Source organism: Strix aluco, chromosome 2, assembly GCF_031877795.1.
Source record: "Strix aluco isolate bStrAlu1 chromosome 2, bStrAlu1.hap1, whole genome shotgun sequence".
NCBI lineage: Eukaryota > Metazoa > Chordata > Aves > Strigiformes > Strigidae > Strix > Strix aluco.
Window position 1 is genome coordinate 126,347,714 of NC_133932.1, and position 141,195 is coordinate 126,488,908.

The 141,195-nt window shown below is 42.3% G+C and overlaps 5 protein-coding genes, 1 long non-coding RNA gene and 9 other non-coding genes across 47 annotated transcripts in view; 11 read left to right on the plus strand and 4 right to left on the minus strand.

Annotated features, from left to right (window-relative positions):
* Positions 1–16,373: 16,373 nt before the first annotated feature.
* VSTM5 (V-set and transmembrane domain containing 5) lies at positions 16,374–25,094 on the plus strand. 8 transcript variants are annotated; one of them, XR_012622134.1, is made up of 6 exons: positions 16,374–16,680; positions 19,680–20,009; positions 20,105–20,245; positions 21,795–21,919; positions 23,384–23,437; positions 24,602–25,094. XR_012622134.1 is itself a non-coding variant. In XM_074816279.1 (4 exons), exons 1-4 carry the CDS (start codon positions 16,602–16,604, stop codon positions 21,836–21,838), a joined length of 594 nt encoding a protein of 197 aa, XP_074672380.1. In that variant the 5' UTR covers positions 16,374–16,601; the 3' UTR covers positions 21,839–23,210. The 8 variants fall into 8 exon arrangements, 1 of the variants encoding a protein (XP_074672380.1); XR_012622128.1 differs by lacking the exon at positions 23,384–23,437 and having other exon boundaries at positions 21,795–23,077; XR_012622129.1 differs by lacking the exon at positions 23,384–23,437 and having other exon boundaries at positions 21,795–23,069.
* Positions 25,095–25,227: 133 nt separating this feature from the next.
* Positions 25,228–38,316, minus strand: MED17 (mediator complex subunit 17). The gene is made up of 12 exons (XM_074816254.1): positions 38,020–38,316; positions 37,498–37,664; positions 36,924–37,143; positions 35,423–35,559; positions 35,238–35,322; positions 33,982–34,134; positions 33,009–33,139; positions 31,777–31,961; positions 31,073–31,210; positions 29,986–30,103; positions 28,534–28,693; positions 25,228–26,734 (listed from the first exon to the last, which is right to left on the minus strand). Exons 1-12 carry the CDS (start codon positions 38,249–38,251, stop codon positions 26,529–26,531), a joined length of 1,932 nt encoding a protein of 643 aa, XP_074672355.1. The 5' UTR covers positions 38,252–38,316; the 3' UTR covers positions 25,228–26,528.
* Positions 38,317–38,795: 479 nt separating this feature from the next.
* On the minus strand, positions 38,796–50,820 carry C2H11orf54 (chromosome 2 C11orf54 homolog). 6 transcript variants are annotated; one of them, XM_074816275.1, is made up of 12 exons: positions 50,712–50,820; positions 49,633–49,724; positions 49,105–49,171; positions 48,379–48,542; positions 47,885–48,008; positions 45,732–45,830; positions 44,705–44,778; positions 43,824–43,925; positions 42,676–42,852; positions 41,790–41,939; positions 41,117–41,233; positions 38,796–39,092 (listed from the first exon to the last, which is right to left on the minus strand). In XM_074816275.1, the coding sequence occupies exons 5-12, from the start codon at positions 47,940–47,942 to the stop codon at positions 38,919–38,921; spliced, it is 951 nt and encodes a 316-aa protein (XP_074672376.1). In that variant the 5' UTR covers positions 47,943–48,008; positions 48,379–48,542; positions 49,105–49,171; positions 49,633–49,724; positions 50,712–50,820; the 3' UTR covers positions 38,796–38,918. The 6 variants fall into 6 exon arrangements, with proteins under 6 accessions (XP_074672376.1, XP_074672377.1, XP_074672373.1 ...); XM_074816276.1 differs by lacking the exon at positions 48,379–48,542; XM_074816272.1 differs by lacking the exons at positions 48,379–48,542; positions 49,105–49,171.
* Positions 50,821–51,057: 237 nt separating this feature from the next.
* Positions 51,058–67,638, plus strand: TAF1D (TATA-box binding protein associated factor, RNA polymerase I subunit D). 16 transcript variants are annotated; one of them, XM_074816269.1, is made up of 19 exons: positions 51,487–51,593; positions 51,692–51,740; positions 52,833–52,993; positions 53,830–53,967; positions 54,064–54,523; positions 54,798–54,973; positions 56,530–56,584; positions 56,885–57,344; positions 58,682–58,750; positions 59,007–59,058; positions 59,372–59,532; positions 60,288–60,430; positions 60,782–60,829; positions 61,703–61,740; positions 62,257–62,330; positions 63,673–63,728; positions 65,073–65,152; positions 66,052–66,111; positions 67,266–67,638. In XM_074816269.1, the coding sequence occupies exons 4-8, from the start codon at positions 53,843–53,845 to the stop codon at positions 57,179–57,181; spliced, it is 1,113 nt and encodes a 370-aa protein (XP_074672370.1). In that variant the 5' UTR covers positions 51,487–51,593; positions 51,692–51,740; positions 52,833–52,993; positions 53,830–53,842; the 3' UTR covers positions 57,182–57,344; positions 58,682–58,750; positions 59,007–59,058; positions 59,372–59,532; positions 60,288–60,430; positions 60,782–60,829; positions 61,703–61,740; positions 62,257–62,330; positions 63,673–63,728; positions 65,073–65,152; positions 66,052–66,111; positions 67,266–67,638. The 16 variants fall into 16 exon arrangements, with proteins under 16 accessions (XP_074672362.1, XP_074672357.1, XP_074672361.1 ...); XM_074816268.1 differs by lacking the exon at positions 59,372–59,532; XM_074816266.1 differs by lacking the exons at positions 58,682–58,750; positions 59,372–59,532 and adding an exon at positions 63,058–63,165 and having other exon boundaries at positions 63,251–63,728.
* LOC141920373 (small nucleolar RNA SNORD5) lies at positions 58,795–58,866 on the plus strand. Its single transcript, XR_012622316.1, has one exon. It is a non-coding gene; the product is annotated as a small nucleolar RNA SNORD5 (small nucleolar RNA).
* On the plus strand, positions 60,051–60,177 carry LOC141920369 (small nucleolar RNA SNORA40). Its single transcript, XR_012622312.1, has one exon. It is a non-coding gene; the product is annotated as a small nucleolar RNA SNORA40 (small nucleolar RNA).
* On the plus strand, positions 60,523–60,661 carry LOC141920361 (small nucleolar RNA SNORA8). Its single transcript, XR_012622305.1, has one exon. It is a non-coding gene; the product is annotated as a small nucleolar RNA SNORA8 (small nucleolar RNA).
* On the plus strand, positions 61,061–61,192 carry LOC141920363 (small nucleolar RNA SNORA1). Its single transcript, XR_012622307.1, has one exon. It is a non-coding gene; the product is annotated as a small nucleolar RNA SNORA1 (small nucleolar RNA).
* On the plus strand, positions 61,905–61,977 carry LOC141920358 (small nucleolar RNA Z40). The gene has a single exon (XR_012622302.1). It is a non-coding gene; the product is annotated as a small nucleolar RNA Z40 (small nucleolar RNA).
* Positions 63,487–63,618, plus strand: LOC141920366 (small nucleolar RNA SNORA18). Its single transcript, XR_012622309.1, has one exon. It is a non-coding gene; the product is annotated as a small nucleolar RNA SNORA18 (small nucleolar RNA).
* Positions 64,400–64,538, plus strand: LOC141920360 (small nucleolar RNA SNORA8). Its single transcript, XR_012622304.1, has one exon. It is a non-coding gene; the product is annotated as a small nucleolar RNA SNORA8 (small nucleolar RNA).
* LOC141920362 (small nucleolar RNA SNORA25) lies at positions 66,155–66,284 on the plus strand. Its single transcript, XR_012622306.1, has one exon. It is a non-coding gene; the product is annotated as a small nucleolar RNA SNORA25 (small nucleolar RNA).
* A 706-nt stretch (positions 67,639–68,344) lies between the features above and the next one.
* CEP295 (centrosomal protein 295) lies at positions 68,345–112,053 on the minus strand. Of its 6 annotated transcripts, none has more exons than XM_074816283.1 (29): positions 111,863–112,053; positions 110,057–110,190; positions 108,707–108,907; positions 107,363–107,487; positions 106,388–106,481; positions 101,756–101,869; positions 99,704–99,844; positions 98,431–98,614; positions 95,678–95,869; positions 94,450–94,674; positions 93,123–93,229; positions 91,410–91,622; positions 90,497–90,594; positions 89,289–90,372; positions 88,164–88,335; positions 87,878–88,030; positions 86,034–86,258; positions 82,897–83,003; positions 80,604–80,742; positions 78,824–79,057; positions 77,344–77,495; positions 76,936–77,095; positions 73,938–74,578; positions 73,027–73,200; positions 71,794–71,911; positions 70,813–71,004; positions 70,154–70,262; positions 69,534–69,633; positions 68,345–68,705 (listed from the first exon to the last, which is right to left on the minus strand). In XM_074816283.1, the coding sequence occupies exons 2-29, from the start codon at positions 110,162–110,164 to the stop codon at positions 68,670–68,672; spliced, it is 5,598 nt and encodes a 1,865-aa protein (XP_074672384.1). In that variant the 5' UTR covers positions 110,165–110,190; positions 111,863–112,053; the 3' UTR covers positions 68,345–68,669. The 6 variants fall into 6 exon arrangements, with proteins under 6 accessions (XP_074672384.1, XP_074672387.1, XP_074672386.1 ...); XM_074816286.1 differs by having other exon boundaries at positions 111,849–111,868; XM_074816285.1 differs by lacking the exon at positions 111,863–112,053 and adding an exon at positions 111,528–111,830.
* LOC141920368 (small nucleolar RNA U2-19) lies at positions 80,988–81,071 on the minus strand. The gene has a single exon (XR_012622311.1). It is a non-coding gene; the product is annotated as a small nucleolar RNA U2-19 (small nucleolar RNA).
* Positions 112,054–140,523: 28,470 nt separating the features above from the next.
* Positions 140,524–141,195, plus strand: part of LOC141920307 (uncharacterized) — a 7,146-nt gene continuing 6,474 nt past the window's right edge. Inside the window, exon 1 of the long non-coding RNA XR_012622288.1 lies at positions 140,524–140,628. This is a non-coding gene — a long non-coding RNA (uncharacterized LOC141920307). The remainder of the gene's footprint in view (positions 140,629–141,195) is intronic.

Below are 141,195 nucleotides of genomic sequence, written 5' to 3' on the forward strand. Positions count from 1 at the left end.
GTCACCACAGAAAACTCCCAGCGACTTCAAATAGGAAAGTCTTAGCGCTGTAAGGGGTATCTGGCATACTCAGCAGAGACACTTTACCCTTACAAAGCTTCTCTGAATTTCATACCACTAAAACACGCTCTGCTTCACTTAGAGAGACGAAAATGGCAAAGACACAATTACTGTAACTCTTCTGAATGTTTGCCATTTTCCATCCTTAGATGACTCTCTCCTCAGAACATCCCCCAGAAGCTTAAAAAGAAAACAATCATCAAGGTCAGACAAAGTTTTGAAAGCAATTAGCTGCAAGTAAAATAAATATAAAAGCAATTCTAGCCTATACTTAATGACAAAATGCCTAGTTGTTCCAGTTCAGCACACCCAAAGTCCTTGAGGTGTTGCCAGCACGGGGGATAATGACCCAGCTCCTATGAAATCATTCCTCTCACAGCTTACTGCCTCCAGTTCAGTATTCCTTTCTTTTTCTTGCCCCCTCTTTATAAAAAAATTGCTCAGGCACTGGAAGGCTTCAGTTCACCTCTCCATTTGTGGATTTACCTCCTTTGCCACTTAGATGTGTCCATGCCAATGAGTCTGTACAGCTCCAGTTTTCATTAACTTTTCTCAGCCTAGATAGCTGCTACCCCTTTCTGGCATTTTTGAGGTTAATAATACCCTATCTGTCATGTCTAATTAAAAAAAAAAAAAAAAAGAAAGACCTGCAATTTGGGAAGTATTTGGTTTGCCATGAGTTCTCAGCATCTCATGAGATCCTCACCAGGCATCTTTGGATGTCTGTTTTATGTAGATGAGAAAAATAGGAACATAACACTTCTGAAGGGAAATCTGCATCTGTTCCCCTTTTCACTTATGCTCATTTTTAGGATTTCCTAAATATGACCTCACTGGAATAACAGCTGGCATCCAGCAAGAAAGCAAAGAAACACTTGCAAGTTTGCCAGACATTTCTAGCACTGCCAGGGAGATATTTCCACATGAGCTATGAGCTGCGTGGGGCCAGGATGATGCTCTCATTGTTTCCACTCAAATGCCGTGCTTCCTGGCTTTACCCCACATGCCATACACCAATCTTCCCTTGCAGTTCTCAGACTTTACTACAACCTCTGCTGGAGAATACATCAGCTCAGCTAGCAGAGCTTTTGGTCTTCTCATAACTTTTCCTGCTCTAGACCACCATTGACTTCTGTGCTCCTACAACAAGGGGAGAATTGAAAGGCATTAATCCCCCACAGCAGGACATTTGTAAATCCAGAAAAACAACCAGCTTGCTTTGCTGATCCCTAAAAATGCAAGGCAATCCATCATCCCCAGGGATGGGAATGCTGCTGCCCCCCAGGTAGGGGCCAGGACCATCTTTGTGACTGGAATTTGTTCTGTCTGGAATAATCAAAAGAAGGCAAATAATGTGAACTGGAGTAAGGTTTCCATTATCATACACAGAAGCATGAACATCCCAAATGATGTATAGCTAAAGTTTTCCTTAAGTCTGCTGGGAAATGTCTTTCTTCAACATTAAACAACCTTAAGAACAGACAGTATTTTGTTTCAGTTCTTTGGCCAAATGGGCAAATGGTTGTTTTGTGGGGATTTTTTTTAATCTTTTGGCAGGTCACTTGAAATAATATAGGATCTGCCTTAGAAGAGGTGTCCATTTTCCTCCTCCCCTCCTCAGTTTCCCTCCCTGACCCTGGAGATATTGCTGCACAAGTTAGACTTTGCAAATCTACCTTAGGCAACTCACTTTATTCACTCATGCTTTATTTTCCCAGTCCCTTGAAGAGGGACAGTATTTTAATTGACTTCAAGAAGGAGTTTGAGATCTTTGGAAGAATCCTCCGTTATATATCACGAACACTTATTTTTCATGAGTTGAGAACTTCTGTTCATAGCTGGAGGGCAGTTTTCCTGGTCAGTTTATTTCACAAGACTGGAGCAGTGGAGGTTATTTACCTTTACTTTAGCAAGGCTTTTGACACTGCCTCTAACAAAATCATCATGGGCAAACTGATGAAGTACAGATTAGATAAATGGACAGTGACGTGGACTGAAAAGTGGCTGAACTGCCAGGCTCAGAGGGCCATGATCCACAGCACAAGGTCCAGCTGGATACCAATCATTAGTGGTGTACCCCAGGGTTTCATACGGGGGCCACTACTGTTTAGCATCTTCATTAATGGCCTCAGTGTTGGGGCACAGTACACACTCAGTGAGTTTGCAGGTAATACAAAACCAGGAGGAGAGGCTGATACAGTAGATGGGTGTGCTATCATCCACAGGAACCTGGACAGTCTGGAGAAATGGGCTGACAGGAGCCTCACGAAGTTCAGCAAAGTGAAGTGCAAAGTCCCGCACTTGGGGAGGAACAACCCCAGGCACCAGGACAGGCTGGGGCCCGAGCCAGCAATGTGTCCTTGTGAGAAAAAACACCAACAGCCTCCTGGACTGCATCAGGCAGAGCACTGCCAGCAGGGCAAGGGAGGTGACCCTTCCCCTCTGCTTAGCCCTGGTGAGATAGAGTCCAGTAAAGGGCTACGACAACAATTAAGGGTTTGGAGCATCAGTTATACAGTGAGAGGATGAGAGAACTGGGACTGTTCAGCCTGGAAAAGAGAAGACTCAGGTGGATCTTATCAATGCATATAAATACTGGGGGTGGGGGGAAGACAGAGCCAGACTTTTCTCAGTGGTGCCCAGTGAAAGGAAAAGAAGCAGTGGGCACAAACCAAAACACAGGATAATCCATAAGAAAAGTTTTTTTCACTGTAAGTGTGGTCATGCAGGTTCATGCACTGAACCCAGAGAGGTTGTGCAGTCTCCATCCTTGGAGATATTCAAAGCCAACTGGACACAGGTCTGAGCAATCTACTTTCACTGACCCTGCTCGGAGCAGGAGGTGGGACTAAACAATTTCCAGAGGTGCCTTCCCACCTCAGCCATTGTGTGATCTTGTGACCCCTGAAGAATGCAATGACAGCCTCGTGGCACGATCTAGAGGCTAAATGCCTTCAGCAACACTGCGCTGGACTGGGGATCCTTTCAAATATGTTCTCGCCTTAGTCATTGGTAATAATAAGCTGTTGAATCCTAGAAAATTTTCATTTTAAAGTTATCATAAAACTATGCCTTTTTTGTTGCCGTACAGTGGTCTGGACCCAAAATTCTCCACAATAATGGAAGACCAGCTTAGTTGGCTGCATGCAATTGTTTAGAAAAACTAACAAAAGCTGGGACAAAAAGGCCAGAAAGCTCTGGATCATTTAGGTGAATATGGGTGTGATAAGAACTCTTCAAGGCTCCTGGTGCCATTATGGTTTATGTATGACAGTGAGCAGAAAGATTCTAAAAATGGGGAAAAGTGCTTCCAGATTAAAAGAGTGGCTGGACTGGATTTTGATCAGCTACCTCAAAGGAGATAAAGAGCCTCTTGGACACTGCTTGTGCTGGGTCACTCCATAGAGCAAGGAGAGGACCCGGTGGACTCAAAGGTTATGTCTACATGACTAAATGCTTCTGCATGATGGAGCAGTCCTGGGCCCCTAGGCCAAGTTGTACAGTGAATACAACCAGACTAGGGGTGCAAAGCCTGCTGGAATAGAAGTGGAAGACTGCAGAAGTTGGAGGAGTCAAATCTAGTCCAATCTCAGTCCTCTGTAGTGAATGGTCTCCTGAATAGCACCTGAGTTTTGGTTTTGAAGAAACCAGTTGTTTCACGTCAAAAAAGATCCAGGGAATGCACTAACATTCATGCAAAGTGGACAGTTAGTGGCCTGGGACCTGGACCTGAACTGAGAGGACAAAATATTTGCAGTAGACAGACTTAAAGAAGCAAACATCAGCATCTGGGCAACACTCTACTGTCATCTGAGCTGGCAGGATGCCCTGAGATACCCTTGTCTTGATTTTCCTTGACATTTTTAGACTTCATCTCCTGTGGAGCGTCTGAGATGGTATCAGACAGAAATCTGATTAAGAAACAAGAACAATACAAAATCAATGCCATGTACATTAGGTGGATTAACAACTGGCTAACTAACAAGTCTTGAAATGTAATTACAAGTAGGAAATTATCATCCAGTATCTGAATCTCTGGTGAGGTTGATTGTTGGCATCATGCTATTGAATTGCACTTATCAGTCACTGGGTAGGCAATAAGGACCAGTCCACATCAGCTCAGCTGGTCAAATGAGATGCACTTCAGTATGGGCTAACGGCCAATCTAACACACATGTCTATAGACAGATCAGGTGAATCACAGTCTAAAACCAACAGTGTTGTCCTGAAAGGAAGCCCCAAGTGATGCTATGCACTGTAATGTTGAAATTTAGATGAGATGAATCATACACAGAGCATGTTCCTGTTACTTTTTATAATGTCTCTTTTCTCTCACAGGCAGGGCTTATGACAATATCCAGTGTCTGAAAGTTAAAACTAGACAAATTCAGACTACAAACAAGGCTCAGCTTTTTAAATGTAAGGTCCATTAAATGTTAGAACAATTTGCCAAGGATTGAGGTGGATCCTTCATCACTGAAAAATGCTACAGTGAAACTGGAAGCTTTTCTGAAAGTTATCCTCAGTTTTCAGGAGGAATTAATTCAGTGGAGCCCTAGGGTATGTGATGTCCAGCACAGAGTTCAGACTGGAAAACCCCAGTGATGTGTTCTGTTCCTTACTTCTCCCAACCCTGTCAGAGGTGGGTAATCAGGTACTGTTGAGGCAACAGCTACCACTTTAACTTAATACTGACAAATGCTCAGAGCCCTGCTTGTTACCCTTGAGCTCCAACAATGGAGAAGTCAAAACCATAGTGTGACTTGGCTTTTGAAATCTAAACTGGGTCCTACATCAGCAGACTCTGTAAACTAGACCCCAGGTTGTCTGTGCAAAGATAAAGGAAGAAAATGTGATTATTAAAGAAGAAGAAAGCAGAATTTAAAAAATGAAGTAAATTTACAACTCTGGAGTTCTTGCTATGCAACTGCAAGCTGTGATACTCACACTGTACCGCAAAAAGGCCCTGACAGGGTTTTCTTTAATACAAACGTGGGATTTATTTTCTCCCAGAGTTCAGCTATGCTTTTAATACAGGAATAACAGATCTTGACATAATTACAGAATCGGAGATAAATTTTACACCATAGGACTAAAGAAAATTGAAAATCTTCCAATTTTTCTACAATTTTTACAATTTTGGTGAACTGTGCAATGTTGTGTTGGACATCACATAACACACCTCTAGCCAGGGCTCCGACCACAGCGTGATGAGCACAGTCCAAGGATTGATATGCAACAGAACTGAACAGGACAGCCTGAAACAACACCTGGCAGAGATTAATTTCCCTGCATATTCCTTAATCATACTAAGTTTTCAAATCTAACCAGGACAATTAATTCCAAAGATTAACTATCTAATTGGTGATTAGGAAGGAACAGGTAGGGAGCCCTGACAGCCTGAAAGTGTTTGTTGATATGGGCAAGGAAGCAAGAAGGAAGAGCAGAAGAGCCACAGAAAAGAAGAGAAACACACAGGAAATGGGATTGAGGAGCACAGCACAGGAGAGCCGTATGGTGCTTGAAGTGAGAATATTCTCTCCTATGGGGAAATATCCCCTGCTGGAAGATGCTTAAAGTGACAATAAGATACTGAAAAATGGCCAGAAGCTCAGCAACCAGTAACATCCACGTTCACCCAAATCTGCCTTTGAGATCAGAAAAAGGACTGCTTTGCATAAATTTACCCCATTGTACCATATCGTCATTAATTAAAGGAGATCTGTGATGTAGGAGCAGAAAGTTTATGGTGAAGGGGAACTTTCAGGATATGCTTTCCCAAGTAGTATTCTTCTCAGCTAGATATCACACACACTGGACACTGAATATTAGGAACTATGCAGTTGTCATCATTTCACTCGGTAGTGAAACACAGATAAAGACAAAGGAGCCCATTTACGTACTGAAAGGGCTTTTTTTATTTTTTTATTTCTTGGCCTCACTACTTGGTTACTAGTTGTAAGTGTAAGAAGCACTTTATGGAGGGGGAGTTATACACTGGACATAAAAAAGAGACATTCGGTTTCCAGAAATGAGTTATTTTATGCACCACTGATGTATAGCTTCTCATTGCATGGATGTGGCAGGTTAGAGACAGGATTTCACACCACTGCTCTGGACTTGAGGAGAAGGGATATGGAAAGTAATTGGGTCTGTAGCAAGAATGTAGCCAAGTTGTATTAACTGTGCCCTCTCTGAGGTGCTTAGGCAACTGAGAATAACACACTACTCTGAAAATGAAGTCTTTAATGTTTATAAGTACTGGTGGCCTGCTGAACAGTAAAGCATAAATTAAAAGATGGCCTTTAACTGTACTGCAGTCACCAAAGGCCATGCCATGAATTCATGCTAACTTGCACGTAGTCTGTGAAAGATTACTGCTTAGTTTCATCAAGGTAGATCTAAGACCAGCCTCCCTGAAGCTATACAACCCCCTCATCAGGAGGAAAGTCACCTTTGCACACATCAGTCTGGGAATAAGACTGTGAAAAAAGTGGAAATGAGGCTGAAATCAAACCTGGAATCTCTGTCCAGAGGCTCCATCCAATTAAAACACAGGTCCTCCACAGGCTTATGAGAGGTTTCCCCAAATGCAGGAATCAGACAACAAACGTTTAATGAGGATCAGAGATTAATACAGATTGAATATCAGACTTTTTTCCCCAGTTGCTGTATTGATGTTTCTACATCAGTTCATTAAAAAACCACCTTTCCAAAGTACTTTCAGGTTCAGAGAATTGTTTAGGCATTTGAAATAGAAATCTGGGATCAGAAATTTACAGTTAAATTTGCAGAACACAATAAATTCACAGAACTAAAAGGCTTCTTAGAAAAGTAAAACCAACAGAAAAAATTAAATGCTGTTTGAAGTAGACAAAGGCTGCGAAAACCTTTCAAGAGCACTAGATGAATGGGCCCTGCTTGCTGTCCTTAGGACCAAGCACTTCTTTTAATTCCATGTGCAACTTGATTTATGGGAGTACTCCCATTCATTTCATGATGACAATTCAGATTTAGGAAACACTACACAAACTGAGGTCATGGTCGTGCAGTGGTCTCTCTGCATGTGAGGGTCAGTACACACATATGAGGCTCCAGGAAATCTTGGGGCTTTGGACAAGGCTCTGTGCTGATCAGCTGCACATGCTGTTGTGTAGCCCCTTCTTAGAAACTCAAAATGAACCCCACAGGGTGGCAAGACCACAGCTGAGGAAGGGTGTAGAAAAGGCAAGGGGCTACTTGCAATACGGATCATAAGTTTGGCCATGTTAGACCCTGCATTTAACTGGAGTGAATGGAGATAATGTCTGTCAGATTGGCACACTACTGTTAAAACCAACAGCAAAACTTAAAACTGGCTAGTTGGATATAAAACCTGGAATTTCCAGCTGTATTTCCACTGTGGAGTCTAACATAGTCATAGACTGGCCCTGTTATTATGAAGAACCAGTTTCTAGGTCCTACACATTTTTTGTAAAGCAAGCACCATGTCCGAGAGCCCTTATGGAAATGCTATGTGCACCAGGGCTATAAGACACCCAAGGTGGAAAGGATGCTTACCTTCAACAAGTGAATGAGACACTAAAACTCACTCAGGCTCTAAACTCCTGCAGGCAGATTCAACACAGGAGAAGCCCTGCCCTGCTCTGCCAAAGATGAACACCACCCTACCCAGTTCTCCTCTCCCCCACACAACTTGCAGGGCAATGCAAACCCCTGGTTCCAATCCTTATTTGCACAGCAAGAAAGGAGAAAGAGGTTTCTTGGGAAGCTGGAAGAAACAGGACCAGAAGGAGAGGTAGGATAGAGGCTGCACTCGCTGCTCCCCCAGCTGTGCTCTTGTAGGCTAGAGAATGCATAAGCCACTGTTTGGTCTAATTTTTATTTGGACTGTATCACTCTAAATATTCCTCTGGTGGGAATGTCAGGCAAGGATTTTGTCGCTGGATAAAACTGGAGGGTCGTCTTTTCTTCAAATCAAGTTTTGAGAAAGTACTAAAATGTTAAGACAATTTAAGATTCCTTTTCCTTAAACATTGCAGCCCTGGCATGTCCCGTGAGATTGTGTCTTATTGGGCAGTGTTGAGTCTACCCGATCACCAATCTTCACAAGATGTTTTAGGGACAAATGTCGCCGAACTCCCCATCCAGACACCCAAACTGCAAGGAGGTTTTAAATATTTACTCTCTAGCACCACCTAAGCGCAGCCCCAGGTAACACAAACGAGCGCTTCGCTTTCAGAGCACACCTTTCCCCGAATGTGGCTCTCCCAGTATCACCAGAAGTGTCCTCACCAGGAGATGCAGACTGCCACCAAGCACCATCGCCTGCCACTTGCCACCTCCCCAAGTGGCCGGTGGCCTTTGGGCCCTGGCAAGGCACCCACAGCCCATCCCAGGTCACCACGCACCAGGTACCTCTGTTAAGGTTGTTGGGAGGTCTTCTGCTGTCAGTGATGGTGCTGCATGAACTCCTCCACCAGCCACCTACCTACACTGCACTCCCCCAAGTTAGAGGTGAAAAATAAATGACGTTTCCAACTCTGATATGTTTGGAGCAGTTCCTAAATCCTCCCCACACACAGGCTGGAGTGGAGAGCGGGGCCAAGGCTATAACTGACGTTGTGATGTCTGTGGTGCTTGAGCAGAAAACCCCCCATGATGTAAGTGCAAGGGTCTGAGCTGTGACTGCCCTGAATTATCCATACTTACTTCTGCGGGACACACCATAATTACACCACTGTTGCTCAATCACGGTCATTATTTGAAAGGCAACATGCCTAACACACTTCAACAGTCATTTTGCAGGGCCAGATGGGCTTGACTCAGTTTGCTTTGGTGTTCTGTATTCCCATATGCCCCTCAGGCACCATGTCGAGTGGGAGTCAAGATGGGCAGCAAGGCTGACCACAGCAAGGAGCATCAAGCCTGGCTCTCTGGAGAGACCCTGTGGGCAGCCCCTGATCAGCCCTTCTGCAAACCCAGAGTGAGCCTAAATCAGTGGTAGAAAAAGAGGGTTCTGGTTTCAGCAGCTCAGTTAGACCACATGAGGACACAGCTGTGCTGACAGGGCAGGTCAAAGTAAATTCTTTGCGCCAAATTTACACCAAATGAAATGGAGAGGTGCTCAGGTGATCCACATAAAAAGAGCTGTTGAGACTAAAGTGTAGATATTTAAATGGTCCATTTCAACTAGACCAGCTTAATCATGCTTAATTGTTTCTTTGCTTAGTTATTACTCATGCTTAATTCTATTTAAGTTCTCACCCAATCTGTACATATCACTACTCCTGCATCTTAGGACAGTGACTGAATTGGAGATGGGAGACAGGCTTGAGCACCTGGGACATCCCGAGATTTGAGATGTCAAAAGCTTGTGCTACTCTGGTAATGGAGAGGATAGAATTGAAACTCACAAGGAAAAAAGGGAAGACACAAGAGTCACTTTTGCATTTGCTCCTTTTTGAGATTGTTTTCATTCTGCACACAGTGGATATATGTGCCATTTACTTTGCTGAATTCTGCAATTTAAAATACTCACACTGCTAATGATCAACAGTGAAAGGTACCATGGGTCACCAAAGTAGAACTAGAGTACCTTCAAAAATGGGCAGATGATTTTTACATGTGATAAAAGCTCCTTTTATACTTTTTTTTGTATGGTGTAACACTAACCAAGCCCTTTTCTAGACAATCGACAATAACTTCAGACATTGATGTGAGCTGAAGGGTTATATGAATAACCGACCTTCTGGTGTCCTGGCCAGACTGGAACATAAATATTTTTATTTAATCAGAAGCACATTATTATTATTTTGCTATTATTTTTGCCACAACACATAGTCCAAGGGCACTCAAAAGACTTCAGGGCCTTGGGATGGTTGGTAAAGGAATCTGGAGCACAAGCTTTTTTTCCCTCTCTCCGTCCAGTTGCAGGCAGCAACTTTGGAAGAAACAGATGGACCCAGTCTATTAATACATGGCTTCATGGCTGGTGTCACTGACACAGTTTTGGGATTTTTCAGTAATGGGATGGTCTACACAGCACCAGGCCTGCTGGCATCAGATGGGATTCACGTTTCTCAAATGAGGAAAAGGGTCTTTGCTCACAGGCTAGCGGGGCTCATTGACAGAGCTTTAAACTAGACTTGACGGGGGAGAGGGATAATATCAGTCTTGCCTGTGAAAAGCTGTGGGACAACATGCCAAGGTTAGAGGGTTGGGGTGCTAGTGAGGGCCCTCAACCTGTTGCTCTGAGATGTGCTGGGTACACAGCAGCACACCTGAAGTCTTAAGGAGATAAGCCAGGGGCTCCTGAGGTAATAGGAGACAACAGGGAAACATCAATTAAATACCCCAAAGGAATTAAGGGTTGTTCCTCTAAGAAGGTGACATGGCCAACAGCCCGGCTGAAGTGCCTCTACAGCAATGCATACAGCATGGGCAACAAACAGGAGGAGTTGGAAGCCACCATGCTGCTAGAAAGCTATGACCTAGTTGCCATTATTTAAACTTGGTGGGACAAATCCCATGACTGGAGTGCAGCTATCGATGGCTACAGCCTGTTCGGAAGGGACAGGCAAGGAAGGAGGGGTGGAGGTGTTGGCCTCTACATCAAGAAATAGATAGATCGTGAAGAGCTGTCTCTGAAGAATAGCCACGAGCAGGTTGAAAGCTTATGGGTAAGAATTAGAGACTGAGGCAACAAAGGGAACCTTGCGGTTGGTGTCCCAAATCAAGGGGAGCCTATTGACGGCACCTTCTTACTCCAGCTGCAGGAGGCATCGCGCTCACAGGCTCTCGTCCTGCTGGGGGACTTCAACCACCCCAACATCTACTGGAAAAGGAGCATGGTGAGCTGTAGGCAATCCAGGAGACTCCTGGAGTGCATTGTGGATAACTTCTTAAGCCAGGTAATAGCCCTACCAGAGGGGATGCAATACTGGACCTGTTGGTCACCAGCACAAGTGAGCTAAGCAGTGATGTCAAGACTGGAAGCAGCCTGGGCTGCAGCGATCATGCACTGGTGGAGTTCACGGTCCTGAGGGATATGAGTCAGGCAAAGAGTAAAGTCAAGACCCTGCATTTTAGGAAAGCAAACTTCCAGCTGTACAAGGAGTTAGTCAATACGTCCCCCAAGGACAAGGGAGCAGAACAGAGCTGGTAGATCTTTAGGGATGCTTTCCATAGAGCGCCATAGTTCTTGATTGCCAAGTGTAAGAAATCAGGAAAGGAAGGCATGGCTGAGCTGAGACCTACTGGTCAAACTAAAGGGCAAGCAGGAAAGGCAGAGGCAGTGGAAGTAGGAACAGATATCCTGAGAAAAGTATAGGGACGCTGCCCAGTTGTGTAGAGATACGGTCAGGAAGGCCAAGACACGGCTGGAGCTGAACTTGGCAAGTTACACAAAGAATATAAGGGCGGCTTCTACTGGCATGTCATCCAGAAAAGGAAGGTCAAAGAAAGCGTACCCCCCATGATAAGCAAGACTGGAAAACTGGTAACAACAGACAAGGAGAAGGCTGAGGTACTCAACAACATTTTTGCCTCAGTCTTCACTGTCAGTCTCTCTTCCCACACCTCTCAAGTGGATGAACCACAAGACAGGGACTGGGGAAGCAAAGTTCCTCCGACTGTAAGAGATCAGGTTTGTGACCACATGAGGAAACTGAACATACATAAGTCTATGGGACCTGATGAGATGCATCCCAGGGTCCTGAGGGAATTGTCTGATGTAGTTGCAAAGTCACCCTCCATGATATTTACTTCCACGAGATTTACTTGTGGCGCAAGAATTGCAACTAGTGCTGATGACCAATGCCCCAATGTCCTAGGCATCATCTGCAGGCAGGTGCATTGAGCATGATGAACGGGACAAAGAAGGAGGAAGGAAGACAGAGAAAAACACTAATAAAGAGCTCAGTGAAATGCATTGGTCATATAATGTCTCCTGCTACCGTAGTGCAAGCCTGCAGCCACTGTCCCTGTGCTGGCTCTGCCCTGTGCTCATGTCACACCATCTGGAAGGGATAAAGGCCACCTGAGCAACTCAAGAAAGTGAAGACTTTTTTTCACTTTTTGCCATAAACTTCCTAGAAAAAAGCAACTTCGTACTTTGGTTTCCCGTTGAAAGAAAATGGGTGTATTGCACTCTCTGTAAATACAGAAGGAAGATGTAACATCTTGGAAGACTTTTAATGCCACATAGTAAAAGCCTGTTTCATTTCTGACACTGAACAGTGCCTCGTGGGGTGAATGCAATCACCCAGCTGTCCCCACTCAAAGGTGTACTTTGAGTACTTCCCATTTGATAAAGCTGTTTCCAAATGTCTCCCTTCTGCTAAGCATCTGTGCATCCTCAAACACACATTTCTGCATCTTTGAAGGTTGAGTTTCAGTTCATTTCATTTTTTCCTCTATTTTCCTAACCCCCAAAACCACAGACCAAAACCACAAGGAGCCTCAGGCTGTCTAGATAGCTTAAAAAGTGGAGGGATGCTGACAGACCAGGACTGCCCATGGTCTCTCCTCTTACAGCTATTGATTGATCTGGGGTAAGAGAAGGGATTTTTGTACTGGTCCTCTGCCAAAAAAATAAAAGGCAAAAAGAAACCACTGACAAAGTGAAGATTTGGCCAGGTTCTACTTCAGATGCTGAAAAATACTTTTTTTCATCTTATACAGATGGAAGAAATGTTTTTACACACTGAGACCTTCCAGCAAACGTTCTTTTCACTTCCCAAACACCAGAATAAGATAAGCCTGGACCACCGACTTCATGTGAAAGAGAAGGGTCCAGCAGAATGTTACCTATTTGTCTTCTATACGTCTGCCTGGTCTACATTTCTGTTGCCAGTTCAGAAGCCTGCAGCGCTTTTCTGTTCTCTGCCAGATGTTTGCCGCTCACTGCATTGACCAAAAGCATCTCAAGGCAGTGGTAAGCAGCCTCTGTGGCCCTCCGACCCTGCACATGCAATGCCCTGCAGTCCCTGTTAACATTTCTTTGCTGAATTTTCCTCCATGGTTTCTCACAGGATGAAATTACCTCTAAAGTGCTATTGCAGGTCTGGAATACCTGAGAATTTTTAACTCTGGTGTTTTTTTACCTTTTCTTCAGCAAAAGACAAGGTCAAGCACTTTCTGGAGTCCAAAAAGACATCAAAGGTAAAGGGCGAGGGAAAAAAAAGCAAACCCTTCATATAAAGCATTTCAGAGTACTCATGCAGCATATTAGAGAGCAAAAGGAGCTTTCTGGCTCCTATCTGGCTGTTGTTGCAATTGTTAATGTGGTTTTTGTTCCATTATTAATGACACCAGAAAGAGAAATCAGGCCTCCCAGACAAACTTGAGAGACTCTCAGATGGCAAAGAGAAGGAAGGAAAAAAACCCTTTAAAATAATGGAAATAAACAAAAGGAAGGGGAAGGGAAACTTAAAATACCGAGCATGTACCAATAAAAATCTGCAGATGTCTATAGCAGTGTAGGGATGGTGAACCAAATCTTTTACAGAGCTTGTAAATCATTCCCAGAGCCTGCGAGTTTACAAGCACTTTGTAATTAGACAAGGAAAAACTAATTTCTTACAACCTGTACTGTATTTTTTGATACATTTGTGTTTCTTAGAACTGCTGTTTGACAAGCATAGAAAAATAAAATCAGAACAGAAGCATTAATGGATGAAACTATAACCTGGAATGGCGTATCATTAGCCTCATCTGAATGTGGTTGGACAGGATTTCAGTAAAAAGCTTTGTTAGGAAAATACATCATGACTATGCCAAGGTAAGTAATCTCAGGATTAACACTCCAATCTGTTTTTCCTGTAAAGTTACCCTGAGTTAACTGCCAAAGCAGTATCCCTGCAGAAGAGCCGGCCAGGGCGCACCCCTTTGCTCCCACCCAGCAGAAACAGCTCCACTGCTGAAGCCTTGCACTGATGCCCAAGCGCTGAAGCTCAGGACCAAGCACCAGCTCATTCCCAGCATCCTCTTCAAACCCCATCCCAACAGCAGAAGAGATCTGCTGAAGCTCATCCTCCATTGCATTTGGGGTACTGGGAGGCAGGCAGGTGCTGGGAGGACTCAGAGGGGCCAAGCATCAAAGTTAAATTTGGTTAGACTGGCTGCTAATCAATAATACAGCTGTCATCGGTACTCCTTGAAGTCAAGCGATTTGCCCTGCAGTCATCTGTTGATGGGGCTGCACCCCGTGGTCCCCAACACCAGCCTCTATCGTGCAGCTCACCACAGCCATGGTGTGCGGGCTGCTAGCAGGGAGCCTGTCTCGAAAATCTCCCCTGCCCTCCGTGGCTCCGTTGCTCTGCCAGCTGGTTCCCACCCTGACCAAAGTGCTCCCCCATTGCTGCCATCTCACACCCAGCCACATTACTGCTTAAAAGAAACCTCCTCCCTTGCAGAGGGGATGTTTGCAGCACAGCAGGAGAAAGCGTTGCTTGCAGTGGGGTCTCAGGGAGAGAGAAACCAGCCATCTTTCAGATAAATAAAGTTTATAAATAAGTTTATAAAAATCTGATTAAATGCTTTCTTAATACTGGGCATTTTGTCATATGTGCCACTGTTTTTCTTGAGGTGCAGTTTATATTAAAAAAAACTCAAGCTCTAGACAATTTATAATTTTCCCTTTAAAAAGAAGGAATCTGAAAATTCTTTGCTGTTAATTATTGATGCTGAAAACAAACACTCATTTCTTATCCCAGGACTGAACAATTGACCTATACTGTAAGCCAAAACTGCCAATATTTGGGAAGAACTCCAGACCTGGATTTCAATTTCATGATTAACATCTGTCTTTCCAACACAGTGGACTAAATCAATGCAACCAGTGTGATACATTTTAAATTACTGAATGTTCAATTTAGTTTATATGAGTGTATGCCTCATATGTTGTGCTGCCAAAATAGGTCACTGGGCCAAGAGCTCAAAAATAGTTTAAATAAACGTTTAAAGAAATTTTTAAAGAAAATTACGTAAATTTACATTACCATGAGACCTTCTTTAATGCTTTGAGGAATAAAACCACCATGAAACAATGGGGTCAAGGAAGAAATTTTGCTACAGGGGGTCTCACTTTCAGCAGGGACACCCAGACACGATGTTGGCCTGGCGCAGCAGAGGAGATCTGGCAAAGCACAGGAGCAGCTCAGACAGATGGGGTGGAGGGGAAGCACTTTGTACGCTGCTTTTGCAGATGAAGTGCAACCATGTTTTCAGGCACCTCCAGCACCACGGCAGGCTGCAAGATCAAATATTTGGGCAGTGTGTCTTCACTGATGTCTCCTCCTGCTGTCCCTCCACCTGACTCCCATTGCTGAAGCTTCAAGAGATGCACCAGGAGTCAGGGAAGCTGGAGATGTTATTGCAGCCTGAATAAAAGGTGGACCCTGGTAGTCCATGCAGATTGCACCCTCTCTTGCCAAGGCCTGACCTAAATCCTATGAAGTCCTCCCTGAGGTGTGCAAGTAGAAAACCCTAATGCCACATGAAAGTCAGCTTTCACCTGGCTGCACATGACAGCATCACCTGTGTTGGAAAGCCCCAGTGAGAGCAGGTCCCCTGCAGCCTGCCCAGGGCTGTGCTTCAGGCACCCAGACCCTCGCAGGGCTCACTTGTCATCCTTGCAGACAAGCAGCATGTAGGGAAACCTGCAGGGCGTTGCTCTTTCCTCCCCCCCACCCCAAGAAGCTTGTGCTGACCAGCAGCCTGAGGTGCCTCTCTTTTATCCACTCCCTACTAAAGAGAACTTAAGGACAGGGAAACACGAGGAAGAGAGGGATGGAAGATCTGCGAAGGGGCCACCCAGGCAGGTAATTCTTCTGCCGGTCAGAGGGGCAGCTCTCCTGGGGGTGCCTATGGCCTCTGGCAGCATTTGCCCCTGAGTGAGGGTGAATTTTCAGGATTGGGGCACTCACAGCTTTTCCCTGACACGCTGTCCCATGTTTCTGAAAGAAGGACACGCATTTCTGGGGATCTCCTCTGGATGACAGTGGAATGGAGAGAGGAGTTCCCAGTGCTTGTGCTGGGTATGCTGGGATGGGAACCGGACTCATTTTCCAGCGTGATCATCTGAGGTGACCCCTGGGACCCCCACCCAGCCCCACCATCTCACCCGCAGCATCACCAGACTCCTCGGGGCAGTAAAGTTCTTTTGAACACCCCGAAGAGAAATTTCCCTTAGGGGTGCGTGTTTCCTTAACAATCACACACACACACAAGCGCGTGTGTAACGCTCATTTCCTGGCTGGGGCGATGGCAGGCGGCCGGGCAGCACTTTCCCTTCCTCAGCCAATTGCATCTTCAACCCGTATCGGAGGATCGCGGGGTGTGAGGCGTGGGAGAGCCCGGGGACCGGTGCGCCGGGCGCCGCGGGGGGGCTGCGACCAGCCCCGGCGCCGCGGCAGGAGCGGGAGGAAGAGGAGGGAGAGGAGGGAGGAAGAGGCCTGGGGCGGGCAGCCCCCGAGGTCGGGCCGCGCTGGCCGGCCCAGCCGCTTCAATGCAACCCCTGGGGCATCGGCTTCTCTCTGATGAGACCGCTGCGGGGCTGCCGGGGCGTCGTCGTGGGGACCGTCACCCTCTGCCTGGCCGCCGGGTGGGCTCTGCAGAGTAAGTGTCCGACTCCGTCCCTGTCTCCCCTGCGCTTCCTCCCCCGGCCCTTTCCTCCCCCTCCTCCTCTTCCTCGCCGCGCAGCCCCCGCGCTGCCGAGCGGTGCCGAGCGGTGCGGAGCGGTGCGGAGCGCCCGGCCGCTGCAACCCGCGCTGGGCTGGCGGCAAACGGCGAGAGCCCTCCCCAGCCCGGCCTTAACCGGAGTGCCCGGAGGGCTGCTGGGGAGAGGATGGGGACAGGGGGCTCCGGCTGGCATCGCGCTCTCTGCAGGCTGGGAACGGGCTGGGAAGCCTCGTCCCCGCTCCCGCTGCTCGGAGCCGACGACAGAGGGGACGCAAATCCCGGGTAACCAGCCCGAAAGGGCTCGGGTCACGCTGGGAAGGGCGGCGGTGAGGAGGGAAGGTGGATTTCAGCCCAGCGCCCCACGGGGGGTGAGCGGGGAGGGGGCAGCACCTAGAGAGCCGGCCGGTCCCCTCCAAGCGAGGCCAGAGGAGGCTGCGGCCAGCCCCCGCGCCTGGGAACTGGGGTGGGCAGTGCCACCAGCGGGTTTGGTGTGGACGCCTCACGCCATCTCCTTCATCATCAAGGTGATGCACAAGCAGGACACTGAAAGGCTGAGGAACTGTCCCCCAGAGTTTTAGAGATCCATTTTAGAGCTGTCCCCCCTATTTTTGAGCTCCTGCGTGGAGGCCTCCCGCTGCCAGTCCTTGTCTACCCGCTCCCCAGCACGCTGCAGGCCCAGCTGCGCTGCTCCAGCCAGCTCTGGCACACAAAGCCGCGCTTCCAGCTTTGACTCTCGGCCAGGCAAATACTTTGGAGTGCAGCAGCATGCCAGGGTCAGCAAACTCACCGCACTTTGAGTGGCACTGGTGCTTTCTTCTCGGTGCACGTTTTACTGGGCGTGAAGGGTCTGGTTTTGCAACCAGCAGAGTACAGTGGCCTTGCGCGGGGTGCTGCAAGTGGGTGTGATGTTTGCTCCCAAGTCTGTTGCAGCTCTGTTTGGATTAGACCAGTTCAGGTGACCTAGGCGGACTGCGTTTTAAAAATATTTTTGAATGGTTAGATGTTGCATAGCCTTTTTCAGCTTTGTGTGTGCTCGACAGGGACAGAACACGTTTGCAAATAATTTAATTGAAGGATTTTTTGTTTTTCCATGTTTACCTTGCAATCACATATTCAGAACAAAGCCATGCCTTTATCAAAACATAAAAGGGTGAAACACTCAGTTCCTGTCTGGTCAGAAACAGTGCGAAAGGCCTTTAAATAAACACATAGAGCAGAAAACAATTAGAACTATTTGCAGCGATTACCAGAGGTTCCTGTCTGTTCTGTTTCTTTAGCTGGCACAAACCCCTTTTTCACAGCTCTGGTTAGTCTCTCCTGCACACAGGCTGAACTGCAGACCACAGCTTAGCCGAGGATGCGCTGGGCTACCTGGAAAGCATGGTGTGCCTGCAGGGCGACTGGGCAGCACGCACGTGACAAGACGTCCACAAAGGGGGAATCCCAGGAGTATTATCTTGGAAAAAGCCTAGATCCTATCTAGTTAAAAAAATACAGAGTGGCTGAGGCTTTCTCCTGTGCTGGTCCCATAGGTGAGGACCTGGGAATCAAACTGACTTCTCAAACATCCCTGCCTTACCTTGATCAGCAGAGTTTCTGAATTCTGCTAAAGAACCCAAATAGAGAAAAGTCAGCTTGTAATTCATTTACCCATCTCTCCGCAGTTGTGGTTGCTCTGGGGTTTTGGCCATGGACAGTTCTTTTTTGATAAATTTTTAAAAAATAATTTCTATCCCTCAGAGATATTTTTTTCATTGCCTTTTTAAACCATTCTTTTCCTTGGAGACTTTGCAGAACCTCCAGGATCATCCCCAGGGGTCCTGCTTTGTGGTCCTTCAGCATAGCTGAGACTCTTGTCCTGCCTCCCCACTAGGTCACAGACATTTGCAGCTCAGCATTATTTTTTCAGTTCTGTTCTTGCAGTCAGGCTGTTCCCACAGCATGAGAGGAGAGTGGGTGAGCTGCTCCAAGCCAAACCAGGAAAAGGCATTCATTCAGTGGTGAGGCTTACTCTGTGCTTTATCTGCCTTTTGCTTGGTTTGATTTTTGTGGGTAGATAACAGGATTTCAATCTCTATCCACGTGTCTCAAACATGCAACCAATTATTTAAAAAAAAAAAAAGTATGCCATTTGAAACTCAGATGTTTGGTGTTCATCCAAATCTTTGTGCAGAAATACCCACACGCAAGTAGAAATTATTGCAGTTACACATTAAACTAAATGGTCAGTTCAGTTTCACGGCGTTATGAACAGCTCTGCAATCACAGCAGTAGGAACTAAGTGAGAATTAAATATTCTTTCATGTGCATTTTTGCCTGGAAATCATCAGGAACATGAAGTCCCTGACTTCACATGAAACTGTGTAGCTTTGATTACATACCGTTTATCTGCACTGGCATGTAACTGTCTGTCTTCACAAAACTGTTGTCTCAAACGTTGATTATGCATCCTGAAAATATGATGAAGTCCTTGTCTGCTAGAGTTCTTGCTTTTGAGGGATGGCAATTAATATCATAGGTTACCTTGGCCATGGTGATTAAACTTTCCATTTAAATGCAGGATTTTAAAGGAAAGCCAGTTACTGATGAATACAAAAGCATTGCTTAGTTTTCATAAAATGTTATTCTCCCTTACCCAAAAAGACTCTTTCAAACTGTCCTCTTGGGTATTGAAACACTGAAACACATGCAATTGTCCTGTGTGGTGGAAATGTTTCTCCTGACTATCACCGATTAAAAATGTAGATTTAGTCTTTAAGTATGTGTGTTCCTTTTATGGTCAGCAGAAAGAAAGAGAAACTGCAAAGCATAATCCATCCTCTCTTAAAACAGACCACTGAGATAGGTAGGATGAATCATGCCCCAGAGGTCCCATCCTGGGCTGGACAGTTGGTGCAGCATCACTCCCACACTCATCACCCTCCTTTGTCTTTCAGCTCCCGGAGGAGTATCGTTAGTTGTCCCACAACCCAACATCAACGCAACAGTGGCACAAAACATCCTCCTCTCAGTTGAATACTCTTGCAGAGGTGTCGCCACCATTGAGTGGAAGCACGTGTCAAGCTGGGGCACCACCAAAATTGTTGAGTGGAAAAGTGGGAATTATGTCAACATATCCACTGTCTACAAGGACAGAGTGAATACTTTTGAAAATGGTTCTATACAGCTTCTGAATGTGGGCATGGGAGATGCCGGCTACTATTTTATCACTGTAACAGAGGAGTATGGAACCAGCACCTACGGCACCATCATAGTCAACGTTTACGGTACAAACTAGATGGGAGTTCTTGGCTTTACTCTGTGTTTAAACATTAATCTGCTCATAATCAATTTTATATTTTTTTTTCTGTCCTCCCTGCAGAGATTATCTATGAAGATTTACATTTTGTAGCAGTTCTCTTTGCATTTCTTGCTGCAGTATCTGCCATTTTGATCTGCTTCATGTGGCTGTGTAATAAATCTCTGCATCTATTTCAGAAGACGACGACACACAAACTAACAGGTATCTCCCTAAGAATGCAGTCAAGATATAGGGTTTTCAAGTCTGAATTTTGAGCCTAAAATTCACTTGTGATTTGATCCATAAAGGTGCTAAGCAGGGACACTGAGAAACAAGACTAGAAGGGCTAAGTTCAGTTATCCCATTCAAGTCTTTACGAGATAAGGCAACTGAATAAGAGGTATTTAGTTGCAGAACAATCCACAGGACATCTACCTTATACATTTCACATCAGAAACCACAAAACACTTCCCAACACTGCTAACTGCAAAACTTAGGGAGAAAAGTCCAGAGCTGCAAAAACCTCCCATCAGAGGGCAGGAGACAAAGTCAAGAGCATCAGCAACGCTCTCAGGGTCTGTACCAGAAGAGTATCTCCCAAGGGAAAATACTCGAACGGCCCTTGGGAGTGGCCCCCACCTCACTTCATGGAGGACTGCACCCCTCCCTCTCCTATCAAACCCCCCCTTTCATCTGTCCTCACATTTGATCCAGTTGTAGACTCCAATGAACACTAATACCAAAGCCAGACTCCTGACATGTGCCAAAGACACCTGCTGTGAAAAGCAGATCTAGGGAACACAAGGGATGCACTGAAGGGAACATTCACATATTAGAGAAGAAATTGCCAAGCCACAGCCAAGGATATTCAGCCTAGGGAGCAAGACAATGTGCCACGCTATGGGCCTGGGCTCAAGTTCTGAGCACATCCTTGGAACAGGAGGTTTCTTTTACCACTTCAAGACATTTTGGGTGTTTACCTCCCTTCTTTTTAAGTGCAGATCCACTAGTGGTTTCTTACCCTATAGGCCTGTATTCTCTAATAAACGCTGTTTAAGCTGTTACAACAAGCAGCCTAACTATTTTACTAGACCAACACATACCCTCAAGAATCCTAAGCCTCATGGCCCAGACTTTGTATCAACTCTGCAAAAACCTGATACAAAAAGAGATGAATTTGGCTTGAGCTGTCTCTTCTGCCACTCACCTACAGCTCTAAGGGCTGCTGCTGTTTTCATGGTGCACACACTGCTCACAAGCTTCTGTAGCTACTGAAAACTGTCCTATCATGCCAGAATATACAGGCTTTTGTTTGGATAAAGCCTGTTCTTCCTCCAGTTAAAGCCAATCTTCCTACAGAGCTGCATCAAATACAGTTTTTTGGCAGAGTTCAGGAAAATCACAGTTCTGGAGACTTGCTCTGTCATCTCCCAGCACATGATCCAAAGTAGGAACCTAACTTCTGCCCCAATTCCACCTTAGAAGAGCCCTCCTTTCAGAAGTCTTGAAGAGAGGCCCTATGGACTTTAGTTTTCATAGCACCTTTAGTCTTGTATTGGAAGAAACTAGTGTCACTTTAAAGACTGTGAGGGACTCTTTATGCAGTTAAATATTTTGAAAATAAGTATCTAAAACCTAATTGTAGATGAGTAAGCTTGAGCTAATATTAAAAAGTTCAAAATGTCTCAGCTATTAACACAGCGTTGTTAATTTTGGAATGCTGGCCTTCCAATCCATTTGCCAATCAATAATAATATCCTTTTATTTGCAGCAAGTACGACTGAAGAGATTGAATTGGAAACTATTGAGTGTTAGTGAAGGACTGTCTCGTAACAAAAATAACAGTTCTACCTCAGGAGAAAGTATTGGCAAAGAAAGCTAGAAGAAACCTAAAAGGTAAAATGTTTGTGACTACTGTAGAAACATCCTGACTTGCAAACTAATTGGACATTAAATCAGCAGTGTCTGATGGAGCTGTTTTGACCTGTTAAGTTTTCGGCTCTGTTAGCCAAGGTCAAAGTAAAAATGCTTTCATGCTGAGCACGAATATATTTTTGTGGCTAATTAATAAAACCTACAGCCTCTACCACTCTTGAAACCAACCAACCAAGCCCCTAAGATCAACCCATAAGGGAAATGATCATGGTCTTGAAGGGCACCTGTATTTTGGCTACAGCAAGTCTCCTATTACAGAGAGAGCAGCCATTAGCATCCTTCAACATAATAAATTTAATGTCTAATTACAGTATTACATTAAAAAAATTAATTGCAAGGATTGAATCCTGTTTATTGCACCTATACTGCTACTTTTGGGCATAAGGAATTTCCTGAAGCTCTGAAGACAAACTGTAATTTATGAGACAAAACTGACTTTGAAACAATGCCGAGCTGGTCAAAGTTCCCCCACTTACATTTCCAATTGTTTACACTGCCCCGGGATATTAACACACATTTTATGACATTGCCAGATAAGGTTGTTAAACAAGGAACCATGCACAGGCACTGAAGAGGATGCTGTCTATAATGATTAGAGGGATCAGATAAAATACTGACACATCACACCAGTGGGGTGGCAAAATACTAAACAGTTCATTGTGAAAGATGTCGAGTCCTTTGCAAATTTAGCCCACCCACGAATAGCCTATCCGGTAAGAAAGAGCATTACTTTGAAATTTAGTATTTATAAATAGTTCTGAAATTGCTCTTATTGAGAAGCCACCTTTGCTTTCCTATGTTGTAAGAAGACATGAAGTGATCTAATGTTTTCTTGAATATGCATATTGCACTTATATTTTCCACCTGCAGATCTGCTGGGTGGAATAACATTTGCTTTTGAGAGTGAGAAAGCACTAACTGACTGAGCTTCAAATTATTCTGTTTTGCGTTTGTAATGAGAAGAATTTTGCAATGTGAAATAAACTTTGAAAATCTAAGAGACCATGGACTAGTCTGTGTCTGCAGATCGCCACGTGGCTTTTGGAGCCGAACTGTTGCTGCTGCCTCTCTCAGACTTCAGCTCGCTTGCAAAAACCTCTACGATGCTCAGGTGAAGAGGTACTATGGGTTAGATTTGGAAAAACAGAGAATTTCTCACAAAGTGATGCAAATAGGTGCCAAACAGGCTTTTTTTCAAAGCACCCTGTACACAATACCTTTAAAAAGTCATCTCCAGATTGAACTGGCCATTTGTAGTACAAAGGGCCTCTTATCCACTCATAAATTCAGGTACCAGATTCAGCTGGTTCTTCCTTCCTGCATATAGAAGAACAGGTCAAAAAAAGGTGAGAAATTAAAAAAAAATAAAAATCCCAGCTACAGCAGTTTGGCACAGTAATAGTTTGTTCTAATTCTTCACTTTAGGTATATATTACCCATCTGTTGTATCTTTGAGTGAACTAAGCCTACACAGAAGTTGTAAGTGCGTCTGTTTCAATTACCAAGCTTGAAGTACTTTGTAAAGTATACATACAGCCTACGAAAAACATTTTTTTTCTGTTTGTCCCTGATTTTTTTTTTAATCCCTAAATCTTAGAACTTGAATGTGAAGTTATTCATTAGGCTGACCATATAGCAGATGCTCTGCCAGACTTACTTAAAAAGTACAAAAAATGCAGCTTACACGTAGCACCATTACTGTCTGCTAACATTGACCTAAATACTGTAATTGCCAAAGAAGTTAGAGATCACTTACACTTTTAAAGTACAATATTTGAAAGCTGGGATAAAATTAGGAAATGACCACTTAAAATTCTTCAGTTTAAGATGCGCTATAACAGCAGTAAGAAGTTTCCAACTAGTACAGGTAGTTGTTCTACCTCTCTCAGCCTGGCTAAAGATACAGCAACTTCAGGCACCCAACCTTGGCTATTGATGCTGGTGCTAACCTGGCTTTTAGGTAGTAATACCTTAGATGAACAATGGGGATTCAGTAATATTGAGTGAAGACATACACTACAGTTAGCCTGTATACTGCTTTCCTTATAGATGATTCCTCACCCACAAATTTTACACAGAATTTAACATGCTTACTCTACGCAGGTAGGGTCACTTATAAAATATTCACATTTTCTGAAACTGATGTTTGTCAATATGTGTTACTAATGTCAATAATATTTGATATTCAGAACATGAGGCTAAGCTGTCTGTAGTAGCCATTTCTTGCTACACTGGAGGTGCCTGAAGTATCTAAAGTCTTATGGCAAGCTCTTAAAGTAGAAGTTCAGAAACTAATAGCTATTCTTACTCCACTTGTAAACTCCATGCAGAACAGCAGCAAATTTAATATTTAGAGCATTCCAAGTGATCAAAAGGATTAAGCCATTTTGCTTTTAGACTTTAATTAAAGAGATGACCAAGTTCACAAGACTGCTTTGGCAATCAATTGTAAAGGTCTTAATCATCCACTAATGTCTTCATTTCACGTTCAAAGATGCATTACCAAGAATTTCAAGACTATCCCTCTGTTGGAAGCCTATCAGTCTGTTTCCATTAAAATTAGGAATCCTTGTGTATTCAACACTAAAGACAGTCTCCAGGTCCCTAATCATTCATTCTTTTTTTTTTCTTTTTTTCATATAGGCCTAGAAGTCTTCACTGCTAATGTGCAGTGCTTGCACTTCTGCAACACAAGAGGAGTCCTCTTGCATCCACTGTTTCTTTTCAGAAGGGGAGAAATCCTGCAACCATGAGATCCTAATAGCTCCACCGTGATCCTATTACTTTGTAATGAAAAGCTTATTTGACAAAAAGGCTATCACCACACACAGACCTATCAATTTAGGTTAAGAACAGTGAAGCGTAAAGACACGGTTAAGTTTCATGTGCTCATCTAGCTTCTAATTATTAGTAAGAGAAGATTTGTTGTCAAAAGCGTTCACCAAGGAGCAAAAGCCCTCTCTGCCTGTAATCATACAGTCTCTGCTAGCCAAGCAATATGGGACCTGGCATCACAGGGTTGCATAAGGTTCACCCATCTTTCAAGAAGATTAAGAGACTATTTTCAACTAGTATTTTTTCATTTTTGTAACTTGTCTTGGGTAACTCATCAGAACCTGAAAGGAAAACCCTTTCTCTCTCATAGTTCAGTTGCACAGAAGCAAGTACTTCAAGGAACCGAAATAACAAGATGTTCTACACTGGCAAACACCAATGTAAGTGCAATAGCTGCTTTAGAAACACACTGAGCAGCACCTTCCCACAAGCAGTTGCTTAATATGTATTTCCTATAACTACTCTTTATTGCTCAAGAATACAGCAAAATAACAACTGTTGCCATACAAGTATGATGTTCAATTCAAACATGTTCTATATGCAAGAAGTTCTCATGTATATACACATATATATACACACACACCCCTCATAACACACAATATGGACATAAGCCTGAACCAGTTCATACAGACAGGTTTCAAAAAGACCTTTAGCAATTAATCATCAAACAAAAGAAAAGCTTTGTGCAACACCTTACTAGAAGCTTCAAAAAGGCTACAATTACAGCCAAAAAACCCCAAACCATTACTTTTTTATTTTAAAAGAACTCAAAATAGCTGATCTTCAGGAGGATATTATTGTTTCTCTGGATGATAATTAGTGACAGTGCAGAAAAAAAAAAAAAACCACAATAAAACAACAGCACAAGCATGGAGATCCAAGGTCTACTGCATGAGTTACTTGCTTCTATCTGGACACGAATTTACACAAGCCACCCATGAACTCAAATTGCCAGAATTTTGCAAGCAGAGTAAGACCCTTTCCTCTATGTGCTTGCAAAAAACAAGAACAGAAAACACAAGCAAAGTAACCGACACCACATAGGCTCATCTATGGCCATCGGAAAGACATGTGCCACGAGCTGTGACTTTATAACACTCAAATCACTAAGTAAATATATCTCTTAAGAAGAAATGTCGCCCAGGAGCCACATCAGTGTATGAATAAACTTCAACTCAAGAATGTCACGCAGTGAAGACTGTTCCTTGATTCTTAAGTTTTGTTTAGCCTTAATTCTTGACAATGGTGTTCTGCTTCTCCTCTGGTATCCCACTGCTCAAATGAGTCCATTAGCTTCCTCAAAGATAGCCGTTCCCTGTGTACAAGCCACTAAGAGGCGTATCAATAGCACAATTCAATTCTAGTAACGTTCATCTTTCAGAAATACCTGCAAAGATCTATTGAGAAAAAGTAGGGGCAGGAGCGGAAAGGGAATGACTCTGAGAAGACACCTTTCATGTAGCAAAGGACTACTGAATTTAATTTTATAAAAGAAAAATACATTAATTAGCTATGTTACTCTAGATAGCGCAATCTGCAAAGATACAGCTGAAAGCTGTATTTTATATGTCACTGAAAAAAGTTTTATTACAAACACTACAGTGGACATATCTGTACAGGAAATAAATTTGGTTTTCTTGTATTGCCCCATAAGTTCCACTTCCCTTTGCTGCACGGGCAGTGCTTGTTCGCAGCACAGCGATGATTCAAAGCCCCCATGGAGGCTGACGGACCGTTAGCATGGAGTTAGGGCGGCCATGAGGAGTTCCATTTTATACACAAAGTTACGCCCTTCCATTTTATTCCACTGCACTTCCTTGAACGGCCCTCGAAGATGGTTCCACTTGTTGTCCTGCAGTACATCACCTTTGGGGAGATCCTTGCACTGACTCCGTGGAAACTGAACCATAACTTTGCTGCCACTTTCCGGACCATTACGTACTGTGATGAACAGAGATTTTTATGAGCATTTTTACACTGTAGGAATTCCTCATATTAAATATCCTTCCTCATATATGTTATACATTACTCCCACTCAATTCCAAACATGCTGAAAGCAAACAAGGGAAATTACCTTACTTTTATTTTCTCTTTCTCATCTCCCGCTTCTCTATAGTTTTGTTGCTTTAGCATTGCATGCTCTTCGTTAGAGCAAACCAGAGAAACACTTTTAACAAAAAACACCACACATACACCTTACAGATACATTTATTTTCCCCTAATGATGCCAGGAAGGACAAAGGGTTTTTTGCCAATTCTTACCTTAGATGTATTCCCCACAATTTTTTTGAAAAACACAATCAAAAAGATATTGTTTTTAGTGGATTTGATGTAGGGATGGTGGTGTTCTATTGGCTTGGATAGGTTTTTTGTGTTTTAATGTTGGAGGGTGGTGGTGATTGTTTGCTTGTTTTTTAAATAAGCAGTTAGGGAGATAACACTTAGCTTTCCCCTCACCTACCAAGCTAGACTTTTACAAAGACATGACTATCAGGCTGATTGAACATAATTTCTCCCTCATCAATCGATGCTGACTATTCCCACCATCACCTTCTTAGTATGTTTGGAAACTGCTTCTGGAACTGCTTTTTTGCCCCATCTTTCCAGCAATTGCAATGAGGCTGTCTGGACTGTAGTTCCCCAGATTGTCCTTGAATATAGGATGTGACATCTGCCTTCTTCCAGTCCTCAGGAACCCTTCCTGATCACCACAGCCTTTCAAATACAACCAAGAGTGGCCTTACAATGATATCAATTAGCTCCCTCAGCATTCATGGATACAGCCCACCTGGTCCTGTGAACTTGTGTACGTCTAGTTTATTCAAAGGTTCTCTAACTTGATCCTCCTCTACTGAGGGTAAGTCTTTTTTGCTCCAAAATTTCCATGGGTCTCAGGGACCTGGGATTCCTGAAGGCCAGTCTTAAGACCAAAGCAAATAAGGCATCAAGTACCTTGGCCTTCTCCATGTACTCTGCCGCCAGGTCCTCTCCCCATTTAACAGTAGGCCCACATATTCCCTGTTCTTCCTTTTGCTGCTAACAAAGCTTTCGAAGCTCTTCTTGTTGCCCTGTACATCCCTCACCAGATTCAACTTCAGGTGGGCTTTACCTTTCCTATCCCCATTAATACATGCTTGGACAGTCTATCTTCCTCCCAGGTCAACTGATCCTGCTTATAATCTCTTGCAGCTTCTTTTTTGTCATGAGTTTAGTCATGAGCTCCCTATTCATCCACACAGATTTGTCACCTTTGCACAAATTCCTGCACACAGGAATGACCATTCTTGAGCTTGAAAGAGGTGATTCTTGGAAAAAAAAAATAAATAAAAAATCTACCAGCTCTCTTGGACCTCTCTTCTCTCCATCCCATAGGATTCTTCCAAGAAGATCCCTGAAGAGACCAAACTCTGATCTCGTTCAGTCCAGAGCTGTGATCCTGTTTGCTTTGTTCCCTTCTCTCAGAATTTTGATAGTTTCTGTAATCTATTTTATTCTATGCTAATTCTAAGAAATATTTTCAAGCCTGTGTAAATTAAATCAGGTTAATATTAAGTTGCTTACTGGGCAAAGTATTACTTCAATTTCATGCACAAAAGCAGTAAGTCTCTAGGTTTTCATAGAATAATGTCAATTTATAGCAAAATACTCTAGAAACAAATCTCAGAAAGACACTTAAAAAGTCTGCAGAATTCACCTAAGAATTTTAAGATTTTTCATTCATTTGCAATAGAAAACACTACCTGAAATGGCATAGTCTCCATTTGGTGATGCTACAGTTATTGCTGATGCATTGCCAATACTCTCCACCGGCCCCAGACCAACGTGATTACTGAAACTCAGCACGTGCCATCCCATAACTTTCGCAAGCTGCTGAACTGCATGTACTTGGTGCTGTGACATCTGAAAGATAACAAAAGGTTCATCTTCTGTTCAGTATTTGCACACCACAGAAAGAATTGCTTACTGGTTTTACCAAGCATTTTTTCTTCCGCTGTACAGTAGTTTTTTATAAAAGTGACTTTGTCTTATAAGTTCTCTAGTTTCAGAGAAACTTTTTTTTCTTAACATATATGCTATGTAAGTGCTAGTAGAGCTTCGTGTTATTTGAATTTAGACTAGTTCCTTTGCAGACAGAGAAGACCACTGTATTAAGCACCTATGCAGTTAATTTTTCATAGGTATATGAGCTTATGCATTTTATTTAAGTATTGCTTTCAATTTACAAAAACCTTTATTTAGGTCTCAAGAACTAACTCAAGTGATACAAACAGGATTTTGAAATAAACCTTTCTTTGAACCTGAGACCTCTGCTGTAAGATATATAAAATCTGTGACAGTGTATCATAGCAAATTCAGGGAAAAAAAATGTTGAGGTTCTCAGATGCATGATTATCTCCATTAATGCTCAAGTGTAAGCACTGAGCTTTAAAAGCTTGTAAGTTTAAATGCTAATGTTTTTCTGTGTTAAGACTTGAACACTTGTAACAAGGAAGTATCTAGCACTGCTTAGCAGTTTTCTGTGAACCAACAAGTCTGAAAACAAAAAGAGATACCCTCAGCAGAATCTGTTTCAACTTGTTTTGTGTTGTGGAGTCTTGTATAACTGCAACAGGCCAACCACTGTTATTAAAGACCTGTATTTTGACTATTTATAATGCATAGCAGGTAGTCTGTCACTTCTGAATAAAACCAGCAGCTTGCTCTAAGCAATTAAGAAAACATAGTTCATTCAAATATCAGCTGATTTAGTAATGGCAGATGCAAAGTGAACATTAACAAGACAATACTGAAATGACAGTAATTGTGGGTTCATTAAGATCTTTACTGTAGATAGGACTTGGTTACACTAAGTTTCATATATTGAATACCTTATTGTCTGCTATGACTCTCACTGACTTGTTCTGAAGTAAGCAAAAACCTTAGTGTTCCCATAATGAGTAGCATAAAGAAATGTATTTTAAGTGGGAGAGAAAAAATATTATTATTACTGACCTTAGTAAAAACTGGCGTTTTAGTAACAGTTCCTAAAGTCACTATACAAACATACTGAAAAATTCAGTCATCCACCTTTCTATGTTCACTATCTTTATTTGAAGTTTTCTAACATTTTCTACATAGATAAAGGTGAGATTCTAACCTCCTCTGTTTCCCAAACACTACAAGAAAGGTAACAATAATATATATGAGTCTACCTGAGATAAAAGGAAATCCTGTAGCTCTTGCTCTTGATGGGATAATGTAATAACTCTTCCATCTCTATGTACAACTCTGATCTGTTCAATTCCAATGTTCAGCTGTAGTTGAATGGATCTTTGAAAAGATGCATATTTATTCAAAATGCATTACAACACTTCAGAAAACAGGAAGCTAAGAACACAGAATCCCTCCCATTCACTAACAAGAACTCTTAAGATGAGGATGGTGCAAAGTCTATAGAATACACAGCAATTCCAAACATTTCAGTTTCATCACTCACCACAACAGCTCCCTCTCTACTGCAGGGAACATATTCTGTGCCATGTTCCCAGACCTGGACCACTGCTTGTTCAGGTCAAGGAACCTCCTGAGGTGCCTCACAGCTCCCTGCCTGCCACTGCACCCAGGTTTCCTTCCAGAGGTGCAGAGGAAAATGGTGTGTACTCATGGCCTGTTCTATCCTACAGCCAGTACCTGGGCAACATATGTACTCTGGAACGGAGACTGCAAATTGAACCAATGACCGCAGTCTGCTCCACACTGTGGACACGGCCAGGGAGGACAGCTCAAAATGGAAGAAACAACCTCATCATCCACTGTCAATGCATTAGTTAATTCACTGCTGGTCAGCATACAGACATTTTTTTCTGGAACATGAAATCTCTTTATTGTGATGACAATGTCCATAGCATGAACTACATGAGTTCCATATTTCAGTACCTATGCAACCAAGCTAGGGCTGAGCACCCACTAGCTCTCTATGACCAGACTGGAAGTTTAGAGTCCAGCACATATAAAGATACTTTGGTTAGAGATAACTGAATATAAAGTAAATCCCCCCTTAAATGGCCACTTTCAATTCCTTCTTTGAAAGTAAACTGTGCTAGTTAATGAGTTTCTTCATTAAAGGGTAAAGTGGGTGAAGAGTTTTCTTAGGGCGGCTGTTCCCCCAACTCAAACACTCACACACAAATAACACAAAGATTTGTCTGAAGAGAATCTAAACCTGTAAAACACAACTTGAAAACACTCTGCCATTGCTGCATACTTCTATGAGAAAGATACATCCATTTTCAGACTTACTTGCATATCTGTTCGTACCCTTGAGAAGTTATTAGAACTTTAACACTAGATTCATAAACATCATTTATATTGGACCAGTGGGCCTGAATCTGAGGATCCTCAATACGACTAGCCAGACTGTCAATGGTTCGAGCAGTTCTAGAAGATAAAGACATATTCCATGAAAAATAATCTAGACAGTTTGTGCTGTTATCTTGTTAAAATGAAATGAATAGGCTTATTAGTTTGGGTGGGGTTTTTTTTGTGGCACACCAAAAAAAATAAAAGGCAAATTTAACAGAACTTTGGTCCACATGGTTCTATTTCAGCAACATTCTGGCGCTAATGAAGCACTCTTGTTTACTCTGAATATTTCACATACATTCTGCAGCAGTATTAAAGTGCTATTACTCAGTATTGGCTACTGTACAGCAAAGAATACTAAAAAAGATTTATGCAGTTTAAGAAAAATAGGGACAATTAGCAGAAGCCTACGTCATAACTGTTACAGTTCTCCAAGAAATCTTGATTTTTTATTTTTTTTTTTACTAGCTGAGTGTTGTTCACTCATGTTTCATTATATGCTACTGGTTCTTAGTACTTAAAGACTATTTTAACAGTGAAGGAAAAAGTAGCTAGTTTTAAGAACACCGAAAAAAGATCAACTGTGTTCTACATAATGGTACATTTTATTGTAATTTTAACAAGAATAGCTTGTGACCTACCTGCGCCTCAAAAAGATATGTTTTGCCTGCTTTATTATCTTTTCCAGAAGTCCTTCGTTCGACTGTAAAGAACTGATATCATTTTTATCAAAAGCCTGGGGTCCTGCAAGTCTCATTCTCTTATGGCCAAAAGGCGCACTAGCTGGATGTGGCATCACTGTTGAGCTCAGGGTTTGCTTGTGACACTGCAACAAAAAACAGATGTTATAAACAGAAGTGACTAAATAACGCATCTGCAAGAAATAGTACGTATACTACAATATGCTGCGTCATATCAGGTTTAAATGTACGTATTTTCAAAAGGTGCAACTTCTTTTACTTTATAAACTTGACAGCACTTTAAAGCCAGCTTTACACTCATCTGTCCCCCATGTTCATGCAGGTCTTGCAAACCTTATTGAAAATGATTTTTAAAAAAAGATGCTAGCTAACAAAAATTTGGTAGGATGGCAGTAGCTCCTAACAAGTCTGCCCTGTATATCTCTGGAAACAGACAGCATGGTCAAATAAAGGAAGCATTTTAGAGATAAAAAATGGAGGTACAAAAAGATTTAGTAACCTGTTCAAAGTCAAGAAAGGAAATTTGCATCAGAGCTGGGCACTGAGACAAAGCTTCATGAAACCTAGTTCAGTATTTTCAACACTGGACTATCCCACACAACTGCATGACTTGCAGAGCCATGCTCCAAGGAGATGAACACTCTGGAATATGGTTTTACAACTACTTAGACATCTAAAATTGTGCTCCCTTCCTGAACAGACGCAACCTCAACCTTTTACCCCAGGTCCTTCTGCTAGATTATATGAGAATCTAAAACACTGAAGCAGAGAAGCGGACCTCAAAAGAAGCGAAGTTATTATGGTAATTGATTGGTCTTTCTTCATAGGAGGATGGTCTGAACAGATGCTCACTTCAAGTACTTGACAAGCACTAATTATACACCAAGACAAAAGGGAGACTGATGAGTTGTACTGCAAAAACCTTGCACAGCTTTTCTGAAGTGAGCAGCCGGGCCTGAGGTTAAGAAAAGAACTAGCGTTCCATGAAAGCATTAACTGGAACTCCCTAACCACTTATACACACTAAAACTGAACAGTAGGTTGCCTTACACAAATGGATGGAAAGTGACTGGCCTCTAGTGGTACTCTGTTGTTACAACAGTGCCACACACTATGCAGAAGACGGAACAGAAACCCAAAATCTCTTCAGTACTTGATCATAAATGCATTACCTCTCTGATAAGTTGATGCAAATTATGTTCCAGAACATAGAGATGATCCTCTGGATTCTGTTTTTCAGAAGCAGACTTTTGTGATTTTTTGTCATTGGAAGAGTGACACAAAGAAATAGACAACTGCAAACCTGTACGAAGCAGATTAAAAAATAAAAATGAGGACACCGACAATTTTCAAGGACACCAAGAATTGCTTTTCTTCACCTTTTATAGTCAGTAGTTTTACAACCAGTATTCGCCGTATCAGAGAAAAATCAAAGAGTGATGTTGCAGAGCACAGCACCAAAGGCAAGTAAGACCTGCTACTCACTGAAGCATTGACAGGCCAACTATTAACTCACTAGGTCCATTTCACACCAATTTCTATGACTCAATTCCACACATAAAAAAAAAGGCCCCAGGACCCCATTCCTTCCCCAAAGAAGGAATGATTTACCATCATAAGGAATCCAGAAACATAATCTTCCCATGATATAATCAGTTGTGTACCCCTTGTAAGAACAGAGGATTCACCAACCAACTCTGAGCCATCTTCATGCTGTTTAATTATCCTCACTGAAGAATATGAGCCTCTGTTCTTCTGAAGACCCATTAACTGAAGTCCTAAATTTCACCTGCATGCAATTCAGGAGCAATGACTTATGCACAGCTCCAAACTGCAATGTGCACATACCATTACAGTTAACAGCTTTAAGTGCTGCTGACAAAAACCACAGTAACAGAAAACCAATCCAAAATCCACACAATAAGATACAAGTAAATCAGACACTAAAGTGCATTAGTTGAATTCTTCTATAATTAGCAAGCAAAATTCAAATTCTGGGAAATTCTGTTTTTCAAAACCTCTGAAAAACAAAGAGACTACTTTTTTCTAAAAAAACCTGAACACTAACGGAATCACATCAATCAGAATTTCAGTTCACGTTTAAGCAAATAATTGTAGATGAAAAAGTCTTAAAAAGTTTCCTACCCGGGAAAGGCTGAGAGATTATCTGATTTTTCACAACAATGTGAGGAATTTGTGATTTAATTTGAACAGCTTCTCGTGACAGTTGGGCAAAAATTTCTTTACATAAAAGAACATTCTGTGCAGTCTCCAACTTTGTCTGCCAGTGTGGAGAACCTGAAAAATACAAATCAATGTTTGCAGAAGGAAAGAGTAAAGAGAAGCTACCTTTTTGTTCAGACAGAAAGTACTGTGCAGTAGCTCTGAGTAAGCACTAAGGTAGTCAGTATCTTCTATACAAATTAAATATTTTCTGAATTTTATCTCAAGATTAAACAAGCACTTTAGGATAACACTAATGCATTTTACTTTGATTTTACATATATGTATATTATGAACTGCAACTCCCTTCTGGAACTGCCTGTTACATTCACAGGCCTTTTGTGAACTCTGCTTATGAACCTCTGCTTCATAAGTTGCAATTTAGTTTTCAATTATACTTCTAGCTTTATCGAATTCGCTCCACAATGAACCACCAAATAATGTTAAATTTATGTATGTGTTTTCACAGGATTTATAGGCCCAAAATTCTTGGAAGATTCTGGTCTGAGAAAGCCCACAAGCTCTACAGTGTACCCTGCGTACGACATGAAACATCTATGTAGTACAGCATACTGTATATGTTCAAGACAACACAAGCATCTGTGTCAGAGACCACTGTGAAATGAAATTCTGCCAGTTCTTTTTAATCCAAAAGGATGAGTTTTTCACATATTGACACTTATCAAATAAATCAATCTACTATCTGCCAGGCAAGCTGTTGGTAATTAAGGTGCATACTGCCAGCACAGTCTCAGATCCAGAGGAAACATACCAGCTACAGAAACAAATGATGCATTTTGGGCACAGTTAAGAGTGAACAGACAGTCATTCTGTTCAGTTGAACTAACGAGATGTAATTGGCTGAAACACAATACCTTGGTTTGCTTTTGGTTATGTGCTCAAACTTTTAATGACTAACAAAAGGTGTTCCAGAATACTTAAAATACAAATGTAGTAATTTTGTTTCAGAAACTGAGTAAACGCATATGAAAAACTGAAGAATTATGCTTTGAAAGCATCATATTTCCAAAGCCGAAGCAGCACCTAAACAGAAAATTTCAGTTTAAATGTTCTTGTTCACTCTTCTTTCAAGCTATATGCTAAAATTTTCAAATAAACATCATATGAAAACCCATTTCTTGAGACCATGCTTAAAACCAATATATAGCTAACTATACCTGGTTTTGATTTCGGCATGGGTCTTTTAAAGAGATTGACTGTCCCAAGGTCACCAATGTCTGGAGCTTGTTTCTGAATAGAAACCTAGGCAAAAGAGAACATTACTTGATGTTTGTTCTTTGTCGCAAGCATACAAATACCAAAACAAAACCCACATTACATTATTAAAGTTTCTCTGACAAACCTTGATATAGGCTGATCCCTCTAAATCACTTGGAATTTGAACATCTAAAGGACAGTAATCCTCAGGTATCTTTTTATCCAGGTCAATGTCAGTGTTCTTTATCACCTCAAATGTGCCATGATGAAGAAAAAGGGAGCCTAAGAAAGGAAGGACAGAGACATACATACTATATATAAAGCATCTTCTGCAAATAATGAAGCTCTTACCTCTGTTTTGGACAAACAGGTATTTCTAAGTCTCCAAACCTCCACAGTTGTGCTTGATTCAAATTTCTTAATGATTTATTAAAAAAAACAAGTGAATTAGAATGCTCATTTCAGCACAACAGCATCTCAGTCCTCTAGTGTGTGATGTGTAATGTTTTACAGTAATTTAGCAAGTAGTATTTAATGATAATGGGAGAAAACCAAGTGTTTCAACATGGTGTCAGTAGATGCAGGGATGGAGAGAAAAAAAAAAAAAGGTATCTGGTTAAAACAAGACAAAAAGTTAACTGTCCAAAGTTTTGCAAGCAAGTAGCTTAAGATGCAGCACCCTTACTGACTTAAAGGAATGCTGCTGCTGTTTGGCTTGAAGTCTTAAAACTATGACAATGTTCTGTCTGTAAAAGGCAACTGTACAGTCAGTCATTCAGGTGGGACTGATAAAAGCAGATGCTCACATCTGTCCTAGCTGCATCCTTTTTACATCCAGGGCACGGTTCATCTAGTTCAGGTTAGATCATCTAAAAAGAGACATATCCTGGGTTACATCTACAGCTTCTTCATGCACACAAGATAAATAACCCTAAATTTGTCCTTCCCCTCCTTCACCAACAACAACAGGAGCCCAACACAACCAGTTCCAGCCTGCTTTGTCATCTACATCTGAAGTTTTGTGAGATTCTGTATTCACTCTTTCACTCCATAATTTGCTCTAGAACTCTGGGCTGGTTACTCTCTCTGTGAAAGAATGCATATTCTCAGTACCATTTCTCACAAGGAATAATAGATATAATAAAACTAAACTATCTCCGATGACACTCTTTTAGTCTTTTTTTTTTTTTTTTTTTAGGTAGTCCTCCAAGGAGCAGGGAGTTAGACACGATGCTTATGAGTTCCTTCCAACTTGAGATATGCTTCTCGTATGCTTCTTGCTCAGAGGAAAATGCAGCATACTCAATTTTTTTTTAATGCTTTACAGACCAAATGTAGATAAAAGCCAAAGACTTACAAGGTCTACCTGTCAACTGATCAGCTACACTGTAATGCAGAACTGTTTCTGTAAAGTCATCTTCACTAGAATCCTACGCAGTTAGCCTTTAAAATCACTTTCTAGGACAAGGACAGCACAATATTTTTCCTGATAATGAAACAAGTCTCCTCCTTTTATAATCCTGTCTCATAATTACAATAAACTTTTATTAAATTATATTATTTATTATTATATTCCACCAGTTTTTAGTTACAAAAAAAGTCATAAATGTCCACTCTTAAGAAAAACAAAAGACCCTACTGTTTACCTGCACTTCTGTAGCTCAGATCACCAAGAATTTTGTCTCCCACTTTTCTTAGCTTCCAGTGTTGTCTCAGTCTTAGCAGCTCAGAATTGAAGTCTCTTTGTCGCTTATTTTCCTGGTTTTCTGCAACCGATTTGGATAATCTTTCTGCACCTTTCAGCAGGATTTGAGCTGCTCCAGCTAATGACTTCTTTTTTGAAATCAACTGTAAAAACTGAGGATTCTAGTAACAAAAAAAAAGAAAAAGCTATTTACACATTCTAAAAAAAATTATTAGTGGAAATGAACCAACAGTGACTGATAATTTGTTTTTGCTGGATATTCAATAACTTATTTAGAATAACTTTCACAACAGCATTATACAGCCAAAAACAGTATTTTAGCTTACAGCTTCAGCAGAGGCCTTTGAAATCAACATCACCTGCCATTCTCAGCCTTACCCTGACCCATAAAGTACTGTACCAGCACATCACAAGGAACATTTTACTAAATCTTTATGTATCATATATGAAAAAATCCAGTGAAATAAAATCTTTAGTATCAAGCCATACAAATGACACAACTAGGTACAATATACCTGTTTTGGAGGAAGGGGATCCTGCACAACTGGATCTAGAGTCATGAACTTTTTATCCTTGACAATGCTAAGAACATCATACAACACACACATCTCAGTCAAGGCACTTCTTAGGTTGTTCCTCACTGAATCCCAAGGCCAGAGGGATGGCTGAAATTTTACCAACCCTAGAAATAAAACAAAAGAAGGGAAAACAAAGGTACAGTGTAAGGCTCATTCTAAAACCACCGAGAGAACGTAACAGCATGAAATACAACACAACAGCATGATATCCGGAGCTATCCTTTTCCACTCTACCACTGTAATTGCTAGGACACGGTCACGAATATCCTGACCTGATCCACAGCCAACGGCGGGAATCCACGGGGGAAGGCAAACCACACCCAAGCGCCTGTGGGGCCACAGGCCGGGCACCGCCACAGCTCGGCGGGCCTCCGTCAGCCGCAGCCCGGCGGGAGAGCTCAGGCTGCGGGCCCAGCCGCGGGCCGACTGACAGGGAGCCGCGGGCCCGCCGCCCCTCACCTTCCTCATCCTCCGCCTCGCCCGGCTCAGCCCAGGCGCGGCCCGCTGAACCCGGCTCGTCCTCCTCCGAGCCGGAGCCCTGGCTGAAGTCGATGCGCTGCGCCAGGCGCGCCAGGTTCTGGGACATGGAGAGCGGCTGCAGGTAGGTCTCGCTGCCATCCAGCCCCACCTCCTGCACCTGCTTCTCGCACGCCGACTCGATGCTGATGCGCACGGCCGGCACGCCCGCCATCTTGGTGCGACCTCCGACCGCGGCCGCCGGGCGTGCGCGCGCCCCCCGCGCCGACTACGGGTGCCGGGCGGGCTCGGCGAGGGGGCGGGGCCAGCGCCGGGCGGGCTCGGCTGCCTCCGGAGGGCGCTCGGGAGGGGGCGGGGCCGGCCCGGCCTGAGGGGACGGTTGGGAGCGGCGCTGGGCGGCTGCGAATTATTTCCGCGGCCGGTCACAAGACGCCGCCGGTTTCCTTCTCCGTCTGCCGTCGCAGGCAAGCCCCGCCCGCGGTTACTTTTCAGAGGCGGTCACGCAGTTCTGCGCTGCTGCAGTTTTCTTTTACAGCGTTATTTTTGACCAGAAGCTGCTTTAACTCCTCATTCTAAACATAAATTCACTTCTGGTTCCCCGTCATCAGCTACGACCACGTAGGAAGCTCAACCAAATAGCAAGAAAAACACACCATTAATAATATTGCAATGAAATTAGTGATTCAATTCGGTCATAACAATTTCAATTACATGTTCGCCTGGAATTTCTCCCTTCGACAAAATTAAGAAGTCGGCACTTTACTGCTCTCATATTTATTCTTCTCTCTGATAAATGTGCATAATTAAAAGCGTTATAAAAAAATCAGTATTTGCATTTTAGAAAGATTAAATTGCTACGCCTTCCCCAGAGCCCGCCTCTTTCAGTCTCTCCCGACCAGGTGCGTCTCCTGGGGCCTGTCGATGCGGAAGAGCAGCTCGGCGGGCAGCAGGTACCCCCGGTACTGCACGCTGTCGGGGCTGGTGTCCTGGTGGTAGTGCCCTCCTTCCCCGTGGTGGCTGAAACAGTGGGTGTGCTCCACGCGCAGGTCAAAGCCCTGTCACCAGAGAAAGGCCCGTGAACACACACGTTCATGTGAACTGCGGTTAAAAGTCCGAGGATAGTCTGTCCTTTATACTGTGTATTTCCACGCGTCTCAGAGCCTGCTCCAACCATTAAGCAGTGAAAACTTGCAAGATGCTTGTGAAACTAGTAAGACAGAAGAAGGGGAGCTGTACAAGGCTTTACCAAAGGACATCAAAGAGAATTTTGAAACCCTGACAGCCCACGACTTTCAGAAGATCTCCCAGAGATTTTTTTTTTCCCCTTTCTTTCTATTGGGATTAAATAAAGCAGGTACACCAAGGAACCCCTACTGGAAATCAGAACCCCTTTGCTCTGAATGCCACAGACCCATGCGATAAAGGGACAATCTCTACTCCAATTCTGAGAGCCATCTTAGATTAAAATAGTAAGAACAGCAAATAAAATAACAACCAGTTTTATAAATCATAGACTCACAGAATGGTTTGGGTTGGAAGGGACCTTAAAGATCATCCAGTTCCAACCCCCCTGCCATGGGCAGGGACACCTTCCACTAGACCAGGTTGCTCAAAGCCCCGTCCAGCCTGGCCTTGAACACTGCCAGGGAGGGGGCAGCCACAACTTCTCTGTCTCACCACCCTCACAGTAAAGAATTTCTTCTTTATGTCCAATCTAAACCTGCTCTCTTTCAGTTTTAAACCCTTGCCCCTTCTTCTTTCACTACCAGCCCTGGTAGAAAGTCTCTCTCCATCTTTCTTATAAGTCCCCTTTAAGTAGTGAAAGGCCACAGTAAGGTCTCCCTGGAGCCTTCTCTTCTCCAGGCTGAACAACCCCAGACTCTCTCAGCCTCTCTTCGTAGGAGAGGTGTTCCAGCCCTCCGACTATTTTCATGGGCTCCTCTGGACCCACTCTAACAAGTCCATGCAGCTTTGGGTCCCCAAGAAAGACAAGCAGCACTCTAGGTGGGGTCTCTGGAGGCGAAGAACCACCTCCCTTGACCTGATGGCCATGCATCTTTTGATGCAGCTCAGGATATGATTGGTTTTCTGGGCATTGAGAGGATACTGATGAGTAATGCTATGGCATTTGAATGCCATCTTCTACTGCTGTCTCTGCAGTGACACTCAAACATTTCCAAAACCACAGGCTTTGCCCAGTGCTGTTGAGCTTGCAGTGGATACAGATGGGAGCAACCCAGCTACATCATGTCGCTGGTTGGTTCTGAATGGAGCAGCTGTTGATGGCTGTTTTCAAAGTACTGGTCAGTTGATTCTGGGAAGATGCCCACAGTTTAGTCTTAGGCCAAAGGCTACCACATAATGACACAAAGTCACATCCTTGAACACTTCCAAGCCTACAGCGTGTCTCATTTAACTTCGGAAAAATGTATTTTATATTACTTATGACTACATTGTTATTTATAAAATAGTCATTTTCATCTATGACTTCCTGGTTACTTTTAAATAAATAGTCTTCCTAATGATGAATATCTTAATGGCTTTTGAAACAAGACTGGTTTTTATCCTGAATTATTTGCTGTTGAATTTATTGCTGTGAAAGACGCTAGATAATTTTCTAGCATGAGGCTTTGCAGACTTCAATTTTCATTGGCAATTATGAGATACATGCTTCATATATTTCAACACAGCATCAGCAGAGCCAGTTGTTATGAAAGTGAACTATATGAACACACAGCTGAACAAGCTTCCATGCTCTTGACTTTTTTCCTGGCATGGCCAGCAGTGAATGCTGTGGGGTTTGTGATGCACACACTTGCACACTTGCAATTGGACTGGAACCATTAAATTCAATCCACTATGAACAGCCACTAGGTTTCAGAACAGATTGACCTAACCTCAATTCAAACCAGTGACAGAAATGAGAAGCTTCTATTTCATGACCCCACCTCTGGAAGAGTTTAACACAATATATACACACTCCTGTTCTTAAAAAAAAAAAAAAAGAAAAAAAAATCATATCCAGGACAAAATTCATTACAAGTCTCAGTTTACACTTAGAAATGAGGAAGAGACTCACTGGATCTCTGGAAACTATTACTGGCTGACAAATCAGTGGAGCCTTCATTTCAAAGAATTTGAGCCAGTTATTCACATCCTCATCGGTATTCAGAGGGCAGGCAGAAAACTCTGGAGGCTACAGCAAAAGTAAAAGCTTTATAAGCAAAAGGAAGACACTTCTATCGACATACTTTTTCTCTAGCAACTTTCCTTCACTTTTCCCCTCCCCACTAATCTGTTTACACTCCTCCTTGCCTAAAAGAAACTCACCAGTGCCCATTACTGGGTTTCTGCTAGAAATGGAAATGACCAGGATATTGTTTCTCTCATTGCACAGTGAGGATTCTCCTCCTGGTACATTTTAGAAACTCAGTTATTTTAAAAAAGTCTATTGCTTCTTTCCAAGTATCATGTCAGTTCATGTATTTAACTTTAATCCATTTTACAATAGTTCTACACTCCTTTAGCTGCCCATAGATTTCAAAAGAAAAGATGACAGTATTAAGGCTGAGTAATACAATGTAACTAGTTTTGTAATGTCAGCAACTTACTTCAATACACTGCTTATCCTAACAGTTTATGCATACATTTAAAAATACAAAACAAAGTGAAGGCACTAAGATGTTACACCCTGATTTATATTTCTGTTTTCAGAAAGATAAAGAAAGTTACATGAATTGAGAACAACTTACCATAACGTGAATCTTTGCTTTCCCCTTCTGAATGATAAATGTACCACCCATCCCAACTGGCTTTTCTCCATAGTGTTTCTCTAAAGTTTGTCTCAGACAAGACACAAAGTTAAGTTCCCCAGTTCTTCCATTGGCTTTCACTTCAATGACCTGGAGAATAAAGTTAATTTGTCACTGCAGTCTCCCACTGCAACAATCTGCAAAGGTCCACGAAAGTTGCTCTGAAAATCTCACAAGTTTACTTTTTGAAAATGTGAGTTTCCCTACAAGTGCTGCTCCACTTGCATTCTTCCAGTACCTGACCAACAATCTTTCCTGACTTTCTGTGTCAGGAAAAAGCCCAGCTTTGCCTGTGAAGGATGCTGGGCAGCAAGTGATACATAGCAACTCATACATGAGACAATGATATAAGCAACTCCTTTCTGTCCACCAGCTGGCTTCCACTCTGTTATAAAGAAACTCTTGAAAACAGAGAAGACTGCTCAGTTTCCATGCACTAGTCAGGTTGACGATTGCTTCACCAACACCTCTTTGTGCTAGATGTGTTGGGAAGAAGCATTTCTACAAAAAACTAGACAAGTGCCCAACCTGATTTACACGGGTCCATTGTACAACCATTACTTTAAATCACTGTTAGTTTGGACTGGATTTGGATAGATGATTTATGATGGAAAAGTTCTAGTAAACTAATAACTATCCGTCAAACCTATTTCTGTCTCCACCAATTCTTCCCCTTGTTCACCGGCATCAGTTCCTTATATTCGGATATTTCTTTCATGGAATTACTACTATTATCATAGAAAACTCATAGGGGAATGCTGAAACATGAGTTTCTGTACAGCCACAAAGCTCTACAAGCAAAGTCACCTTTGATCCAAGTACGTACCTTACCAGGTTGGCCCTCACTGGCATAAAGGTTGGCCAACAGCCCAAACTCACAGTCAGTATATTTACTGCTATACTTCTCAAGCAGGCACCCTTTATCTGCAGGATTTATCTGAGCAATGTAGCTCCCATTTACAGCAGGCTTTTTTTCACTCTTAGTTTGAACAATAGGGATAAGCTGAGAAAAATAACATGTAAGAATAAGTCAAGCAAGTCAGTAAGAATATGTAAGAGTCAGTCAAGTGAATAGAGCTCACATAAATGCAATATAAGCTTTGGACCATGACCCTAAGAAATAATCTCCTTCGTCACACAGCTCTGCCTCTCAGGATGAGGTCTGTACTGCTAAGAAAAACGCACTAATACTGTAATGTAATTGAAAACTCCAGAGACAGCTTTACTTTTTCTGGACAGTTAAATTTCATGTTATGTGAAGATGAATGCTAGTGTTAAAAAAAAAAAAAGTAAAAAAAGAAGAAAAAAAATCTAACCATTGAGATCTGAGGCCTGCATGCAAGTACTGGAATTCTCTGGAATACTTTCTCAGTGTACAGTAACAACTACTATTATAGTGGCACAAATTTAATGCTGAGATGGACTATCTCATCTGCCAATAAATGCATCAAAAAGAGATTGCAAGACCAGAGGTTTACAATTGAAAAGGCTCTTGACTAACCAAAGCTTGCACAAGCAGTAGTTTTCATCTCCCGCCTCTCCTGCAGGTGGTTTGTATGTGTATCTTTAAAATTTACAAAGGTAAAACAAAGCCGTCCAAGAGGGCAAAAGACAGGGAGTATTTCAAAGGCATTTACCAGTAACTTTGTCAAGCATTTCTAAATCTTGTCATTAAAACCTCTAGTCAGGTCTTTGTCAATCAGTTCCAAAAAAAATCATGTTTCTTCCACGCTTCAAAGCAATCACATGCTTCCTGGAGAATTACAAGTTAAAAATTAATCTTCGGTATCTCCAGTGTATGCACCTCACTGGCTGGCCCTCATCTGAATTCCTTCTAATACGTTTTTTGTGCTTTTGGCACAAATGGTGTTTATTAAATGTTTTGTTGGAAAATGGAGATACCCAGCATGATACTGCTCTACTATTATAATACTTCCATGAATTAATTGAGAACCATCACACTTATTTACTGACCTCAGCATTTACTCCAAGAATCTTAGATGAAGCAGCTCCAGCTCCAAGAATGAAAGCTCCAGGCAGCTCTATGTCTTTTGCAACTGTATTTAGATCATAAACCTGCAAAAGAGAAACAATCCTTTGATTTTGGTGTGGTGCTCTAATTCGGAATTGTCATTCCGTTCACTGTAACCTCTGGATGCATTTAATTCACAACGCCTTCATTAGTATTTTGGATAATTAGGTTGAACACAGTTTCTAAACAACACAACATTTGTTACTAACAAATCTGGTACATGTCCATTTGTTTTCTGAAAGATAGAGTCTGCCTGTATGTTCCCCTGGCATTTTACCCAAAACCAGAATTATTTTTCTTATTGAAATTTATATTTGTGTAAAATAAAAAATGGAAGGGAATATCATATAGAAACAGATGGGGTGAGGTGTCAGAAAGGAGACATAATATTCTTGGAAAAGGACAGTAATGTGAACCCAGTGTTGGCCTGAAAATGCAAATATGGACAGTTTTTACACAGAGACGTGGCTGTGACTTGAAATCACAGGCATGCAGCAAGCCATATATAAACATGCAGACAAACCCCTTGTCTAGTAGTTCCTTCCATGGCTCCTGTCACAGATGGTATGTATCCAAAACTATCTTGTATTTGAAGGCAGGAGAAGATGAACCATCAACCACGATATTGCTACGCTGTGTTAAGATTTCCTGACATAGTCTATGTTTAACACAGAATCCATCTCATGAAACGCTGAAAAGTAAGTCTCTTTCACAAGTGGAATCTTACAGTATCCATTAGTCCTTAGTTTTGTTTATATTTCAACAAGATATTGCTTTTCTTTTGACAAATGTATTAAACCCCACAGCTGCAGGAAAAACTCACTTTTTCTTTTTGTACAACAGGTATGAGGTAAGGAACACCTCCCACATCTGCTATTCTAGGCTTTCCGCAGATTCCTGGAAGAATACAGCCAGTCAGTTTAGTAATCTAATAATCTTGGTAATCTAACCTAATAATCTTAAATGGGCATGCACTCTAACCCACCAAAGAACTGGTTCCTCAAACTTCTAAAACCCTTTGAGAACACTATTTCCCAAGCATGCTTAGATAAAGTGTTGCACTATTAAGAAGTCCAAGGACAGTAAGCTCTAAAATGATTCACAGTAGGATTTAATGCTAGGCAACCTGTTGTAAAATTAACATTCTCTAAGCACAAAAAAATATTACAATGAGCAACAACTGCCATTTGCCAGTTCTCCAGTAAGATGCTCTCACCACAGAGTGGATACCCCCATTGGGACTCCAGTTGCAAAATTTCAGCAAAGCTGGATGCCCAAGTCTCAGGACAATTCATCCCACTTGTTTGGACAGGTATTTTAAGAAGGGATGAATCACCTTCTGGAGGTGTTTCTTTCACTACGTTGATGACAGAGGGAATCAGATAAGTAGCACAGATGACACGTCTGTCTTCCAAACAGCTAATGTCAAAGAAGATCAGTCCCACTTAGAATCAAACACTTTCACTTCACCAATGTACATGAGCGGCAGAAATTTAAAAATGAATGGAAGGTTCAGACAGTGATTGGCATGGATCTGAAACATTTCTCTATCTGCAAGATAACTTAATTTCAAAACCTCTTCAGTGCACTAAATAAAGCTTATTTCATAAGTCAGTATTGCAATAATAGGTTAAGAAAAAAAATTATGACAAGTACTTGGTAATGACTTGTCCTTGTTCATACATCAACTAGGAAGCAAATCCAGAAATAAAATGTAGCTTTCCTCTCATGCATATTCTTTACCTGAAAAACAATTTAAGCTCTCCCAACTCTTTAGAAGATCAACACCAAGTAGTATCAGGTAGAAAGAACTGGAGAAGTCTTAGTGGAAGACAGGAATGAGAGGTTACCTTTAGCAGGAAAGTTGAAGGGTTCCTGAGTCAGATCAGGACAGTCTACAACAGAGACTTGAGCATCAGCAAAGTTTTCTTTAAGCCCTTTCTGCAAAACTATAATAAAGAATAATGGCAAAGTTATCAACAATGAAAGGAATGAAAAATTATCAAGAGTTTGACAAGTTACTAACAACAATAAATATATCTGTTTAGGCTTTTTTCGGCAAGATCCATTAAAGGACTTATGCCTACCCTAAGTAACTCCATTGCTTTAAATGTTATTGTTTCTAAGTACTTGTTTACTGATAATTGTTAGCTACCACATTAATTCATTTTAAGAATTTTAAAAACCTTTAAATTGAAATACAGTAACTGACTGCTCCTAGTAGCACTAGGAACAGCACGATGTGAAGTAACACGGATAAACTTAAACCACATTCATCAGTGGTTTTGCTTCACAAGAGCAGACAATTATGATCACAGTCAAATATCATGTAAGAGCAAAGGAGGAATTAAGTTTTAGCTGAAGTGACAATCAGTTCTTTAAATATATTAACTAGACTGTTTGCAATAGCTTGATTATATTCTCAAACTGTCTCTGCTGTCTGGAAACTTCTGCTGTCACAGGATACTGCCTGTCATGTTTATGTTCATATGGAGATTTTCTGGCAAGTGACACTATCAGTACAAGACTGATAATGAATGGTTTAGGTGATAATGAACAGACCCAAATCTACTTTTGGTTTTGCTCCATATCAATGTTTTTGGGCTCAGAACCTACAAAGTCACTCAAACAACAGGGAGGATTCTGACTTAGACAAGTGCACTGTTTGGAAACAACTTCCAAACCTTAATTGAGTGTGGGATTGCCTTCACATACACTGCTCCAAATACCATGTTAAAAGGTCCAAGTTCTTTCATGCCTGGGGGTCGGCTTTAGCAGATGTCTCAAACTAAGGAACAGAAAATTCAGTCTGTGATCTCAAATCAGGCAGTTCCTTATTTACTTAGAAGACTTTCCTGTGCCTTTGTTTCCTCCAGTCAGAATTTCAGCTGTACCTTACTTTTTCGGAGCAGATTTACCAAGCTGTTGACCACAGGGCCAGTAGAAGGTATCTGGCAGGTTTCTAAATACATCTCAGTACCTTCTGATAAGTGAAACAGGACAATAAAAGGGCATTCCTCAAATTATACTCAAGAGCTGAACAGCAACAAAATTCACAGCTTACAGGAGGTCCTCAGGACAGACGGGGAAAAAAAAGGAAAATTCTGCTTCATGACCCGTCTTTTCTGCTACTGTTTTAGGCTGTTCTACTTCAAGTACACGCTGATCTCTGCTGAGCCCACTATAGCAGCCCTGGCCTACTGCCCCAGCCTGACAGCTACTGGGTGAGAAAAGCACTGAGAACCACTGCTGGGACCACACTTCTCAAAGCATGGAAATGTCAGACTGACACAGATTTGGGAGAGTGGCAGACTGAACTTGAGGACCTCTCAAAGAAAAACAACCTTTAGTACATCTGCTGCGGGAGACAGACTGCCAGAAGGAATAATGCCTTCCTACTAGGGCAAGGAAAGAAGCTCATAAGCAGGTGGGTTGGACCAAATCACCTCCAGAGGTCCCTTCCAACCTCAACCATTCTGTTAGTATGAGCACATTTTGTGAAGGCTTTGGAAAGAAACAAACTAAATAAAATGTTTCCTGTGACCTAGTTCTAAAGCAATCACCAAAAGAGGAGCCAACTAGGTTCAAGCAAGAGGACCTGCCATGCTATATACTGCATCTTCTCAGCTGTGTTTTGAGTAGTCTTGAAAGAGAAAGAGTAGAGGAAGACAGATGATCCAATATGTGTAATAAGTTTGGTCTGTAATTCTTGAACATTCACAACCCATGCACAAATCTGCAAATGCAGCCAACAGTTTTAAAGGGTTTGAGAGCCTGTGTGTGTGCTTAAATATCATTGGGGTTTGGGAGAGGAGTCACTGTTTGCTTTAAGGAAATAACAGCATATAGAAAAATACAGCATATAGAAAAATACAGCTTTTCTTTACACCTCAGTGTGCTAAAAGCAGGAACATTCTGCATGTACTAGCTGTAGAAAGGTTTTGATAAGAGCCTTTAAGTTTGAAGAGTACATTATAAGTTTGTAACACGCTGCATGACTTACCCCCAGCAAGCTCCTCCAGACTTGGAACGTGAAAAGCAAACCTTTCGACTTTGGCCATTTCCTAATTGGTGCCAATTTCTTCAGGTAAGAAATTACAAAATATCACGCAGTAGCAGTGACTGATCTGTCAACAAGGATAATAGTTTAACAATTAAAACAGGCCGTTTTCAGTATGTTACTTATTGTTTAATTTCACTCAAGAATACATAGACAACAGTAGAATTGTAGTTCTGCCATAAAGGAAAGACTAGCAGCTTCAGTATTAGTTTTCTTCAGCGCTTTGGAAGAAGATGTGTCTGTCAGCTCTAGAGCTAGCTCAGAGCATTGCATATGCTAGTCCTCAAGCTTACAACTGGGTGTAGGCAAAACACATCCAGTTCAAGGGACAGGTCAGGAGATTTATCTGTTCTCTGTAAGCCTGGAGTCATAATTTGGGTTTGAAAGAAAACTGGGCTTTTCTGAGCACATTAGCCACCTCCTCAGGTTCTCCCTACCTTAATGTTTACTTTTCCAGCATTGGCTATGGTGGACTTTCAACTTCAGCTGTGACATGGTCTCCAATTGATTCTGGGCATGTGTTTCCCCTTCCAGAGGGGAACAGGCTAGCAGCAAAATAAGAAACAAACAGCAGCAAGTTCTGCAGTATCAGGCTCTGTAACTGTACAGAAAGTTTTGTTTGAACATAAGTTTAAGAATCCCTTTACAAATGAACTATATTTCAGTCAGCCTTGCAACAGCAAAGTCAGCTACTAGGGCAAACCACTAGCTCAGGGCAGAAACAGCTGATTATACACTACCTACATATCAGCCACAGCAATCATTAACTCCTTAGGCACATGTTTGCTGCACACAGCAGCAGAAGAAAATGGGTCCCCACTCATCCAGACTTCAAGCCTTGGAGGAAAAAGCCAAAAACCTAACTACAATCCCAGACCTGACAGAGCTTTTGTTAGAAAGGACTATGACGTGAGCTAGCCATTTATGTATACTTTTAGCTTCTATTTTTAAAAAATCCTAGCTTTTATGATTTTTGACAATCATAACTGTCCTTATACCATCAGCCTCTTGAGTCTGCATAAAGGAAAAAACCCAGCAGAAAAAAGAAATAAAAAGAGTTGGGAGATCATATCAGTCACCTAACTGAAGTCTTTGAGCTAAAAGTTCAGCCACCCCAAATTACTGCTGCAGCAAGCAGTAGAGAAAGGGAGAAAGACAGCTACCTGTGTATAGTAATTCTCTATTAGTTGGTCTTATCCATCTCCACAGGTGATTCCCTCCCTCCTCTGGCTGTGGAAGAGAAAGTAACAGGCTGGATTTGGTGCCTCTGGGAGAAGTCTACTGTCAGATGGAGCAATTCATACCCTGAGACTTTAAGTGTGCACTGAACACAAAAAAAGGAGCAATTAGAGAAAGAAAGTGAGAAGATGGCTTTGGCAGCATTGTTTTAGATGACCCTCATCCCCTCAAGTAGCTTTTGCCACTTCGTGAAGGAGGCTGTGCCAGCACTCAAGACACCAGCTGAAAAAGTCCTGAAACATACTGAGAAGACAGGCTAAAACTACTGTTGTGCAAAAGGCGGAGGCAAGACTTGGACACAGTTCAGATAAGCAGGCTCAGCTAGAACACCTAGACCATCACCTGCTGTTTAAAGGACAGGAGTCAGTTCCCCACAGTCAAGAAAGGAGAGAAATACTGTGGGAAAAGCTTGACGTACCATAATAATCCAATTGTCAGACAGTAGTCCTTACCTGGAAGGACACAAAATAGAAGTAGATCTATGAGTCACCACCTCAAGGACAGCATTCACAGAGGAGTTTGTGTGGTGTGGGAGAGGGAGAACCTGGAAGGAGACAATAGACAACTAAGATCCATCATGAAGGGGTGGAGTGACATTGAATTACTACAGAACACTTCCAAAGAAAGAACACAAATGCTAAAGGGATGATAAGATTATTAGATCTGTGATGGTGCAACAAGAATGGAGAGAACAAGCATCTAAAAAGACTTTAAAAGTCTATCTTTTTGAAGCAGAAAGGAAACATTAGAGGGAGTAATCAAGGGCCAGGAGAATGTAGATGAAATGGGAACAACTATATTAATGGGGTGTGGGAGGGGGTTCTCTAGTATCAAAACCTGAATTAAAACTAGCTTGGAGGGTAGAAGCCAGAAAGGAGCAGTTATACGCAGGGTAGAGATGAGTCAAGGCGAGGGAAGAAGAAATATCAGGGAAAAGTTGAGGGTGGGAATCAGTAAGAAAAGAGAAACGTAGCAATGGCACCAAGAAGAGCAAAATATCTCCAGACGCATCCGCAGAGGTTGTGTTCCTCAGCTGGGGCGATGTAAAGGAGATCCCGTACGTGGCAGAGGAAAGCTGCGGGGCGGCAGAGGCATCTGCCCGAGCGGCTGGGATGTGGGGAAGGGACGGGGAGGAACGGGCGGGCCAAGCGAGACTGGGCTGCTTAGGGAGCATCCAGGCAGTCAAAGGCAGCAAAGAGCGCTGGAGCGAAGAAGCACGAGAGCTGACACTGCACTCGGCGTGGCTGCGGGAGGAACTAAGGAATTACTCAGGCTGGAGCCGCCAGCTCGGGGGAGATTGGGCGGCAGAGAGAAGAAGAGGCAGGAGAGCAGTAACGAGAGGCCGACCGGTGCAACGAGCAGCTCCTCGGAGTCTGACGCCGAGCGGGGAGCCCGGACCCTCCGGGCGGGGTGGGAAGCGGTGGAAGGGGCAGACAGCCGGGAACTGCTCCGCACCACCCGAGCATGCAAAGGCGCTGGGGACGATCCCTGACCCCACACCCAACCGCCGCTCCCGCCTGACCGCACGTACCTGCCCCGCTGTCCGGGCTGCGCGGCTGCACCGCCCGCCCTCCGCCGCGAGCCGGCCCCGGGGCCCGCCCGCCCCGCCACCCCCAGCATGGCGGCCCCGGGGCCCGCCCGCCCCGCCACCCCCAGCATGGCGGCCCCGGGGCCCGCCCGCCCCGCCACCCCCAGCATGGCGGCCCCGGGGCCCGCCCGCCCCGCCACCCCCAGCATGGCGGCCCCGGGGCCCGCCCGCCCCGCCACCCCCAGCATGGCGGCCCCGGGGCCCGCCCGCCCCGCCACCCCCAGCATGGCGGCCCCGGGGCCCGCCCGCCCCGCCACCCCCAGCATGGCGGCCCCGGGGCCCGCCCGCCCCGCCACCCCCAGCATGGCGGCCCCGGGCCGCAGCTTCTTCCTCTCTCCCTCCCTCCCGTCGGCCTGCGCGGCTCTCGCGAGCGCCCGGCGCTATTTAAGCTCCCGGGCGGCCATTTCGCGCCCTCTGAGGCGGTGGCGCGTGAGGCCGGGGTAGGTGGCCGCGGGCACGCTCGTCATCCGCCGGCATCCGCGGTGCTGGGCGGCGGGAGCGGGACACACGGGTGGGGGAAGAGCCGCGGCGGCATCGAGTCGTGCCCGCCCGCCGAGCGCCTCCGCCGCGGAGCCCGGCTGCGGGGAAGGGCGCGGGGTGGGTTGACGGCCCGGCCTGCCCCGCCTCGCCGGGAGTTGTCCTCAGGTGGCGGCCGCTGGTGAGGGCCTGCTCGGGAGCGGTGCCGGTGGGCTGACCCCGATCTCTGGTAATTTGGTAGGTGCCCACGTACAAAATGTCTGCCGTGGCGCCGGCCCCAGCGAGCTGCTGGCAGCTGAGCTCGGCGAGGTGGGGGCGGGCGGTGTGTCCACCGCCTATCAACTTGAGGTAAATGTTGGTGAAGGAATTGATGGCTCTTTTGGGAGGAGAGAAGGTTGTGCGAAATACTTAGCCAGTTACATGTTGGTTCTTTTTTGTTCCCTAAGGGATCTGTGTGAGGTGCCAGCTGTTAAGAATAGAGCTGCTGTAGAGTTGGTGAGTGATGCTTGGCTGCTAAGTACCAGCCACAGCCTGTGCAGTCAGAGTGCTGTCACTGCGTGTGTTCCTGCTTCGAGGTTGGGCTGTTCTCTTTCGGGGCGTTGTGTAAACTGATGGTAGCGGTGTGTCTGCAGCTCATCCAGGGCATGGGTGCAGGTTGCTCTCAAAAAAACACCTCCACAGTGAAGGGCAGGGTGAGCCCCTGTGCTTATATTTTAAGTGTGTTAGGGTGAGTTTAAGGTCTAGTCTACTTCTAAGCCTGTATTTAATGCCGTTTTGGAATGAAGTATTTTCATTTTGAAAGATGCAGGGGGGTATGAGATAAGGGGCTTAGTGAGCAAGCATATAGTTATGCAATATGCTATAAATATGTCATTATGCTTATCTGTTAGTTGTAAGTAAGAAGTGAGGTACCTCCTAATAAGGGAATAATTCGAAAAGCTGGTTAAAAAGCTGGTTAAAACTAGCTTTGTGGTTTGAGCCACAGCCTGAAACCTACTGAGACTGGGCAGAAGACAAAGGTAAAAAGTTCAGAAGTGAGGAAGAAGAGGCGCTTCATCCCCAAGACCCCATCTATGACCACCAGACAGCACTGTGCAGACTCAAATAGGAAGAGTTAAAGGAGGAGTGAATGGAAATGATTTCTTGGAACTTATTATAATAGAACGTGCCTTTTCTTGGAAAAGTTATGAATATGTAACGCTTTACTGTATAAAGCTTTGGGAAATTCTACCCTGGCGCACATGTTTGGAGGAATGATCCCCCATGTGCCCCAGCGCTGAATAAACATACCTACTCTGAAACCTTTTAGGCTTTGGAGTTTTGATTCCGCGAGTCAGGGTAGGTTGCAAAAAGTTGTCTAAATGCAGACTGCATAAAAATCAATCACTGATGTATGGCTGCAGCAGATTTGTGTTATTTTTATGCTCTTTGAGAATAACTTTGAGGTCACTGTAGCAGTATGGGTTAGAGAAGAAGTGGAACTTAATATTGTGAGCAGTCATGGCTGTTCGTGTTCTATGGCCATTTGTTCTGACATGCTGTTCTTATTCTGTACTACTAGTCTATACACATCTACTGTATTTTCAGACTTCTCAATCTGCTGTTGCACACCTTTGTCTTCCCATGCTTTTGGGAAGCCTTCTTCCTGGATCTGCAGTAATTGGTACGCTGAAATGTGAAACCGTTGTGCAGACAATAGCGGGTTTCCTGAGGACATTAGATGAGTTCTGCTATAGTGTCTTCAGATGGTAAATTTTGTGTAACTACATTTGAAATAATGGGTACGATGATGGGTTTGTGAAACTAGAAAGTATAGTGAAATTGAAAAGATACAGATCTATAAGGCTAGTAAATTACTAACAAGCAGGTAAAATAACTCGAGGCTATTACCTAGGAAGGACTGGTTCCTCTGCTGTGTGTTTAAGTCCCTTTTGTATAGACTAGGGCAGCTGAAGGGGTGGCTTCGGTTGTCTTGCAGATTCAACTGAAAACTAACAGGTATTTTGTGGCGCTAGTCCACGTTTTGATTGATAACCAGAGAACAAAGGGTTGATGGATTGTTAAGAGGAGGAGGCTTTAGGTATCATGTAGCTAGCAAAAGAACAGGGAAGACAGCGTTGCTTCTGATGGGAACAGTGTCTTAGATTGTAAGGTTGTAAACCACGGTGAAGTGAGTATTTGTTTAACTTAAAACTAATATCCTTTTAAGCTGTTGGCGACACATACATGTACTTGCTTAAAGGAAAACTTATATTTCTAGTAGGCAGAGGGTTAAAACGTCCAGAACTCACCTCTACGAGTTTCTGAACAATCTCATGCAGTTCTGAAGTTAGCCTTGCTTTCAGCAGGAATTGGATGAAAAGAGCTGTAAAAATCCCTTCTGACCTAAATTATGCTATTATCTTGAGATAAGTGGCTGCAAAATAACTTACTCTGAAGGTTAATACATTTGTTCATGGTTCATAGGAAAATCTGTGTCGAAGTTCTTATAAGTTGACCCTATTAGATGGGAGTGGTGGAAGGCTTGTTACCTGATTAACATAGAATATTCTTTTATTTTTTGAATTGTCATTGATTTTTTTAGGGCAAACTGAAACATGACTGATGCAGATGAATCCCAGGCTTCTGGCTCTGATTATCTTGATGCAGATGAGCTTAACAGTATACCTAAATCATCAGCTGCTTCAGCTGAGGTTTTACTGGACAGCAGTGATTCAGAAATGTGAGTTTTTATCTCCAGTTCAGAATTTTTCATGTGAAGAACCTGCTATCATAAAAGTACACATTCTTTTGAAACTAAATATTTTTTCTTCTTCAGTGATTTCTCTGCTGCTAGTGGCAGTGAGCACCATCCTAAGTGCTCCAGTGCACCTTCAAAGCAAAAAAGGAGATCTCGATCTTCAAGGCAACAAGCTGAATCTGTTGCAGGAGCGCATGACAATGAAAGCTCTTCAGATTCTTCTCTGACCCCTCAAAGTCCAGTGAAATCATCGGAAACTTCCAAGAAGAAGTCAAAACTCAATTTGAAAGCCATTTTTGCCTATCACTTCAGGGGAAGGAAGTTTAAGGCTGCTGCACACCGAAAATACAAGTGTGGCTCAGGGAAGAAGAAGAAGAAAAAGTATGAGAGCACAGGGATGCCTAAGGGGAGGCCACGACTGACAGCCTCACCTCAAGAGCGAAAGAGAAGGCTTCAAGACAGAGGTTTTCAATTCCCTTTTGTTGAAAAATATTATGGAACAAAACATCTTCCCTTAAAGATGGTTCTTGAATATGAGGTGAGTCTTCTGTTTTGTGGGATAATGTATTATTTTTTTACTTGGTCTAAAAATAGTGAATTTAAATTAGCTATGTTGTGCTTCTGCCTGATGTGCTACAATAAAACAGCTAAACAGTTTTTCTGTTAAACGGGACGCTTCATGTCCTCTGTTTAATATTAAGACAAACACAGCTAAAATAAGGGTGTCAATATAATACTAAAATTCAGTTTGTAATTTAAATGCTTTATAGTGGTATTTTTAAGATCTCACTTCATGTATTTTTTTTCTTTAGCAAGCAGCTATAAAGGGATTTTTAAAGTACATTGAAATGCTCAAATATGAAGACCATCTTAAAAAATCTTTAAAAGCCCTTCAGGCTAGTGAAGACTTAGAAAGAGAAGGTCTGATAGCACGGAAACACAAATATTTAGATGATGAAGGCCCCATTTCCCCTATTGAGGAGACAAAGTAAGTTCGTCTTTTATTTTTTTAGGTGGTATAAAACTTGCTTTTTTGTTCTGAACTAAAATATAAGTTTGTGTGTATACGGGTAGGTGCATCACACCCCCCCCACCCCTCCAAGCTCTTGGTCACCCCCAGCCTGTTTGCTGGCACAGGGAGAGCATCAGTGCTGCTTTAGTTGCAAATCCAAAACAGCACCATGCAGGCTGCTATGGAGAAAGCGAACTCCATACCAGCCAGCTGCTACTCCAGTTGAGGAATTCAGGAATGAGGAATGAGGAATACAGTTGCTTGTAGTAGCACGTGATTTTTTGTTCCTGCCCAGTCCGTTTAACCTGTATCAGCATTGTGTAATCTAAATGTGAATATCTGCTTATGAAAGCATTGTTTAGTTTGGGAACAAAATGCTCAGCCACTTGGGATTCTGTGCTTGTAAATGTGACTTGGAAGTTCTTGTTAGAATGAGATACTTCTAATCTTAAGACTGATCATTGTTTCAAGTGGTGATTTGTACTGTCTCATTAAAGTGACATAGAAATGTTTTTTAAAAAATAAATAAAAGAATTCCTGAAATTAGTACCTGTGATTATCCCACATTAAGAGGGGGAGTGTTTTATGACAAAGACTAAAGGCTATTTTTTTCTTTTCCTTTTTGCTTTATTAAGTATTGAAGTATCATTGGGTCTTTCTTTATGGTCAAACAGTTACATGCAATAAAGGGATCAGTAAATCAGCAAGAATACTTAATGTTGTAAATATACTCAGCACCTTAAAACTAGAAAGCCTAAAGACAGTGTAAAGATACAGAGGTGTCTTTCAGCTACTGTTCACTTCAGTAGTCACTCACACTGCTGATTTATGTGAGTTGAAGTATTGGGGTAAGTCTGTAAAATGAGTAACAATTAATTTGATCTCTGACAAAAGAGCAGAAGAAACAAAGTTCTGTAGAATAAATGCAAGTCAGCTCACCCAGACACTCCATTCTTTATATGAAATGAGTAGTAGATGTTCTAGGTTTTGGAACCAGTCCTCTCTGTGCTGCTTATTGAAACCATAGTACTCGGATGGTTTCATCTCTTTCTAGGGAGTCCTTTCTATCTTGAGAGAAACCTGTGGTCGATAGTGGAATGGAATTTTATACTTGTGTTTCATGGCAGTATGAAGAGAATATTTCTCAGTTATAATATCGGACGAAAGCTGTGTACTCGTGTTAGCTGATGCCTGTCCTCTTAATTTCTTCATTATATTCTGCTTGTTTTCTAACTTGCTTTCTAGCCTGTTTGCTGGTGTAATCCTAAATATCTTGACACTACTATTGATGTCTGCTACTAAATCTTTGTTCTGCTGTGAAGCACTGCTTCTGTCCTGCCAGTGTTGCCAGTTTTGCTGTCGGAAACTATCATTTGGGAACAATCTTATGTAGAAGTAGTAGTATTTTACACCTATAAGCCATAGTACTTGTATATATATTAAGAGAAACCAGGGCTTGTGCTAGGAAAACAGTTTATGCATTTTAGCCTACTATAAAAGTACAGAGCTTGATGTGAATTTTTATATTTCAGTGATGATGACAGCTTGAATTCTGAAAATCAAGGCGACCTTGATGTCAGAGTAGTGGTGAGTAAATATTCCTTAACTTCAGAAACTCTCTAACCTTCTTTCTGTTCTGAGGTTAAAGAATTAGTAGATCATGTTTGGAATACTTAATTCTTGAGCTTAGATCCAGAGTTAACTGTGTGATACCTGTGAATCCTGATCTGTAATGCAGAAGGAAGTTGTTTTGAGAGTCCACGCTCCCCTCTTTGAAATAATGCTGGAATGTATAGGAATTCTGGAGCTCTCTGAAGAGTTCTTAACATTTGCAAAGTTACTACCAAAATCTTAACCTTTGAATATTTCTATCTTCCATTTTCTTAGGAGAACAGCTCTTTCATTATAAGCAGCAAAATTCCCAGGAAGAAAAAATCAAAGCTAGGAACAAAACATGCAAAATCAACTGAAGCAATGGAAACAGAGGACAACAGCTCTTTCATTCCCAGGAAGAAAAAATCAAAGCTAGAAACAAAACGTGCAAAATCAGCTGAAGCGATTGAAACAGAGAACAGCTCTTCCATTATAAGCAGCAAAATTCCCAGGAAGAAGTCAAAGCCAGAAACGAAACATGCAAAATCAACTGAAGTGATTGAAATAGAGGAGGATGAAGACTGCTGCTGAGAACTCTGGGCTTCTGCAAGGTTCACCTTGGTGAACAGAGAACTTAGAAATAAGGTGACCCTGGTCACTCATCAGACACCTTTTCCACCCACTTGGTTTAAACCGTTGGTCTGAAGTCAATGTTGAGCTACCAACCAACCAACCTAGTCAGATTGGGTTTAAGGTGAGCATCTTGGGCTTGTGTCTGAGACCGTTACAGAACAAGTATAATGTGTCTTTTTGCTAAGCTTTTAAGTGTCTTCTGTGCTGTCCTGTATCAAGTGTATAATATCCTTGATTCAGTGGCTGATAATCTTGCTGAAATGCTAGCTTCTGCAGCTTGTCTTCTGTTAACCAATGGATCATAGAATTTATGTAATTAAAACCCGGAAAACAAGTTCCAGGTACTGCAACGTAGCAGCAGCACAGTGAAGTGCATGCATTTGCATACATACATACATATGCAACTTACAAAGGGCAGTTTGGATGCCTGCCTTTCATAGGTGACTTTTTTGTGAGTGGTACTTCAGAGATTATTTTCCTGTGTTTTAAGGAAATGCAGGTTATGCTTTGAAGTATTTTGAGAGCTAAGTAAGGGTTGAAGACAGAATTGAAGCTTTAATGCGCATCAAGTGCCAACAGTAAAAATGCAGAAGTGGTTAGTCAACTTAGACAAAGGTCTGTTGCAAAATATGGTTAATGCATTTGAAAGATGATAAAATCAATTTGTATTGATGTTGTGTATTCCATGCGGAATAACTTTTCAGAAAACTAATTCTCTGCTCCTGAATGTAACGCAATAATCTGAAGTTAAATTGTCTTTAAAATAACTGTAGCAACGTAGTGAATCTTGGATTAAAAGACGCTTTTTCCCCTCTTGCCCTCCTCTGTCCAGAATGGGTTCTGAGGTGAACATGACTAAGCAGATGAAAGCTCTTTATAATGACAGTACTTATCAAGCATTGCCCCAATTGCAAATACCTTTCTCAAAAGGTGTTTTAGACAGTTGGAAACATGACTAGTGAATGGTTAGAAATGGTCTGAAATATGGCTAACTCCTAAATGACAAGGCTGTCTTGGTAGCAGTAGAAATAAAAAATTTTTTAAAAAGTTTACTTGTGACTCCACAAGATTTAGAAACGAGAGGGTGGTCTGCCTCACTCAAATACTCTAATAACCAAATCGCTGTCAGCAACAAACAACTGTTCAGCAGGTAAAAGTAGTCTGTGCCAAATTGGGGATGTTGTCAGAAAAATACTTAATATCTACTGGTTTAATTTTTTTCAAAAAGTAGTTGACAGTATGATGAGATTTATAGTAAGTCCTCAGTATGAGAGCAGGTCAAGTTGCATTCCCTGTATCCTTGAATTAAGGTCCCAAATCTTTGTAAAGGAAGTTTGGGGTTTTCCAGTTGCAACTTGGTAGCTCTGAGGACTAAAACTGCAAAAATTACTCTCTTCAGTAGTTGAAGATTACATTTAATATTGATCCGAAATTAATGGCTAAATGTAACTCTTTCAGGCATCTACCTGAGAAATACTGTATGGCTTGAAAGACTCATCCTGGATCTAGGAGTGGGGTTCTTGCTTGGTAAGGCGTAGCGAGGTGGTATGTGGAGTCCTGCTCATTCTGCAGTTCATGTGATGAATTTTTCTGTTCAACTGCTGAGTGACTCAGAAATGAACTAAATTTCAATTCTGATTAGAACTGGATAAACACACATGAAAATCAAGCTTATTACAATTGCTAAATTGATTGCAGAAGCCTAGCTTTTGGCTTTAGGAATCTTCAGTTATTTGACCATATCTGATAGTTCTTATCACTTTTCTTGCTTTTTTCCTTGTAGTTTATGTTGCTTTTGGAAGATGAAACACCGCTTAGTTTTCTTGATGTGCAAGGTAAGCTGTTACTTAGCTTGCAATTCCTATTTTATTAAGGTAGCTTTTTTTGCTTTGCTTCACATAACATTTTGGAGAAACAGTATTCCATAGTTCACTGTGAATACGTGAGTGTTTCATAGCTGTGCAACTTCTGTGTGAAGCTTCCAAAGTATTGAGTTCACTGCACCATCCCTTATCAGTCTGACCAAACTTAGAGCCTTTAACCTCTGCTTGACTGAAGACTAAAACTTCCAAGTTCTTGAATACTTGTGTATTAAATGCAGGTTTTGTTAGAAGCTACTTTGTTTTTACTTGGTGTTGAATGCTGCAGGGCAGCCTAATCTTACCTGATTGGTTTGGACACTACCTGGGACCTTCTCAGCTGGAGATGCCGGAGAACTGCTGTACACTTAAGTCTCCTGGTGGTGCCCCACCCACACTTTCTGTACCGGGGTGTATTGTACAACTGCAGCTTCTGATCACTTCCCTGTGGTAAAATTTCATCTTAATGCATGTCCCATGCAAGAACAGGGGAGACAGCAGAAAGAAGCTGGTGGTTTTGCACATACCTGTTGCTAAAGCTGGTAACCATACTGCAGTGTGTAACTGTACTGCAGGGTGTGACCTTAAGAGTTCACGTGGCTTCAGGAGAGCCTAGGAAATAGCATGGAAGAAAACGCCGTGTCAGATGGAATAGGAAAACATCTTTAACGTGGGGAGCCCTGAGCTAAAGCTGGGCAAGTAATGAAACTTCACAGGAACGTGCATGATAGGATCAGGGCATCTTCTTTGGCCATTGCTGCAGTAAGGGTGCTGGACTAGAAAACACCAGTTTGACACAGCATAAATTGTTTTTTATGTCAGCATATCTGATACTGAACCTCCTTGCCACAGTTATTAATTCTAAGTTTATAGCAGACTGACAAAATAACTTGATTTTTATGTACTGCTAAATGCTGTTTCAAAAATAGTGAAAAATAAGACAAAAGTTGATGCAGTCAATCTGTTCCAGCACGTGTTCAGTTTTTGTCTGTTGCTGTAGGCAAAAACCTGGAACCTAGTGCTTAGAAAAAACCCTTCTTTTGCAACCCACAGCTGATGAACATATTAGTTGTGTTACTTATATGAAGGGACAATATTTGCATGTATTCAAACAGCAGTTCGTTTGAATGCCGATGAATCTAGGGCATGAGTTTCATGTTTCCAATTTGCAGAAGTGTAGTTCAGTTGTATCGATTTCTTTGCAGACTCTGCAGATGAACACACCAGCTCTGCAGCAGTGAGCAGTTGCAACTTTTTTCGTGTGCTTGAATTCTTGCGGCTGTTTGCCCTTCTGATGTACAAGATCTGGTACTTCGGTGGACTTTTGTGGAATGTGTTAGTGAAAGATGTAAGCTTTGTGTTTCTTCTGAGCTTCAGCATAAGAATAGTAGATTTCTTCAGACAAGTACTGTTTCTACAGCAAGTAATCAGACTAATTAGTGCACTGTATGGTATCTGCACCCAGCAGTGTCTTCCTGATGGGGTGTTCAAAAAGCAGTGCTACAGTATTTCAGCAGCTGGCATTGTTGGTTTTCATGCAGATGTGCTGGTTAAACTTGGTATTTCTGTTGAAACAAGTAGATTGAAAGTTTCTTATTGGGAAGCTTGTCAAATACAACATTAAAGAACTGTTGAACTGTTATCAGATAAAAGTAAGAGTTAAATCAATGACCTTGTCCCAAAATATTTCTTCTTGAAGGGGCATTCCTGTGATGTCTGGAACACACTGGAAAGCCTCTACTTCAGAGTAAGTATTGAGGAAATAGTTGTTTTTTCCCTAGGTAAAGGTAGTTGGGTGAGGATATAAAAGCTCAAGTCTCTAGCTTTTTGACTGCCTTTTTACATGGAAGCAATGTTTTATTTTGAAACACAGATCCAAGTACTGGATGTCAGCTAGTGACATGTTTCTTTTCAAGTTAACTGGCTAGGCTTCAAAATGAGAAACTATTCTGCAGACATGCTGAAGAGTTAATTGCTATGCCTCGTTATTCAGCAAATAGACACAACTCACTGTGTGTCTGAAATGAAAAACGTGGCTAGAAGAGTAACAGGTTATGCTTTCCTCACTGTAAAGTTAATTGCAGTGGTGACAATGAGACCTGTAACAGGTTTACTTAGTGGGACAATTGCACAACCATAGTTCAAAATGCACCTACTGTAAAATCCCAAGGATTAGCTTGTTTTGATGTTTTTGAATTCTGCATCCTGCCTACTAATGGAAGTAGAATTAGCAGGTAGAGGAAGAATACAAGTAGTGCTGCATTCTTGTAGATAGTTTATTAGAGCATATTTGTAAGCTGTCTTAAAATGGTGTCGTGTATGCGTTTTCTTTACATCACACTATCAGCTGACTGTTAGGTAACTCCCTTAGTTGTACCTTCTCTGCCATAGTCCTCTGACTTCTTAAATTGCAGGTAGATGTTCATAGTTGTGTGATAGACTGGGCTATGGCCCTGATTTCAAAAGGAATGCTTTGTTTCTGGCATTAGCATTCAGGCAGTGTAACTGGACTATAGTCTGCCTGCTTCATAGTGAGTATAAAAGTACTGAAATCTTAATAAATTACTGAAATACTGAAGAAATTTGGAACTACTACTCAGATGCAACAATTACTTTTCAGGAAGTCCACATGATGGTCAACTCTGAACTAGTATCTTGGTAAGTTACTGTGATTGTTCTAACCCTTGCCTGTTGTACGTTAGCTGTCTTTCTTTAACTTGGTGAGCTGGCTATATTATTGGTTTTTCTTACTGAGAAGATGCAGCGTTGCTTTAGAAGACTGAAGGGCTTATCTTCCCCAAAACTTGAGAATGGTGTGAGGAACTTGTTGTGATGATTGGCAAAATGTTCAACTGCTCTGAAGAGAGTGAGTGAGACTAGCCTTTCTGAACAAATCTCTTACATGAGTGTCCTTTTCGTGTCACTTCATTCTGGGCATCTGAGTATTTAACACAGTGTTTTGTGTCAGAGAGCAAAGATCATGATTCTGTGACTTTCTCTTCAAATTAAATAGGATACTATTCAGACATTATGGTAGCTTTAAGTGTGATTCCAAATAGATGCTGTCAGGAATACCTTTAGGTGTTAGAACCACTGAAATACCAAGTACTGCTCTAGGTTCTGCTGGTTTGTGTGCACACACATACAGTTTGTAACCTTATCTTGCTTTTTCAGGCGGTATGTAATTAGAGAAAATGAGAGAAGAAATGCAGGATGCCCTTTCACAGAAATCTGAAGCCCCTTCTAGGGTTAGTATGACATCTAAGGTTCCACGTATTCCTTAACGATTGCAGGGCTTGGGTTTTCAGTGGCTGGAAGTCTACATCAAGTCAAACTTACTGACTTGTAGAGGGTTTCAGAGACTTATTTCAACACTATGTTACTGTATTTAATGTAGCATTCACTCTGTTAAGAATTTATTTTAACTTTGATTTGTCCAAAGAACACTCATACAAATTTCTCATCAAACAGGAGGTGATCACTTTAACTGCTTAAACTGATAGTTTTGCTTCTACAAATAAGTTAACACTTAGCAGTAAAGTTAGAGGGAGGATTCTGTTGGAGCACAATTTAGTAGTTCATTTCCTTTGTTGTCTCCCTTTCAGGAGTTACTTCATCTTCCCCAAATGTTAGTGTGTCATTTACCTTCCTTCCCCTAAATGTCTTGAAACAAGTAAAAAGACACTTAGTAGGATCTGTATGAGAGACCTTTCCAGTCTGCTTGATTTTTATCGATTGTGTTAATTTATAGCACCAGAAATCACAGAATCATAGAATCATTCAGGTTGGAAAAGACCCTTGGGATCATCGAGTCCAACCATCATCCCTACTCTACAAAGTTCTCCCCTACACCATATCCCCCAGCATCTCATCCAAACGACCCTTAAACACATCCAGGGATGGTGACTCCATCCCCTCCCTGGGCAGCCTATTCCACTGTCTGACCACTCCTTCTGTGAAAAATTTTTTCCTAAGGTCCAGTCTAAACCTCCCCTGTTGCAGTTTAAAGCCGTTCCCCCTTGTTCTGTCGCTAATCACCTGTGGGAAGACACAAGCACCAACCTCTCTACAATGTCCTTTCAGGTAGGTGTAGAGAGTGATGAGGTCTCCCCTCAGCCTTCTCTTCCTCAAACTAAACAGTCCCAGCTTCTTCAATCTCTCCTCATAGGATTTGTTCTCCAGGCCCTTCACCAGCTTCGTTGCCCTCCTCTGCACTCGCTCCAGCACCTCGATATCCCTCTTGTATTGAGGTGCCCAAAACTGGACACAATACTCCAGGTGTGGCCTCACCAGTGCAGAGTACAGGGGGACAATCACCTCCCTACTTCTGCTGGTCACACTATTTCTAGTACAAGCCAGGATGCCGTTGGCTTTCTTGGCCACCTGGGCACACTGCTGGCTCATGTTGAGGTCTATCCCGATAGGATCTCTTCTGTAGGTTCGTGTCGTTGGAAATGCCTCACAGAATAAACTTGTGGTTTCGCTTTACCCATTGAACTACCTGTTAGCTCTGTGGGATAAAACTGCAAGACAAATCTCTGCAGATGCAGCATCACAGGAACTGTAATAATGCGTTATGTTCTCCTTTAGGTACTGACTTACGCTGTTGATACAAATGAAAAAATTGATTCAAATGGAAAAGCTTGGTAAGAGTCAAAAGATAGTGTGTTCTGGGACTTCAAGTGTAACTAACATGTTGAATTACATGGACTGAACTTACTCTTCAGCCAGGTTTTTGTGTAGGTACCTGATTTCTAACACTTTCTTGTGGTTTGAGTTTCTTAGATGGCTTGAAACAGTTTATTCCCCCTTTGATCACAAAGGAGTGATTCTTTTTTCTTGTTTTGGTGGCTATAGGTAGGAAGAGACAGCACTATGGTCTCTGAACTTGAAGTAACTTAAACATGCATTTCTGTTCTGTGTCAAGAGATACTTGATAGTTTCATACTGAGCAGCAGTATTTGGGTTATCTTTAAGTTTGGGTCTTAGAGTTAATTTCTAAGCAGCTTAGCCAGTTTACTACTATACAGTTAAAATTCCTGGCTTCTGTTCTATTGAACCCAGGGTTTAAACTAAAACAAGCAAAATATTCTGGAAGAAGTATAACTGCTTCACAGTAGGATTATATAAAAACTTAGAATTCTGAAGCTGCTCTTCCTGTTAGGTGAGATTTGTGGAGTCTGTTTTCCCTTTTAGCTGCGTGGCTGCTTTTGGGAAATGAAGAGTACTTCAGTGTAGTTTATCACTAGACACCAACTGTGCATACAAAAAGTTTGAATGTTAAAATGAGCCGTTGCAGATGAACTACTGCAGCTCTTGCACTGTATGGTATCTGCACCCAGCAGCATTCTTCTGATGGGATGTTCAAAAAACAGTGCTACAGGAGTTCAGCATTTGGCATCGTTGGTTTTCATTCTGCTGTGTCTGTTAAACCTGGTATTTTTGCTGATACAGTCTTTGTCCTCTTCAAAGATTTGAGTGTACTTGCTTTCTATTTTCATGTTTCAGTTGAGAACTGAATACTGGCCTCTGGAACTCAGCAAGTCCATTCAGTTTGTTTTCGTTTTTTTTTTTAAACAGCACTTTAGCAAAATCCACATTGTTTTGTTACACTAGGACGAGCGGTGGAACATAAGAGCCTGTTTGACAGGGAAGTGCTGAGTTACTTGTCAGTTCAGAAGGTTTCATGCAACTTTAAAGAAGTTTATGTGTTAATGTGGTGTGGAGGATTGTAAACATGCTCAAGTGACTTACAGCTGGAGTGTTGAAAAACACATCATACTAATTGCTGTTTTGGTTTTGTGTGCTTGACTGGTAGAACATCAGTGTTTAGATAACATAGGCCTGTGATAAGGTCCCTGAGTCTATTGAACATGCTTGGGATACCTGCCCTGCTGTGGGAAAGAGCAGAGTGGAAAACTATGCCTGTGAAAATCTCTGATATACAGATGAAAGCAGCAGGTTCAAGATCTTCTTTTCTTTCTGGCTAGCAAGGACTGAGCTCCGGTGCCTGCATCCCTGCTTGTGTGCCTCTGCCTGGCTGCTGCTGTGGAGATCCCTGGGTTGTGAGGTAACAAGAATAAATTTACTCTTTGCAATTTCATCCATGGTTGTGTGGTTGTTCTTGTGTCCTGCCTGTCAGCTCACACACTTGGTATGACTCTAGAACATTGAAACTTTAGTGAACTGTTCTAGAAAAGTCTAGAAGTTGTCTGGTAGCAGAGACGGTTGGGCAGTGATCACCCCAGATTTTGGCAGTATCTGAGCCAGGGTGCTGATCAGAGTCATTCTAGTGTGTCTATCTACTTCAAGTGGATGTCACAGTTGTGCAGCAAACTGTAGTACCAGTTTCTGCATTGGACTGCTGTTGATTGTGAGGAATTCCTCTGTACTTGGAGCTTTTAACAAATTGTAGGCTTGTTGGTACTCAACTTGGCTTACATATTGACAGGATTCATTGGTCCTTAACAAGAAAGGGTAGGAAACTTGATTTAAGTCCCAGATTTAAGTTGGTGGTAACAGCAGTGAGAGGAGAGTACCTGGTCATTACCAAGGCTGCTAGGATTTTGCTGTTTCTAGCGAGTTGTGGAGATGACCAGAAAGCAAGTCCATCAGACTCTTGAATTGCCACATGATGTGGCACCAAGTCTGCTGGGAATAAAGCTTTAATGTAGGTCAGAGACACAGCACTCCCTTCTGCTGTTAGGGTGAGAGCAAGTTCCTGCAGAGGAGTAGGTATGGGGGTGTATGCTTGGGCAGCTCCAGCACCAGCTGCAGAGGAACAGAAGTTCTGGTTAGAACCTTTGTAACTGGGACTCTGGAAGCTGCTGTGAGGGTGGTGGTTGTGCACACACAAACAAAAAGGGGAGACAAAAGGCTGCTCTATGCAACTTACATCCAACTTCTATGTTGTTAACTCTTCACTTGCACGAACCAAATCTGACTTTAACCCATGGCGTCTGCTACCAGGTCACTGCATGCCAGAGGGCTGAGAAACACCACCTGAGTACCACCAAAGCAAGCCTGAAGGTAAGAGTGCTCAGCAAAATTGCTGGTACTAAAAAGAAATTCAAGGTCACTTCAAAGAGGGTTTGCGTGGCTGAAAAACCAGCAGCTCTTAACGCGGTGACCACATATTGAAATCCTCTGCAGGATGCCGTGGACACTTGGTGTGTGCTATGGTCTATTTATGAGGAGATACACCTTATGGAGTGATGCCTCTTGGAGTGACAAAGGATGTTTATCTGTTGCCTTGGGTTTTTTGAGATGCTGATGTAGGGAAGAGGCTGTTCAGTTTATTCAGAAACGAGCTGACTTCAGCATGTGAAGCTGTGGAACAACAGGTTGATACAGTTGTGGCATGAGCAGTCTTGTAACTTAACTGCTGCTTGTGTGTCCAGAGAAGGACAGCAAAGCTGGTGCAGGGTCTGGAGCACAAGTCTTATGGGGAGTGGCTGAGGGAACTGGGGGTGTTTAGGCTGGAGAAAAGGAGGCTGAGGGGAGACCTCATCGCCCTCTACAACTCCCTGAAAGGAGGTTGCAGCGAGGTGGGTCTCAGTCTTTTCCCAAGTAATAAGTGATGGGACAAGAGGAAATAGCCTCAAGTTGTGTCAGGGGAGGTTTAGATTGGAGACTAGGAAATGTATTTTCACTGAAAGAGTTGTCAAGCATTGGAAGAGGCTGCCTGGGGAAGTGGTTGAGTCACCATCCCTGGAGGTATTTAAGAGATGTAGATGTGGTGTGTGGGGACATGGTTTAGTGGTGGACTTGGCAGTGTTAGGTTAATGGTTGGAATCAATCTTGAAGGTCTTTTCCAACCAAAATGATTCCATGATTCCTTTTCCCTCAGCACTGATACATTCCTAGAGTTGCATGGAAGTCTTAGAATAGATAATCCTGGAACAACTAGGTGAGGGAGAAGTGCAGAGTGGGAATATTATGACACTTGGGGAGCTGGCACTGGAAAATCATGCTTTTGCCCCTCAAACATTTTAGTAAGGGGGGTAAGCATGTGCTCTGTGTATTACTGCATTTATAGCAGCACCATGTCTGCAAATTAAATTGCTTCAGAGGAAGCCATGTTATGCTAAGTATGAGGAAGACAGCACAGTTAAATAGCTTTGCTTTTCTAGAAAAACACTTCTCTGGAGTAAAAGTGCTAATAGATGCTTTTTCTCTTTCAGGTCCTGATGATGTTGCTGCAAGTCTGGTGCAAAGACCAGCGCACAGCTCTTCCAACTAGAGACAGAACCTTCTCCAAAATTAAACATTCAATTTCCCCTTACTGCTTCATAAATTGAAATAGTTAGTGCCTGTTATTTGGAAACCAGTTCAGAAGCACAGGGACCCTTTCAGCTGTGATGTGCCTGTTTTGCCCTCCTGGGAGATGCAGCAAAGCTGCCTGCTTGGTGTTGCAGAAGAGCTAACTATGCTGAGTGGATCAGGTTGTAATTTGACTGGAAAAGGCTTTACCAGCTGTTTTCCCTCACTTCCCTGTTACTCAACTCTACTAAAGTGCCACAGAGGTATTTATTTAAATAAAACCAATGTCTGAAAGCTGCAGCCTGAGATTACTTCCTGTTGCTATACTGTGAGCAAACAAGGAGGGCGAGTAGGTCATGGCTTACTGGTAGCAAAGTGTGGGCTTGGCCTCTTCCCTTCTGACCGTAAGAGTATTCATGAGTCCAAGCCAGAGCAGCCCTTGTGAACCCTGAGGGTGAAGAGGGGAGAACTGCACCTACTGTACACCTTTGATCTTTCACTGCAACAAGCTTCCACCTCACTTAACTCCACAGACCAACAAGCTCATTTTGGCTTTTGCTCTCAACTTGGCAGGGAGGTAACATTGCTTTAGCTACTGCACTATGGACTGAAAAAAAAAAAGTGAAAACAAGCCTAAGTTGTAGTTAACTCTCATCAGAAATAGGCTAAGACTCTTCTCTGCTTCATTTCAAACAGAGCAGGTTTAAGGAAATGGCCCTGCTCTCTTCCGTGTGCTGATAACCAAATGCAACTTTATAGCAAAAGTTGAACTTTGAATTTGTCCTGATGATATAATTACTTAACTCTGAAGTGCAGTTTAGGAAACTTGGATAAAAGAACTACATTTGGAAGTAGTAACCATATGAGGTTTTTATCAGGTGCTTTAAGATGTACATTGTGAGTGCAGGAACCCACACTTCCTGATCTTCAATCACATAGTGCAAACAACAGATAAAAATTTCAACTTTACAGAAGAAAGCAGTGTCTTGCATCCTGAGGATTCAAGCCTTAAAAAAAATTTATTTCAAAGTGTTTTATACATGTATATTACAAAAGTTAGTATCTTCTTTGAACACTGAAAAGTCTACTCAGTCAAACCCTCTTTAAAGCTGCAGTCGATCTGCTGTAGTGATCTCAGATACAACATGAGGGTACTCCAGTACTCCACCAATTTTCCTTACTTACAGTTTTCTGACAGCTTAAAGCTGAGGATTCCTAAAGGCTCCACAACTAACTTAAGTCTGTGGTGTTCAGTGGTCTCTTGGATGGTACCAATACAGTAGTGTTCCTTGCTGCTTAAAGTCTTGTGCTAGTCACTGTGCTTCTCAAGTCTTCTTGGCTCGTAGTTTTTCCAGCATTTTCTGCAAATAAAACAAGCCATGAGACTACAGTAGTGTAGCTTAAGTGACAACTAAAAACGAGCATAGTTAGGTGGGCGTAACTGAGGTACTACTTGTGTATAACCTGAGCATCAGTAACACAGTGCAAGTCTGGATCATGGGGCAGACTTGCTACTGCTCCAAGGTAGCATGCAGATTTCAGGGGAAAGGTGTGCTTATTTATCTTTTAATTATGGAATCTGCACAACAATATAAGAGCAGCAGCAATTTATTCCACCACAAAAAAGTTGAGGTGGTCAGTGCTAGAGGCAGGATTTGGGCCTGCAGCCCCCAGCAGCAGTCCCAGCCTGTCAGGGTTATCAAGCATTTCCTTCCTTCAGTTGTCTGAGGTGCAGGAGGGGAACAGGTCTTATTGTGCGACACTGTTCTAGAGCAACTGCAGGCAAACCCAGGCAGGAGTCTTGCAACCTGAAGTTCAAGTGTGCTCAACCAGGCAGAATCTTAAGCTACCTGGAGTAGCCAACGCAGCCAAAAAAACCCCTTAAAATCTGCCTTATAATGGAGATTTGGTCTAGTTTGGACAAATAAAACCCCTGCCTTTCTTTTGCCAAGTAGATTTTCTAGCAGCTGGGGTCCCTAACAGCCTTTTTGGAGAAAATTGCAGCTCAGTCATACTGTTAACAAGGAAATTTTTAAGTGGGATATACCAATAGCATCACCAAAAATCCAGAGTGGTTTGATGGTCTCAGTTTCAGCTGCACTCACACCACAGAACTATGTCTTAGTCTAATTAAAAGCTCAGTGAAATCAGAACAAACCAGGTAGGACAACATTGTAGCAGACTATTACCTTTTGAAACTCTTTAGCCTTTTCTCTGTTTTTAGCATAAGCTTCTTGCCTTGTTTTTTCTTCCTTTGCAATTTTTACTTCTGCAAGTTGATTATAAAGTCTGTCAAAACAGTAGGAAAAAAAATGTGTCTTGAAGAAGGTGGCCAAGCTGGAATAAGTTAACAAGTTTAAAGGTTTATACTGTCTCAATTGCTAGGAATTAAGAAAGGAAATTTTGACTTGGCTCTCCAGTAATCTAGAATCACTTCAAATTCTTCAGCTGCATGTAACAAACACCCCAGCCAGGAGCTGTACTTGCTGCATGTTACCAAGTGCCCACATGCAACTGTGAATTGCTTCAAATTTATTCCAGCTTCATGCATTAACTGGCACAACTGCCTTAGCGTGAGGAAAGGAGCAGGCTGCCAGTTACATTTCTTACTGCCAGCTGTGTGAGGGAACTTCCCAGCGGACACCCGTATCAAACACACTTGGCTTCCCTCTCCCAGCTGTTCCACGTAGGCAGCATTGGGTCCAACTGGAAGATCACAAACTGCTCTGACCAGCAGCTTTAACAAAACACAGATGAACTACTTATGCTTCTTTAATCCAAACTTCTCCCACTTGTGTTCATACAATACCTTGAAGTACACTGCTGCATTTCAATTTCTCCAGACTTCTTGTCCTCTGGAGAAGACACTTTCACTTCTCCTACTTTCTTCAACTGATTGACAACTGTACCTTTTTCTCCTAAAAAGAAAAAAGCCAAACTTACCTTAAACTTCAATCTCTAGTCCAGCTAACTCAAAAGCATGAGAGGTTTTCAAAGATTTTTAAGTGACATTACAAGAAAGAAATCAGCTAGCCAGAATGGACACAATGGAGATGATGTCTTGTGTTAAAAATAAATCTTCAGTCTCACTCATTAGGCTGCAGCCCATACTTTAAGCCAGCCATGCTACTCAACAGCCAGCTTCCAACTCCCCATTAACAGACATTAAGAGATGCATCAGTTCACTTAATAGGGTTGTTCTTTGATAAACAACTATTATTTGCAAGGACACTTTATGACTACAAAGGTGTGGGCAGATAGTGAAAATATGAAGAGGACCTGTAAGGGCATTTACAACACTGAAGAGGTAGCCAGACAGCAGAAACAAACTCCTCACATCCTTAAGAAAACAAATTAATATCCTAGTCTGCAATAGCAAAGATGCAACAAATGTGAAATCTATTCTTCAATACAAAACAGCAACTGAAAGGATACCCAATACTATGTCTTTCCTCCAGATAAACCTACCAGACTCTTTTTGCCTGCTTAACTTCTCAGACTTTCCTCTTTGAAACTGTCTTGCTTCTGGCTTTTCATTTTCTCTCTCCCTCTTTTTCATTTCTTCTACTCTCTTCAGAGATTTCTGGATGAAGTTGTTCTTTCTTTTTAAAAAAGATTCTTGCAAACTTCCGGGTGCAGCTGCAAACTCCAGCAGCATCACTGTGAAAGAAAATGGTAAGTGTGAACATTTCTCACTTTTAGCAATGAGCAGTATCGCCTCTAGTAAATCATACATTTCAACATATTTCTCCTGAAATGCTGAGCTCAACTACTTCTGTAAATCAGATGACATTGTGAATGATGAGTAATCTTGTAAAGCAAGCAGCAATTCAGACCTATGGAATCTAATAACTAAGCAGGTCTGACAAGACAAATACTGTGATAAATACGGCATCAAAAGCATCTTGATGCCTCAAAACATATCAAAGACCTGAGAAGTCCTTAACACAGTTAAGTTCTGTCAATTCCTGTCTTTCATGTTACTGCTGTTCATCTTGGACAAAAAATATTTCAGTATTTACTTATGTTCCACACTATCATCAGAATAGAAAAAAAAGGACATTTTTTGGCTACAGAACTTGGGGACTAACAGGAAATAAAAAATAAGTGAGGTTGCAAAAATTACATGACAAACCAACCACAGAACACCAGAAATTTTTTCAAAATTAAGTAGTGACAGCACAAAAAATCCAGTGTACTGTAGGTATTATGAACTTTCATGAAAGATAGCCTGGCATAGGAAAAGTCAATACTTCCTTGTCAATAAGGCATGTCTTAAATCTGGGTCAAATGTACTACAAACCAAGCCTGAACAGCAAGACGCATTTGCCCAAGTAAAAGAAGCTGTATGTTTTCCAAAGAAGTGGTGTATTTTATTAATGATTTTAAAATTATAAATAAAGACTTTCTCTATCTCACCTTCACTATATTCAAGTTACACACAATTACCTGCAGTTTGATGTGATGGCAAGTGACTGTCATTGGGACTCTGGGCTGTGGAAGAACTGTCAGGCCTTAGGAACACTGAATAATCTGCATCTGGAGCTAGTGGTAAAAATTCTTTCCCCTGTTTCAAAAGGAATCAGTGATTGGAAATACTTAAAATATACCATAAATTTGAGTGAAATGGTAGTGCTGTACCACTAGCATTAGACCCAATGCAAATAAGATATAGTCTTTATAGCAGATGCAAGAAAAACATCAGAAAAGGATCTCAGTAGTAAGTATTAAAAAGCTACTTTCTAAAAATATTTTTAGATACAGAATTTTAAAACTTTAAAACAATCCATTAAAGACCCCTTGCCCACCAGATTTCAACTGCTGCTGCTTAATACAGGGCTGCATAATTTCAACAGAGGTGTTTTTCTTTCCTCCTGTTTGCTTTTAGTTCCCCCCCATCATTCTCTTACTGCTGCGTCTCCTTCCCCCAGCAGGAAGGTAACACTCCCTGCAGCAGTACAGCTTCCAGCTGCCAACCTCCACCTTACCCACATTTCAATTACTTTATAAAAACCCATTCTTAGGCACTTCTAGAATCTTCTCTAGATGCCTTCTGCAATCGAAACATGGTTTCATCTAATCTATTCATCTAACAGACACACACTACTTGGTTCTATGTTGATTCAGCACCCAAACTATTCTCTCATTACAAACCAGTCCCTCTACAATTTACAGCCTTTGCTTTATATAAGCAAACAGCAAAAAGCATCCCACAGGCAAATTAAGCATCACAGTATGATGAGCTGATCATATTTTCCTCATAAACCTCAAACTGCTGTGTGGTCCTGGTGTAGCTCCATCCACTAGGTAGGAATTTTTCCTCTTTTACCTGTTTAGTTTGTAGCTTTTGTTTTGTCCCACCCTCTCCTCTCCTTCAAGTCTTCTACTAATGGGATACAATTTAGTCTTGCAAACACTAGTAAGATGGTTCTGTTTCTCAGCAAAAGTCTTCCCAAACTCTATCTACACTGACATAAGGTAGTGATTTTAAGGAACAGCCCAAATTTAAGATATATTAGATCTGTTTGGAAAACATAACATCAAACCAGTATGATCTAAGCAATTACTAAGCTTGGATAACCCTAACATTCTCTCGTTTTGCAACAGTGGATTAAGGATGCTACAGTGGGAACTCTCCGTAAGACTAAGTTAAAATCAGAATTACATTAGATAAAGACTCACCTCAGTAAAAACATTAAATTCAGACTGATCCACACATGCTGGGTGATTGATTTTATCCTCCTTAATTTTCTCTTGGTTAGTATGTTCAATGTCTGATTCTGCAATGCTGATGTCATTTGAGCTTATCAGAGTGAGTTCAGGTTCTTCCATAATACCACACCCTGACTCAGTCTCCTAGAAAATACATTATACAAGACATCAGTATAAAAAACAAATCACTATTTCCAGCAATAGCAACAGCTGTTATCTTGTCAGAAAGAGGAGGCTCGTTCAACATGTAGAAGAAAGAAAATCTGCTCCCAAGCAATAACTGAAATACAGAAAGAGCACTTTGTCTGAGGTTTTGATGTATGTGAACCCTGGAACTTAAGTCCAATGCAAAGTATTTTATATACAAGGTGTAAAAAACCAAATAACCCAAAGCAACCAAACCATAACAAAAACTCCCTCTCCTCCACTCACCTCAAGTTTAAATTACTTAGTTCTAGGGCTTTTTTTAAGCTACATCAAAACTATTTCCTTAAGTTCGCTTATGCTTTGGTTAAATTATTTACTTCCTTCAGACTTCTACATGGGGTTACTTTTAAGTAACTGTGCCATGTAGTACAGATGCATATGCTGTACCAACTGATGCTAGGAGATGGAGATGCAACAGAGACACTCTATAGCTCCTCCAACAATCATGGGAACTCCAGCTCATTTTAGCTACTGCTAATTATTTCAGTGCTATGATCTGAAAAAAGTAGTAAGGCAGAAGTCCAGGAAACATGCAAGTCTTAAACTAGAATTGTAAAATCGACATTTGCCAAGCTTTCAGATATTAAAGGTCTAAAATAACTTGGTGCCACAACAAAAAAACCCAGCAAAAAAGCCTGCAGAAATTACTGCTTTTGGAAATCTGCTTTACTCACCCAGACTGGAATACAACAGGAGCTTCTGGGCACAGAACTAGAATGTTTTTCATGTCTTCCCAGGAAAGACACAGTCTGTTGTACAACAGCCTGTAAATGGATGTCTGAGTCTTCCAAGTTGGTTTCTCTCGGAATCCCTGAAGATTTCTGTACTTCTGGAAAGCTTTGATCTAGCTCCTTTACATTTGTATTGCACTGAGAATCCAGCTCCACTGCTTTATTTGCTTCATGTACATGAACTAATTTTTCAGGAAGCTTCACATACTTCTTATCAAATGCCTCCACAGGTAGTTTTTCAGAAGACACAGTCTCTTCTAATAAGTGTTGAGGGAAAGTTTCATCCACTGTAACTGGTGTGGTATTTAGCTGATAAAATGATTTTTGCTCTTCCATTGGATTCAGACTTTCATTTCGCAGCTCTTCCATTGAACACTGGAGATTAATACATTCCATATTTCTTGCCAGTTCTTCATACTCTCTGGCAGATGAAATACAATTCTCATGGCCCCATTTTTTAATTCCAGGGGTTTGTTCAAAAGACCTCTGTAACGTAGTATTAAGGTCCACCGGCTGATCTGCATTCTGACAGTGATCGCTCAGAGTAGATTCTAATTGCAGTGGGTGAAAAGACTGTTCAGATCCTGTTTCAAAAATTATCAAGAGTCAAAATTCTAGCAAACACAACAGAATTTCAACTTTAAAAAGTCCCTCCATAATAAGACTCCTCAGTAATGTATAATAAGAAGCCTCATAAATAGGAAGAAATATTTTGCTTAAAATCTGCTTAAGTTTCTTCAAACATAATACCATTAACATTACATAAAACGCTTTCTTCACTGTGCACAAAACAGCTTCAAGAAACAGCACTTTTTGCTGCTGCTTAGAATGTTTAGGGACAGACTTTGTGATGGTGCTGACATAACTACTTCGAAAGTCAATGGATTTTACAATTTATACTCTGTAAATGGAAGTCCTTTGAATCCCTTTTGGGCCTCCAACAAAGTCTCTAAAACAGGAAGAAAACAATCCAAAACACCATCACTTGGGCAAGAACTCTTTTGAAGTAGAAGAAAACATCCAAATTGGAAAAATGATTGCTGTTCCTACAAGTTACAATATTGCACCCTAAATTATCTTTCCCTTAGGATCTACACACACATATCAAGAATTATTTTTTTTCCCCAGAAGAGGCTGAGAAAAGAGAAAGATCAGGTATCAACATTTTAATTACTGGGGAGGCATTTCAGTCGTACAGCATATGCCAAACAGACAATAGGGTTGTTTTTTTTCTTTTGGTTTTGAGTTTTTCTGTGTATTTTTTTAAAATATGCCTCTGACCCAAGTCTTATAAAATTGGTTACACACACTCCAGCACCATGCTACCAATAGGCTTTTTATACACATAGGAATATACCACATAAACCTTTAATGGTTTCTTTTAAACTTTTTTTTTTTTTTTTGCATTCTTTGACACCTACAAAATACTTAGTTCTACATGTACAAAGAATACTGTCTCCTGTTAATGGGGAAGGAGGAATTACACTGCAACACCAGCCATAAATAGGAAGTTTTCCATGATGGACTTATACATCAATCTAACCTTGAACTGACAACCCAAAATAATTTTTACTTGCTTAGCCTGTTGCTTGTATTATTTTTCCCCCCTTTTAAAGCACAACAGTAATTGGTTTGGGATTATAAAAACACTTAAAGAGATAGGGAGATATTGTAGTTATATTTAAAGCACACATTGTTTCCATAAGCAATTTAGAAATAGAATTTTTTGAAGTTAGAAGGGAACTTTCTAAATCCTATTTGCTGTGACCACAGGTAGTCTCAAAATCTAAGCCTCATCTGGCATTTTTTATTACTTTTTTTTTTGGTACCAGCATCTACCAGCTAAAGAGAAAGAGAAGTATAATAGAAACAGAGCAGTTGTTTGCAGCTTTAAACATGAATAGTGTGTGTTTGCATATATATACTTGTTTGGAAAAAACAAAGATAACTGACTAGGAACATTTACATTATAAATACATCTATTACTTAAAATATTGTGCTGTGTTTCCTGTTACTGTTCAGCTTTCTGTTGGAGTGCCTTAAAACATTGAAACACCTGATTCTTGGTAAATAATAGCTTCAGAAATATTTAGATTACTACTAGCTGCATTTGGAATTTCAGATTGGTCCTGTTCTTCAGAATACATGAAATAATAAGTTAATTTGAATTAAACTGCAAAACATTAAAAAAAAACCCTTTTCCTGCTATGAGCTGCAGTTAACTTAATGCTCCTGTAGAATCATAAAACTTTTAATCTATTAAATTAATTACTACATTGAAATCTTAAAAAGTTTCTTCCTCTTTCTTTCCCCCCTTTATTTTGCAGATAGATAAAGCAATTCTGTAATCAGACCAAATATTGGACCGTGCAGTATATAATGACTACTGGTGTGACTTAACAGTGGAAAAGGAAAATTCAGTGGTTTCTTGAAGGACACAATGTATAAAAAAACAAATCAGTTAAGACCAAAGAGATTCTAACACTTATACCTCAAAATTTTAATCAGTTTTTCAAACTTTCTTAATTTCCTCGAACTTACAAAATTATGGATATGCACAAATATTTGGAAAAGTACTTAAACTGACAGTTTCAGCCAAAGTTGATATCTATTCACTAAAATCATAATTACTGCCCAAGTAATAAGTAACATAATATCCATTACAGTCACTTGACTATGCAGGTCTGCTTTTGTATTAAAATCATAACTGCCGAGGAAATGAAGAACTTCACAAAACTTAGGAGTTCTAGCCATTTAAAGGTGGTGGAGAAGACAGTGTGTGAGAGAGCAGCAGCAGAGTTAAGACATTTCAGAGTAGGACTGATAGAGAAGTGAAGAGTTCCTTCCCAGTTTCAACACAGCAAACCCACCTTAAGGGTTGGTATTACATATTGGCAGTAAGTTGATTTTTAAAGCATTGATCTAACTATACTGTACATACCTAGAGTAACATTTTCTTTAACATACTCTTCTGATATAATGTTGTTTGGCCCATTTGTTTCAAGACTAGAAGGCGAGCTGCTTCTTTGTATATTTAAACTGGAGTTTCCCACTTCTAGAAACATAGGTGTGTCTTGACTTTTTGTTGAAAGTTTTGAAGTCTTGTGTCAGAAAAAAAAAAGAATCTTGATTAAAATTAATTTTTCCAGAAATATGAAGGATAAAAAAATTAAAGGTATTATTTGATTTTTGGATCACATTTCTACTACAACCAGCAAAAAAGCTTCCAGTTCTAACTATATCAAAACTGTGTTTCTTCTAAAGAGAAGACAGTATAGGGATTATACATTAAAATCTTACAGAAATCTTAAGCCAAAATATTTCCTCCATCAGAGTTTTTCTGTAGTACCTTGCTAAATTCTCTGTCTTGTGAAATTCTGTATTGAGAACAGGATGATGAAGTATCAGAGTCAAGTCTTGGTTCCAAAGGCTGAAAGAGCTGGTGATGGAAGTTTGGAAAATGTCTCTCCATCTCAGGGAAATCAAGTTCAGCTGCTAGAGCTATAAGACAAGAGGTTATTTTAAAACAAAAAAAACCTCAAATCAACCCCTCTCAAAAAAACAACAGACATATCACACCTTGCTTCTATATGCAGTAAATAAAGCATATAGAACTCTGCAGGTATACAAACACAAGCTTGTTAAAAAAAATAGTCTTTACAACATCCAACTCTCACTCTGATTCAATGCAGGTACAAAAAGTAGCAAGGAAGAGCTATACTGATGCTTTTTTTTTTTTTTAAATTAAAATCTTAAGTCCATAAGCTCTCTGTTCAGCACTTGTGAGACTGTACCAGTACTAGTGTGGGCTTCCCGGTACAAAACACACAGTGACACAGTGAAGCAAGTCCAACGAAGAGCCATAAGGATAATTAAAAGAAGGATGAAGCACATTATGTTCAAAGAGAAGCTAAAAACCTGAGTTTGTTCAATCCTAAGAAAAGGCTTGAAGGTGCAGGGGAAGGGGCATGCAAACCTCTGCTGTCTACTGCATCCTAAGGTACAGCACAGAGAAGATACAGTCAGTCTTGAACATGTTCAGTGAAAGAAAAAGAGATAATGGACACAAGATGAAACACAGGCAATTCTGGGTGGATACAATTTAAAAAAAAAAAAAAAAGGAAGGAAGTTGTTAAAAGGTTGCCCAGCAGCGTACAGAATCTCTGTCCTTGGGAGATATTCAGAACTTGCCTGGACAAGGCCTTAAGCAATCTGTCTAAATTGGCTCTGCTGTGAGCAGGAAGGAGAACTCAGATTACATAATTAGAAGCCCTTCCTGGTCTAGATTAATCTATAATTCTATGATTCTATGTTTTCAAATATTCCAGGTGGAAGCGGTTCAAATTAAAATACTAGCGTTACCCCCTTGCTAGGTCATACAGATGTTATTTTCACTAACAGTTATATTTTTCTCGAGAGCACAGAACTCCAACCAGTCTGTTAATCAGAGTTTCATCAGCTATGTCACCCTATGTGAATAATAAAGTATTATTGTCTCTACCTTCCTGAAGAGAAAGTTGCGCATAAACAAGTGATAAAATTGACACAGGTAACAGTCTAGCCACGGTAGGAGGAAGCTGCACAAAACTAGACTATGATCAGAGATACCTGATCAGACTCTCTCTTATTTTTTGCACTACACTATGCTATGTGGACATGTACATAAAGCAAAGCATGAAGAACATCAAAGCAAAAGTTCTCGCATGTAGAAACCTTATTGACTTTAAAATGTAAGCTAAATATTAATACAGATCAACACAGAACACTGAGTAAACTCCTCCTCATTCTGTATGACAGCACAGCACAAAATGCTTTAAAATGGGAAATACCTCGGAAAGATGTATTGTCCTCGGAGTAAGAGTTCAAGTGTTCAGTACATTTCCCCAAGATCTGCTGTATCTGACTTCCTTTATAAAGGTACATCTCTCCTTCAGGCAACTGAGTTTCAGAGGCTCCAGACAAATTCGCTTGCCTCTGCTGCAAGGTAAAAGGCAGCGAGGAGTTCCAAGGGCAGCTTGCTGTTTCTCTCAAAATTCTATCTTCTGTACTATCAGAAGACAATCCTGAAATAGTAAGCTAGATGTTCACAGTTTTGCATATAAACCCCTTACGAAGTCATCTAAAAGACACTGTTTAATATCCTGAAATATTCATACAGAGCTCTGCACTTGTTTCTTTAATTGTCTCCTATCAATGCTCCCACAAACCTTACCACAGATTTCCACAAATTCAAGTTGGCAATATCTAATTAGGTAGTAGTCAGTCTAGTTTAGCACTTTTAGAGTATGTAGACCTAGGAAATACTGAAACAATAAAATAAAAAAATGAATACTGTTATTTTATGCTAGCTAGCATATTTTTACCTCCTATCACATATAAATGTGTCAATCCTTTAATGGGATCTTGAGTATCTTTATGGCATCGAGCAGTAGTTTTACTCATGCTTAAATAGAAATTGCCTGATACCAACACAAGAAATCTGAGAAAAATCAAGGAAACCAGAATCGTGTTCCTAGTTAGACCACCGACCCCTCTTTGTCTATATGCTTACAGAAGAATTGCACAAAGCTAGCAGAAAAGGTCGTTATTAACCATTGAGTGTATAGCGAAGACACAGCCAGACTTGAAAAATTTATTCATGTAGCTAAGTAACCAAAACCTTCAGTATTTTTCTTCCACAACTGAAAAAAAAACAATAGAAAAGCTACAAACAAATGATCTTCGAATTTGCTTTAGCTTTCTTACATCAATAAAACACAGCTTTGTCACATAAGTTATAAAGTTTATTACTCAAAATGACACTTATCAGTTTAGAACATTAGGGTTAAAATGAACCCCTGAAATCTCAGGCTGTAAAAACAGTAGCCTTCAAAAATTGGTTTATAAATGTGGAATAACTTATATACACATGTGGTTGTTTATGAGATCAGATGTGTGTCAGATTAACACAATATTACGCCTTAAAGTAAATAAATCCACAGATCACTATCTAATCGCTTTCAAACTCACTTCCCATGTTCACGAGTGATAATGTCAGTATATAGAGGAGCAACTATATATTTATTAAAAAGGAATTATTTTTAATTTTATGAAAAGCTAACTTAAAATCAAGAGGCAGACTACAAGCAAAAAAAGGATATGAACACATATTTCTCAGAAAACTATTAAAAGTCAGTATGGCATTCAAATGGCATTTTCACAAATAAGTTAAGAATTACTATGGTGACAAGTAGACATTGGAACAATTCTCTTAACAGCAAGACAACGATCATAGCTCTGTAACAAACTATGATATATATTGACTAGAGGACTTTTATCACTGTATCATTTGGGGATCAATTTTTTTTTTAAGTTTTGCCACTTGAAAACTGCTAGTGTTACAGTTGCTTAATAAAACTGAAAATATCCTTTGCCAAAGCTGACATGTTATAAGGCTGAGTTATTATAAAAGTAAAAAAACCAGGAGCACGTAACAAAACATTCTAGTTACACTCGACTCTAAGATGTATCAGTAATTCTTAAGTGAAGTTCCACATTGACCTATTCTGCTATAAAATAAAGAGAATACACAATTTTCCTTTTACAAGAACAACAAAACTGAACACTTACCAGTGTCAACGGGGCTTACATCCAACATTTCACTAGTCAAAAAGCTTCCAGTGGAAATTGTTGAAGATAAGTCACAGGGTATTCCTTGCATGAAAGCCTTTGAACCTAAGTTCATGGATACCTCTTTAGAAAGTACTTCCTAGGATGAAATAACACACCTATTACCATGTATTCAGATATCTATAATGAAAGCTTTAAAACCACACATTTTATTCTGAGCTCAGTTCAAGTGTAGAAGCCTTCATGTTTTGCACAGTCAGGCAAATGCAGATTCATCACTGCTCAGTACAAAACGTTCACACCCAGACACATCACTCCCCAACAGCCCCTTCCCCTCAACACACACACACACACACACACACGCACACACAGAGTTAAAAAGCCTCTCAGAACTGCATACAAATCACGACACCTGGAAGATTATGATATCTTCTGGTGGTCAGATTTGGCTATTTCTCATCACAGACCCACTTCAGTAGAATTGTAGATCTCAGAGGAACATACAGACAATGAAAAACTCAGGAATTTTACAAGTATTTGCAATACTGAGCCTTTTGCATACAGGAGACTGACTTAAAATTTTAATTCTACAAAGTTAAACTAAAAATATACAAACTATCCTAAAATATTATCTTCCTTAATTTTGAGGTAAGCTCTATGAAGTCACAAAACACAGAATGAGGGTTCTTGTACTTCCAAATTTTGAAGAATTAGATGTGAACATTTCTTCCCAAACTCTGAAATAAAACGTGCACTAAGAAAACAAAAGACAAAACTTTAAGAAACCCTTCCCCTACATTTCTCATCATATACTACTTTATATATTTAACATAAACATGTAAAACATGTACATTTAAAAGTAATTTTATATACACACAATATACATAGCATTTTTTAAACACTGTTTTTATCTCCTGACAAAATGATGGGATCTTTGGGTAAGGGAAAAGCAGGGGATATCACTGGTGTTGATCTTGGCAAGGCTTTTGACAGTGTCTCTCACAACATTCTCTTATCCCAGTTTGGATGTCACAACCTGGATGGATGGACACATGGGTAAAGAACAGGCTGGATAATCAGTCTCAAGAGGACAGCGATTAAAGGGCTATACTCTACCTCGAGGTGGGAAACAAGTGGAGTACAACAGTGGAGCTGGGCAGTGTGCCCAGATGGCAAATAGCATCCTGGCTTGTATCAGAAATAGTGTGGCCAGCAGGACCAGGGCAGTGATCATCCACCTGTACTTGGCACTGGTGAGGCCACACCTCAAATACTGTGTTCAGTTTTGGAGACACTGAGGTACTGGGGCATGTCCACAGAAAAGAAACAAAGCAGGTGAAGGGTCTGCAGCACAAGTCTTACAAAGAGTGGCTGAGGGAACTGGGCTTGTTTAGTCTGGAGAAAAGGAGGCTGAGGGGAGACCTTATCACTCTCTACAAGTACCTGAAAGGAGGTTGTAGCGAGGTGGGTGTCAGTCTCTTCTCCCAAGTAAGAAGTGATAGGATGAGAGGAAGTGGCCTCAGTTTGCACCAAGGGAGGTTAGATTGGATATTAGGAAACATTTCTTCACCAAAAGGGTTGTCAAGCATTGGAACAGGCTGCCCAGGGAAGTGGTTGAGTCACCATCCCTGGAGGTATTTAAAGGATGTGTAGATGTGGCGCTTGGGGACATAGTTTAGTGGTGGACTCTGCAGTGTTAGGTTAATGGTTGGACTTGATGATCTTAAAGAGTCTTTTCCAACCTAAATGATTCTATGTCAGGGCTCTGTCCTAGGACCTGTCCTCTTTAATACCTTTGGCAATGACCCAGGAGGCGACACCATACTTTTATAGTTTGCAGATAACACTAAGTTGGGAGGACCACCCAATACATGAAACAGCAGGGCTGACATCCAGAAGGACTTTGTGAGGCTGGCCCTACAGGAATGTTATGAAACTCAGCAAGAAAAAAAAACGCTAAATGCAGCACCTGGGAAGGAAGAACCCCGTGCACCAGTCCAAGCTGTGGCCTGGCTGTGGAGCAGCCCTGTGAAAAAAGGACTGAGGAGGCTTGGCAGACAGCAAGCTGAGTGTAAGCCCACGGTGTCCCCTGGCATCAGAGGGGCAACAACATTCTGTGCAATATGAACAGGAATAGAGCCAGTAGATCCACTGCAGTGATTACGTCTCTTTACTTGGTGCTTGTTATATGCTGCATCTAGAATACTGCACCCAGTCTTAGTTTTCTATGAGATGGAAAGATTTCATCACAAAATAAAAAGTTATCTTATATGGTTATTTTGATATGACTAACCATATTATCAAGTCTGAATGATGGTCCAGAACATGTTGCAACTCCCTCTCCAACTTCAGCAGCAAGAACTGGTGAATCTTGAGCCACTTGAGAATCCTGGGACTGGGCTGAACACAAATGTAAAATAAGTAATAAAGAATAGGCAACTTTCAAGTTCATAGTTAGCAACTATGACTTCCTAAGGCTGACTTCCTAAGGAAATGAGGTTTATGCCATCAGACTGTTTCATCTATAGCGTTACTCTGCAATTCCATATTAACCATTTGCATTCTACTAGCTCATTTTAACCAAATTGGATTAGGAAGAATTATTGAGTGTCCAAAGCTCCTAACTCATCTTGTCATACATCAGTGGCATGGTAAGAGAGACCAATCCAAATCTCAGCCTCACTGTCAGCACTTACTGCAACACCACTTTACTGTCATCTCTGGCTGACAACCAGCTGAGCAGTTTGTGTAGCACCTGTAACTGTTCCAACACTGAACACAGGGATTAATTCTCTCCTAACTAGAAGCAGTCCTTAAGACCTGTTTTATGTTCAGACGTGTCTGCCTCTAAATTTGAGAGTTCAAGTTATTTTTCTTCTTGTAGTACTTAGAAGAAAGAAATACAGCTAATTATTGAAATTTTTAAAAAATTGTTTGTTACCCAAGGACAAGTCTCACATCAAAGGAAACTCACCTTTGCTGATAAAGTATCCAAGCAGATTTACCAAGTTTATCTTTTTAAGAACCTGTAAAACTATTACCTTTTATCTTTAATGCTTTATTTTTAAAAAGCATGTGAGCACTGATTAATAGGGTTTGTGCACATCTAGTGGTTCTGTAATCACGAAATCAGTACAACTCATAAATTGTAAAGCTTTACATTATTTGATCAAACAAAAACTACCAATAACATCACTTCAAAGCATAAGGTCAAAGATCACACGTAGAACCACTTATTTGCTCTCACATTTAGAGATACAATTACGTCTTGAAAACATGGGAAAACTGCAAACATGTTCTGGTTAGAATCAAGTAGCAAAAAAAAAAAATTAAAAAGCAATTAAATAAAAAATAATCAAAGCTACTATTGTAAGTAACAACTTAAAATGCACCTTAAATTTCCCCTTCAGAAATTTTATATTTAACACGGACTGTAGATTTTCTTGCTGAAGATACTGCACTAGTTACCAAAAGTACCACAGTTTTGGTAGTTGAACTGCTCAAGAGGACAATCCTCTTAAATACATAATCACAGAAAGCTTTGCTTTTTTTTTAATAAATATAGATGTTCACATGTTTTCTCATCCTCTCACATAAGCCACTGCACTGTTCATATATAATATCGACTAGTGTAAAAGGACACTACACTAAGATATTTCATATTAATTTGGTAATGGCTGATCTAGCAATGCCTCTACAACTTACTCAGAAAAATACAAGCCTTTTCTTCAAATATGGTTTAAAAAGACAAAATTCTTTATTAATAATTTAAGGTTAAATATAGGTATACTTCAAGAACAGTATTCTGAGAATTAAAGAAAGCAGTTGAAACAAAACGAGCTTATATGTACTTAAACAACTTCAATTCCTAATAAAACCTCATTGAATTCAAAAGGGGGTCTAAACACAAACTAAATGAAAAGTTATCTTAAGATTTGGGGCAGAAATTTCTAGCAAAACCAGGAGGTACATACTACGTAGCTGTATTACTCATCAAGATGTACAGATAAGGTAGCAAAGTTGCTGAAAACTCCTTTGCAGCTCTAGTAATAAAACTTTAGATGGATACTGAAAACTGTACCGGACCATGAGATGCTGTCATCTTGTAATAAGCTTCAAAGCTGCTTTGGTCAATGTTTCACAAAGTTTGTGTTAACAGCTCCCAGCAAGTCAGACATAGCATTTCTCAGTTATAGCAACAATAAACTGCATTTCCATCTGCAGGAAATTTTGAAGAGAAGCAAGTGCATTGTAACAAACTACTGGAGCCTTTGAGTTAACATTATCCCAAGACTGGAGAGACAAGCTAAATTTGTACAGGCAGGAAGAAAAATTAGAAATTGAAAACCTTGACATCCACTTGTTACTCCAATCTCTTGAAAAACTTCTTAGTAGCCCACTTTCTTTGTTTACCTAAGACTAGTCACCTTTGTCCTTTTATAAGCCAGTCAGCCTACCCATAACATGCTTCCTAGGTTTCAACAACCTTGTAAAAAAATTATTTTGAACATTCAGAAACCACTTTATAACAAAAAACTTTTTTTTTTTTAGTAACTAAACCAAGTTGGTTTAATTTATGGAAGCAGACTAACTTTGTCACATATGGACACAGTCTATCCTCAAAGATGTGATCTCTAATAAAAGCTCTTCACAGATGAACAGAAGAGATCAGAATTTAAGTAATCCTTACATTATTGCACTATTTTTATTTTTGTCATAACTAACAGCTGATTCTTTCAAAGTTGTTTTGAGCTAAGGATAACACTCAGCCTTCTATTTTTTTTGTCTCAACTGTATTTTTAGACAATTTCTTATATAAACTGATCTTTCAGTGTACATCTACATTAGCATGTTAACACTGCAGAGTTCTATTTGAGCATTAGCTTCCTTTGTGTCAATACAAGGAATCACTGGGTACTGAACCAGGAACACCACTGGGCTGCTCAAAACAGGTTCCCACCTGGTGGAGCTGCAAACCTGAACACCCACAGTCTGGGCAGAAGGTACCTCCCTCAGGAGGAAGACACACCTGTGGCTTCTACAGCAGTTTGCTCCCTATGCATGCAAGGGACTGTGCTGGTAAGGGCAGGGCAATCAGGTACTAGAAAAGAAGTTTCTTTACAGACAATTCTACGAGGTACAGAGGTACAGATACAAAGCACATGACTTGGATGAGAAACTGTTTACTAGCAATGAAGTTTACTGCAGAGTGCACTTTTGTTAGTAGAATGGTAATAGATCACCAAAAAACAGTCACTCTGAGACACATGCTTACTGAAACACCCCTTTTTACACTTGATGTTAAAAGTATTTAACTAGCACTGCATGCTCTTTAACAAGTCAGGTCATATGCTACAAAGTAAATAGCAGTAAAATTAGCAGTGCTGAATGGTAGTCACATAATTCCTTGAAGGAAGAGGTTTTCCTCACCTGAATCATATGAATTTTCAGCAGTCATCAGCAGCACCTGCTGCAATAATCTACTCGACTGCTTACTTTGCCTTGGACTTCCATTAGAGATTTGTTCTTCATAGTTTGTTATGCTCAAAGGTAACCTGCCCTCTTCATGAAGAGCATGACTGTAATGTTTTACATATGCAAACTCCCCAATGGTCGAAATGGAAGAAGATTCTCCATCAACAGAATCTGGTTGATCTGAATTTAAAATATCTGTAATCAGTTTAGGTATAGAAATGCAGTGTTTTGCACTTAATGAAAAACATTAAGATGCGCGTTCCATTCTACAGAAATAACCTGCTGAATTTGTACAGTGCTCCATTTTAATAAAGTTAACCATATCAGGTCCGTAAAAGCCTTTGCATTACACAGTCTATGGATTATACAAGTTGAAAGATTGTACAGGTCACAGACTTCTCAAAAACTAATTTTTAACTAAAATATTTCTTTCAAAAAATTTTGAACTAATTTTTCCACATAGCAAATCCACCAAAATTTTCAGTAAGTTTTCCAGATCCAGAGGCAATATAAACTTCTCTGCTCTGGCTTAAATACTTCTCCCCAACCCACCCCACACAACAGCCCTTTTTGGCCAAACAATCCAATTAAAAAAAAAAAAAAAAAAAAATTAAGTTCAACTTTTTACTACCTGCCATGACCAACAGCTAGATAATATAGGACTACATCACCTGTGGATCATAATGGGATTACACAGCAAATGAATATTCCCTACTCTAGAACTCCACTGGATAATCTTTCAGAAAACTTTTTTGGTATGTATTTTGATTTTTAATCTTTTTTTAAATTAAGTTGTGTGTATTCTCAAAAATAATATTCTCAAAGCCAAGTGCTTTTGAGAATACAAATATATTCAAAACCTTCACCAACAAAACTTGTTGTCTAATCAAGATACCAAATTGGTCCAACAAGAATTATTCTGCATAAACTGACACTGACTAGCATTAATTACTTTCCTTTAATTAAAGTATGTCCCATATCAGCTGTTTCATTATTTTGCTCAAGATGAATGCCAGCCTGACAGGCCTTTAATTACTCAGATTGTTCCGCTTAGCACTTTTAAAAACACTGCAACAATATTAAAATTTTTGTAAAATACGCATTAAATTTTAGCTATGAAGAGACTTTACAAAATAAAAATAAAAATTAAATGTTTACATTTAGAAAACATTCATTTCTTGTATCTGTTAATTAACATTCCTTACAGAGAATTACAAAGCATTACATGCAGATTGTAACAAGCATACTTAAAAAAATGATAATTGCTTTGTGTAGTTGCTCTCTGAAGTTTTTTTACAAAGAATGTTTTGTAATTGAAAAAAGCAACTAAAAAGATGGTCCAAAAATTTCTTTAGAAACTTGATACTAACTCCTTATTTAAAAGATTTCACACTCACTTTCTTGGTACGCTCAAAAGCTAAACCTTTAAACACCGTCCATCAATTCTGATGGTTCTCTTTACAATTTTTGTACAATTGCCTATAAACACTGACCCTGCCCAACGGAAAAATCACAAGGAACTTAAGTCATGGAATTACAGTGAATTTTCTTTCCTTGGTGAAATTTTGTTTCGATTATGTTTTTCTAGACAGACACTGACAGGATAAGCTTTCTCAATTATAACTCACTTTGCTAGTATATAAATTATAACTTTGAAAAAGGCAACAGTATCAGCTATTATTTCATAATCAATCATCTCAAAGACTCTTCAGAAAAGATTCATTTTCTCCAACCTCTATTTGTCAGGAACAGCAGCATTTATTATATATTTTATATCCATATATATATATATTTTTTACCTGAAAAAGAAATGTTGCAACTCTTTGGTGTGTCTACCTCTGGTATAACACTAAGTTCATGTTGTTCCAAATCAAGCCCTAACTTGACTTTTGCCACAGGTGGTTTGGAAGATCTCCATTTCTGTTCTCTACATAGAGCTTTCTCAGACTGTTCTGTAAAACAAAGTTTTGAACATTGCAATAATATATATACACATACATCAAATTAACTTGGGGAGATGGTAGAGAACTCCATCTCAGCTGCAAAATGAGAAAAATTATAATGAAAAATACTATGCAGCCTTACCGGTTTGCTCAGCTGAACCAATGCACTGTGAAATCATTTCACTTCCATGAAATTTACTCCTGCCACAATTCTCTTGCTGGTAGTTTTCTGAGACTTGGAAAAAGTCGGTCTTATGAATCCAGTCAGGCTTTTGTGCTTCTATGATGTCTTCATTTGTGCACATATGTCTCACCTTAGAAGGGGGAGGGAGGAACCAACTGTATGTGAGATTTATACATATTTATCAAACCAGCATTTTCTTGATTGTGTAATTCCATGCAGGACAACATTGAGCACTCTGGGAAAGTAGTTCAAGTATGCAAGATACTGGACAGACTTACTTAGCTTACAAAAACATTTGGACATAAAGGTATTTTATTTAGCTCTACAAATCTAACGTGCTAAAACATAATTATTTACATTTTCAAGGCCTTTGTTATATTAGAGCAGAATACTCAGTATTTTTAACAGGAACGATTCCTGAAGAGTCTGCTCTTAGTTTTTCAGCTCCTGAACTCAGGGATTTTAGCTGCTTTGAGACTGCAAGAGCAAGAGACAGGGACTCTAGGCAACAGTCACTTTTCTAAGATAGCTTCTATTTAAAAAGAAAAAAAGGAGCAAAGGAGCTTCTTTAGAAACGCAAAAATAAACCTGGATTTTTCTTCTATACCCAGAAACAAGCAAAATTACAAGTCAAGAGTGCAGCTGCCAAACCAATTTCCTAATGGATACAAATAAAAAGACAAACTTTAAAAAATAATCTATTCAAAATGCTTATGATATCCATCGAGGTACCGTTAAGTATTTTTACTACAAGAGCTGTTTTACACATACAGCTGCATTTCTAGAGCTGAAGAAAACTGTACCTGCAGATATTTTGGACAACATAACTACTTCAATAGGCACTACATTCTGAGACCAAGCACAGAAGTTCATACTATTTCTGTTAGACTGAACAAAACAGCACTCTCGGGGCTTACAGAAAACTACTGATTACAAATAACAAGTCCTAATTAAAACTTTCATTATGGTAAATCACCTAAAACTATCAACACTCCATGGGATACTTTGCCAATTGGCAGTATTCACTCCTAAGTCTGATCACCTACTAGATGACTCACCATACAAAGCATTCATAAAGCTTACCTTCTTGTTCAGAAATTCTTTCAAAGCCTCTTGCTGTCTTTGCATCCGTTCCTTCAATTTATCTTGCTTCTGTAAAAGTAGTTGCTCTTGTACTTTCTGTCTAGAAAGAAGAGCTTCTCTTCGTGCATCTAACTGCTCTTGCAATTCTTTCAAATACTTTTGCTGAGCTTGGATGCTTTCTGATGAGGCCAACACTCTGTCCCTTAAATTCAGTATACCAGAATAATTTAACAAAGATGCATCTCCCGTTTTTGGTATCAAGAATTCCTCCACACCCTGGGTTTTAGATTCTTCATGAGAGAAAGTCATGGGTTCAGAAAAATTGAGGGGTTGTTCAAGGCTTGTTTTGATGGTGCTCTCTGCAGATCCCTGCCGATACGCCACAGAATCAACTGAGGCTGCCTGAACTATACAAGATTCCTTTGTTGCTGGTATGAGGACTGTCTTAAATGGAAGCTCTTCTCCAGCTTCTCTCTCTATTTGATGGTTAGACATCTTCTGAGATGACTCTTTAAAGTGCACTGTTTCTGAAGGCTCAGAGGAATCTTCTGCAGGCAAAACAAATCTAACGTGTTGTACATGTGCTTCCGGTTGCTTTCCTACTGCAGTGACATCTTCCATGGCTAACCCTGATGGTAACTGGAATTGAGATGGTTCTCTGACGTGATGATTGGAGGCTTCCAACATTCCCACTTGTTCCTGTGAAGGACAGCCACACAGCAAACAAAACTCTCCATGCTTCCATTTCGACACTTCTAAAAGCTGTGCATGTCTGCCAGGACAAGTGTTATGCATTTGTTGTTCATGTTTCTGTGAAGATGGTTTCTCCAACAAATGCAGTGTTCCTGAAAACACAGGTAGCAACTGTGCATGCTCTTGTGCATGAACTTGTTCAGATGACTGGTATTGTGTTGGTTGCACTCCTTGCCTCTGTAGAAGTGGTTCTGAGACAGGCTTTAAATTAAATGATTTTGTTTCCACAGAGCTCAAAGGTGTTACAGAAGTAGACAAGTATCTTAGCTTCAGTTTATTCTGATACTCCTGTAGACGTTTTCTAGCTTCTTCAATGCTCTGTTTGTGCACCCTGAACAGAATGAAAACATCAATCTTTTCAGAGTGGTGCAAAGATAAACATGGATTTCAATAATCAAACCAATTCAAATTATTTTGAAACAAGCAACTGAGTTCCATTTCACAAAGGAATTTACCTGTTTTGCTGCAGAAGGCGTTGTTGATAATTACGAATCACATGTAAATGGCTGTCTTCTCTAGGAGTTCTGGTTTGTGATACGGTAGTATTTCCAGTCTAATCAAAATAAAATAATTCAAGTGCACATATACAAATAACTCACAGAAAATTATTAAAGCAACAACTTCAAGCTGTATGTTGTTTCTCCTAAATCTACAGAAGCCACTCTGTACCACCGTTTGAAGACTGTGAGATTTCAGCCTGAGGCAATGAAGCTAAAGCAGTTTCTGGAACAGATGGCCTACAGCTACAGTCTCTCTTGGCAAGCCAAGCATACACCATCAAAGTTAATGGTGCTTACAGCAGCTTAGCTCAAAGAGGTAAATGCACCCAGTAGCAAACTCAGGGAACAATGATCCAACAGACTGCATTTTCAAGGCAATCAGATTCTCAGAAGACTACAGATTGTGCAAATGATCAAAGATTTTTAAAAAAGATTACTTTCCTTCAACATCCTCAATAAATTCCTCTCCTTTAAGTAGCTGTTTGAGATTTAGACGGACAAAAACATAGAGGTGGGGGCTTTTGTCTTTTTTCTTTCTAAGATTTTTTTTACTGCTTGCAAAAGGATATGTGTACATGCATAAGTATTATATGACTAATCAGATTTTCCTAATAGGTAACAGATATGCTGTCCCTGGGACTACACAAAGACAATACAATATTCAAAGTCCAGTGATATCATGTGAAATATGAGCTTCTACATTAGACAAAAGGAAGCTTTTACATGTACAAACTTCTGATTCATAACCTAAGAAATAAAAATTGAAAGATTGCCTTGATTGATATAGGTTAAAATTGGCAAATGGTACTCTTGATTTTTATAATAAGCAAAATTGAAAAGCTACACACAATTTTCTACAATTCTTCACCTCATGTTCCACTTTGTTCTGCTGATCTGTAGAGGGAACACTGCAGCTTTGTACCAGCTGACCTTGCTCTTCCTCCTCTTTTTTCTTCTTAGCCTCCTCCCAACAAGTTTGCATTTGGATCTTCAGAAAATCAGCCTCCAAACGTGCTCTTTCTTCTTCAATTTGTTTAAGCAAGGCCAGCTGTTCCTGTTTCTGTTGCTCTATTTGCTCCTTCTATTGAGAAGAAAAATGAGGGTGAATCTCCAGATCTGAATAACAAAGAAATCAAACACCCTTCACACACACACACAAAACTTTGTTCCAACTTACAGCAGAAATTTTATTGCTTGTGACAGGCATTTCCAAACTGTAAGAGGCCTTTAAAAATAGTTCCAAAGTTAACAAGAATAATTTTGTTTTACTGGCTAGATATTTCTAATAGTCTCTGAATCCCTTTAATATTGCACTATTATCTGTTCTCAAATTAATAGAACGGATAAAATCAGAATCTAACCACTCAAGACACATTATCATTTTCCAGAGACTGCAAAATAAGTCATTTTCTTAAACTGAATTCAGAAATCTACTTTGCATTTTACAGAGCTTTTCATCAAGAGTTCAACACATTTAAATGTTAATTCAAGCCTTATAAAACTTCTGAAATAGCTAATGTATAACCACTTTAAGAGCACTCTATAAATCTCTGAAGTGGTTTGTTTATTTTTATTCTCTTTCCATGTACCTATCAGCTACAAATCACTTGGATCCGTGCATAGCAACAGCATATATACTTTTAGAATGGAAGCAAAGAAAAAAAAAAAATCAAAGTACTAGCAAAGATGAAGTGGACAACAGCTTTTAATGAGACAGTCTGAATGGGGCTGTCAGGAAGAGCAGCCCGAGGAAAAGCTAGACCCAAGAACAGTTAATGTGGACATAGCAATATATACACCTGGGCAGGTTCAAAGCACTTTCACAGAGGATCGGCTGACTTTTTTTTTTTTTCCTAAAACAATATAATTTTGTCAAATTTTTGTTTCCTGAATTTCTGAACTTTACCATTTAAGGCTGCACTAAGACCTGAATTTCAACTTTCTTTTTTTTAAAAAAAAGATAAACTACCACATAATAGCTGGTAGGTCTCTAAGGATACAATAAAAATGAAAATACAATGAAACATATACACAATACTTTTAATTAAATAATACACAAATTTATTATTTTCTAAATATATTAAGTGTAGCATTCCTGTTGACACAAAAGACTTCCTGCATTTGTTTCCTAGTTAATTACAAAAAAATCCAAAATACTCAAAGCTTTTCCTGTTAGTCTAAACACAATCCCACAGACCTTCCTACATTATTACACAGGGTTAGTAAAGTTTTCACAGAGTTGTGTACTGTTGACTACATCCTTCCTAAAGCAAGGGTATTAATCTACAATTCGGATTCTCATTTAATCATAGGCTGGAATCCCTTGCCTGTAGCACTTGTTGGATTTTAAGAAACTGGGTTTTTCCACTCTATTCTAGATTCCAGCTAGGGCTTAGTCATTTTTACAAAGTTAACATGCACAGGCTAAGGAAATAAACTTCTATTGTAACATTTTCTATAAGTGTTACAAGCACATTAAAAGTCTATAGCTGCTGTATAACCTGAAGCATTTTAAAGTCTTCTGTAAATCACTTTTTTTACACTATTACTGAGATAGGAATAAGTACACACACACACTTACCCACTTCTGTCTCTCCTCTTCCATTCTAATTTTAGCTGCTTGTTCTTGAGGATGGATTAGAACTGGATTTTCAGCTGCAACTGTATTTTCCAACATTTTCACAGAGTCTAAAATATACATGTTATCTAACTGTAATTGCAGTCAGAAAGAGCCTTGGATCTTCTTTACATCTTGTTTTACAGTTTCCCAACCTGTCTAAACAAAATGTATAAACTGCTCTTGAAAAGATTACCATCTCTATCCCACTACTCTGCCTGTCTCCATAATCTGGAAAATTAATGGCCTTTTATCATGTGTCTTTCTTGAATATACAGGAATGGCCCAGCTCCAACAGGACTAAAGATTGCTTCTACCCAGATTACTTTGTAGCCTAATAGCAAAATCATCAGAGGAATAAAAAGCCACACATTGACCTCTTGGAACAAAGAGGGTGTAAAACTGACACTCTCTGGGCAAATGATCTAATATTTGGTTATTGTACAAAAAACAAGTCTTCATCCTGTACTATCAGCTTCAAATAGCAGCACATTCTCCCCAGAAGCATGTTTTCACTCATGCTGCACTCTCCAATGCCCAGGCATTATGCTGGTGTATCCATGTACACAACTGAACTAAATCACTTAATCTCGTTAAAAAAAACAAGCACCCTATGAAAGTTAAAAAAAAAAAAAATTCCCACAACTTCATCATTTTAATACTTCAGAAATCCCACTTGGCATACAAGTTCACCAACTTCAGCACTAGCGTAACCAAAAGAGCATAAAGGATAGAAATGGGAAGTAACCACAAAATTATCTGGTTACCAAACAAAATGAAATGTCTAATTGGTGTAAATTCCAGTTTTAGAAAGAGGCTTTTCAGAATGGTGCCTAGAAGCAGAAAAACACCACCATGATTTCAAATACATCAGCTCATGCTTGTTTTGTGCATTTCTAGCTGTGAATCCCTGAAGCATCTGACTTTTCCAGTTCAACAGGTACAGAACTTCAATGCCCAATTTTGCACTGAGAATTCTACTCCTGGAGGCAAACACCTATTAAAGCATGGCAACACCAAGTGTGACAACAATTTAGGCAAGACTTAAAAGATACAAAAGTATTTTGGACATCTTTACTCCACAAGTTGGGAGTTGGGCAAGTTGGACATAAGAGCAAAAACCTCTCTCATTTGTGGTTTCAACAAATCCACAATGCACTGTGGGCAAGAATAGGAGAACTGTACTTTCTGGCAACATGACAAAACACCACCACTGAAAATTCATTAAACAGTCTACCCTTACAAGTCTTTTTACTCCAGCACAATAAATTTTGATGCATGTATTACGTACCTTTGGCTTCACATACTGTATTTCTCTGTTGCTCAGAGTTAAGTTCTAAATCACATAATGGTCTCTCTTCACTAGCAATTGTGCCTGATTCAATAGTCTCAATTTCACTTTGAATCTCTTTCTCACTTTTTGATGTCCACTCCTCTTTTTGACTTCTAATCTTGTTTAGCAATTTCTTTAAGGCAAGTTTTGACTGAGGTTGGTGAGTTTTCGCTTCTTTATGATCTATAAAGAATATATGCTGTTAAGAGTTTTGGGTAATGAATATCTTTACATCATAAAAACAAAAAACTCTTTTTTGCAGGGTTTTTTGGGGTTTTTTAACTGCTTACACAGTTGGACAAATTGCTCAGTTATATAATCAAGTTTTAAAAGCTTAACAATATTTTCTCCTACCTGCAAGAGAGAAGCAGTAATTTGTCTCTGCATGCTATAAAAGGAGGGCTAAGCTAGTTGTAGTGTTTCAGTCAGACTACTCCTAGACTGTACTGTTGCAAAAATAAGCAGTACTATTTGCCCTGTCTGCCTGTACGTTCCTGCCCTCTCTTTTGTATTAGCACTGGCAACACAATGCATCACAGACCAAAAAACAGATTGTGCCAGCAAAGGGATGCAGCAGAAATGCTTGGCCAAGCAGCAAAGTTCACTAACACACATCTTGTTGACATCACATTATCCTGTACATGCCACAAGTGAAGAGTACACACACACGCGCAACTTACACAACTTGTTGCAGCCTACTCACAATACGGAGCAACTCAATCACAAACCTGAACATAAAGCGCATACAATAAGTAGACCTTGTATTAAAGTTAAAGCTTCACTTTGAAATATTTCAAAACACAAAACAAAAAATATTTAAGTTCACATACCAGCATCATCCCATAATTTACACTAATTATATAGGAATAATTATGGCTATCAACAGTAGTTCTTACAACAATTAAAAACTATTCTCAGTATGCTAATGAAGTATATTAGAAAAAGAAGTCACATTTTCATTCTTAAATTCATAATCATTAGTGTGTTATCATCCATGAAAAACATCATAAACCATGTGACACCAAAGTACTTCACAGGCATTAAGGAATTTTAGTACTTAAAGATATTTTTAGTACTTAAAGATATTTTAGTTAAATCTAAAGTTAATTTATTTCCTATGTTAAACTAAAACTCTTATCTTCTACCATAAAACCAAAAAGTTAAATGTAAAGTTTAAAAGCTTTACTTTCTGATTCTTTAGGGACCTCCTCTTCTATTATCTGTCCCGATTCTTGTCGAGTATCACTAGCAGATTCTGGTTGAGTGTCACAAGCAGATTCTTGCTCCAAAGAGATATCAAGCTCATTATCTTGAGATCTATCAGAAGGGGCTGGCAAAGGCTGTGGCTCAAACTGTAAAATCAGGTCTCCTTTCATTTCTAATTAAATAAAATAACCAATTGAAATAAAAAGCAAACAACATTGCAAGACTATACCCATCATACAAATCCATAGGAAGTTCAGATATCAACAGCTTGTTTCACAACAGATTTAATTCAACTTTTCCCTTTTCCAAAACAGAAGATTCAGAATTACCTTGATCAATAGCCATCTATTAACTCAGAAATTCTACAGGCTTTTCCACTAGAATATGCTATATCTTTCAAAATAAAAGTTTATGTGATAAAAGGCTCATCTTTACACAAAAAGCAGCATACCAGAACAATTCCACACAGGAGGATCCCAGTAACTTCATCAGGGTAAAGACACACCCTGACCTGGCTGCTCACAGGGCTGTCACAGGAGACTGACTGATCACAAGGTCCAGGTGTGAAATCCTGGAAGACCAGTCAACAGGAGTTCTCCCATGATCACCTTACCAACTGAGGGGGCTACTGCCTCCAAGGGGTGTGGGACACATGGGAAGATCATGTTGGGATTGTACACCTATAAATATTTAGGGGAGGAACCGAGGCAGGGAAAGGAAAGGATCAAGTTAATCTGGGGAGGAACAAGTGTGAGGAAAAATATAATAAGGGGATAAAAGGGACCAGTCAATACACTTGTCTGGCTATGCACTTTGCCTGACAGTCTGTCCTGTCATCTCACTAAATTCCATTTCTAGCTGTTTTCCTAGATGAAGAACCCTCTATTTTGTTTGCATGTGTGTGTAAGGATATATAGGGGCCAGCAACTGGAGTGGGGACCAAAAGTCACAGGGGCATCTGTGTCCAGATCACTGCCAACTGCAGATACCAGAATGAGTACATATTATGTGGTTATGAGTACCAGCATGCAGTGGCTAGCAAATTGCAAGCCACGCTAGACAGCAAGAATGGTAAGAGGCTTAGGAGCTACATATCAAGCAGCCATAAGACTGGGCTGGATAGTGGAGAGGCCAGGGGATCTGTGAGTTGGCTAGTGGAGAGATCAGGAGATCCAAGCTACAGGGGAGACCATGGGATCTCAGAGTCAACTAAGAAACCTTCCAGCACAGGTGTGTACATCTCAGACAACCAGAGACAAGAAGATCCAGGGTTCAGCTACTGGGTAGACTGAGTATAAAAGGTCAGGAATCCATATCATGTGCACGTCTGAGCATATGTTCACACACCCAGCTGGGTCTCTGCAGCAACAACTGGAGTGGAGCAGCAGGTCTTGGGGCTACATGCCCAGGAGCCAGCAACTCAGAAGACTAGGGATCAAGAGCCAGCTGCTAGGTACAGTGAGTGTCTAAAGCCACTTACTGAGTGACCCGTAGCACATATTTGAGCATAGCAGTGTATATGTGGACATGTGAGGTAACTGGAAGGCTACAGCGTCCAGGATGAATTACTGGGTAGACAGGGTGTCTAAGACCTGTTCCTGGGGGATCCACAGTGTGACAGGTGGAGGAGACCTCAGGTACAGAGGACAACTGAGTAGACTAAGACCAACTGTTGGAGGGATCCATACTGTTATGCAGACACATATCCCACTAACAGGCCTTCATGGTGAACAGGATGAGGCCATTTGTGTTGTTTGTGTTTAATGTGAGTGCTGTGTTTTCAGTGTTGGCCTGTGTGGCCAGCTGTGTGTACACGTACCAAAAGCCTGTTCATGTGTGTGCCTACTGTGATTACGCACACAGCCTTTCTACCAGCTTGTAAGGAACTGAAGGAAGAAATGCCTCAAACATTCATGACACAGAAAACCTCAAGGAGAAGCTGTGGCCTTTGTGATTAGTCTAAGGAGTGTCACCCAAGGAAGCGTGGAGTGTATCGAAGGATGCACTACTCCCTAGCAGCTGCATTGACAAACTCCTTAGATAAGTCTCAAAGGGGGAGACATGGACTGAGTGAAACCAAATGCTTCCCCGTCAAGCACATGTACCACTAATCACTGCCTCCACTGTGTAAGCCCGATACTATGTGGCTCTACTGTGCAAGCCAGACACCATGCATGCCTTGCTAATGACTTTGTGCCTTCACCACTTAAGAGGTGACAAGAACTTATAAAGAGGTGATCACTTCTGCCCCAGGAGCTGGATGATGCTCAAGAAGCATGAAGTCAGCAAAATTCAGGGAACTGAGAAAAAAAAAGTATGCTAATCAGGTGATAAAATGAACTTAAGAGGCAACAAACTTTGCTGTGTGTGCACCCTCCACCCAAGATTACTGGACCTGAGACAAAGCTGGATCCGGGGGTGGTGATCCACATTTCTTTGACTCTTTCTCTCCTTTTTCTTTCCTTTCCTTTCTTTTCTTTCGTATAGATTTAAGAGACCACATTGCCTATTATCCTCTTCCAAGTTTAAATTGTTTTCTACTGCAAGTAAAACATTTTAACCAGTCGTTTGGTGTCATTTCACCTTAATTTAACCTGAGGGGATCACAGAACCGTTGTGACTCTGTGGGCTTCCAATCCAGGTCATGACACAGCTCGACCTGGGAATGGACAGCTGCAGCAACCTCTCCTCTACTGGGCTACCAGATGCAGCAACCTTCAACAAATTACTTACTCCTGTCTTCACTGTACATATCTTCAAATGCAAACTCCAATTCTCTCTGCCATTCTTCTTTTACTTCCATGCGTTTGTATGAAGGCACAAAATGTTGAGGTGGCATCTGCGCTACAATCTGTCTTCTGCGCATCCGATCCATATTCTGCATTTGCTCAAGTTCTTTCAGTAGCCTTTCCCTGTCCTTCAAGTATAGAGAGGGATAACAAACATTCAGAGTTCACATTCAGACAGCCATATGTCAGGACTGATAAAACACTTCCATTTGGTTACCATGAAGTTTGTTTAATCCTTAATGTTTAAAGTTAAATCTATTCTAGAGAGAAGGTGCTCCTTTGGGAGAAGGCTGTATCTGACCTTTAAACACAGGAGTCATCAATACTACCTAGAAGATCTAATGTTAAATAAAGTATCAGACTGTACACCTGTAGGCCAACTTTCCTCAACAGAATTAAATCTTCTGTTTTATAAGGTAAACGAGTACTTCCTTTGACAAGTTACTTTTTTTAGTATATACTTCAGCAATCGCTACTTTTTCAGATGTGAAATACATACTCTTGGCACACTGCAATTATATATGAAAGCTGTTTAAAAAAAGCTTTACTTGAAGTTTGGTTGTGGTTTTTTTTTTCCTGTTAACTTAATGAGCATTGTTAATATTTCCACAGTTCCCCATTTTAGTTTGGTTACTCATTCAGGGCCAGTTGTATCTCAACTAAAATAAACAAGGAAGCTTTTGCTATTTCTAGCTTCCAAAAGTACTTGTGAAGGTAACAGACAATAAAATGAATTTCAGAGCATACCTCTAGGTACAAAGACTTTTCTCAATAGTTCAGTTATTTCTTAAATGAAACAATTTCAGTATTTCCAGACTTATACACCAACAGAACCTCGGTCTCTAAGTAAGAACTTTGAAAAATTTTCCAAAAATAAAAAAAATAAACTGTTGCCTTCTAATAATAAACTATTTTTTTTCCCCTGAAGCACAGAATAATCAACTGCAGATAAAGCTGATGAGGAAAAGTAGACCTCATCACCCATTTAAAAAGTTTAGCTTGATTATTACTGATTGGTCAAACACTATGAAGGGGATACTTTCATTCTACTTCCTTCCAGATAGCCAAAATAAGCAAACAGAGTTTGATGGTTTTTAGACACGTTCTGAAAACTCCATTTAGTCCATCAATTTTAAATTCCTATAATTCTTTACTAATCACCTACCTACAACTCAACACTGGTCATTTTGACATTAAAAACAGGCACAACTGCCTACCTGAGCCAAATGGACCTTCTTCAAGGCATGACTTCCTCTGAGATGTGCCTTTTCAAGCTGCTCTCTTCTCTCCCTCTCTGCCTCTCTGTGTAGTTCCTCCAAACGTTTCCTTTCTTCTTCAGCAGCTAACCGAGCATCTGGCTGGCAGTCAATCAATAGTTAAATCCATGAAGTTCTTTGTGGTAGTTTAAAGCATACGTAACAATAAATGAACAATTCTGCAGCAAAAGCACTTTATTATTTTACCTTTTAAAAAAAGAAATATGCATATTTACATATTCCATAAGCATGTCAAAGCATTCTAGTTTCAAACTGTACTAGGGACAACCATTGGTATTTGTGTCCTGATTTTGGCTAGGATAGAGGTGATTTTCTTCCTAGTAGCTGCTATAGTATTGTGTTTTGGATTAAGTATGAGAATAATGTTGATAACACACTGACATTTTTAGTATAAACACTACTTAGCAACAACTAAGTCAAGGATTTTTCAGCTTCTCATGCTCCACCAGCAAGAAGGTTGGAAGGATACAATAAGCTGGGAAGGGACACAGCCAGGACAGCTGACCCCAACTGACCAAAGGGATATTCCATACTGTATGACATCTTGCTCAGTACATAAACTGGGGGGAGTTGGTCGTGAGGGGCAGATTGTTGCTCAGGGACTTGCTGAGCATAAGACAGCAGGTGGTGAGCAATTGCATTGTGCATCACTTGTCTGTCTTGAGTTTTAATTTCACTCTTTTTGTTATTTTCCTTTTCATTAAAAAAATAAATTGTAATTTCAATTATTAAACTGCTCTTATCTCAACCCCCAAGTTTTATTTGTTCTTGGTTCTCCCCATCCCCAGCAGTGGGGACAAGTGAGCAAGCGGCTGCATGGTGATTAGTTGTTGGCTGGGGTTAAACCATGACAATTTGTTACAGTAGAATGGCTATTTTTCCCACAATACAAGGTAAAATGAATAATACAGTTGATATTACGGATTGACTACTTCTGTCCTCATTGTTTTGTTTTAAACAAGGGCTGCGGGAATAAATCCAGAAGCTTTTTCACTCTCATATGGGAAATGAAAAACAATCTGCAATTTTTAAATATGAAAAAATCTTACTAACACATGAAAATTAAAAAATACTTAAGAAAAAAAAACCTAAATCATTGCACATAAGCAAGTCTACAAAGATTAACATTTTGGAATTTTCCATGACAAAGCTGAATAAAGTATCTCTTCTTGTTGAGGCCTAGTCCTTCAAATGTTAAGAAAACCTAAACTTCATGAACAAAAACTTCATGAATGCACTAAAGAAAATATTGACAAAACCAAATTTATTGAGAGCTCTTTTCTAGTCTAAAAGGGGCTGATCCAGAACAGGAACTTAGAATGTGGTATCACGTCACCACTAAAACAAACTGTTGTTTGGTTCACTTTTCAACTGCATTACCCTAATTCAAAAATCACCTCTAAAAGCTAAGCTTTTGCTCCATCTCTCACTTTTCCAGGTCCTCCCCTTCTTCCAATCTGACTTTAGTCCTTGTTTGAGTGTACTGTGAACTTGAGTAAACTTTCCCATTTGGCAAAAATCTATTCATTGTTCTTTTTCCCAAATTAAACTTCTGCCATTTTGGTAAGCTGAAACTGCTGACTGCATGAACAGATGAACACAAATACGAGGTAAAGACTGGTAGTCTTTACACAGCTAAAAGGAGGGGAAGAGAAAAAAGCAGGGCAACTGCAATTATTAATTTAGCATAAACCACGAAGCAGAAGATTTAGGTGTCCTAACAGTACATCAGTCTTGTGAACTCACCTCTTTACAGAGGTCTGTTCACGTGGGACTGTCAGGTGTGATCCCACAAGTGACTGAGCACATAACAGGTATTACAAGTCTCCCCATCTAAGATTCTGATTAGTAAGTTGTGCAATGGCTGCTTTATGTAAGTTCATATTTTTTAGACAAGTTCTAGAACACTGAATTGCTGATATCCAGACACTGTACACAATATAAAGAAAGATATATGGAAGCACATATCACAAACACTTGGGAGTTAATCACCTGCTCTCCATCCACTTCTCTGTCCACGTAGGGTTCGGAAATATGGTAATGTGTAACAGAGAAGTTGTCGGCACTATACAGCTTTACTGCAGGGGTCTTTTTCACTTCAAAATTCTAGGAAGAAAAGCACAAGTACAGTTGTATCAGAGAACAGTATCTCTAGAAAAGCAACTGAACAGAACACTTAAAATTAGTATTAGAAGAAAGCCACACCCTCAAATTCTCTCCTGAAAATATTGTTGTTTAAACCTTTATATACATTTAATATTTAATAAATCACATCAGCACAAGGCAGATCTAGAAGGCTTAACAACTGAGAGCATGTAACAGCCTAAGGCAAACTCCTCCACACAAATTGACATCATCAAAAGGTGCTCTACCTTTGTGTTTCTAAAGCATTACCTTAAATTAAAAGCAATTGAGTTTAATGTACTAATACAAATCCCACTTACAAGAGCTGTCACACTCACCTCAAAGCAGGGCAACCACAGATCTACTATATAATTATATCTCACAGCAAGATAACACTTCTCAAGTACAGGCTTTCTTTATGAAAATCAGAACCATTATGTCCAATTTCTTAGCTGACCAGAGAAAGAAGCATTTTCCATAACTTTACTGAGAAGTGTCTATTCGTTTAATATTCGTATTTACTTTTTTGGAAAGTTTTGGGTACACTACCACATTTCAACTCTTGTCCAAAAGAGTTTGAACACTGAGCAACCAGGCCCTCCCCCTTCTTTAGCTCAGCCTGATGTTCTCAGTAGTGAGGTAGCCAGGTTAAGTAACTCGGTATTCTGTAGGACCTGCCTTTGTACTTTCAACATCTCCTTCGTTAATTTTCTCTCAGCTTCCTCCTCCCTAGACTTTCTCCTAAAAAAGGATTCTTAGCCACATTAACTACAACAGCAAGTTTCATAGCCTGAGCAGTTTAAAACTGACATGACCATAAACCAATGAACATACACAACGAGCCACATTAAGTCTCAGTAGTATCTTAAACTTATCTCTATGTAAGATGAGGCATACAAAATTTCAGTATTGATTATGTCTTGCTGTTTTATAAAGACTGTAGAAAGTGAAGTTTTTAAATTAAAATCCCAAGATATGCAATTAGTTTTAGCCTTACCAACAGAACTTCAGTAACTTATTTTATGGTTCTAAGAACCATAAAATGCATGTTATTCCAGTGGGAAGGAAAAAAAAAAAGATGTGTACAAATAAAAGCACACCATCAAGAGCTTCACTTTTATTTGTACATAACACTGTTTAAAACCTGCTAATTTTCTTAATCATTATATCATAGTAATTGTAATGTCAATATTAACCAAAACGCTTGTAAATACTGACTGTAGCTCTGAAAACAGACAAGTCCCATACCTAACCCTCATTAGCCAGATCACCAACTGCTTGACCTGTGTTATTTCCAGAATGTATAATTAAACCTGTCCACTGAATTATTTAAAAAGATGTAAAATAAATCAGTAGTTAAAAATCACATTTAATCAATCAAATCTCCAGAATTTTATTCAAAAGTTGTGAAGATGCAAGAATTATGTGGGAGGCTGCAATTTTCCAATTAATGTCAAAAGCAATTTAGGTTGAAAAAAATAGTACTTTTAACATTATTATACCTCATGATGGACCCACTGCAGTTAAGAATCCATCCATACTTCCATCAAGAGGTTTGCAACTCCTCCCTTATTTTTTTTTCCCCTAAAAAAACAAATAATTCTACAGTAAAATCTGACAAAACTACAAGTGTTATGAATACTCAGAGTATAACATTTTTTGGTTGCATTTCTATCACATAAAAATCTTAGAGATCATATAAAAAAATTAAGTTCACAAGAACTCTGTGACACTTATGAACAAAATGGTGTTTACAGTTTAACTTCAATAAAATCACTTAACAGTTGGTCTAATTAAATAAGGCCTCAATTCCTAAAAGCCATCCTTCTGAGAATTGAATTTAATTATGACAATATATCTAGAGTAAAACCACTTCTTTTGTAACTGGGTAAAGTAACCAGCTAGAGTAACAATAATAGGACTATCATCAGAAAAATGTTTCTTGTATCCTAAGTAATCCTGCAATGAACAACACTGCCCTGGCTCCATTTTATGAAATTTTATTCAACTGTTGCTGCAACAGAGCATCAGATTATGATTACAGTTGTGTTTAATAAGCTCTTTATGTAAATAGATTCAAGAAAATAAGCACACTTACGCAGATGACCTTGTAATTTGCTGTAATTCACAGGATTTAAAGTTAAGCAATTCAAATTCAGTGTCTTGAATAATGAATTTAGCAAGACAAAGCCCAAGAGTTTTCCCCCCTGAAACCGACAATTAACATCTTTTGTTTTCTCCTATATAGAACTAGGAATAAGCCACAGCTCTAATCATCTCTGATCTTTCATTTACTTAGCATTTACCCCATGCAGTACACAGCAAACAGTTACTCTTCCAATAAAATAACTATATTCTTCACCCTGGGCCCTCCCAGCACATAGGCCTATGTCAAAAGGATTAAAATTCATACAGATATGAAAACTAGGAAAAAGGCTCAAAGTCAACTAGTCTTTACATGGATTAAATTGACATGCTGTGCTACACTGAAACAATGCAATGCAATCTTTCCTCAACAAAAATCCAGCATGTCTGCAGAATTGTTGATTCAATCTGCCATTATCAGAGCATGAACTTCTTAAATGCAACAAATCCCACGTATTGTAGAAAGTCCAGGTGTTTGCAAACTCTGCTAAAAACAGCTAAAATCACATTTGTTGAAAAAGTGAATAAAGGACATTTGTTCATGAGTGGAAATGCACTAAACTGTAGAATTTTAGGAAAGGAATTTATGATTCTGCAATACTTAAACAGGGTACTGACCCACGCCTGTCATCCAATACAATCACAGATGCAATTGTACCAGAACCTGGGGAACCTGGACAAAGTCTTCTTGCTTGCCCTGGTGAAAAAAGACTAGAGTATAAGAAAGAAATTCTGCATTTGTAAAATGGAAAGAGAGAAGCATTACTGAGGTTGTTAGATGAAAAGTATTATATAGTACTGTGTCTTTTTAGCTGTTATAGCATCTACAGATACCCATATTAACTGCCGCTGACTTTCAGTCACCAATTAGAAACTTGTTTTGTTTTTTAATAGAAAGCAACATAATACACATCCTTGCAAACGTCACCAGAAAGCAATGCTGCAGCATCTCATGCTTTTCCAACAATGCCAAACCGAGCAACACAAGCATGGAAATGGAGATGAAGAGGAAATGAAGAGTCAAAGTTTTAACTGATATAGCCTTCATCTGCTCTACAGCAGATACACCAGGAACACACAGAACAACACAGAGGAAAACAGCACCATGACAGAGAGTCTGAATTTACCTGAACGGTACCATACAGGACCTTATTGCATCTAAATTCCAATTTTGCATACACTTCACCAAAAATAACCCCAAACTTTACCACTTCCTTACAACACTTGCTTTAATCCTCACTCATATCCAACTTCCACATTAAGAAAACACAATAAGAAAACTTCCACAATAAGAAAACTACAAAGAAGCATTGTACTAAAGGACACAAATGGAAAGCATATAGGCACTCCTTCTAATCATTCCAAAAACTGTGAGGGTCAAACCTTACTCAGTTTTTCCAGATACATCAGTACCAAACCCCTATCATCCAACACACTAACGTACACATAATGTACCTGGGAAAAGCTCTCATAACTTCACAGGGACTAGTAAACCTTAATACCTTCTTTTCTTGGCAGTGGCCTGAACATCCCTGAACCTGATGGTCTGAAAGGGCACAACAACACATAAGGCAACTTAAACTCCGCATTAAAGAAGTTCCATTAAATTAAATTTAGTAAAGGTTAATTCCAAAGTAAAAATGTACACCATGTTCTTCCTGCAGTTCAGATCTGCAATCCTACAGTAACCTCTATAGCTATGCAGAATCTCTCTGAAATCAAAGCAGTACAAAGAAGGCACAAAGTCTCCCCCTAAAAACGGTAGAGAATAGAATTAGAAATATGGTTTTTAATCTACTTTCCTCCCCAGTAGCTTTAGGTACTGGTTTTCTATCAAAATTAAACAGCTTACCCTACATTTGGTAGTCTCTACAACAAACAAAGAAATTGGAGAAAAAAAAAATCCCACCAAAAAACCCCACAGCTAAACAGGTAGAACTATCTTTACTACAGAACTAAACAAAATGCTACTACTGTAACATTATGACAGAAGTCTGATGTGTGCATGCTGAGAAAGATCATCATAGAGTTTAATACCACTGTGGCTAGTAAATGAAAATGAGATAATGATAAAAGTTTGAAAGACACATTAACCACAAAAATAAGATCTCAGATGACAAGAAATAAAATCCACACATAACAAGAGATCAGAAACAAACAAATAATAAAGCTCAGTAGTAAGAAGTCTGCTAATACATAATTCATTAATTTTCTTCATTTTTGCTGAACCACTCTCCTCGTAGTATGCAAACAGCAGTTTTGGATATCCTGTTGTGTGGAGTCACACCAATAAAAAAATCATTACATTATATGGTACCCTGAAACTGTGATCACTATCGCATCATGGGTACATACCTCAAGGGGATGTGGTGGTGGAGGTGGCAGGCTTGCAACTCTGGCTGCTCTTTGTCTTTCCACTTCCAGAGCATGTTTACGTGCATTTATTCGTCTTGGGGGGAAAAACAAACAAAAAACCACACACACACAAAGAACCCAAACACAGGTGTGAGAAGGAAAATTATTCAAGCAACAATGACAGCGCTGTGCAAGATAAAAGGCAAACCTAAAATTAAACAAATTCAGATGTATCTGAATTGAATGCTTGGGGGATAGGGATGGGCAAGCAAACTGAAAAGTCAACAGAACTTATGCTGGAAGGCAGCACTGGAAAATTAATTTCTTGAAGTAATGCAAAAGTGTTAATATACACAAGCTTCTAAAGAAGAAATCAAAATCCCTATTTTTCACTTAAGTTTTCAGAAAGCACTGCATCATTTCAACATGTTTTAATTGCTCAGCTGTGGACCAAACTAAGTATTTAATCAGTAGGTCTCAGCTCTACTCAAGCACAACTATCCCCAAGAGTACATAGTTCATTTTTCATGCCAGCTCAAGTTTTGTCCAATCTGCTTAAAAAAAAAAACAAAACAAAAAACATGCTAAGAAGGAAGACCATAACAAATGCAGTAGGTCTTTTTTTCAAGCGGGTAACTCTCCATCAGGAACTGGACTGAGAACATTTCATTTCATATGTCACTGAATAGCTGTCAGCCAACAATCTAGACTGAGAATAGTGATATAGAGGTGAAAGGCCTCAAACTCCTTGAGAGTCTGTAAGGCCAGCTCATTCACTTGACATTTTTGTCTTGGTTTTAGAACTACAGTTCTTATCTAAATCCACAAGCTTTGTCTGCAAGCATTAATTCCCTAATGCACAAAATTTCAACATAAAAAAAGCTCCAAGCAAGAAGCATCAAGATTTTTGCCTTTCACCTTGTGATACTGTAAAATGCATTCTATGCTTAATAAAACTAGATAACTACTGCATACCGGGCGTGCTCACAAAGTAATTTTTCTTTTTGGTACTTCTGCTCTTTCAGGGCTTTCTTATGTCTCTTCTCTGCTCTTTGCTTCCTTTCTTCTGCTTGCTTTGCCAGAGCTTCTAAGTCAGGTTCCTTAACAATAAAATATTGGAAGCAATTAATACAAGATTTTACTCATACTATCAGTGTGATAATTCAAATTAAGTACTGCTGGTAAGACTCACAAGCTCAAGATTACTTTCTACTGTATTAGAGTAAAATTACTCTAAATAATAACCTCTCCTTCTCTGCCATCTTCTTTATTCTCCTCTTCTTACCACATTCCTCAGCCAATGTAACCAAATATTGATGTGGAAACCTTACCTTCTCTCTACATCTCTTTGATAAAGGGGGTAATATAAATACATTTTTGCAAATGCTGACTAAACTGTACAGAGAAAGCATGTTACTACCTTTCTGTCATTAATTACAACAAGCATGTATCAATTCTTTGTAACAAGCATGTATCCAATTCTTTAGGATTAGTTCTCTGTTCCTATGGCATTGGTATCACAATTTTCCTCAAACTCACCCATCCTAGCATTGAAAAGGACTTTACAAAGAAGTTGATTTAGAGACAGAGACATGAAAAAGTACAACGTTATTTTACATGACCAAAAAACCTGACTAATTCAGGAAGCAAACCAGTCCGCAAAACTCATGCAAGAAATCTATGGCACCATTGACTTCTATAAACCTGGTTCAGAGTCAAATCTATGGAAAATTTCTACCCAACAACCTCAGTGATCTCTCAAAGAGAGCCTACACAAGTTGCAGGATTTTAAAGAAAGCAAAAATAGTTTATAGGCACAGAATTAAGAAGTGACACCAGTTTGCAGTCTAGGCAAAGGCCTCTGAAGCCCTTAGCAAGACTTTCCATGTCACTTAAGTACTGAAGAAAAAAAAAGTTGTGTATGTTCTTAACTGTAGAAAAGCTATTGTTATATGGTAGAGAGAAAAACTTGCGATATTACTGGCATACTTGAAACAATGATCATTCACCAGGTGCAATTTAGTCAAGTACCAGCAAACACGATTATATATGTGTACAATCTAACATAAACAAAGTAACTTCAAGAGCTTGCACAGCAAAAGCCTTGGCAGACAGGCCTACTAGACCATTTCATCCCCGTCTTGTGGAAAGATATCTGCCAAAAAAATACATAAACATTTCTAAGTTTCCACTCTGAAAAAACTGTTCCTTTAGGTATTAGGACTGCAAGATCAAGAATATAAAAAACTAAACTGCAACCTTGGTATTTCTAGAACGTTAAGAGTTTCTCTGACAATAATATTAAGCTGTTTCACTTACGTTCTCCTTGGCTTGTCGGTGACCCTCACCAATCGCTCTTAAGCTTGATAAATACAGTTTTTCTAAGGCTTTCATCTTTTGATCCTGTGCTTTCTGCCATTCGGCTCTCAGTGCCTCCTCTAACCGATGTAGTTGTTCTTCTCTCCTCTGCTTTACTTTCTGTCTTATCTGCAAGGCGATATACTTCTGTTGCTCTCTAACCTGTAGAAATAACATTTATGTTTTGTCAGCAACTTAAAAAAGCACGGTATTTTTTGCAGCAAGTCTTTCTACAACATACTCTACCCTTCTTTCGGCTTTCCATCTCATCTGCTATTTATTCCATTAATCTGTCCAGAAAATACTTTAAAGTTGCCGTTACCTTTTTCCAAAAGTAATATATTAAATAATAAATTTTATCTTAGTTAAATGTTTCAGTTCAAGTCCAAACAACTGATAAACAAAATGTAAAAACTGCTTGGAATATCCTTCCCTCCAAAATGCAACACAGTAACTTATTAAAGACTCCTATCACAATGCAAAATGGTTTAAAGAAAATCAGCAACTATACTGATAAATTAAAGTCTGTTTACTAAGTTTTTGTCTTCTACTTTGTCAGCAAAATTCTCTTTGCTAAAGAGAAAAACATAGCAAGAAAAAAGCCCGAGGGATGAAAGACAGTACATAGTAAATGTCTTTAAGATACATATTTTTTGAAGATGTGAAAGACCTGAACAGCTCGTGTAGGATAAAGCAGAGGAAGGCTAAGAAACAAGTAAGAAGAGAAATGGAGAAGTAGCTCTGTGGTCTAACAGCAGAACAGAAATGGAAGAAAGAGATGCTCAACAGACATGTTCTGAAGAACATTAAGTAACTCTGCTCAGACATTCTAAAAGGAGCAGTACTTAAAGCATTTAGAGCTATGACACATTGCAGCAATCCAGTTTATCTAGTGGAAAGCTCTGAAGTTCTGTATTAGCAGTAGTTGTCTTATTTCTTCTGCATGATCACTGTGAAAACAGCTGAAACACTCTTAAGAGGTATACATCCTTACACAAGTGACACATCAGCAGAAGAGACACAGCTGCATGTTCACAGCCAAATAAAAATGGTAGTTACCAGGAAGCTGGTGGGAAAGAATAGATTCTGGAACAGATGCCAAAGTGAATATAACAAACAGAGATGGTATCACAAGCAAAATATGCACGTAGTAGTAAATAAACATGAGAAAAGGAAAATAATTCGCAAACTAAATAGAAACCCAATATACATTATGACCCTGAAATTTAGTTTACATTAAATATTTTTGTTAATTTCCCTAAATTATTTGTTACATCATTAAACGCACAACGTGCAAAAATACATGCATACTTGCTGTAGCCTCAGTTTTCTTCTTCTTTCATATTCTTCTTTCAGAAGCATGGTTTCTTCATTAGGACTAAGCCTCAATTTCCCAACTTTTGCAACCTTCCTCTTCATCTTTGGAAACGCTGAATAATCAGCTTCTATGAGAACAACATGAAAACCAGAAAATGAGCATAAATTATATAGGTAAAACCAGGTATTGACATAATCATACAAATCTATCATGGTATCCAGGAGTGTCAGCTACAACTGTTCACGTCTGTTCCAACTGTACTCAACAACATTGGCACTGTCTTTGTCACAGTCACAAAATGTACTGCTTTTGAACTACTACGCTATGTAAGAAACTCTGCAAGGGTACTGCATTCACATTCTACACTGTAGAGCAGACAGGCACATCTGCAAAGTGAACAGCAAACACTATTCCACTCCTGAGAAGATAAAAAACCACCCCTACTGATAACCACACCACACAGTAAAGCAGGCTGGTCATTTAGGTGATTTGTACTGAAATATTCTCATAAGTTATAAGATATTGTGTTTGTTAACATTTTTGATTGCTGTCCAAGTTCTTCTGCCTTGAAGACTGTGAAACTCCGACAACAGTCTGCATGCCAAGCATTTCTCTAGAATGCTAAAATTGCTCACTGACAATTTTTTATTCAAGTTTTCTTAAGCAGCCATTTCAAATGATGTTTCCCCTGTAGATTTTACTGTAGAATCAGGATCTGCTGGTTCTACAGACTGCTTCCCATTTCCCTTGCAATTATAATTTTCATCTGCACAGCAAAAAAAATACTTTTCCAGCCTGATATGCAGCCTACTCCAAAACTGCCCCCTCCATCGTTATTTGATCTTTAAATTATTACATTCCTGAAAATACTCTCCCAAAACAAACCAACAAAGACTTTCAAAAGCCACTGCTTAGTTTTAAAAATCAAAAGCTTATTGCTAGTGAACAACCCACATAGCACTAACAATTTAACTGGAAAGATTTCTTTTCAGCATCATAAAAAAAAATAACAAAACTCTAAAGAAATCAGGTGAGGTGTAAAAACAAAATAATTATCCATAAGATACTTCTGGTACAGGGTTATTAAGCCAATGCATCCTAAGTTCATTAGAGAATACAAAGGGACAGAATATCATGGTTCCTGCTAGCCCTCCCTTATTCAGCTGATTAGGTACAAAACATAAGTTGATCAATAAATATAGTTAAAGAGCAAATGACTACATTTCCTCCTGCCCCCAAAAAAAAGGAAAAAATTAGAGATCGAACAATACGAAATCCAGATCTAATAATTTTAAGGATAAGACCAAAAGCAGAGAACGCAACCGCCACGGTAAAGCTGTCAACATCTGCAGAGGTTCAGCTGCGGTACAAAGCGATCAGTAAATGCATGACAGTTAAAGCTGAGCCACCCTTCCCCGGGAACACTGCACCAGAGCCCCCGTAAGCCACGTTCACAGCTCTTACCGCGCTGCCCAGAGAAGCGACCAAACTGCAGCTCCCCGGAGCCGGAGGGAGAAGCAGCACAGTTAAAAGGCAGCGACGAGCGCAACGCGCCGGCCGCGGGCTGAAACCTGAGGCGGCCGCCTCGGGAGCGGAGCACGCAGGAGCACACGCAGGCCCCCCAGGGAGAGCCCCGCCGCCAGCGGGCTCTGCCCAGGAGGCCCCGGGCCCGCTCGGGCCGCTCGCGACCAGTCACCGGGAGCCGCTATCGGGACAGTGCGGAGAGAAGAGAAAGGAAAGCCCGCTCCCGGCCAGCCCCCGGACGGCGGGAAGGGAACGGCGGACCTGCCCACACCTACCCGCCGCTTCTCCCGCCGCCGGCTGGGCGCTCCCAGACACCGTCACCGCCCACGGCTGTCGCCTTCCGCCGCGTCAGCGCCAACGCTCCCCCCGAGCGGCCAATCACTGCGGGAGCGGCGGGAAACCAAGAGCCGCGGCGGGACTCGCCCTCTGCCCATGCGGAGCGCTGCCCTTGCCGCCACACCGCCCACAGCCCCGGCCTCACCGCAGTGCGCATGCGCCACCGGGCCGCCCGGCCCCGCCTCCCGGAGCGGTGGGGCCTCACCTCCGCCTCCTCGCGACCAATAGGGACTGAGGAAAGCCGAGACTGGCCGAACGCGGCGCTTATAAAAGGGGCGCGGGGGTGCAGGGAGGGCTTAGGTGCTGTTCCCTTTCTTGCGGGTGTGCTGCTCTCGGTCTCTGCCTAAGAACTGGTTTATATGGGGTTAACGTTTTGCTTGTTTAACCAGGCAACCTCAGCATGGAGGAGTTCATAGTTCTGATTTTCTCACAGCAGTACAATGGCAGGCCTCGGGGTTTCCCAGTGCTGAGGCTCCTGTGGGAGGGGTATTAGCTAAACTAGAAATGGCGGGGGAGCAGAAGAAAACTCAGCACTACTAGTTTTACCTCTATGTAACTTTCCGGTTCAGCACTCTTTTTGGATGCGCTGTATGAGTAGAAGGAGTAAATTTAGGCTATGTCAGTACCCCTGGACTTGTAGTGCTGCTCTGCCTTCTAGGCTTGCATAGGGCTGGTTGAGCTGAACAATGAGCAATGCTGCTCCCTCAGCCTCGTAACTAGTGCTGATCCTCCTTTCATAAGCCTCTTTTCTAACTAATATCTGTTCCTTATAAGTCTAATGCAATACTTGGTTGCTTCTTTGTTTCATCCTCATGTTTAGTTTTCTTTTTAAAAGGGACTATTTATCATACGTGTGAGACTTGCAGCAGTTGGGATTTGAAAGTGGAGTCATCTGATATCCTTGATTTATGAGGAACATAGCACTGAGCAAAAACTTGTTATTCATGTTGAGAGAAACAATTCTGCTGCACATATGGATGAAGCAAGAGAGGCTGTGCTAGACTTTCTTTGCATTGAGTATGTTCCCAGGGTCTGAGCTGCTGCTGCAAAAATGGCAGAAATGCCAGTGACTTAAAACCGATCATGCACAAAGGAGATAATCGGTTGTCTTGTGCTGAAATGGGAGTGCAAAATATAGCTACTTTCTATGGAGTTTCTTCTAAAAAGAGGAAAAAAAAAATTTGTACTAGGAGCTGTCATAGTAGCCCATCATACTGTGCCTTACAGGACTGAAACCAGGAAGGCTGAGATTACTTGGTAAAACTTTGTGGTTTGGTGCATGTGGATGCATGGCCACACAGGAAACACTGGAAAAATACAGGATTGCAAAACAAGAGATGTGAGCACAGGAAGAAGAGTTAACATAGCATTTGAATGTGCTTTCTTCTCTGCCTACTGCATTTTACTGCTAAACTGCCTTCTTATTCACAGACTTCTGTGCTATGGGATCAGTTAGAGAGATAATTTGCTTTCTGTCAAGTGCTTGCAACTCCTGCAAACTGCTGACTGTAATAGCTGGTACCAAGTTAATACCTGATTGTACATTAAAGACACCCAGATGTTTCACAGTATGCATCCTCAATAAATTAAACGTGAGCAGTGTGCTTCCAAACGCGTTTTCCAGTCTCCTTATTGGATTTTTTTGTCCTTCAGCATTTTCATTATGGCAGTGCTCTCCACAATAACATGTTTTCTAAATAGCTTTATCCTTCAGGTCAACAGGTAAAAAAAAAAAAATGAAGACAGTCTATTAAGAGAGTAATTGAGATTATAGATTTTTAGAATTCTCTACTTATAAAATGTGGAAGAGGTTAAATATATGCTCCTCAATTATGCTGTTGGAAAAAAGGGATATTATGAAACCTATACATGCTGGGTAAGAACTTTGTTTCAAGGGTGTTTTCTAGTCAAGGTATTGCAGAACTATTTCTGATACCACTTAATTTACATACATACACTGAAAAACAGGGATTTAGGAAACACTCATTTTAATACGGTAATGTTTTCTACTTTTTACTACACCTGTTTGAATTACAATACTACAGGCCTGCATTAATTCTTTCCCCTTGTGAAAAAGATGGTGTTCCTTTTATAAAAGGTGAATAGTGATGCAGCAGCATCAGTGCATCTAGCCAGGCATATATAAAACTGGAGATAATGACTCCCCTGTGCATCAATTACTGGTCACATTTCTCCTGGGGAGAAAGAATGATACTTGGAGGAGTTATCTACAAATTCCCAAGATAGTTGGGAGAAAATCTGAATTTCTTTTTCGGAACAGAATCCTTTCCATACACAGAAAATATCTTGCAGTGTAAATCTATGTGAAAATGTAGATTCGAAAGAAATAATTTTCATTTCATATGTTTGAAGTTGAAGAGGGGTTGTATAACTGTGAAATCCACTGCTGAGGTGGCCTGCAGCATGCAGTCAGAAGCTCAAATCACAGTATGGGCCTTCTGCTGTCCCAGAAAATGGCTTTTGAGAGTGGGACTGTCCATACTTCCCTATCACCAAGGATGTTTATTCCATCAGCAGATGAACCACTGCAAGAGATATTGGCACAGGCACATTGCCTTGGTGTGCTCTGCGGGACTATTTAGACTGGATATAAGATTAGTGAGACTGGAGTTGCTTTCGTGTGCCCTGAGAGAACAGGTGCCCTGTCTCATAAGCAGGTGGAGTAGCCCAGCATATGCAACCTATACCTCTTACTGCCACACAGGAGCACTTGCTCCTTTCTTCATTAGAAATTCTTAACTGGCCACTCATGTCTCTCACTCTCACAAGGGAAGGATGACCTTGCAGGCTTTTCTGCATCTTCAGCAGAGAAGCGCTGGTTTTATAGGTTTTCTGAGATCCAGTAATGGAACAGTACAACCACCTGACAGCTCACCCTTGTGCAGGACTTGGCAACCTGCAAGAATTAAGTATTCTCCTTGAAAACGTCTGAAGGAAGAGCTTTAAAGAAAGTGTCATATTCAGACACTAAAAGCCCCGCCCTGAGACCTCTAACACCTCATTAGACAGTAATGCAGTTTTCTGTTTCCTGTCTTCTTCTTGCTGCTTACTGAAGTATTGGAATGAAATGAGAACTTGTGTTTGAATTGGCCTTTCTCTGCAGTCAGTATTCCTCAATGTCACATACCACGTTATCATATGGTCTTAAATGTTTCCCTATGGTTCATTTTGTTTTGATCTGTGATTACTTCTCCCATGCCGTTTTATCTCTTTTAGCACCTGACACCAGACATCTAATTATCATGACCACCAGGAACTAACAGGATATGGTTTTACAAAGGTTTGTAATCTTTCAGTTCGTACAGTCTCAAAACTGCAAAGTGCTTTTGTTAAATAGTTTGCCTTAAGTGTGTTTTCTACACGTAAGCTTTGCATAGATGGAGTTTCCTAACAAGGAAAAGGGGCTAATTTTTATTTTTGAGACTGACTGATCTACTATGGTCAGCCCATGCAAGCACAGCCTATGATAGTCTCTGCCTGAGACTGATTGGAAGATAAATTTTCTTGACAGATGTGGAAGGGTAGCTTTCGTTATTATACTCCATGTCATGTAATAGAAGGCTGCAAAGCTACACTTTCCAGTACCAAGCAACTGTATCCAGAGCTGTGCCTGTATAAATTCTCAATGTGCAGATTCTATTCACAAAAAAGATGCTACAGTTAAAAAAAAAAAAAAAGCAGCAAAATGGGGCATAAAAAGCTAAGTAGCTGGTAAAAGGATAATTACATGTAATTAAATTAAATATAATGTACATCCTAAAATTATTGTCATGGTAAGACAGAGAAATGGCTGTAAATTCAGATCTGGTTTTAGATATAAATGGTGTTGTCTTACAGAAAAAAAGATGCATGCTTTCTTATGACATTGGTCCAGAAGCTCTTATTAGGGAACAAACAACAACCTTAAGCAATGCCCGTTCTCTGTCACGAATGCTCCTGGGACTTCACCCAGAGTCCTTAGCCCAGCTTAATGGTTTGTGTCTCTGGAAAACAACCAGCCTTGGGATGGTAAGAGCAGCACCAAGTGCTTAAGAACTTATTATTTATGCATGAACCACAGTGCTGCGTAAGGTCATTTTAAAATGGGCTCTCAAACAAACTAACTCTCCCAAAGCTTGAAGCCAACAGAACTGAGCTGGCTTCAGGTTTATACAGACAAAAAGAAGCCCTGTGTAGCTACACTGCTGCATGTCCTCAGAACTGGTCTGCCTAACTAGTCAGTGATGTCAGTGTATGCAGAATTCTACAACACAAACTTGGTGTGTGCGCATTAATTTACTAAAATTCTTGTAATCTGTGTTCAACCTTCTAAAATATTTTGGAACCATACATAGAATTTTCTCCAATTGTTATACAATGCGCATAGTAAATGTGTGCACAAATAGGCCAATTATGCTCAGTCCAGTGAGTTTACAGCCGGTCTTTGCCAGCTTTTCGGTCTTTGCCAGCTTTTCTCAGCTACTGTGCCATATCTCGTTTGGCTCACCTTCCTTTGTTTCTTCTTGTAATGTCTACTTTTGTTCAATTTCAGAAACTATACTGAACATTACTTGCTTTATTGCAGGTAGTTTTAAGCAGAAAATAGAATGGTGCTGGGTTTTCTGGTATTTCCTTTAAATAATAGATTCTACTCCAGCAAGATCTCTTAAAGGCTTAAAATTTTACCTTGTAGAAAAAGACCTCCATATGTGACTAAAAATGCTTCTTTAATTTAGTCCTACATTCATAGTAAGCATCATATTTTCAGCATGTAGCGCAGTAACTGGGAGAAAACTATTTTTTTTCTAATTTTAAAATGATTACTTTTTCTCCAACCTGAATTGGCTTTTTTTGTATTGTCTGCCTCCTCCTTTTGATTGCTTATTTTTATTACATTGTATACAGGAGGTGATGGAGTTTTCACAAGCTTGTTTCCCTCAGATGTACATCCAAATGCTGTGCTGTAAGCAATAAAATTAATGTAAGAATAGCTTAAGGCTTTAAGTCTACAAATTACCAAAGAAGAGGTTAAAGGTTCTGGATGAAATCATAAAGTAGAAGAAGTAAATGGTCAGGTCCTGCCAACTTAATGACTGATTCAATCATAAAATCATAGAATCTCAGAATCCCTTTTGATGTCTTAATAGTCATTTATACATAAAGCAACTAAAAATGTGTGCTAGATACTCCCTTTCCTTACTGCTGGCTTCTGCCACCTCTCTGACAACTTCTACAGTGGGTGACAGACAGGATAAGATAAGGAATGCAGATTTCTCAGGAAAGTACATGCCATTATCCTTGGATATCTGTTATAATATCTTAATATTGTTTATGAAATACCAGCAAAATGTTCACAGTGTAAAAGAGTGGATCCTGGTTTGATCAAGACCTTCACAGTCTAAATCAAACAGACTATATGATCAGACAGACCTGTGATATACCAGATTACGCTTCTACCACAAATTAGCTTTGATGTTTTCTTTAGTAGAAAGAAACTGATTATATAGATGGAGTCATTAAAGGGCTCTGTGAAGGAAATACATTTCAAGGAGAACCTTACAAAAGGAACGGATGGTGAAGAAAAATCTACAAGGAGTGAGAATGAATTTGCACCAAGAGGAGGAACTTGGAAAAGGCTGCAGAGTGAACAAACGTGTTTAAAAGAAAGCAGTGAACATGGAGCTCTGATATACTGGTTCTTACTGCTCCCATTTTAATCTTTTTAACAGAAACCAGTCCCTTTACAGACTTGGAGATATTTTCTGTCACAGTTTTCCTAAATATTATAGATACCAAGGAGGGATGAAAGGACAAAGGGTCTTTAGTGACTGGAAAGAGGTAAACTTAGAGTCAAGTCTGAGAGAAGAAAATGTGGAAGGGAAGCTGATTAATGACATAGATGCTAGTTTGCTAAACTGGAGTCTGAGCTTCAGTTTTCTGCAAGACCATAGATTTTTGTGTGTGTGATCTTGGCTTAGTCTCTTTGGGACTGATCTGATAAATGGAACTAAGTCCCAGAATCCTGATCCTGAAAATCTCACTAAGCTATTAAAGTCTAGAAGAGGTTAGCATTTTTTAATCCTAAAGGTCCCTGAGCTTCAAGATTTGCTGACCTTTACATGCTCAAGCTGTTCTAATGTTGACAGGACCGAATGGCTCAGAATCTAGACCTGAACAAGATTGAGGAATTACATTTTTTTTATATAGGTCAACATCTAGTATACTCAAAGTACATGCAACACAACGACTGCACAGGGTTCTGCACAAAACATGATACTATTTTCTTTTGTGAGTGGAGAGAAGAAGCAATTGGAGGCCAGGCCTCCTATTTTCCATGTTTTTGTCTGAACAACCCGATTAGAGTCATCTGCTCACTCTCTCTATGGCCAAATTAATAGTGAATTACATTTTGCACAGCGGCATTGCTTCACAAGAAGAGGCAGATGATTCCATCTTCCAAGAAAGAGCTATGCCTGGTGGTTAAAATGTCTCGGTGAGAGTTGACTCTGACTTGTATGAAAACACATTGAATCTTTCCCACTTCCTCCACAAGTGCTGTGACCACCAAACTGCTGTTAAGTTGATGCAGTTCCTACTGCCTGCTCCTGGGGAAAAAAAAACCAGCTTTGCCCAGCTTTTTTTTTTTGACAGTGTGGGTTCCTATATTTAGTAGAGGTTTGGGGCTAAAGATATATTTTCTAAAAAGCATATCTCTACAGGTCTGAGAGGTGGAATTCAAGATGTATTCCTTTTCTCAGTATTTCCTATAAACTAGTGCTAGATAGCTGCACCTTTGACTTTTAAGTGGTTCCCTAATGGTGTGCTCACTTCCTTACATCATACTTCGAGATGCCAGTAATGCCCAGGTGATGCACCAGCATGAGCCTACATCAGCCCTAAAATCAGAGGCATCTATTGAATCTGGCCCTTTGTTTCAGATATTAAAGTAATACTGAAGTCAGTAAAGGGGACAGCAGCAGTAGTGGAGAAAGACTTGGACAGCAGTAATATCTGCCCCAGTAATGTCCTTTGTAAAGCAAAAACTTCTTTTTTTTTCCCACTGGCCCAATAAAATTGCCTCAATCTGCTTCCTTGGGTGATCGATGCTCATCTGGAATTTCATCACTGTCCTTTTTAGAGGATAATTTAATTGTTTTACATTTATAGGGACAAGGTAATAACCTTAGATTTACATAGAGCTAATTTCTTTCATTGTGAGTGGATTCTCTAGGATATGAGCAATTAAGCTTCTGTGGGAGGATACAGGAAACATGATTAATAGATCAAAGAGACCCCATCTAAGGGAAATGGGTATAATACCAAGGGAGATAATGCTCCATTTCATAATAGTTATGCAAATATGCCAAATGTTGGAGAATTCAATTAATATTTGACAAACGGATTTTCTGTGATGCAGAGTAAACACATACTGGGGAAAAAATAAAGCTCTATTGCACATTATCCGTTAGCTTCGTTTCACGCAGGCTGGGTCGGCTGGTCAGGCATCTCATTCCACTGCAGGTGGCAAAGAACAGCTAGGCACGAATCAGTGCCAGACAGTGATATTGTCTGGATGAAAAAGACCGACCAAGGTTAAATTCTATGCACACAAGGCCAGTCATCGTTTCTCAGTGTGCTTAGGTCTACTGCTCAGCCTCTGCTAAAAGTTAAATTTTATTCCATGTAAATGAAAAGTGGTTAAAGAATGAAGAAGATAGAATTAAACAACATTTATGTTCTTGATTTTTGCTTTCACTTTTCTTATCTGTAAAAGCAACATTAGTATAAAAGCCAATAATCAAGTAAGAATAGAATGCCCAAGTTAGTAGAAGACATGGGCTGCGAGTCAAAAAACCTGAGCCTCAGTTACTCAAATATAAAATGAGGTTAATACTAATGATATAAAAAGGTGTCATGGATGAGTGTTTTAGGTCACTTAAAGAATCACTGTCACAGTTATTAGCAAAAGTGATTTTAACATGAAATTGTAAAAGTGTGACTTAACAGAGTTTGATGGCAAGGTTCACTCACTACATGGAAGAAACATACAAGGGAAAATTGAGTTAGAATTGATTTAGAATGATTTACACAGATATCGCAGATGCAAAAAGGTAGGGGAGACCCTCCCGTTGGGTCATGAGGGTCAGGTAGGATCCCCTTGCTTTCTAAACTCCTTCTCAGAGAGGAGTCTAGGTGCAGCTGGATCCAGACTTAGTCCCAGACTTGGTTTACAGCTAATGGCATTAGCTACATGGATTTCAGTAGACATGCATTCAGCATGCTATCAGTCACTTACCAAGGATCTGTGGTGAATAAGGGGTCTCTCCACCTTGGGTAAGGAAGAATCTCTTAGTCTAGGTAAGGAATCTCAAACCTTGATGTTAAAGCAGCACCTTTCATCCAGGCATCAGGTGTTAGTTTGCTCTGTAGTTCGAACCCTCAGTTTCCCAAAGCGGAGTCTCCAGCATCGAATGTTATAAAATAAATCATTTAATAGAGCAGTACCGCAGCAGGGTCAGCTCGAGTGAGGGGCCTCTGGAGAGGGACCTGAACAAAGAAATCCCTGGGCAGTTATACCTTTACAGACTGTTCACCCACCCCTCACACACTCTTCACACTCTCTTCACGCACCCTTTGGTCCAGTGGTGACTCTGGTCTGAGCTCTTCTGACACCTTCTGATCCCTTCTTGGATTCCTTCACTATCTCCAGGCAAGCCGTGATCTTGTCAAGTTGCAGCTGCTGTTGACGGCTGTAGCCTTGAAGCTTCCTTATCTTCTGATTTACATGGGCTCTGGAGGCCCCTGTTTTGACTAAGTAAGTACATGGTCAGTAAATCTAGGTGAAAGTTTACAGCTTACAGCCTAAGGTTGCAGCAAATCTAGCTACTCATGCTAAGTCAGTTCAGCTAAGCAAACAGCATACTAAATCACACAACATTGTAACTCCAAGTGATTAATTCTATTTAAAACTTACTTATTTAAGCTAAGCAACTAATATCTCTTAACACTGAGAGGTGTCCCTGCTCAAGGGGAGAGTTGCCTGGCATGCAGTCCAGTTGCGTCCAGGGAGAACTCAAGTTGGGCTCATTCAATGATCTGTCGTTGTTAAAAGATCTTGTTGCTTCAGGGAGCAACCTTGAGAGGTGTCCCAGCTCAAGGGGAGATCACCGCCTTGCAGCTACACTGCCTAGCAGGGAGAGCTCAAAGAAGGCTCACTTAGGCTGTCATATTTACGGGATAAAGTGGTTGGCTTGTAGTCAAATTGCATACAATGGGAGAGGTATGCACAAGACTCCTTGTACCCACAACTTTCTTTGTTCCTCGATAAACGACACTTGGAATCACATGATCGGTGTTCACTGTGTTGCTCTGCTCCTTTGTGGGTTTCCTGGAGGAGTTTTTGGCTATGGCTCACACCTTTACCTCCTTTGGAGCCTGTACCAAACTACTGCTGGTTCAGTGAAGGGAGTTCTCCTTCACAAAAAGCAATGACTCATTCAGATACTGTAGTGTTGGGAGATGCATAAATATCTAGATTTACTGAAAACATAATTTTCTTGTTTGTTTGCTAGCTTCCATACTGGATATTGTATTTTAATCTCTATTCTAAAATACTCTGTTCTCTTACTAAAGATTTAATACGAGGTTTTGTTCTGAGAAATCCTGATCCAGAGAAGGAAGGCATTTGAGAAGCATATTGAAGCATACTGAAGTGTCTCTGACCATACAGACTGGGCACTGAGCTAACAAAATGTGGCAAGAGTTATGGAGCTGCAGTTGCAAGTATGAAAATCAAGTTCATCCAACTGTGCCATAGCTGGGTATCAGGGCTATGCCTGTGCACACCCAGAGTCCTTAAATAATTAATTCCCTGGGTGGTCTAGGAGCTCCCCAGCTAGTTGTGGGAGTGTCAGTCTTGCGCAGCTGTGGGAGATTCAATATATTAAGAGGCAAGTCGGCATTGGCCTGTCAGCTCTGCACAGCTGTGGGAGATTCAATATGTTAAGAGCCAAATCAACATCGGTGGGTCAGTTCTGCACAGGCCTGGAGAAGCAGCAAGGCTGAGAGGAGAAACAGGCCTTAGGAAGAAAGATAAGAAACTGCCAGGCTGTGCTAAGGTGGCAGGGAAAAACAACGGACAGCTGCAACACTGAGCTATGGAAAAGTACTGAACTGTCTGATGGGAGAGAGGGTTGATGGCTGTCTAGTTGCTGATTTGCTTGTTATGCTGATGGGAGCTTTAATGAGAGCGTAAGTATGTATTATTGTATAAGTGTGTATTATTGTAAGAAGAAAAAGAGAGACTAAAGAAAGTAAATGGCCCCTGCCCTGCAGAAGGAAAGAATAACACTCAGGACTTGTTATTTTGGCCGCTACAGCTAGTCATCTGCATGAATGATTTAGACTGATTTGAAAAAATGGACCGACTTGAGCCAAGGCGATTGACTTCCAGCCACTTTCACAAATAAAAATTGGACTTTCACATAAGCTCTCCAGGTAGGAATTTTGAACATTTCTAGAGATTTCCCCAAACAGCTCCTGCTGTCCCTATATCAATTTATATGCTTAAGTGTGTTGATTAACTTCCTGGGTGGAGAATTTGGTTGAGAGACTCCCTTACATGGTTCTTGCTGCAGAATTGACCAAACGTTACATAGATATTTGTAAATAGGCAGTAGAAACTGTTCCTACATATGCAAAAATTGTCACATAAGACCTCTGTACACAGTTACAACAGGAGATGTTTTGTATGAAGTTTAAGATAATCTGTAGGAATGGATCATATATGTGCTGGAGTGGTCACATGGCACCACAGGCCAGTTAGATTATCTTAAGAATTGAGCAAATCTGTGGTTTAAGAAGCTGGATCACATGATCTAGTTAAGATGCCATTGCAAGGACCCCTTGCAACAGCAACTCCCATTGCTATCTCGACATCAACAAACTGTCCTGTTTGAGAGATCTAATTTACTATGCAAGCATTACCCTGTGCCAAAATCTCAAGAAGTTATTTCTTTTTAGCCAATACTCTGAGTGTCTGTGCAAAACAAATCATGGGCTGTTAGGACATCCTGTGCCTTGCAGCCAGGAGGAGGTCTAGGGGCATTCCTTCAGTGCCTAGAGACAAGAAGTTGGGAAGGACTTGAGAAATTCTCTTCAAAATCCTGTGTTCCTCAGAAAACCTGATCTTGGAGATGGCATGCTCCTACTTGACTTGGAAGCTCTCCCAGTTCTTCAGATGAGACTTCTGTTTATTGCTCTCGTCTATGAAAGTAGGTGCCTACTCTGTGAAAACAGCAGTCCACTGTGATGCAACCAGAAATGACTAGGTGAGCTATAAACTTATATATGTACACCACAAAAGGACTCTATTTTTTTTCAATGTAAAGCATGACAGCCAAGTTACCCTATTTAAAAGTGATACTACTGTTGCTTCTTTAGTGCTGTTGCTTAGTGGTCAGTTACCCAGGGCAGTGGAGATTTGGGGTTGATTCTTAGCCTGAAAATGCCCTGTCTCAGGCTAGAAAGGTCTCTTTGAGGCATGCCCTGTGCTAACTGGGCTGCTGTGCATCTAGCAATGAGACTGGGAAGAAAATGGTCAGGGCAGTGCCAGGCTCTGGAGGCATGGAGAGAAAGGTAAGGGGACCTGGAAGTCAGGCAAAGATTGAATCTGCTGTGCTCTGAATTATCAATGCATTTTACATTAGGTAATCATGAGAACATTCAAAGCTAACAAGGGAGTTGAGACCCCAGATTGGGCTTGTCGTTCAGCCATTACACTCCTCTACAAAGAATGAGCCATGCTCAGTTAGGCCACTACAGTGAGGGGAAGGCTTCTGTGCTGTGTATCCTGAGTGGGCAGAAGCTCCAAAGTCCAGGAAAAGAGAAGTGCTCAGACACATGTTATCCTCAGAATTTCATACTGGCCAGCCACCAAGCCCTTGTGTGGTATTCTGGGCTACCCTGGGAAGTGTCTAATTCCTTTCTTTGAGAATATGGATGTTACACATGTACTTTCAGTTCTTTGATTCACCCTGCTGAGACCAGACTTTGTGATGCTTGAAAGAAGTGCATAAACAAGCACTCTGGATCTCATCCTCACATCATTTAAGTGTGCATTTTCCCTTTGCTTTTGACCATAGCAGAGGATATGAGCCCTATTTTCTACTTGAAAGGCGTATGTTCGTTCATTTTGATTCACTATGGTCAAGTTACAAGATCTTAAGAAAATCCTCATCTCTTCTACTAAGCCATCTATTTAAATCAGAGATAATAAATTTTAATAAACATTGCTATTTTCCCAAGTTTATAATTTCTTTTAACAGGCAATTTTGCTGTGATCTTTGAGTTATTGCCTCTAATGACTTCCCTGTTGTCAGGGCTGATTCTATCTCAAAATGTATTAATCTAACCCACATGTACACTTTAGTTAAATGTATCTTGGCAGACATCCACCATTGGAATCAGTTGAACACCACAGAGTGTTTTTCTAATTGGACATAAAATTCATAGTTTTATCATATGATTCTTTGCTATACAGTGTGTCCAATTAGATTTAATGAGCTCATTTTCAGGACAAGTTGGCCAAACCAGCACTACTGCTGACTTAGAGGCTACAGAAAAAGTTACTTGATTAATTTCTTTCTTAAATTAAAACTTTCTAGGAAATATTGTTCCTTCTTTTAGCACATGAATATACAAAAGCCTAATGTTGGAAATAAAATGTTTTCCCACTGTGTAATTTCCAATGATTGTTGTAAAATCTTTGTTTTTTCTTGTAAATGTTTTGGCAACAAAGATAAGTCTAGCATATTCTTCTATCGTGTTAATAAAACCAAGCTAAGTAGCATGATGACTAAGGAACCAGTAGCAATGTAGCTATCACAGCATGAATTGAACAAGCCAGATTGAAATCCTGTGTAAATACTCGGCAGCTGGTGCCTAAGCTACTCCAGCTACACTGCCAGCTCAAGAGTTCAGTATAAAAACATTCTTGGTTAATACAGAACTGGTCTAACTGTGGTTTTCTCTGGAAAAATTATCTCACTGGACACAATCATGCAGGCTAGGACAGAAGGAAGCTTTAACCATTACTATCTGAATTCAGTAGACCTTGCAAGCTACACAAACCTGAGCTGGTCCACAGTGGAAAGCTGTGTACTACAGACCTAATTCAAGAGATCATAGTTGAACCCCTGGAAAGATTAGAGCATGGAAAACTACACGGAGGAAGGACTTCATTTGGTCTCCTCGTCACTGCAGCACTAGCAGAGGGGATAACAAAGCAGACTGGTAAGTTGTTAGTTGACGATGCAATGCAAAATGTCAATGTTAACATACGGTTGAGAAGAGTGGCATTTGGGAACAGAAAAGGAGATACAAACATTTGAGACAGTCATTCACAAGCAAGGGTTCTCTAACAAGCTGATGCTATTTTATGTGGTACCCTTCTGTCTTCTACCTTTCACCTAATGTCAGTGGATAGATGATGGGAGCTGCCAGACCAAGGTTCTCTTTCCAATTGCAAGAGCTCCATGGGATGGCTGCCGCTGGAAATGGCAGCCCCACTCCCACTCTTTTCTTCCCTGCTCTTGGCTGCATGACTTCCTCCCACCTCATTCACTGGCTGATTTGTTTAGGGAAGGCACTTGTCCTAGTGGGATCACTTTTCACAGCTGCAAAATGGGAATAATACATCCGTGTTTTGCGAACTACCAGCATGAACCTCAGAACAGGAGTGGAAATAACTGTTATTGCGGTCTTACTCACCTCTACTTGCTTTGTGACAGTGTCCCAGGCCGTGATCGCTTCATAAATTGCTAGTTCTGAGTTACTAAGAATTAAACAGTTATGTTCCTGTTTGCATTGGATAGACATATACCAAGGCTTTCATGCCTGTTATCTTTGCTACTTCTTACAAAGACATTTTGCAGTTATATACAGAAATAATGAGACAGAAAAAGGTTAAAATGATTACCTGAAAGCTGCAGATCACTTCTGGCAATAATTATTTATCTGTCCACCATTTTGTCTGTCTATATTTTATTCTCTCTCTATATAACAACAAATTACTTAGCAGAATCAAAGGTGCTTATTTTAAACTTACAGTGCTCACTTTTGACCTGTACACAAACAAGCAGCATAGTAGAAGACATATGCACATTTTACACTTGATAATCTTTGGTGTTAATTTATTTACATCCACATGGTTGCTTTCCTAATAGAACAGACCAGTCTTCCTTCCCTAATGAAAGTAGTAAGGGGGAAATTGCTTGAGGTGCTATAATGGAAGCCTGCTATGATGTGTCTTTAGCAGAGTGGGTTAAGCATGAGTGGTTAAGCATGAGTACCTTGTGTGTTAACTGTTTCTTTCACCTGTACAGTACAAATTTTGCACTGACAATGACAATGTATTAGCATTTTACACAATGGAGAGTCAACATAACTAAATATCCTTGCTATATCTCCTGAGAGAGGAGAATGTCATTAACCTCTTACAGATGAGGAAACAACATTGGATTACGTTGTAACTCCATTGACTTCTGTGGAGTTATTCCAGATTTACACCAGGAGAAATAAGACTACTCCTCAAAAGAATAAGCCATTTGCTTATGGTTATCTAGTCACAAAGCTGCACACTAGGGAGTAGAAACTTGAAGACATCCACGTTTCCTTTGCTGTTATAATAAGAATTTCTATTTTAGCTAGGATTATTTAAAAAAAAACACACCACCACAGAATCTTACATTGTTTTCCCACTTGTGTCTAGAAATAATTGCTATGTCTAAAAAGGTCTGCCTCCTATGGAAATAAATTAACAAGAATAAACTATTTTTGATGAACTTCTACTTGCCCAGAAATGTGAATGTTTTTCTGAGTAAATTTAATAGTAGAAAAGAATAACGGGCTTCCAAAGATTGCCAAGGAACAAAAAGGTAAATTAAAAGCCTTTTTATATGCAAATACTTCATTATGTTTGGGGGTTTTCTTTTTTTCCTAATTTTTTTGAAAGCAAAGGCACAATGGGACATCAGTTATTTCAATTTACATATGAATACCCAGAATTCACTTTCCACTTACAGTTATTCCAGGGTCCTGGTGGTACCTGTCAGCATTTGAGGTCTGGAGTAAAGTGGGAGTCTGCTGACTTCTCTAGACAGAGTGCTCTTCAGAAATTAGGGATCTACGCTATTTCTGCAAAAACAGAAAATCTTTTTGCAAGATATGTGTTCATTCCCAAGTAAGTGGTGGCAACAGCATTATTTCTGAAGCAATATGACTTGAAAACATTTACAAATACAACTATCATGTCTCCTAGTTAAATTATTTCTAATGTATCCATTATAAAAATGCTTAGCTGTTAGTTGTAATATACTCACTGCAAGTCTGGGAACTAGAGCTGAGATTCAGCCTTAGAGGATCAGTACCCAAGCATCACGTCTAAGCCTCACTCAAAACAAGGTTAAAGTCCCACTCATTAATCTCCTTGCTCTGAGTGGCCCTTATGCACTGGCCAGTGGCCCCTCACCATGGCTGAGCAGTACCCTAAGAATTCAAATTCCTTTTTGAAATCAGGTTAGAAGGTAACTGGAACTAAATTTTGAGTATTCCAGATGAAATAATATCAGATCTGCAGACTGAAAAACTGCTTTCTGGGTCAGAAACCAACATGGAGGCCAAATTAAAACCAATATTCCACTGGAGTTTGATATTCTTCTGAAAATTTAAAGTATTTAAATATTTAAAATCTGAAAATCTAAATAGGAAATAAAACATTTATTTATTCCAAAATTGTTTTTCACATGAAACTCCTTCCAAAGTTAAATGTATAAGAAAACCAATTACGTAAAAGTCTTTGCAAGACCAACTTTGAGCCAGAAAATTAAATCCATTCAATTTTAGCACAACTCTAGAGATTGTAGTCCATTTCCAAAAACTGCAGAGATAAGAATCACAGGTTGAGAAAACTTTACTAAGTATCTCAAAAATCAAAGGCAGCATTTTAAAAAGTATGGATTGATTATTTATAGTAGCGTGTAAGTAACCATCACTGTCAAGTTGCCAAAATATTCACTAATAATTAATATTCTAAAGCTCAATTTGCAAACGGAATTTGGAAAATACTTATTGCTGTTTCATTATTTCCATCATCCGTGAGTGCTGCTTTTCTTTCTCTGTCAGGGATGCCTCTTTCCTAATACAGTTTATCATCAGGTGGGATTATTATCTGTCTCACATGGCAGCACTTGAATGCATGAGAGATGCCGGCAGGTCTAACATGTTTTCTGTGGAAAACTTTTTCCTTTGTAAACAGTAATAACAATCTTTCTGCACAATAAATTAGAAAGCCTATGGATTTCCTGGTTCTTGAACTGTGTTACCAAGTAGCCATGAAAGTGAACTCTATTTCATTGGCTGATGTTTGCTTATTTAAGGTAAGGCTTATTCACCTTATTTTTAATTAATGGCACTAGTAAAACATAATGGAGGGCAGATGTTAAAAGCAGAGATACAAATAATGAGATACGTTCTCTCTAGGAGAAATCTCTGACTTACATATGGATCTGTAGTCTTATGGGGGGGGATGTGTTCCCATCACACACCTGAGAAAGCCCCTCAGGGACTCCCCCCACACCTGTGCTGGGTCTCCCCCAGGTCCTGGCTCCGAGCTCCCCTGGGCTTTGTCACCTCTCTGGCCCCGTGTCCGTAAACACCACAATGGGACACTTTCTTGGCCCAGAGCTGCTCCTGCCAGAGCAGGCAGGGACTGTGCCTGCCTGCACCCTGCCTCCTGACCCCCTCCAGAGCCCAGGGGCTGCGGGGCACCAACTGCAGTAACAGGGTGATTGGACAGGTCAGGTCATTGGCTCTTTTCACCTAAAATCCAATCCCCTGAGGCACACAGCTGACTTCTCCATCCTTCCCCCTTGCCCACCAAGTGCACCCGGGTCCTGGGGCAAAAGTAAACCCACCCATGGGATTGTGCACTACAGGGACTTTATCCCCATCTACAGTACGTTGGGGGTTTGGTGGAGCCGGGCCAGCCTGCTTGGCAGATCCTCTGCGATTGACTCACCAGGGGGCTTTTGCTAAATGCACCTCCCAGGGTTTGTTCCCAGTTCCTTAAAATACATCCTAATGGAGACTTTATCACAATAGTTTTAGATTGGTTTGCGCCCATCTTAGTTAAACCTTATTAATATACAAAGCCACAAGCCATAATCCAATGCACAAAGTCAGAAACCGTGATGCACGTAATCCAAAAATCATAATCCAGTACGCAAAGCACATAATTCAAAATCACCAAGACCAACGGTGGGACTGGAATGCACAATTCCCCCAAAGGGGACTCAAACCACTGTTCCAGTTTCAGACCAGCTGACACTCAAACCCACAGTATTTCAGACCAGGCATCCTCCAAACTTTCGTCTGGGAGAACTTCTCCAGGAGGGACTCGAACCCCTCAGTACCCTTCTGGCCCAACCTGGCGAGGCTTTCGCCACGTCTGACAGGCAGGCGACCGGAAATCCTGACAGAATGTCTTTCATCTTACCAGGGGATTTGCTCCGAGCTCTTCGACCCAGGGATCAGAGACTCTCCCCGAGAATCCCTCGGTGCCGGCTGCAGGTCCTGTGATCCCACAGACCCGTAGAGATTCAGAAGCAGTGTCCCACCTGGGTTGCCAAATGTTACCGTAAATTTGATCTCAGAAGAAGAACCCTCTAAGGCTTAGTTTTAAGTTTTAGAAGGCAGGCAGTCTGTGCTGCAGCACTGGGTGCACGGGGGATCATTCCACCCAACAGCCATGCCCAAAGACAAGGGCACACTTCTTATAGACAAGAAAAGAAACTAATATTCCTGTCATTTCTGAGAAGTACACACCTATTTCTAGAGAATCTACTGCCTATGTCAATGCATTGTTTGGAGAAAAGTCCCTGAGGGGCTTCCACAGGTGTCTGGTGGTTTCTCTGCCCTCCCCAGGATGGACCCATCAGAGCTGCAAAAATGATGTCCTTGGGCACAATCCTGTCTGAGGCCCCTCACAGCAATGAGCACCAACTGCTGGCAGCCAGCAGCTAGCAGGCATCAGCTCCCCACTTTTCTTGAGACTTTGGACTCACAAATCCAAGCTCTCTATACTCAATACACAAACCTTCTTTTCAGGCAGAAAAAGAGCTGCTGTCATGGTGGCGGAAGAGTCAGAGGTTCCTCAGCCAGAGTGGATGCGGTCGTTCCTTTAGCCAGTGCTGATCAGTAAATGGCAAGTATCGAAGCACAGGCTGTGGCAGGTACGCCTGTACCGGGAGTTCAACGCGGGCCGAGGCCGGGCGCTCCCGCGAGAAATATCTGGGCGCCTTCAGCTTCAAGACGCTGTATTTCCTCCTGACCGAGGCCCTGCATGTCCTGCGCCACACCCAGCCCCGCCGCTGCCACCACGTCTACCGGGGCGTCCAGGGCATACGCTTCACCGCCCAGCAGCACCAGTCCGTTCGCTTGGACCACTTCACCTCCGCCTCCCTCCAGAACAAGACCTGGGGGGGATGGGGGGGAAGGTGTGTCCCAGAGGATCCCGGCGGGTCCCGGGGGGGTTTCTGCTCCCAGTCCCAGGACCCCATTCCCCGTAGAATTGGGGGGGGCGAAGATGGAAGCCGGAGGGTTCGGCCAGTCAGTCGGAAACCGCCCCCCCCCGAGCAGCCTCCTGGTAGAGAGTTTAAACTGCGCCATGATTCGGGCAGGAATCCTCTTTGGCAGAAGGGTGGGCACTGGGGGTACCCCGGGCAATATTATATGGGCAATCTACTGGTAACATCTCGAAGTTGGTGCAGTTGCTGGAGGGGAGAACTCGGGAACAAAGGAAAAATATTAGGGCTTGATGTTTTGGCAGGGAAACAGTGGTGTTTACCAGATGGCAGAGTGCGGAGTTTTGGAGTTAGGGGGACAGAAGTTACCTGTGTCTCTCAGTATCCATCGCCAACTGCTGCCAAATAGGGTATTTTTGAGGTGATTAATGATACTGAAAAAAAGATTATAAATCCTACGCATTCCCCTTATAATTCTGCGGTGTGGCCAGTCGGCAAACCACACCAAAGGTGGCAATTAGCAGTCGATTATGGGCGGCTGAATGCCCATCCCGGCCCTTTGTCAGCTGCAGGGCCTGGCCCGGCTGGGCTGGGCGCGGCCCTGCAGGACCGGCCTGTGAGCTCCGGGACGGGCTCTTGGTGGTTCCTGTGCAGGAAGCAAACAGAGATGGCTTTGCTCCCCCGGGGGAAGGCCGCCATTTCCATTTGCACCTCTTGTCCGGGGATAGCGGCACTCGTGGGCAGGTGCTTGCTATGCACGGGCTCAACAGCTCGCTAAAACCACGGCTGAAACTGGGAGGAAGCGCTGTGTGCAGTGAGATCATTCTTGCCACCCACGGCAGATAGAGAAGGAAACACCCCAATCAATTTAATCAGGTAACAGGAGCCACTTTACTGCCGATGTGGTCTGCTGCTACTAAGCACTGTTCAAATTGGGCCTGGGTGTCAATGGAGTCCCCTGGAGCAGTCATTTGGAGCTCATCCCCTCAGGCAGCCATTTTGAGCGGGGGGGGGGGACGACGAGCTGCTCCCTTCTCGCCCAGCTATTAGGGTTGTGAAGAATATGGTGGTGATTCGTGTAATAAAACATATATGGTATTTGTTATTCAAATCTCAAGGGGAAAAAGAAGTTGTAGTCAGGACATCCACCTCCCCCCCCAACTCCCGGGGCTGGGGAGATCCCCCCCTCCGGGGCACCGTTGCCTTCGGGGTGGGGGCAGCTGAACTCCTCCCGCTGCTGGCTCCAGCTGGGAGAGGGCTTGTTCCCGGGGCGACACCGGCCTGCCCCGGGGGGGTTGGAGCTGGGGCAGGGGGCACCGAGCGGCCCTAGTGAGGCTCCGTAATGCCAAATTCGCGTTTAGGTTTCTGCTCAGAGACAGGCTGCAGTAAACTCTCTCGAGGGGGCTCTGTGCTGAGCCCCCCCCCCTTCTAACCCGCTCATTCTTGTAACCACGTTCTGTTAATACCAAATTGCGTTGTACCTAAACTATGTTGTGGCCAAACAGTTTTGTAATTCTCTTATGTAAATAAGAAATAAGATATATGTATATAGTTTCTATTGTTAAAATCAGTTGTTAGAAGGGAGCTAAAATGGCCCCCATCTTCAAGCCACTACAAAAACACCTGTGCTGAGTCATCCCCCCTTCTATGATGGAAACCGGAGAAAAGCCGCGAAAACCGGAGAAAAGCCCGCGAAACTTGTTTACAACTTTGCAGACCCCTCAGGGTACGCCCATCATGAATATGGATGAAGCCTACACTATAAAGGGACTCAGTTCTGTCGTGTAAGGTGTGTGTCCTGGTAGAGCAGAGACTCCTGGCACACCGAGTGCTGTTTTGCTCACTCGCTGCTTGCTGATAAAATTTTATTGATCACTAAAAATTGAGAAGTGGTTATTTCCCACTAAATTACAATTAATAACAATTCGTGTTATGAAATATAGTGACTTTAATGTGAAGAGCAGGTATGCTGCAGGTACTTTGCAATGTATATAAGTTAAAGGGGATTTACCGTGGTTTTGTTGTTAAAATGGTTCGGAGTTCTTTTTCTGTAAACACAGACTCCTATGGACTGTTGTTGCGCAAGTGGAAAAGTACTAGAGGGACCCCTGTCAGAAGCCCCCAGCAACACCAGAGAGACCCGGGAAAGTTCGAGAGACACTACTGAGCATGTGCGGATGGGGAAGGTTCGAGAAACTCTATTGTGCTTGCGCAGCCAGGAGGGGAAAACTTTTTGGGGCGAATTACGCCCGTTTTGTGAATATGCATGAGGGTAGACTATAAGGGGGGTGGCACAGCTCCACCTGGTGTGCGTCGGTGCAGAGCGGGAAAGCCCCCCTGGCTCCCTGGCGTACCAAGCCTTTTTTTTTGCTTGTTCTTTTATAAAACTATTTTCTGGTTCTGCTTCTGCATTTATAACAGGGTCCTGCAGAGGATGGAAAAGATGGCAAGTGGTTGGAGAAGGACAAGAAAGTCCAGATGGAGAAGCCGAGAGTTGCGTGGTACTGGCCCTGAGCACCCTGCAAACGGCCGGCACCCCACGGCAGCCCTGAGCTCACTCCGTCTCCTTCCTTGGCAGCTTCTCTACCAAAGCACAGAGGAATGAAGGAGCCCGCACCAACCCTGGAGACATGGTGAGTGCCGGGGGAGACCCCCAGTTCCTGCCCCAGCCCCTGAGCCCATGCCCTGCCCATCCCGCTGGAGAGGCCGGAGTGCAGCAGGTTCACTTCCCTCTGCTCCTCTGCAGTGCCAGCGTGAAGGCGCCGAGCACGGAGGGTCTGTGCCCACTACCTGAGATAGAGTCCGTGGGCCCTGCATCAACGAGCAGCTCCAGTCCCATTGACACACTCTTCTACATCCCAAGCACAGAGGGTCTGTGCCCGCTAGCCCGGATATCCTCCCTGAGCCCGCTCCCGACGAGCGGCTCCATTTCCACAGACACCCTCCTTCCCGGAGCCCTGGCTCTGTGCCATGGTGGAGCTGGCGGCACAGAAGTGTTGGGGACCCAGCCAGTCCCCCAGGGATGATGAGGGGCTGGTGGCCCTGGGCCAGGACCCCCCACAGGAGCGGTCAGCAGGGACCAGACAAGAGCATGTCCCTGGGGACGAGGGGGATGAGGCGCAGACACCCAGGGATTTGGAGCCGGCCCCCGACAGCCCCCCGCCAACCAACAGCACGGCCAAGTGGCAGCATGTCCGGGAGCTCACCCAGCACGTCTCCAGCAGCCAGGCTGTGACTGAGCAGTTCTGCAAGCTGCTTCAGGTGGACATGGCCCAGCGGCAAGTGGCAACGTGCGACCCTCCCCGAGGAGCCCTCCCAGACCCCCCCAGAATGCAGGTGCAGGCCCAGCTGGGGCTGGCAGGGGTCATAATGTGGCTCCAGGACTGTAGAGCGGAGCTGCCGTTGGTGCTCCTGGAGACGGACAAGGCTGTGGACAGGGACAAGGAGAGAAGGAAGAACGTGACAGCGGACAGGAGCAGCCCCAGTGGAACGGAGCCGTTGACGGAGATGGACACAAGGTGCCCCGCTGCAGCCATCAGCTAGCAGGCATCCGCGCCAGCCCTGTGCACAGCGCAGCGAGCTCAAGGACCCCCCCCGTGTCCCCTGCAGCCTTCCCAGCCCCCCCATCACCCACGGTGTCCTCTGGCCTTCGGCCGCTCTCCCCCTCCCCACTGGCTGAGGGGACCATCGTCCGGGGCAGAGACCCCCCATTCCCCATGGCCACGAGCCCCGACACCTTTGATGGCTGGTACATGGGGTGCGCGGTGGCAAGGAGGGCGGGGGGTTTGGCCCCCCCTGGCCTCGGGGCTGAGCCCCTTGCAGGCTGAAGGGTGTGGCAGGGGGGGCTGCCGGGTGTCACAAAGGGGGCTCCGCACACCTGCTGGAGTAGAAAAGGCTGCAGCCGTACTGGGCCCCACAGTCATGGTGTGTGGCAATGGGCTCACCTTGGCCCACCTGTTCCCACTACTGATGCTCATCCTGCCACTCTTCCTGGTCAGTGCCACGTTGATGGCCCAGTGGTTATGGGTGGGTGATGGCTGCAGCGTGCTGCGCCGGGGCGTGGTGTGGGGGGCTGTGGTGTGGGCCTGGGAGCTGCTCCCATCTCACCCAGCTCTTGGGGTCCTGCAGAGGATGAGGCAGAAGGCAAAACAATGGAGGACAATGAAAGCTGAGCTGGAGGAGACCAACGCTGGAGACACGGCGAGTGCCAGGGGAGACCCCCAGATCCTGCCCCAGACCCTCAGTCCATGCCCTGCCCGTCCTGCTGGAGGGGCTGGGGTGCAGCGGGTTCACTTCCCTCTGCTCCTCTGCAGTGCCCTGGACAGCCTTCCGGCCAACGCCATGGCCAAGCAGCATGTGTCTACGTCATCTCCAGCAGCCAGGCCATGCCTGAGCAGCTCTGCAAGTTGCTGCAGGAGGAGCTGTTTAAGTTGCTGGAGGCATCGGTGGGCTGCGGTGGGACTGTTCCCGAGGAGCCCCCCCAGCCCCCTTCCAGGAGAGAGGTGCAGGCCCAGCTGGGGCTGCTGGTGGCCAAAATGTGGCTCCAGGGCCGTGGAGTGGAGCTGCCATGGGTGCTTCTGGACACGGACAAGGCTGCGGATGGGGACAAGGACGTGGCACCGGACAGGAGCAGCCCCACGAAGTTGGGTAGCACCATCCCCGCGGCTCCGGGCAGGAGCGGCCCGCTGCAGCCCAGTCCTCAGCAGCGGGTGCCCGCGGGCAGGACGTGTGGCTGGGTGGCCCCGGGCTGTGCAGGGTGGGACAGTGCCTGCAGGAGGGCTGCGCCCGCCTCTGGGCCTGTCTGTTGTGGTTTGAACTCAGCTGGTAGCAAATTGCCACATGTCCCCACAGCGACTAGCCCTATATAGAAGTGGGGTGGGGGCACAGAGCCCCGAGTCCCTGGGGGACAGGGCAGTTGCTGGCACCTATGGGCAACGCCAGCATGGTCTGGTACTGCCGCAGCAGGGGCCGCAGTCAACGCAGTCGCTGTAGCCAGTTGTGCTCCCTGAGCTGTCGGACCAGCGGGAGCCTTGGGATCCCGTGGAGCCGGGCCGGGTCCAAGCATCCCCCCCTATGGAGGAGCCACCATCAGCGGGGGACATGCAGCTGCTGCTGGTGAGCTGACCCCAGTGTCCCTGAGGGCCCCAGCCACCACTGCCACGATGTTACTGCACCACTGCTGGGCCCCGCTCATCAAATAAAGCTGCAGTGATCACACGAACATGTGCGTGTCCCAGGGCTCTCTGTGCATCGGTCACGTGTCTCCTGGGGTCATGTCCCACGGGTGGGGGGGGGTGTCCAGGACTACCACAGCTCTCCAGGGCTGGCGATGCCCCAGCCTGCCTGCTCTTGACTGGGCCTGACCCCATCCCCATGTCCCCAACCCTATGTCCCCAACCTGTCCGCATGTCCCCAATCCATCCTCATGTCCCCAGCCCTTTTCCATGTCCCAGGCATTTCTATGGGGAGAGACAGGCTGGGGACAAGGAGGGGGATGGGTTGGGGCCATGGCGGTGGGTTGAGGGCATGGAGATGTGCTGGGACGCAGACACCGGTGGCGGTGCTGGTGCCGCCGCTGGTGCCGCCGACTTTGCTCCCGTGTGGCTTTTGGTTTCCCAGTTAAACTGTCCTTGCCTCAGCCCAGGGGTTTTCTCACTTTCACTCTTCTGATTCTCTCCCCAATCCCGTGGGGGAGAGGGAGCGAGGGACTGCGTGGGGCTGAGCTGCCGGCTGGGCTTAAACCACAACCCTGCTCCATCCCTGAGCCTCCTGGGGCTGGGTTGGGCATCTGCTCCATCCAAGCCCCCGCATGTTGCCCCACACTGTGGCCACCAGCCTTCCTGTTGCTGTGTCCCTCCTCCTCCTCACAGCCCCTGGCCTTTCCTGGGGTGACCCCCTTGCCCATCCCTGGGACCCCTCAGCTGCCCCGTGCACCCAAGTGTTTTCCCCCCCTGACTGGCTGTGGCACTTCAGGGCAGTTTGGGCACAAGTCCTGTGGCCGGCCTGGTGGCTGCCAAAGCGTTTGCCTTGGCTAGCAGCCCCGACCTTGGCTGTAGCCTGCTGGGGCTGCTCAGGGCAGTGAGCCAGGCAGGCGACACCGGGTGCAGGACACCGGCATCCCCGGGGACAAGGGATGCTGCAGGACCCAGCACGGGGAATGCGGGGCTCAGACATTCCACCCCGAGGGAGAAACCCCTTTTTGGTACCCCCCAGCACTGGGAATCCCTGGGGGGGGGGCTTCACCCCTCTGGAGAGCAGCAAACTTACCCAAGAGCACCAGCAGCGGGGGTGCCCCCAGCTCCAATGTCAGATTGTTGGGTTCGGCCCCGCTGCCGCCCCCATTCTGGCTGGGGGGTGCCGGGGGCACCGTCCGGTGACTTCCTCACTGGGATGAGCACTGGTGCCTTTAAGGCATCTCCCGCAGCAGGATCTGGCAGCTGGTGCAGCCGTGGCCGGCTTGACTCGCAGCCAAGCTGCATGGGGAAATTCAGAACATCCCTGGAAGTGCTGAGCGGGGCTGAATTGGAGCCTGCCAAGCTGTGTGCCTTGGCCCTGAGCAGCTGGAAGCGGGACCAGCCCCGCTCGGCCTCTCGTGCCCCGGAGCCAGGCACTGCACCCAGCACCCCAGCCAGGAGGGTGTGGAGAGATTCCAGGTCTCCAGCAAACCTCGAAAGTTCCTTCACGTGGGGCTGAGTCACGCCAGCAAGGGCGGCCGCCCCTCCTGGGCCCTCTCCAGAGCTCTCGGTGGGATGCGGGAGATGCCTCAGCTCCCAGCAAAAAAACACCGTCCTGCCCCCGGAGATGGGGAGGAAACGAAGCACCATCCTCCATGCCAGACGGCCGGGCCCCGCGCCAGCACCAGCCCGTGCCCAGCTGTCCCCCGCTCTCTGCCAGTGACAGCAGGTGCTGCAGGGCCAGGGGACCCCGTCCCACAGGAGCACCCCTGGGTCATCCCTGGGACTGGGATGGGGACTGGGTTGGGGATGGGAAAGTCCTTTTGGGGTGGAAAATGAGCTCATGGGGGGCTGGCGGCAGCGCCAGCAGCAGCACCACGGTTGTTTGGAGGATCCCGCTCAGGGTGAGGGGAGAGACAGGACCCTCCGCCCCAGCACCCCAGCCTGGCCCCCACCTCCCACCCTGGGCACCCACCCCCTGCCCACACCTCTGCCCTTTGCGGTGGTTGTGGTGCTGAGCCCGGCTCTGCCGGTGTGATCCGGGCTCTCCAGGGAGCGCAGGGACATCAGTCCATCACCACCTGGCCACTGGCCACCGGCTCCGGCATGGCACACGCCACACCGCAGGCTTCGGCTGGAGCATGGCGGGGGGTGATGTGGGGCAGGGATGGGCCCGCTCACACCCGCCGCGGTGCTGGCACCGCGTTCCGGCAGCGCCCGTGCCCGGTGCCCGCCGGCGATGCCCACGGGGCTGTAGGCACTGCCGGCACCACCTTCCCGGGGTCTCCCCTGCCTCGGGGCAGAGCACCGGGCAGGGCCAGGGGCCAGCACTGGATCCCTCTGCTCGGCGCCGGCGCTTGGCTGCTTGACGATGGTGACTGCCGGGGCCTCCCGGGTCCCCGGGCTCGGCCGGTGGCCTGGCCGGCTGCGGTGAGGCGGGATGGTGGAGCCTCCTGCGCCCCTCCCTGCCCGCTGAGCCCTTTCGGCCACGCTGGTGGCGAGTGCGGCCGGGTTGGGCCAGGGTCTCCTCGCCCAACCCGGGGGGGGGCGGGGGCCACAGGAGCGTGGCACGGGGCCCACGGGGTGCCAGCACATTGCGGCACATGTGGAGGAAGGGTGGCGGGTTTCCAGTGGGACTGGGGCCAGCGAGGGGCCACAAGCTGACAGGATCGGGCCCCCGGGGCCAGCAGCCCCCTCCCCTGCGCAGCCGTGCTGGGGGCTGCCGGTGCGGTCAGTGCCGGGGTGCTGAGTGGCTGGTCCCCCTCGTCCCCGGGAGCAGGGTCAGACACTGGCTGTGCCAGGACAGCGGGGACACTGCGGGGTTCTGGGGACAGTGGGGACACTGGAGGGTGCTGGGGATAGTGGGGGGACTGCAGGGTGCTGGGGACAGTGGGGGGACAGTGGGGACACTGGAGGGTTCTGGGGATAGTGGGGGAACAGTGGGGGGACAGTGGGGACACTGGAGGGTGCTGGGGACAGTGGGGGGACAGTGGGGACACTGGAGGGTGCTGGGGACAGTGGGGGGACAGTGCTGGGGACAGCAGTGAAACAAAGAAATTCACTCAACAGTCAGAATCCAACAGAACTCTTAAGCAGGTACTCTTGATTAGCAGCGCTGGGGTCACCCTGGGGATTCTCCACCAGAAGGGCTCCCACGAACTAGCAAGGGACATCGGTTTACATACACACAAATCACAGCTATTTCCTGGAAAGGGGTGTCTTATGACAAGGGTTCCTGGAATTCATTTACATAGTCCCAGCATGCGTAGTGAAAATAGGGTGAGGGTCTTCGGTGATCGAGGGAAGAAGTCTGTGGTCATCTTCACGGTGTCTGCTCTTTCCAGAGCATGGCTGTGAGGTAAAGTCCAGGTGTCTTCTTCCTAAATCGGCGAGATCACCCTCCCCAGATGGTATCTCTGTGTCCTTCTGTTCAAGTTCCCCCTTATCTTAGTTCGTCCAAGTGCCCGCTGAAGGCTGCTACCAGTGAGCTCCACGGGGAGCGCTTTTCTTTTGTCTGGATAGAGAGGCCTGGGAAAAACTGGGGAGTCCTTGGGAAAGAGACACAAGCAAAACTGTTATGGTCACAGTTTAGACTTAATCAGAAATTCACTGGTTTGAGCCCTTTCAGCAGGGACACTGGAGGGTGCTGGGGACAGTAGGGGGACAGTAGAGACACTGGAGGGTGCTGGGGACAGTGGGGGGACAGTGGGGACACTGGAGGGTGCTGGGGACATCAGGGGGACAGTGGAGACACTGGAGGGTGCTGGGGACAGTGGGGAGACAGTGGGGACACTGGAGGGTGCTGGGGACAGCAGGGGGACAGCGGGGACACTGGAGGGTGCTGGGGACAGTGGGGAAACAGTGGGGACTCTGGAGGGTGCTGGGGACAGCGGGGGGACAGTGGGGGGACAGTGGGGACACTGGAAGGTGCTGGGGACAGTGGGGAAACAGTGGGGACTCTGGAGGGTGCTGGGGACAGCGGGGGGACAGTGGGGGGACAGTGGGGACACTGGAGGGTGCTGGGGACAGTGGGGAGACAGTGGGGGGACAGTGGGGACACTGGAGGGTGCTGGGGACATCAGGGGGACATTGGGGACACTAGAGGGTGCTGGGGACAGTAGGGGGACAGTGGGGACACTGCAGGGCGCTGGGGACAGTGGGGGGACAGTGGGGACACTAGAGGGTGCTGGGGACAGTAGGGGGGACACTGGAGGTGCTGGGGACAGTGGGGGGGCAGTGCGGGGACAGTGGGGACACTGGAGGGTGCTGGGGATGGCAGGGCCATGGTGGAAGGGTGTCAGGGACACTGGGGGTGCAAGGACAGTGGGGACACGGAGCTGGGGCAGTGGGGACACCGTGGGTGCAAGGACAGTGGGGACGTGGTGCGAGGGTGGCAGCGACACCGAATGGTGGAGTGGGGGTCAGTGCTGGGGACAGTGGGGCCATGGTGGGGACCCTGGTGTGCAAGGACAGCGAGGACACGGAGCTGGGGACCGTGGGGACACTGCGGGGTGCTGGGGACTGTGGGGACACGGCGGGGACATGGTGCAAGGACAGCGGGGACACTGCGGGGTTCTGGGGACAGCGGGGACAGTGGTGAGGCCATGGTGCAGGGGTGGTGGGGACACTGCAGGGTGCTGGGGACAGCGGGGACACGGAACTGGGGACCGTGGGGACACTGTGGGGACACGGTGCAAGGCCCGCGGGGTGCGCGGGGGGGGGTGTCACACACACACAGTTTTACTCAACACCCCCGCAGCCCCCCGGGACCCCCCCCGGCCCCAGCACCCGGGGCCGCCCCCCCGGGTGTCCCGGCCCAACGGGAGGTGGGGGGGGGGCGGGGAGCGCCGGGGCAGGCAGGGCCGGGGACCGCTCCGCTCCGCCGCGGCCGTGCCGGGGCTACCACTCGCCCTGCTGCTGCTGCCGCCCCCCCGGCGCCCCCCGCCAAAGGTAGGAGCGGCGGGGGGCTGTGGGGGTCTGTGGGTGCCTGAGCTGGGGGTGTGTGTGGGGGGGCACCCCCGTGTGCGGCTCCGTGTGCGGGGGGGGCACAAGTGTGTGTGTGTGCAGGGCTGTTTGTGCACAATCGGGCGGTGCGTGCACAGCTGCCTGTGGAGGGGTGTGTGCGCACGGGGGGTGTGTGTGTGTGTATGTGTGTGCGCGCACAGGGTGTGTGTGTGTGTGTGTGTGCGCACGGGGGGGGGTGGGTGGGTGTGCGCGCGCGCGCACAGGGCTCTGTGTGTGTGTGTGTGTGAGTGTGTGTGCGCGCGCACAGGGCTCTGTGTGTGTGTGTGTGTGTGAGTGTGTGTGCGCGCGCACAGGGCTCTGTGTGTGCGTGTGTGTGTGCGCACAGGGCTCTGTGTGTGTGTGTGTGAGTGTGTGTGCGCGCGCACAGGGCTCTGTGTGTGCGTGTGTGTGTGCGCACAGGGCTCTGTGTGTGTGTGTGTGCGCGCGCGCACAGGGTGTGTGTGTGGGGGTGTGTGCGCGCACAGGGCTCTGTGTGTGTGTGTGCGTGCGCGC

Coding starts and splice junctions, on each gene's coding strand:
- VSTM5 (XM_074816279.1), top strand. CDS start 16,602: ATGAGACCGCTGCGGGGCTGCCGGGGCGTCGTCGTGGGGACCGTCACC. Junction 16,681..19,679: donor CGCCGGGTGGGCTCTGCAGA/GTAAGTGTCCGA, acceptor TTTGTCTTTCAG/CTCCCGGAGGAGTATCGTTA. Junction 20,010..20,104: donor CATCATAGTCAACGTTTACG/GTACAAACTAGA, acceptor TCCTCCCTGCAG/AGATTATCTATGAAGATTTA.
- MED17 (XM_074816254.1), bottom strand. CDS start 38,251: ATGGCGGGCGTGCCGGCCGTGCGCATCAGCATCGAGTCGGCGTGCGAG. Junction 37,665..38,019: donor CGAGGCGGAGGATGAGGAAG/GTGAGGGGCGGC, acceptor TTTTATTTCTAG/GGTTGGTAAAATTTCAGCCA. Junction 34,135..35,237: donor CATGCCGAAATCAAAACCAG/GTATAGTTAGCT, acceptor TGTATTTTTCAG/GTTCTCCACACTGGCAGACA.
- C2H11orf54 (XM_074816272.1), bottom strand. CDS start 47,942: ATGGCCAAAGTCGAAAGGTTTGCTTTTCACGTTCCAAGTCTGGAGGAG. Junction 42,853..43,823: donor TTCTTGGAGTAAATGCTGAG/GTCAGTAAATAA, acceptor TATTTTTCTCAG/CTTATCCCTATTGTTCAAAC. Junction 41,234..41,789: donor AAGCAAAGATTCACGTTATG/GTAAGTTGTTCT, acceptor CTTTTGCTGTAG/CCTCCAGAGTTTTCTGCCTG.
- TAF1D (XM_074816261.1), top strand. CDS start 53,843: ATGACTGATGCAGATGAATCCCAGGCTTCTGGCTCTGATTATCTTGAT. Junction 54,974..56,529: donor TCCCCTATTGAGGAGACAAA/GTAAGTTCGTCT, acceptor TTTATATTTCAG/TGATGATGACAGCTTGAATT. Junction 56,585..56,884: donor ACCTTGATGTCAGAGTAGTG/GTGAGTAAATAT, acceptor CCATTTTCTTAG/GAGAACAGCTCTTTCATTAT.
- CEP295 (XM_074816283.1), bottom strand. CDS start 110,164: ATGAAGAGGAAGGTTGCAAAAGTTGGGAAATTGAGGCTTAGTCCTAAT. Junction 74,579..76,935: donor TAAAGAAAATGTTACTCTAG/GTATGTACAGTA, acceptor TTTTTGAAACAG/GATCTGAACAGTCTTTTCAC. Junction 73,201..73,937: donor CCTGTTGTATTCCAGTCTGG/GTGAGTAAAGCA, acceptor TGTATTTTCTAG/GAGACTGAGTCAGGGTGTGG.